Source organism: Elgaria multicarinata, chromosome 19 (genome assembly GCF_023053635.1).
Source record: "Elgaria multicarinata webbii isolate HBS135686 ecotype San Diego chromosome 19, rElgMul1.1.pri, whole genome shotgun sequence".
In the NCBI taxonomy this organism is placed as follows: Eukaryota; Metazoa; Chordata; class Lepidosauria; order Squamata; family Anguidae; genus Elgaria; species Elgaria multicarinata.
Window position 1 is genome coordinate 1,164,464 of NC_086189.1, and position 125,314 is coordinate 1,289,777.

The 125,314-nt window shown below is 52.4% G+C and overlaps 5 protein-coding genes across 7 annotated transcripts; 1 reads left to right on the forward strand and 4 right to left on the reverse strand.

The window, feature by feature from the left end:
- Positions 1 to 3,390: 3,390 nt before the first annotated feature.
- Positions 3,391 to 8,019, reverse strand: PHPT1 (phosphohistidine phosphatase 1). Its single transcript, XM_063144732.1, has 3 exons — positions 7,650 to 8,019; positions 7,107 to 7,231; positions 3,391 to 3,752 (listed from the first exon to the last, which is right to left on the reverse strand). Exons 1-3 carry the CDS (start codon positions 7,795 to 7,797, stop codon positions 3,660 to 3,662), a joined length of 366 nt encoding a protein of 121 aa, XP_063000802.1. The 5' UTR covers positions 7,798 to 8,019; the 3' UTR covers positions 3,391 to 3,659.
- A 13,518-nt stretch (positions 8,020 to 21,537) lies between these two features.
- On the reverse strand, positions 21,538 to 25,995 carry AJM1 (apical junction component 1 homolog). 2 transcript variants are annotated; one of them, XM_063144532.1, is made up of 2 exons: positions 25,945 to 25,995; positions 21,538 to 24,941 (listed from the first exon to the last, which is right to left on the reverse strand). In XM_063144532.1, exon 2 carries the CDS (start codon positions 24,874 to 24,876, stop codon positions 21,631 to 21,633), a length of 3,246 nt encoding a protein of 1,081 aa, XP_063000602.1. In that variant the 5' UTR covers positions 24,877 to 24,941; positions 25,945 to 25,995; the 3' UTR covers positions 21,538 to 21,630. The 2 variants fall into 2 exon arrangements, with proteins under 2 accessions (XP_063000602.1, XP_063000601.1); XM_063144531.1 differs by having other exon boundaries at positions 25,941 to 25,986.
- A 20,916-nt stretch (positions 25,996 to 46,911) lies between these two features.
- RABL6 (RAB, member RAS oncogene family like 6) lies at positions 46,912 to 79,548 on the reverse strand. The gene is made up of 15 exons (XM_063144431.1): positions 79,168 to 79,548; positions 72,382 to 72,516; positions 71,790 to 71,837; positions 69,147 to 69,199; positions 64,493 to 64,584; positions 63,582 to 63,722; positions 62,605 to 62,710; positions 60,053 to 60,156; positions 57,113 to 57,465; positions 55,790 to 55,949; positions 54,626 to 54,841; positions 53,061 to 53,400; positions 50,305 to 50,473; positions 49,610 to 49,668; positions 46,912 to 48,881 (listed from the first exon to the last, which is right to left on the reverse strand). The coding sequence occupies exons 1-15, from the start codon at positions 79,295 to 79,297 to the stop codon at positions 48,669 to 48,671; spliced, it is 2,319 nt and encodes a 772-aa protein (XP_063000501.1). The 5' UTR covers positions 79,298 to 79,548; the 3' UTR covers positions 46,912 to 48,668.
- A 4,263-nt stretch (positions 79,549 to 83,811) lies between these two features.
- CCDC183 (coiled-coil domain containing 183) lies at positions 83,812 to 104,877 on the reverse strand. Its single transcript, XM_063144827.1, has 14 exons — positions 103,778 to 104,877; positions 99,830 to 99,951; positions 97,662 to 97,739; positions 95,428 to 95,595; positions 94,351 to 94,455; positions 93,295 to 93,417; positions 91,597 to 91,725; positions 91,244 to 91,304; positions 90,374 to 90,474; positions 89,525 to 89,685; positions 87,185 to 87,350; positions 86,073 to 86,201; positions 84,382 to 84,478; positions 83,812 to 84,029 (listed from the first exon to the last, which is right to left on the reverse strand). Exons 1-14 carry the CDS (start codon positions 103,845 to 103,847, stop codon positions 83,896 to 83,898), a joined length of 1,644 nt encoding a protein of 547 aa, XP_063000897.1. The 5' UTR covers positions 103,848 to 104,877; the 3' UTR covers positions 83,812 to 83,895.
- A 3,449-nt stretch (positions 104,878 to 108,326) lies between these two features.
- AMBP (alpha-1-microglobulin/bikunin precursor) lies at positions 108,327 to 120,615 on the forward strand. Of its 2 annotated transcripts, none has more exons than XM_063145015.1 (10): positions 108,327 to 108,522; positions 109,308 to 109,450; positions 111,686 to 111,801; positions 112,655 to 112,768; positions 116,934 to 117,035; positions 117,774 to 117,811; positions 118,414 to 118,492; positions 119,244 to 119,411; positions 119,984 to 120,148; positions 120,473 to 120,615. In XM_063145015.1, the coding sequence occupies exons 1-10, from the start codon at positions 108,406 to 108,408 to the stop codon at positions 120,505 to 120,507; spliced, it is 1,077 nt and encodes a 358-aa protein (XP_063001085.1). In that variant the 5' UTR covers positions 108,327 to 108,405; the 3' UTR covers positions 120,508 to 120,615. The 2 variants fall into 2 exon arrangements, with proteins under 2 accessions (XP_063001085.1, XP_063001087.1); XM_063145017.1 differs by having other exon boundaries at positions 108,330 to 108,522; positions 111,725 to 111,801.
- The last annotated feature ends 4,699 nt before the right edge of the window (positions 120,616 to 125,314 follow it).

Here is a 125,314-nt window from a genome sequence, read left to right on the forward strand (position 1 = left end):
ACAGCATTCTCACTCAAGGGGTCGAAGCTCCTGAATTTGAACTTAAGGAAAAAACAAACGATCTTTCATGATGCATCAGCATTCAGGTTTGGGGCTGGGTTTTCTGCCCAGATAAGCCAACGCGCAGGACAAGGCTCTCGTTTTCCCCAGGACCCTTTGGCCCCCTCCCCATCACTGCCCCTAAAGGTAGTTTGGGGAACTCCAGAAAGCAGATTTCTTTGCATCTTAAACGAATCCAAATGTGGCATCAAGTCATTCAAAGGGGTCCTGCCCGAAAAGCTTTGACCACACTTTGTTACGGTCCTGGACTGTTAGAGCAGTACGACAATGGAACCAATGACCTAGGGAGGTTGTGGGCTCTCCCACCCTAGAGGCCTTCAAGAGGCAGCTGGACAACCCTCTGTCAGGGATGCTTTAGGGTGGATTCCTGCATTGAGCAGGGGGTTGGACTCGATGGCCTTTAGGCCCCTTCCAACTCTATTCTATGATTCTGGATGAGGCAAGCCTACGGACCTGATTCAGCCCCTCCTATTCCCCCAAATTAAGCCTCAGCTATGCCTGCTCTTTCCCCCTGGCAGCCTGGCGCTGTTCTCCGTTGGAAGACTTACCAGCAAGTTGCTCCAAGAGCACCAGGCCCAGGAGCCACGGAGAGCCCACCATCATGCGCAGCGAGGGTAGCCCGGCTACCTGGAGGACTTGCTCCTAGGGAAGGAGGAGCAGGCTGCTCCGAACGGCGTTGTGCTCTGGACTTCAACCTTGCTTATCAGCGGGGCCTCTGAGGCTACGCAGGCCCGGGGCAAGCCCTTCTTGGAGATCAGCCGGCATGCAGTCTCATAGGAAGAACGCAACGCCCTCACCTCACCAGTAGAAAGGGGACGTCCGTGTTGTCAACCTGGGCCATCGAGTGCCCAAAGCAGACTGGCCACACCCAGGCGCCAGCTCTGGGCAGCTCGTGCAAGCGAGTCAAGCTGCACCAATATGCGCATAAGGCTTGTAGTACTATTTATTCATTGTTGCTGAACTCCCTTCAGAGGGGTTGTTTGTCTAGCTGCACCAATCCTGTTTGGCTTTACTTGTCACTTATTTATTGTTACATTTATGTTGTTGTTTATTCGTTCAGTTGCTTCCGACTCTTCGTGACTTCATGGACCAGCCCACGCCAGAGCTTTCTGTGGGCCGTCGTTGCGTGGCCCTGCCCCTTCTCCCCATTTTATCCTCACAACAACCCTGCAAGGCAGCTGAGGCTGAGTCAGGGACTGGCCCAAAGTCACCCAGTGAGCTTCATGACTCAGTGGGGACTAGAACCCGGGTCCCCCCAGTCCCCACCCATCACTCGATCTGCTCCACCATGCTGGCTCTCTTTACATTTTAAACCAATTTGTCTGCCTAGGCTTTAACCTATACCATTTTGGGGGGGCGGGGAACGTTATCACAACGTTATCACAGCTCTTCATCTTTCATGCTGGTTTTCTGCCATTTTCTTTGTGGCTGTATGTTGCATGTGGTGTGTTTTTTAAAGTGATTTGTTAACTGGAGAATAGTCATCCAATTGCAGCTGTCTGAAGTTTCAGACAGGAGCCCGTCTCAGCCTACCTGGAGATGGCAGAGACTGAATCTGGGAGCGTCAGCATGCAAAGCAGGCTCTACCACAGAGCAGCAGTTCCCCCCCCCCCTTAAAAAAAGCAGGTAAGGCTCCAGTCCTCATGGGTCTGAGCAAAGAGCTGATTTAAATAGGATAGCATCTTCTTTCATCGGTCCAGTACTGTTGACACTGAGTGGTAGCTACAGCTCTCCAGCAGTTCAGGCAGTGTTTCCCCCACCCAGCCCTACATGGAGATGCTGGGGGAATCGAACCTGGGACCTTCTGCATGCAGAGCGGGGGCTCCAGCACTGACCTGCAGCTCCTTCCATTCCGCTTGTACATTGTGATCTTCAGAGGATGCTCTTTTCTCCTTACTGTCCTTTGGAGAAGCACGCTACGCATGGATGAAAGCGTAGTGGCACCCAGACTTTGGAGTGCCTTGCACGGAGAAATAAGATCAACACTGACTTTGCATTCTTTTGGGGACTAAATTAAAATATTCCTGTTCACCTGGGTATTTTGAAATTTCAAAATGCAACCTAAATTGATTTTGGTTGTATTTTTTATTTTATTTGCTTGTTTGAAGAGTTTTGCAACGGTATCTGATTTTTATAGTTCCATTTTGTTGTTTTCATAATTTGATGTACACCACTTAGGAAACGTCCCTTTTGACAGCAAAGAAGCAACAGAAATGTTTTAAAATAAATAAGCAGCATTTGCCCATGTCCAACGCGCTGTCAAGCTGCGATTCAAATTCAGGCCCTCCCACAGGCTCCACATCCAGCTGACCCGATCCGTTGCTCCCTTTCTCCCGTTCGCTTAAGAAGACATTTCCGAGGGTTTTGCAATGGCACGTTTATTGAAATCCTCCGCAGAAGCCAGACTGTAACAGGATTACAAAACCTTTGTCCCGGGAAAGCAAGTCCGAGCTGCCCTCAAGTCTGAGAAATCCAGCTTGCCCAGTTCCCAGGAGATGGCCTTGGACCCTCGACTCGGGGCAATTAAGCCATAAAGCTTTGAGTTAAATCTTGCCATGACTGGCAAGTCCAAACCTCAAAATGAACAACATGCTCTGAATGCAAGGTGCTGAGTGCAAGGCGCTGAGCCTCCAGGTATATTCAGAGACATCTTCAAGAAGCAGCTCCAACCAGCCTTCTTAAGTCTCCACCTTGTCCCCATCTCTCCCACCACCTCCCTTGGCAGCAATTTCTCCAAGGAACTTTTTCCATACCAGAAAAGTTTAAATGCTATATCCCCACCCCCACCCCAGGAAAGCAGTTCCCAGTTCTAAAACTGCACTGCTTCATAAAAATGAAACAGAACAAACAGACAGACAGTACAGGTCAAACAGGGGCTGTTTTGAAGATATAGCTAGCTAACTTTGGTTTGGGACCACTGTGCTTAGGAAGCAGCCACCTGTATATGTGAAAACCCACACAAGGACAGGCGGAAACATCCCTGGTTAGGGCCGACTTTTACATTCCAGAGCAGACCCCCATTCCAAGAAGAGACATTTGCTGCAGTTAGACTTCATGGTCTCATGGGCCAGTTTGGGCCAAAAGGATATGTCAGGTTTATTTATCCCTCTGATTATGCACCCAAAGTTTTAGCTCTCCAACTGTTTTGTTTTGGACTGCAGGGTGAGCAGCTTGGCTTGCAGGCCTGGGTGCGACTGCTTCTTTACCTAACCTCACGCAGAACTTAAGATGCCTGCACCTGTTATAATCCACACAGCCCCCCGATGCTCCCCTGCCCAATCCTGGTCTTTTCGCTCAGAATGAAATCTCTCTGGAAAGGAAACCAGCACATAAGGGTGTTGCAACCAGGGCTCAGCATGTGGTGGAGACTACATGTTAAGCACCCGAGTCAGGCCAGCAAGAGTTTATTTCATTCTAGTCATGCACAGACTTGGCACATTCAACTGTTGGCCAATATAGAACACAAATCCAAAGACGGACCCCTTCTCATGCAAACCAAGCCGGTTTCCCTCGGCAGTCCCAGTGCGTGGCAGGATCGTGCAGCGCCAGTCAGGACTGGACGAGGCGAAGGCCACCCCCTTGAGGTCTTTCCACTGGTGTCAGTATCCTTCGTCAGCCCAGGTGACCTCATAGTCGGGGTACCTGGCTTTCAGCTTCTCTGTGGAGACGGAGTGTTTTGCTTGGCCAAAACCCTATAAAAAACATTTGGTGCCTTTATTCGCTGTACTGGCCATGCTTTGCAACACACAGAAGGGGTTATTGCTGTCAACGGGTAGCCCCAGATCCTCCTTTGACAACCAAACCCATGATTATATTCCGCAGAAGTTGCCAGCACTGTTGAAATCCCAACAGCGCTCTGCTGAGACAACATCACTATCGGTCTTCTGATGTTCTTCCCCTTTGAAAATTATTTCTCAAGTTATCCCTCTGTGGGGGGGATCCTTCCACAAAGGAAAAATGCTACTCCCCAATTGGCCTCCCAAACACTGTTCATTTCCACACCAAACCCAGGAGGACATCTATTAGGGTGACCATATGACTGGATTTGCCCGGGTTTTTGATGACAAATCCGGGAGGGGAAATCCGGATTTTTCCAAAGAGCAGCTCTAATAGGAATTAACAAAAATGTTTATAACTCCGTCATTTTTTAAGATAAAGACATGAAACTTGGCACGATGGTAGCTCTTAAGAAGGGCTTTAGTCATGCCAAATTTGAAACAGATTCATTCATCCATTGATTTTTTAGGAATTTTTTAAAAATTAAGGTTTTAAAATTATTATTTTTAAAATCGTCATTTTTAAAGATAAAGAGATGAAACTTTGCACCATGTTAGGATTTAGGTAGCGCTTTAGCCACTCCAAATTTGAAACAGATTCATTCATCCATTGATTTTTTAGGATTTTTTTAAAAAATTGAGGTTTTAAAATTATTATTTTTAAACTTTCATTTTTAAAAATAAAGAGCTGAAAGTTGGCAACATGATAGCTTTTAGGTAGAGCTTTAGCCATACCAAATTTGAAACAGATCTGTTCATCCATTGATTTTTAGGAATTTTAAAAAAAATTCAGGATTTTTTTTTAAATATTATTTTTAAAGATAAAGAGATGAAAGTTGGCACCTTGATTGCTCTTAACAAGAACTTTAGCTATGCCAAGTTTGAAAGAGATCTGCCCATCCATTGAGTTTTAAGATTTTTAAAAAAGTTTGAGGTTTTAAAATTATTTTTTAAAAATGACATTTTTAAAGGTAAAGGGCTGAAAGCTGGCACCATGATAGCCATGCCAAGTTTGAATCAAATCTGTTCATCCATTGTTTTTTTAAGATTTTTTTAAAAGTTCAAAGTTTTAAAATTATTGTGTTTTAAAACTGCTGGAGCCATATCCTTCAAACTCAGGTTGTCAAACCTCCTCTTTGGGGTGTTGCACACTGAGCAATTTCAGCCCTTAGCATTAATGGGATCTCTAGTAAGAAGTCCTGGGCAAGCAGGGCACCTTTCCTGTTGCAGCTTTGGTGTGCAGTTGGGTACCTGGAGCTCAGCAGAGGCAAGGCATCCACAAATCAAAATGTGGGAAAGGAGAGGTCAGTCAAAGCTGCCCACAGGGCAAAACAGAATGGGTCAGAGGCCTTTTTCTCAAATTTCCACATCATGGGCGATGAAGGGTCATCTTTAGAGAAAAACTCTCACGACCAACAGTAGGGTGCCAGTCGAGAGAGAGGCTCTCTTCTTTGTGGGTGCCCTGTTGCTGCAAATGTTGAAATCTGGCATATCATTGCTTTGCTTTGCTACCACTTCCCTTCCACTTCACTTTATACACTTGTGAGCTAGGCTCTGACTGCACTGCTGGGATGCAGTGCAGAACATTTGAAATGCATACCAGAGAAAAATAGATAGATTTGTGGCTTTGGCTGGCTGGCATATCTCTTAGAGACAGAGTTAGACTGAAGACACAACTCAGAGATGGCTGTAGCTGAGCCCTGAGAGACTGCTGTACCACACAGAGCCTTTTTAAGAGTGTCTCAGAGCTTAGTTTTGGTGCAGGCAGAGGCGGCTGGCGGTGGAGTTTTTAAAAAAAAAACAAGAGTCACCGGATGCAACCAAGCCATAAGCTGTTGCCCTACCCCCAGCCACAGGGTACAAGTGCACAGCCTGGCTGGACCATTGGGAGACTTTGGCAGAGAGAGAGAGGGGGTGGGGGATTATTTGAGGCTGGAAATGTTGGCAGGCTGGCATAAGGCAGAGAGAGGCTGAAGGCAACCCAGATGCACCTGTAGCTTGGCCCTGAGGCTGGCTTGCCCCGCAGAGTGTTTTAAGAGTGCATCAAAGTTGTGCAAAAGGAGAGGAGGTGGAGGCGGCTGGTGGCAGAGGTTTTTAAAGTATTGGGCAAAAGGCAGGAGATGATGATGATGATGATGGCCTAGCTGGACCACTGGGAGACTTTGGGGGAGAGAGAGAGAGAGATTGTTTGAGGCTGGAGGCTTTGGTTTGTCTGCACTGACTTAGAGTGAGAGACAACAGAGGCTGCACAGACAACCCAGAGACATCTATTGTAACTTAGTCCCATGGTGCTGGTATGAAACGTACGGCATTAGGAAGAGGGTCTCAGAGTCGCATGTTTGTGCAGGAAGTAGACAGGAGTTCAAAGTCTGGATGTGTGAAGTGGTGCCGACACACAAGCCTTGAGAAGCTAATGTATATAAGTGAGAAGTGTCAGTGGGCAAAGTAGTGTTCACTGCCACAACACCCACCCTAATATTAGAGTAGAGAAACTTGTGACAATTATACACAAGCTTTTTTTAAAAATTGAAATTTAAAAAAGCCAGCCATCCGGCCAGCCAGTAGCAAACCCTGTTAACAACAACAGCAGCTTGCAATGAGTGAAGATACAGTCAGAAAAGATATTTGAGGGAAGGGGAGACTGTAACACACAGAGTACAGCAAAAGCTTCAAAGTACAGAAAAAGCTACAAAAGTAGGAGTGAGTGAAGTTAATTTCAGATACATTGAATCTCTCACTTGTTCTTTATTTCAGTGATTTTAACATTAAGACGTTGTGTAGAACATTATTATTATTATTATTATTTATTTATATAGCACCATTAATGTACATGGTGCTGTACAGATAACAGAACAGATTTGTCTTAAATGTGTGCTGTAAAATCAGACATGTGACCAGGGCTATGTTCAGGTGGACACGCCCCCTTGGTGCTGGACACGCCCCCTTGGGGCCGACCACGTTGTCCTCCTTTTTGGTTTCCAAAATAGGGTCACCCTACATCTATGGACTTACCAACAAAGCAGAATGCTGTGGTGCCTGTTTGCTATGGACGCAGAAAATGACTAAATGGCCACCCACGCGGCTCCCGTGCGCTCAGCGCTCCCTGGACCAGAGTTTCTTTGCTTGCGTCGTCCCAAGGCCCACGGCAGCCAGCAGAAGGCTCCCCTCCGGGGCTGCTGGCAGAGTCCAGCCCACAGCTACGGAGCCCCTCGTGTAGCCCCACCGCACGACGCCAGGCCCACCCAGGCTCCCCTCCCCTCCCCTCCTTACCACGGAGTAGCCGTAAACGTGGATCTTCTTCGCTGCGCTTTGGTGGGAGATGCGGCCGCCCCCGAGGCACTGGCAGCGGAAGCCCTGCTTCTTCAGCTCCTCCTCCGTCTTGTCATAAATGTCCGCTGAGGGTGCAGGCGGAAGCGGGTCAGCGGCTGGGCTGGGCTGGGCAGGCAGAGAGTCTCGGGGCGCCTCGCTCGCGCCCACGGCCAGTTCTCGGCTCGGGGCTGCGGGATGCCGGTGCGCTCTCGTCAGGCCCCGCCCCCTCACGCACCAGCTCCTCCCACAAGCAGGAGACAGGAACAGACACGCCCGCCCTCAGACACAGGGCCCCGCCCCTGGCTATGCCCCGCCCACCGCCCTGGAGTCTCCCCATGAAAGAGCCCGTCCTCTCATGGCCACAGCCAAGCCCCGCCCCTACCCATACTACAAAGCCCCACCCCCAGCAATAAGAGAGCCCCGCCCGAGCTGTACTACGTATCTCCCTCTAGCCCCGCCCCCTCCCCGGCCCGCGCATGCGCCCTGCCCTCGCTCCCAGCTCACCGTGAAACTCGGCCCAGGCGTAGCCGCGCACGACGTCCTTGCCAGGCCCCGCTCCCTCCGGCGTGACGCGAATTAGCACGTACTTGAAGACGCCGTCCGAGTCGATGTCCACGTCGGAGACGCGGCCCAAGGCCTCCGACGCCGCCATCCTGCAGAGAAAGCTTGAGGGAAAAGCGCGCGACGGAGAAGCCTAGGCCGATTGGCGAGTCGCAGCCCCCGTGCCCTACATGGACCAATCACAACGCGGGGAGCTCCATGGCAATGTTTTCAGCGCCCAGTCGGGGAAGGCGGGCGAAAGGAATGGAATTATCCAATCATTATGTCCTTGCGGCCCCACGCCGCCCAATCGCGTCGCACGCCGGCAAGCACAAGCGGCAACCGGGGTGGGCGTCCGTCCTTAAAGCGGCAAGGCTTTTAAAGGGGAAGGCCCAGTTTGCCGACAGAAAAGTAATCGTCATAACGGTTCTGGGTTGCGTGGCTTGATATTCCGTGGCCTCTGACTAGGGCGCCCCCTCCCCAGCAGGAGCAGGAGGGGGGGCCGCGGCAGCCACGGGCCCCTCCTTTCCCCCGGCTCTCTGCCTGCCAGCTGGTGGCCCGCGGGGGCGAGAAGGCAGGGCCCGCGGGGGGACGGGAGGGGAACGCGGGGTCGGGCCTGGCCTGGCCTGGCCTTGCCCGCGGGCCCTCCGCCGCCGCCCTTGTGCCTTTTCCCTCATCGGAGGAATGTAGTATCCCTCAGGCATAGGGACCATACGGTGAGCTTACCTGCTCAGCCTGCCACGTGCCCCTAGACTACCAGGCAATAACTTCAGAGTCTTTTCCTTGCTGGATTCCGTTATTACTAAAACCTCCTTCGAACAGTGACCCTCCAAAACCCTGTAGCAAGGCCCACACCACCAACTGACAGAAACAGAGGCCCCGCCCAGGCCTTCGATGAGGACCTGGAGACTAGCAGCTACAGGCCTCTTAAAGGTATATACATCCACATATCACATCCCCCCTTCTCCATAAAAACAATAACTTTTGTTCAATTAAATCTTAACTTGTCAATCTCAGCTCTTCACCACTATCCCATAACATAGTCCTTAAACTTTGCTGGTAGTCTCACTTCTCGCCCACTCCGTGTCCGTTCGATTCCATCTGCTGTTCCATCTGACGAAAGCTCCAGCTCACCTTGAGGTCCTCCTGGCAAGACCACTGCCTCAGGGGATGCCAGCTCCTCTGCAACCCCTAGATCACATTGGTTGCACTCACAGGGGAAAAGCAATCCCTCCTGAGGTGCCCCCTGTTCCTTCTATAAGTTTGACCTTGGGGAGTCTCCACTACATATGAGCGTGGCTCTCTTCTTTTCTGAGCTACTGATGCTGGCATCCAACCTAAAGCTGTTTTCAACCTGACCCTGTCTCCTACTTGCAAAGGTGGAAGAGGTGCTGTGTGCTTGTCATAATATGCTTTCTGCTGCCTCTGTCGATCTCGTAATCTAGGGTGCGCTCCACGTGGCACCCTGGGTTTCAGGGCAGATGTAATAGCTGGCAGTGTGCTCCGTAGTAAACGTCCCATGAGCAATTGGGCAGGAGCAAAACCTAAACCTGTTACTGGAGTATTACACAGGTTCAACAGAGCCAGATATGGATCCGCGCCATCTTGTAGAGCTTTCGATAGCATGTGCTTGATGGTTTGTATAGTACGTTCTGCTTGCCCGTTGGACTGAGGGTAAGCTGGGCTCGAATGTGTCAAGGTGATCCCCCACTCAGTTGCAAATTGTCTCATAACTTGGCTCGCAAATGGTACATGGTCACAGATTATCTCTTTAGGTATACCATGACGTGCAAATGTTGCCTTCAATCTGGCAACAACAGTCACAGCTGTTTTATCTGTCAAGTGGAGAACTTCAGGGAACTTAGAAAAGTAGTCCATGACTACCAGGTAAGAGTTACCTTGTAACTCGAAAATATCAGCTGCTACCTTTAGCCATGGCAGGTCTGGGATCTCGTGAGGGATCATTGGTTCCCTCTGATTGGCTTGATGTTCCTGGCATGGCTGACAATTGTTGACCCACCGTTCTATCTCTTCATTCATAGGAGGCCAATACATCAATGCCCGAGCATGTGCTTTAGATCTATTGACCTCTTGGTGTGGTAAGTGCAGCAGTTTTAACATGTTGTCTCTGGCGCCCTGGGTGATGATGATTTTGTGTCCCACCAGCAACAAGTCATTTTCAATTCGAATACTGTCTCTGAGAGGCCAATAGGGATAAAGTTCAGGCCTAATCTGCTTGCGCCTCCTGGGCCAGCCATTAATATGTAGAGTCTTCAAGCCCTGTAGGCATGTATCTGCTGACGTGTGTTCTTGCAATGATTTGAGCATATGATCACTAAGCGGGTCTGTACTGGACAAACTGTAGATCACTCTATCTTCCATCAGAGGTTCTGTATCTGTGGGGAGAGTACTTGTAGTCGCCCTAGAAAGTGTGTCCGCTATAAACATGTCCTTGCCTTTCATATAGTGGATCTGAATATCATATTTCTGCAGTTGTAATAACATTCTCTATAATCTTGCTGGGGCCTTCCCCAGTGGCTTGGCAAAAATTGCCTCCAGTGGCTTATGATCTGATTGGACTTTTACTTGGACACCAAAAACATACTGATGGAATTTTGACATTGCAAAGACGATTGCCAAGAGTTCCTTTTCTATTTGTGCGTAATTTTGCTCCGCCTTGGATAAGGCACAAGAAGCATATGCAATTGGTCTCTTTTTCTGGAATAGGCATGCCCCCAAACCATCCTTGGATGCATCAGCTTGGACCCATAGTTGCTCCTTAGGGTCAAAATACTGCAAGACGGTGCAGTTGTAATGGCTTGTTTTAGTCCATCAAGAGCTGCCTGCTGTTCAGGCCCCCATTGCCACATAATATCATTTCGTAAAAGAGTCCTGAGAGGAGCTGTTAGGCTGGACTCATTAGGTATGTATTGGGCCAAGTATTGAATGGTGCCCAGAATTCTTTGGAGACCTTTCTTATCTTCAGGGGGAGGTAATCAGATGATTGCTTCCACCTTGCTGTCATCTGGTTGTACACCATCCTTAGAGAAGATGTGGCCCATATACTTGACAGTATCCACCAATAATTGAATTTTGTCCTTATTAAACTTGACACCCTTTTCCCACGCTCTGTCAAGTACCTGTTTAAGTATCTTATCATGCTCCTCCTTGCTGGATGCTGCAATAATCATGTCATCGGCAATGATGTGGATGCCAGGAATGTCCCCAAAGCACTCATAATTTTTCTGTTGGAAGACTTCACTTGCTGACTTAATGCCGAAGGGCAGTCTATTAAAATGATACCTCCCCCACGGGGTGTTAAATGTACATAGTTCCGATGACTCCTTGTCTAGGGCCACTTGCCAGTAGCCATCCTTCTCATCTAAGATGGTAAACAACTTTTTGCCAGCAAGTTCTCTCTGCACATCCTCAACTGTAGGGATTGAAAAATGTTGTCGCTTCACTGCCTTGTTGAGATCCCTGGGATCAAGGCACAGCCTGAGTGAACCATCCTTTTTTTGTGTTATCACCATGCTGTTGACCCATGCTGTTGGATTAGTCACCTTTGTAATGACTCCCTTTGACTCTAGGTCTTCCAATGTTGTTTTCAAAGGGGCTATGACTGCATATGGAATCTTTCTGCATCCATGCACCACAGGTGATACTGTGGGATCCTCATGAATATGATGCACACCTGGGAAACGACCCAGGCCTTCAAAAACATCAGAATAGTGTTTGAGGAGACCCTCCATCTTGGTTGGAGAATGTACTGCTAATACGTGCACACGTCTGATCAAGTCAAGGGCTACACAGGCTGACCGACCCAGAAGTGGTGGATCTCCAGTTTCTGTGACATAGAAGGTTAGATTTTGATTCTTAAGACCATTTTTGCAAGGAGCTACAATGGTACCTCTTGGTTTGACCTTTGCTCCACCAAAGGCAATTAGTGTCACATTTGTCATTGCTGTATGCACTTTATCCTGCAAGCACTCTGCAATATCTTTTGGAATTGTGTTAGCATCAGATCCAGAATCTAACTTGAAAACAACTGGAAGTCCTGCCACAACTACTGTGCTATACCAGGCTTCTGGGCTTCCCATGAGCCCAGAAGCCTGGCCTTGCCCGCGGGCCCTCCGCCGCTGCCCTTGTGCCTTTTCCCTCATCGGAGGAAATCTCAGAAAGAAACGGCGGAGCCCCGCGCCCGGGAAGCCCCGACGCCCATGCGGAAGAGGCCGCTGCCTCGGGAAGGAGGCGAGAAGCGAAGCAAACCCGTCAAGGGGCGCCTTGGGCGGGGGAACGCCGCTCGCCACGCCAGGCTCCCAAACCTGGGACTTGGGCCAAGAGCCTCTGAGCGCATTTTGGGCTGCGTTGATAGAAGTCTCGCTTCCACGTCGCGCGAGCCAGTCTCTATTCGGCTCTGGTTAAGCCTCATCTAGATCAGGGGCTCCCGAAGTGGGCGGCACCGCCTCCTGGGGTGGGGGGATTGCATAGGGGGGCGCTGGAGGTGGTCTTTTCCCAGAAGCGCCTCTCCAGAAGGTCGTAAAACCCAGGGGCATTTTTATGGGAGAAGGTAGTTTGGTCCCAAGACATCTAGGGGAAGAATCCACACATGTATTAATACCGTTTAAGAAGAGTCCTTTTAATGGTGAATTTAAATGTTTCAAAAGCACCAAAACGCTAATGAAGAGACAGACGCTGCTTGGTGTGCCCCGCCACGCCGGCTGCAAAACAGAGGCGTTTGCTCTCTTTCCCTCCCTCAGCAAGCCTGCGGTGGGTGCTTCCCATTTAAAGGGGCCGCATGCAGCACGGCCCCTTTTTCATTCTCAGCTCCTCCGCCCAGCTGCCGCTACCACTCAGCCCAGGTGACCAGACCAGCAGGATCCAGAGGAGCTTTAAGAATTTACAGAATAGTGAGGTACTCTACCCTAGTTACTAAATGTGATATCTAATATTCTTGCTAAATGTCTATCAGACTTTGAAAAGATGATATCACTGGATCAAGTTCATCAATTATGTTTAATTGAATAAACTAAAAAAAATGCAATTGGATTTTGAATAATTATTAATTAATTTTTAGAGTTTCAAATATTATTATTATCTTCCTTAGTGGGTCGTTGAAAACCGCTATTCTGAATAATAATTTTTATAGGGTAGGGTAGGGGGCACTGGGCATGAGTTTGTGGAACCAAGGGGGCGGTTACCTGAAAAACTTTGGGAACCACTGATCTAGAGTATTGCGTCCAGTTCTGGGCACCACACTTCAAGAAGGATGCAGACAAGCTGGAGCGTGTTCAGAGGAGGGCAACCAGGATGATCAGATGATCAGGGGTCTGGAAACAAAGCCCTATGAAGAGAGACTGAAAGAACTGGGCATGTTTAGCCTGGAGAAGAGAAGGCTAAGGGGAGACAGGATAGCACTCTTCAAGGACTTGAAAAGTTGTACCACAGAGGAGGGTCAAGATCTCTTCTCGATCCTCCCAGAGTGCAGGACACGGAATAACGGGCTCAAGTTACAGGAAGCCAGATTCCAGCTGGACATCAAGAAAAACTTCCTGACTGTTAGAGCAGTACGGCAATGGAACCAGTTACCTAGGGAGGTGGTGGGCTCTCCCACACTGGAGGCCTTCAAGAGGCAGCTGGACAAGCATCTGTCAGGGATGCTTTAGGGTGGATTCCTGCATTGAGCAGGGGGTTGGACTCGATGGCCTTGTAGGCCCCTTCCAACTCTGCTATTCTATGATTCATATACAAATTACCCTTCCTTTACCACTGTCACCTGGCAAAGTGCTAATCCCAGCTAGGTCAGATCATGCTGAGCTTCAGAATCTCTCCTTTTCACCTCACTTCCTTTGTAAAAGAAAAAGAAAAAAACCGCCAGGTGAATGAACCCAGAAAAATAGAACACCCTCTCATGACTAAGGGTCCCGCTCCGTCAGACGCCCACCTCCTCCCATTTCCTGCCTCTGCCCTGCACGTTGACTCCTCTTCCCTCCCCCTGAAAAATAAAAGCAGGCACAAAGGATATACATTCAAGTTATATTTCATATTTATTCAAAGGAAATATTTTTCTCATTTTTCTATATCTATATCTATAGATATAGATATAGATATATATATATAATTCTATGTATAGATTTCATCTTCAGAATTGTGCCATGGAAAACCAGCAAACTCGAACAATGGCAATGTGAGAAAATACAGACCCAGTTCTGCTCTGCACGAGAGAAAATGTGGAACTCTTCCATATTTATGCAATAGAATTTTTTTCTCTTTTTTCTCTTTTTTTAAGTAAAGGAAATAGATAGAACATGCATTTATCAAAGAAACCACTCCTGGATCAGCAAAATTCTCCTGGGGGGGGGGGGGTAAGGGGCAGCAAGCAGCAGCTGGTTGAAGGAATGACTTGAAGAACTGTGGCAGACAAAAGAATCCATTATTTCAACCTTCTCCAAGCTGTTGTCTTCCAGATGTGTTGGAGTACAACTTCCAGAATCTGGCTGGGCATCTGGAAGACACCAGCTTGGAGAAACCCTATATTACTTCCTTAGGGCATAAACTATTGGAGAAGAAAAATGGAGGGGAAGCTAGGAAGGACCCTCCTTGTGTGGTGGACAAGCAGCTCTCCCCCCACACACACACACACACACGCACGCACGCTGCTCCTCCTGCTAGCCTGGGGAAGGATAATCAGGGCAAGGAGGTCCCAGGGCCTTTGCACAAACCCACAAGCAAGAGAGAAGGCAATGCCCAAAGATGGAGGCAGAGGACGTCCTCGGCACATCAGTCCCCAAGAGAATCTCTGCCAGCATTAGGTGGGCAAAATGGCACCGGAGGTGGCCAGGCTGGAGTGCGCAACAGTGATGTGTCCTGGCTGTACTTAAAGGGGGCAAAGCTGAAACCGAACCAGAGGGGGGAGCCGTACGGACTCGCCCAGCCTCTGGCGCCCAAGAGGCGCAGATCCAGCTCATTGATCCCCCCTCCTCCTTTGGGAAGACAGAGCTGGGGAGCCCACACCTGTGGAGGAGACACGGCGTTCTGTTTGCACACCGGAAAGGGATTCTTGGCCAAATCGGCTCCTTGGGCCGTGCTGCCGTTTCCATTGTTCCTGCATCTCTTGCCCAGCAGTGGCGCTCTGAAGGAGGCCCATTTCTACGGTGCCCTGAGAAGAATGCAGAGTTTCTGGCCTCTGGCCACTTCCAGAAATGCTTCCAAGAGAAGCAGAGCCCTTCTCCAGAGCCATTATCTCCCTCCCTCCCAACGTGATTCTCCCAAATTTCTTGTCCCCCCCCCCCCCCCGAATCCTGGAAACATTTTGCACCTGAAATCGAGGCATCCAGCTCTGGGCTTTGGGATTTAAAATGCATGATCTCAGAACTCAGACTTTTGCGATGGGGGGTGGGAGGAAGAGAAGGAGTGCAGAATGTCAGGCCAAATTTGGCTTGATCTTTGAGATCCCACCTGAGTCATTGGGAGTGGGCTTCAGAGGTTTGCAATGGGAGGGTGTGGTGGTACCCCCAGCCATTCCACTGTTAGAAAAAGGAACTGGAGTCCCCAAAACCTAAAGGACACGAGAAGGAACCTGAACTTCAGTGTAACTAGGCAGTGGCCAGATTGGGCATCCGGCCCGAGGCCCTGCCGTAGCATCCTCTCCCGCCCCCCCCCCCCCCCCCCCGCTGCATTCGGCCCACACACCTTTTCCCCTGTTCATGCACAAAGGTGCAAATGCTGCCCTCCCACTGGCACGGTTCCCTTATGCGGCTGCGCTGGCAACACACAAGAGGTTTCCCCACAGAGCATGACGGCCGCCAGCTTGGGAGCATCTGCCGCTCCTGTAAACTGCATGCGTCGTGGCCTTCCCCAACCAGGTGTTTTGGACTACAAGTCCCGGCAGCAGCAGCCCAGCATGGCCAATGGTCTGGGATCCTGGGAGCTGTACTCCCTGCACCACACTACACATATGTAACCGTGATGTAAGGGACCGGATGCTACACGTTTACAACACTGGTGCGCATCACAGTACGGCAGTCTGTGGCCAAAGCGTCTGCAAAACGGGCATCTTCAGGCCGTCTCCCCCCCACCCCAGGTACTGCCGTCAGCTGACCACATGCCCCACCCCACCCCCCAGGGTTACCTTGCGGCACTGGAACACGACCCTATCCATGCACACCCACCATGCACCCATCCTCTCCCACAGTTCCCAACTTGATCCACCACAAACCCTGTAAACGCACACGCACACCCCTTTCCCTCCCCCCCCCATGCATGCTAGCAAAGAATCATCAAGGTTTCCCAAACCTCTCATACCAGTTGCATTCTTTGTTTCTGGATTGAAATGGGTGGCACCATTACGCTCTGTTGTACACACACACACACACACCCGCAAAAAAGGACCGGTGAGATTTGCTGGCTCTCAGAGGAGTCTACCCTTGCACGAGTCACTTCTCTCTCCTGAGTGCAAGTAACTCTGTGCAGGGAGTGACGGGATGATGCAATCACACCCGGTGCAGAGAGGCAGCAACATGACTCTCCCCGAGATGAGAGGAAAGAGGCCAAGTTAGAACAGTGACTCATAAAAGATGTAGCAGGCAGCCTCCTCACAGAGCCATCAACCTCTCCAGAACTTGGCTTCTCAAAATAATGAATTACATTTCCTGTGGCACACACATGTCAGGGCCCCGGCACAGAATGGGGGCGCCAAGGTTGTCCCCAGACACTGGGACAGAAGTTGAATGCTTCAACACACACCCCTTCTTCCCTTGACATCCCTTTTGGGGCCACAGCCAATGAATGCACCTGAAATCGTGAGATACAACTTTTCCCCTGCATCCCATGGACACAGGCATAGAGACTCCCCCCTTCCACATGCACACGCCACAAGAGTGGGGCCCTCATGCTCGGCCCATAACTTCGTCAGGCAAGGGACAATTTGGCAAAAAGCAGAACCGGAAATGTGAGGCCACCAAACAATTGGGTGAGGGAAGGAATGAAGGTCCAGCGGAAGGGCGCGTGAACAAGATGGTCTTCACTTACAGCATTTCCTGCCTTAGGCTGTGGTGAGGATGACTGGCCATCTGTCAGGGATGCTTTAGGGTGGATTCCTGCATTGAGCAGGGGTTTGGACTCGATGGCCTTGTAGGCCCCTTCCAACTCTGCTATTCTGTGATCTGAGCATTAGACAGTTAGCCTGAATAGAACCTCCATATTCAGGGGCAAACTATCTCCTAGTGCCAGGTTTTGGAGACAAACCACGTGGGATAGCCACCACATTCATGCCCTGATAGCCATGTTCCTGAGGCAACTGGCTGGCCACCACAGGGACAGGAGGCTGGGTTAGGTGGACCTTCGGTAGACCCAGGGCCAGATCTCGAAACCAGAAGCGCCAGAGAGGAAGAGCCCAGGAGTTGGCCAGTGCAAATACATTCAACTTGGCCCCCAAGCGAGGCTGAGCAAAGGAAACAAGCAACGTGTAAAGGAGTGAGAAAAACCAGGGCTCAGCAACCCAAGGAGACCAAAGGCCTCCTCTTCCATCAGCCGAAAGAGTAGCACAAGGCATCAGACGGCTCAGACACGAGGGGTTGATAAGGCCATACATCTCTTTTCCCCAACCTGGAGCCCTCCGGATGTGCTGGACTGCAGTCCAACATATCCAGAGGGCTCCAGGTTGGAGAAGGCTGTGGTACTTTGTTACGTCTACACCCTTCTCTACCGAGAACCAGCATCGGAGTGTGTTAAGCATGACCATGGATCGCAAAGGGTACCACGCCTCAGATCATTTCTCTACCCAAAAGTGGCCTGGAGTCAAGAGTCTCTGGATTTCTCCTCCTCTCCCCCCGCCCCACTGCAATCAATAGCTGAATGTGCCTTCCTGTGTTAGGCTGCGTGCATGAACAACAGCTGCATTATGGTAATTGTCTGCCGCACCTGCTGCCCTCACCGAGCCCCTCTCAGCATTTGTGTTTATTCCTTCTCCCCTCTGGCTGGCTCCGTTATACTGGTTTGTTTTGTATTTGCAATAATTGCTCTTTAATTGCTTTTAAAGTTCTGAAGGCCCCAACTTTATGGGTCAGAAAAGTGGGTTATCCATTGTTTAATCAATGTAAAGGAATCTGACATAGATTTGAAGAGCTGTCGAAAGGTGTTGCAGGCTGCCCTAAACACATGGGGCAGATGCTGCTTCCATTCTGCAACACAGGGCTAACAACACTGGCCCACCTAGCAAGGTTGTCGTCGTAAAGCTGCCATGCAGTACACGCTGAGAGTAGGCGCCACTGAAGACAGTGAGACTTACTTCCAAGTAAACATGCAGAGGATTAGTGCCAAGTTCATTATTAGCACAAAGCACATGGGCTGATAAGGAAGGAAAACGACAACCTGGTCAGGTAAGCTCACATGATCACCCCAAATTACAGATGGAGAAGCCGAGGCTGAGAGAAGACGGCCCACGAAAGGAGGGCCGTCAAGAGCACGATTTGCGGGCATGAAAGGAGGGCAGCCACGTCATGAGCATGATTTGAACTCGAGGGGTTTCCAGCTCCAGTGCTGAGCCACCTGAACTCCGACGGAGGGTTGTGCAGTGTACCTCCAACCGCAGGTGCTAGCAAATCTCAACAGGAAGGGAGCAGAAACGTTTGGTGGTGAGTATTTGGGAACAGGAGTGGGGGCAGGAGAGGAGGGCCGCCTGCTGGTTTAAGGGCCCAGCGCCTAAGAGCCAGGCTGTGCTGGCACCGGATGCCGCGCCTCCTGGCTCTTGCTCTGCCATCCTTCCATGAGGGATGGAGGACCTGTGGTGGCATTTCCATGGCAACTGCTTCCATTTCCTTCAGCTCCTGGCCTGGATTTCCCAGGGTGGGGGGTGGGGATTGGCGTAAGCGCCACCCCTTCCCGCCCTACGCTGACGGCATGCGGAGCTGAGAACAGGATGCAGCTCAGCACCGTCTGGCAGGGTGAGGCGTCCCTATGCGAATGTTTCCAAATGACTCTGGTAAGGGATGCAGAAGGGATGAGTAGGAAGGCAGAGAGGGAGAAGAAGAAAATGAGCGGGGGGGGGGAATAGACTGGGGCTCCCGGGGGCCCAGCCACACGGCGCCCAAAGCTCCTCCTTGTCAGCTCTGCATTGGCAGTGTTGGGGTGGGGGAGACGCACACAGAATCCACGCATCGTGGAGGTCTCCGTTTCTAGCTTTGATGCGAGGCAAAGTTTATCCGGTGGTGAAGCCTCTGAAATTGGAAGGGGAGCCGGGGGGGGGGGGTGTTACGCTTTGCTGTAGTGCATGCAGGGCATCAAGACTTGCGGACCCCCTGCATCCCCTGACACTGCTAGCAGAAGGAATTATATAAAAGCTTCTATTTCGGAGGAGGGGAGGGAGGGAGCAGTGGAGGCTGGTGACTCAGATCTCTGTGGGGCAGTGAATCTGCTCCAGGTTCCAGACAGAACTCTAAAGGAGCTCTGCATAGCTCCTTTAGAGTTCTGACTGGTTCTGGCTGAAACCCAGAGCAGATTCACCACCCCACTGAGATTTGAGTCACCAGCCTGCACTGATAGATCGATTGATCAATCTACAGATAGTGATAAGCTAGACAGAATTTTAAAAAATTAAAAAAGAGAAATTCACAAGTTGACTTCCATGCCCCAATACCACACTTTGCGCTTTTTTAACATCTCAACCTACCTTAATCTTGATCCAGATAATTTGTCCCTTTAGCCTAGAATTGTCTACTCCAGATGTCTTGTGGCTGGGGATGATGGGGTTTATAGTCCAAAGACACCTGGAGGGCGCCCAGTCGGGGGAAGTGGGTCTACCTTGACAGGCAGCAGTCCTCTGGGGTCTCGTGTCGAGAGTGCTGCTTTCTGCATTAAGCTACATTGCAAGTCCAATTTACAGTCAGGGTCTGGGAGCCGCAGGGCCCTGTCCTGCCCCATGGAAGGAGGGAGGGGCCTTTGCCAGTGTACCACCCCCAAGCCTCACTCCCATCAGAGCTCGAGGGCATAAGAGACAACGATCCACAACCATTCACCCCACCAAGACAGGTAGACGGCTCGGGCAATGAAGCCGAAGGCCTTGGGCTGCAGTGGATCCATTCATTGCAATAGGTCGCAGGCCAGGACATTTCCTGCATTGGGAAGCGGCTGGAGTCATTTCACCCACAGTATCAACAGATTCACCACGAAAACACGAGTGCTCACCCCGCTCAGCCACGAACTTCACTGGGTGTCCCTGAGCCAGCCACTTTCTGCCAGCCTCACCCACCCCACGCAGGCAGGGAAGGGGGGAAAGGGACGTGCACACCACCTCAACACCCTCGGAGGAAGGACGGACAATATAACACACTCATACAGAAAGATAAACCTAATAAAAGCAAAGTTGTTACGGGAATAACGCTCACGCCTGAGCTCCCCCAAGGCCTGCTGTTTGCAAGAGCACCCCCGCTACTCCAGACTGATCCCAGGGGGCCCCTCCCCACAGAGGGCTGCCGCATGATGCGCCTGACGGCTCTACTGAAGCAGGCGTCAAAAGGCGAAGGGGGAGCCGACGCCAACTGTGCGCCCCGGCCATTGCAAGCAGGGCTCTTGGGACCGCAGGGCTCCTGGCGCGAGGACGTAGCCCGGGAGGGGGAGCTGCAACTCCCAGGCATGTTGGTGCTGAAGTGGGGCAAATGGCAGACTGCACTTCCCCAAGGGAGGTGGCAAAAGGGGTCCCCCCAAAGGGATCCGTAGCGAAGCATCTCCTCTGCAAGCCGATGTGCAATGGAACGAAGTGGCGCTCCGTTTACATGCAAGGGCGTGTGCAGGAGAACTTGCCGGTGAGCTGGGAGCCCTACAGATGAGATCGGACAGCCTCCTCCCCCATTCCACATCCGAATTCTGCCCACCCACTCCCCACTTTGCCCAGGGCAGGCTTGGCTCCAACGACTCCAAATCCATTCGTGCAAGACGAATGGATTTGGAGGATCCTGAACCGAGACCACAAGAGAGGGCAGTGCATAGGCACGATTGTATGGGAAAGCCCAGGAAAGGGGCACCCTTGCACAACCAGGTTTTCCACTAGCATGCCCCAGTCGCTCCCGGATGGGAGCCCACCTTGCTCCCACCAGACTTCTTTACACACTTTCCACCCCTCCAAGTGGAAACTTCTACAGTCAACACCGACATTTGGCCAGAGGGGGGCATCTCTGCGGAACAGCGGCAGCAGCCAAGAGCATTTTGGCATTCCCCAGGAGGCCAGGCAGGAGCAGTCAAACCTAGTCTCGGACCACACTTGCTTAGAGAGGTAGTGCTGTTCTCTAGTGGTTACAGGGCAAATTTGCAGCCAAAAAGAGTCCGCTGGAAGCCTGCCCAAAGCACCAGTCCCTGCCAGGAAAAGGCAGCACCGATGCTCAATGGGAAACACCCTCAGCCCTGATGCGCTGGCACAGCAGAGCCCAGTGGCTTAAAATACCCCCTGCCAGGCCTGGATAAAGGTGACATGGTTTGGGGGAGATGAGGACTGACAAATCTCTCAAGGAAATTATTCCAACCAAAATGCAGGGTGAAAACTTATCCCCCCACACACACACACATTTCTTCTATTCCCCTGTGTCAATTTAAAACACACACTCATCAATATTCCCTAATATGGATACTGTTGGTTACAGGGAGGATGTAATAAAATGCCCATGGATGTCAGTAGTGCTGAGCATTTAAATTTTGAATTGGTGACAAGAACTTTCAATTCCAGCAACTAAGTCCCAAGGGCCATTGGCAGCAGCATCTTTCCCCAGAGAACGTCATTCTTTGTTGGGCTGACTCATTCCCTGGCCATGGATAACTTGTAGAAAGAACAGGAACAAACCAACCAATCACATTAGTACTCTGATAATAAAATACACTTCCAAGAAAAGGGCAATCAATACGATACCCTTGGTGGGATAGAGAAAGAAAGAGAGAAATAGTGGTGCCAGCAGTGGGATCACATGATGTCATCAAGGAGGTTGGGGCTTGCCACCCAATCGAGAGTGCGCGGCTCAGAGGCTGCCATGATCATACACATGAACTGCTTCCCAGTCCTCTTGTCAATGGGGTAGATGGTGGTGGGCGTAAAGCGCTTGTTGCTCTCCACAAATGCACAGAGCTGCTCGTAAATCTTCGGGAACTCGTGCCGCAAGAATACGCCGCGGATGCGCAGCTCCCGCTGGATGTTAATGAAGCAGACCTCGCGGGCCTTGCGCCCTTCCTCGCCCTCCTTGTCAATGTCGGCCGTGCCGGGAGGGGGCGTCAGGATCAGCGTCTCCATGTCCCGCTCTTTCTTGAGAATCTTTTTCTCGGGGCTGGAGGACGCTAAGGCCACCTTGGCGTATTTGCGGACGGTGGGCACCTGCACCTTCGGGGAGGGCCTCTCAGGGACATTCTGCCCGACAGCCACTGTCACGTTCAGGAGGAAGCACTCATCTGGGTCGTACTGCTGGCCTGCGTCCCGGAGCTCTCGGGCGTAGTCCCCAAGGTTGTCCGAGTAGCCTTCGAGCTCCCGCAGCGACAGGTAGGTGGGCGACATCAGCAAGCTCTCCAGGCCGAAATGCAGGAAGTTCTCTGCCGAGCCAGAGTTGGGGAAGCCCAGGAAGAGCACCCCGCGCCCTCGGGAAAGGAAGCCCACCTTGGCGATGCGGGAGAAGGCCTTGTGCACCTCCCCGCTCTCACGGCAGAACTGCAGGACGTGGCGGCAGGTGCTCCCGACCCGCCCGTAAATGCAGCTTTCCTTGTGGGTGTCCCAGTCCTCTCGCCGGCAGTTGCGGGAGCAGTAGTACGTGTAGCAGCTGTGGCAGGACTTGAAGTAGAGGCAGGCATTGAACATGGTCTCCGTCCGGCGGCACTTGGCGTTCGAGCACATCATCACGTCGTCCTCGTCAGCGCTGAGGTCCGGGGAGCCGTCGTCCAGGGGCTTTTCCAAAGGCCCAGCGGACCCGGGCACCTCGGCGGAGCGCCGGCCTTGGTCCTTGCGCAGCTCGGCGTGGAAGGCGCTGCGGCCAGGCTGCTCCTTGGTGGGACGGAGCTCCGAGGGCTTCCAGGATTCGGGCTTCTTGGCGGGGAGGGCCAGGCCGTCGCTGATCAGCCGCCGGAGCTGGTCGGCCAAATTGCTGACTTCGCTCGGCTGGCAAATGGTGGGGGGCTTATAGTCAATCACGAGGTCCGTAATGAGCTCATCCAACTGCTCCAGGCTGCGCTGGCGGGCGGCGTTCTCTTTGGCACTGGGGTCCAGGACATAGGGCCGGACGGGGACGCAGCCCCTGTCTCGCCCGTCGCCAGAGTCCAACACATCCCAGCTGGCCGACCGCCTCTCGCTCTTACAGAACCCGTTGGCCCGGATGTCGTTGTCCGTGATGGTGATCTCAGGGGTGACGAACCAGCCATGGCGCCCGCCATCCGCATGCACCTTCTCAATGAGGGAGTTCTCAGAGAGCGAGAGAGCGGCGTAGCGCTTGGGTGAGCTGGACAGGTTGACCACTACCGGCTGGCGCCGATCATCAGGGGATAAGGCACGATGTGGGTCCCGGGCCAACAGGTTCTCATAGCTGCGCCCGCGCAACAGAGGGTCTTCCTGTCGCACGTGGGGAGTCAGGATGTTGTCCCAGGACTTGGAGTAGTGCCGCGTGTCCGTGCCAAGCCGGGGAGGGCTGACGCTGTAGCTGGCATGCCACGAGGACAGCATGGCCCGGGGGGCAGGCTGGGGGGGCAAACGGGGCACCTGCCACGTTTGGTACGGCAGTGCCCCCCTCTCAGAACAGTACCAGTCATTAAACTGCACGGGCGGTGTGCTGCGAGGGCACGGGAAAGTCCGGGACATGGCTTCCCGCTCATGATATTTCCCATAATCCTCTGTGTAGAAAACCCGGGGGTTGGACCTCAAAGCAGGATAAGCCCTAGGGTCTTCGGCATAAATGGTTTTCATGGGGGGCGTCCTGGGGGTGTAAAAGCGTGGGTCGTCGCTGTAGTATGTCCGGGTGGGAGCCTCCTGGATGGGATAGGGAGTCCTGTTGTCCTCTACAAAAAACGTTCTGGCCGGGAGAGGGTGGAAGCTGCTTTGGGGAGGTTCTTCTGCATAAAAGGTCTGGGGTGGGAGGATGTGCCCCCCATACTGGGCAGGGTACCCCTCATAGCCGGAGGTTTTCAGAGGGAAGCTGCCTGGCTCCTCAGTATAGAAGAACTTGGTCGGCACGTACGGGGCGTAAGGGATGCAGCCTCCTTCTGGCGCGGCCGGGCCTCCGTCGTAGAGTTCAGTAGGGTACGGCACCAACACCCGCTGCTCCCCGCTGTAGGTGTCGCTAGGGGTGGGCGTCCGAGACATGGACACCTGCCGACTGCTGGGCACAGTCAAGCCGTGGGCGGGGCCTGGAGGCCGGACCCAGGCCAACGGGGCCTCTCCGTGGCCATGGGAGGCTTTGGCGCTGCGGGCCGCGTGCATCACTGTGGCCTCGTCTGGCTTGATGTCCACCCGACGCTTGACGTGCACGCTGGGGGGCGGAGGCCTCACGGCCAGGGGGCCCTCCTCGTAGCAGTTGGCGCCAGTGACACAGAGGGGGGAGATGCGGCTGCCGCTGCTGCGCTGCGGTTGCAGCTTGATGGGGTGCACCTCGCTCATCAGGGCCTTCATGGAGGCATAGCTGCTCTCCCGGCGCGGGGACGGCTCCGCCCGCTCAGGTTCCCGGGACACCCGGTGCACCTCCCGCCCCCTCCTGGCAGGTGCTGGTGGGGAGCACGAGGACACGGGGATGGCGACCGGGGCGAAGGTGGATTTGACCCGCGAGGCGCTCTTGGACCGGGCACGCCGCCTAGGCTCCGCTCGAGGCGCCGGCTCTGGGGGGGCGTCCTTCCCGTGGTGCGAGTAGGCCTGGCTGACGTACTCCTCCAAAGCGGCCGCCCGGGTGGAAGCCTTCCTGCCGAGGGGGGCCGAGGACGGTTCCGGGGTGGGCGGGCGCCGGGAGTGCCGCTCCATGGTGGGAAGGGGGGGCGGCGGGGGCGGCTCGTCGAGGGACTCCAAGAAGTCAAAGCTGCGACAGTGGCGCTTGTTGAAGCGCTGCGAGTTCTCCAGGAAAGAAGACATGGAGCTCTCACATCGCCTCGCGGGGGGGCAGGAGGCAGAAAGGGAGGGGGCGACTGAGGCCACGTTGATGTCCTGATATACTGTAGACACCAGGAGATCAGGCGGGTCCGTTCGGGTCATCTTAAAATCAGCTCTGTGCTCTCTCCAGGATCTCCTCAGATCATCTCAGCACAGTGCAGCGAGCCCTGGGAAAGAGGAGAAGGAGAGGGAGGAGACCATGGGGGTCAAGGGGGGGTCGATCCCAGCATCCGTTGGGGAAGAGAGGTGGACCCAAGGCCCAATCACCCAAAGGGCCATTTAAGGCAACCCGGCCGTGTTTTATCTCTGTCCACGACCTTGCAGACCGAGGAGTTAGATGTGGGAAAGAAGGACGGCAGGTGTGCCCTCTTCTTGAACTATCACTGTCAAATGGCTACATGGGAAACATACCAATGTTTTGTGAACCGCCCAGAGAGCTTCGGCTATTGGGTGGTATAAAAATGTAATAAATAAATAAATAAATAAATAAATAAATAAATAAGAGCCATCTGGATTGGGCCACGTTGGCTCCTTCTAGTGTAGCATCCTGCCCTCCACCCTGGCCAGCCAGATGCTTCTGGAAATGGCTCGCAGGGGCACAACAGTGGTAACCCCTCTGCAACGTCCCCCCAAACTGCATGTTCATAGGTAGGCTGCACCCAAATCGGGTGGTTCCACATCCCTCCCTCAAGATAAATACAACTACATGAACACAACACAACAAATCGCAACGCATACAGTTCAAAGCTCAGTCATAGATTTCATTACAGGCGCAGGAGCTAAATTCTTTCCTTTCAGAATTGAGCTTTCATTTCATTTTTCCACTCGAATGCTGCCCTCCTGGGATCAGGCTGGATGGAGGGGGATGTTCCCTCCTGCTCAGACATTGTGCAAAGCAGGGATGGACCAGCTGCAGCCCCCCAGGGGTCGGCTGAGGTCCCTCAGCGTGACCCACACTTGGCCCTTTTAGCTGCTGCTGCTGCGGAGTCAAGCTGGGATTTTCCATCTTTGCTGCTCTGAATCCCGGAGGGGGGGGGCAACCTCCATACAGAAGGAAGATGGGGAACTCAGAGGCCCCCTCCTCCGAATTAACATAGGGACGACCCACGAGGATTTCTCCCACACCAGCCTCATGGAACTGAACTGCTGTGTGTGCAGGCTGTTACCTACCTGGCCTGGGGGCGGCTGGATTATTCGGATGCCAGGCCAGCCAAGGCGGCCCTCTCCGCTCCATGCTGCGGCTGGTCCCCAAGCTGAAGATAGAGAAAGAACGCACGGGTCAGGCAAAGGGCAGGAGGTGCCCCACCCCGCCCCTGCAGGTGCGGCCGGGGCCCGTGTTATTTCCCCCCAAAGCCACTGACGCAAGAGGGATGATCCAGAAGACGACTCGGGTCCAAATTCTGCTCTCCTTTTTGCTCTCCTCCCCCGGTCGCTGCAGCTGCCATGCTACCGAAATCCAGCGACGTGGTGTGGAGGAAGGCTCAAAGGCACAAGTTCATGGCTTGCTACTGAAATTTGGCAGTGGCAGCCATGGTGGCAAAAGGGGGCTATTTCAAAGCAAAATAGTGTGGCTCTGGGCAGACAGAGTCCAGGGCAGGGTGGGGGTGGGGGCCATGCAGCCCCCTGGATCTAACACAGCCCTGCCCCAAGCTGGTGCCCTACAGATCTATTGGATTACATATCCCATTGTTCCCAGGCACCGTGGCCATCCCACTTCCTGCCGTGACTAAACAGATGTCTCCCAGAAGCTGGCAAGCAATGCCTGTATAACTTCTACTTGTGTGGGTCCAATGGGGCTTAAGCAGAATGAAACTTGCAAACCGCCCAGAGAGCTTTGGCTATGGGGTGGTATATAAACGTAATAAATAAATAAAATATATACCTGAACAAACATCATCATCATCATCATCATCATCATCATCATCATAATTTCTTACCTGCCTCTCCCTTTGGATTGAGGCGGGGAACAACATTAGTACATCTTAAAAATTCTTGATTTTACATTGATCTGGGTAGGCCTGCCGGAAAAGGCTAGTCTTTAAAGTAAAAGAATGAGTAAGAATTAGATTATAACAAACACATGCAGCAATTTCCCAATAAATGCCCAATTAGTCCCTCTGGTCTGAAAAAAAAGATGGACTTCTCGCTTGCAACTCTGCTGTCAGTCGGTCTGTCCCAAAGGCTCTTTGGTTTTCTCAAGATGATTCGGGAGCCCCTTTTGTAGTGGATTCCTTAACTGCTGTCCGCAGGACAATCCGCAGTTAGTGATTCACACACTGTAGCTCCAGGGATCGGCCCCCTTATACAAGGCATTGACAAGAGCCCGTCCGTCCTAAGCCAATTCTCCATCCTTTGGCTCCCCAACAGAACACACTGGCTCCTTTTTGTTGTTGTTCCTTGGCTCAGGCCTCCCTCCACCCCAGGGACTAGACCCTCTCATGTGCAGGGGTTACACCTGCGTTAAAGGAATGGCGCCATCCCTGAGCATGTGGGGGGGGAGGCTGCTCCAGAGCATGGGGGCTCTCGTGGCTCGATTTCTCCAACGTATCAGACCAAACGCACCTTTAATGCAAGAGAGAAAAGATGCAGCAATCCCTCAGAAAAGCCCGTAGCACGGTGCTGAGAGAAGTGGTGTGTCTGAGCATGTGCAGAGTGCCCTTGACTCTCGGCTGATTCATTGCATCACGCACTGCTAGGATCAAAGTGAGGAGAGACCTATCCCTCAAAGTGTGGCCCACTGGGAAAATGGTGCTTCTTCCCCCCCCCCCCCCCTTCGTGGCCGTGCCTGGCATGGGCAATCTCAACCCTACATCATGGGGCCAGAAATGCTGTAGTTCGAGCCCTGCCAATGTCGGCCATTTTCCCAACTGGCCCTGCAACGGTGCCTTCGGACCCCAGCTTGATCCACAGGCCTGACTGCGCTTCATCAGCCCCTGCCCCCGCTGGTTTCTGTTGGTCGAGACACTTTTAAAAGCAGAGGAATAGCCCGGGCCATGTGCATCCCAATCAGTTGGCGACCCTGAACTGCCGCACGCCTCCTGGTGGTGACGAGGAAACCAGAAACCGCACCGGATAGCTGGCTGGAGCGCTGCTGTTTGCCGGGCAGCAGATGCCAAGATGAAAACTGGGTATCGTTGGCAGAGCACACGGTTGCCATGGCTTCCCTATACACACACGCACGGGTTTCTTTTGGAAAGTAGTGCATGCTGGGAAATTCCAGGAGAAGGCCACGCAGGATGGGAGGAAAGGAAACACCTTAGGGCAGCCGTTGGCAACCGTAGGGCCCATCCAGTGTGTTGGACTCCAACTCCCAGAATCCCCTAGCCAGGTTGCCAGCGGCTGCTAGAGAGGTGCATGCACCAGCACTGAAGTGGAAAGGAAAAGGAAAAGAACACGGATCCCGCCTTCCAACCTGATTCACATGGACACAAAACCACTTGCCTCAGTCCTTCCATCGGTAATTAGAGATAATTTAGGAGAGCCTGCAGGGGCCCTGAGGAGAAAAGGCAGGCAGCAGGGAAACACCCTGGGAAAACCCTCCCGGACAGAGCAGGTCAGGGATCGGCCGGGGTAGGAGGTCACCGGCTGTGTTGGTGCGGTTTGCGGGGCCCGTGCAGACCTGACGCCAAACCATCCTTACAGCAAACGAGGTGAGAGGGTGGGGAAATTTGGCTCAGGTGAAGAGACCCGCCTCCAGTCATGCAGCTGCACGTGGCTTGGGACCTTGAAGCTTGAGGGAACATCTTCTCCCATACATACCTTAAGGTCAACCATGAAAGCCCCTCCCCAAGACCCCTTAATTCTGAGGCTGGCTGAGTGGAAACGAGAGAAGGGCCTTTTCAGGGGTGGCCCCTGAGCTCTGGGACACTCTCCCAAAGGGAAGCTCACCAGGCACCCAAACTGCTGGTCTTTCTCACTTTTCTGATCGCTCAGGCTTTTAAGACATTTTGAAATTACCTGTGTTTTGAGTTCTCTGATTTTAATCGCTGCAATGAGGGCTGAACTTTTATACCTGATGCTCATTTTAGGGTTGTTGTTGGGTTTGTATTTGTAGGATATTTTATGCTGCGTTGTCATGTTTATCAGCTTTATGTTCTTGCTTGTTTTTAGTTGGGGTTTTATTTGTATTTTTTGCACTGCTATTGCGATGTTTTAAATTGTGCAGCACTTAGAGAAATGTTTGGATGAGGCATTGAGTGCATTAAACAAACACAAGAAACCAGTTTGATCGCACTGCTTTTGGAAAGAGCTGGCCTCGGCAGCTCACAAACCTCCCATTTTCTCTCTCTCTCTCTCTCTCTCTCTCTCTCTCTCTCACACACACACACACACACACACACACACACACACACACACACGACACCCAGACAGCCTTGGCTTGAAAGTCCCTTCAGTTCAAGATTGAATAAGACAGCACATGGGAAACAGCACACGGCCAGCTACCCAAGCCAGGCCCCAGGGATCGGGGAAGAAGAGGGCCCTCAGGGCAGACGCTTAGGCAGCAAAGGTGGCAGCTGAGAAAATCCGTGGGCAGCGCACAACCCGCACACCCAACCCGCACACACATCGCCCCCTGCGCAAAGGCCCTTGCTAGGCATTCCCCCTGTGCATGCTCTCTTGCACACACCCATGGGGCTGGAGAAAGACAACAGTCCTTCCAGAGCACTGAAGGCCATTTTGAAAGCACGAGTGCCGCCCATGGCCATAAACCTCCTCTTCTTCGCTTGTGGTCAAACAGGTCTAGCAGGTTGTTTTCACATCATTTCAAAAACCTGCCAGCCCTATTTTGATCTGAGGCAACAGCTGGGCAAAACAAATGCATGCACCGTGCACAGCTTGGGAAGGGATATGCCCCCCAAAACACTTTCAGCTTAAAAATGACATCTATCACCGTGAAGCTGGCCATGCGGTGGTGGCACCCTGGCGCTGGGGAACTCCCTTCAGACCAAGCTCTAGTTCGTGACATCTTGTTGTCAAAATTTCACCCATCTTTTCCGAGCGTTTTTTCCCCCTTGGAGTGGCTTTTATCTGACAAATTGTTTGCTTTATTATTATTTCAGCTGCTATTACAATTTTTGTTTTGTTTTTAGCACTTTCATCATTTCAGTTATGCATATGTGTCATCTTCGTGATCTGTCCCAAGGGCTTGATGGAGCCACTTCCCTGAGATACAAACACACATACATGAATATGCCCAAATAAGCTAAAAGGCTCATGACTCCCCACGGAGAAAATATTATGCGCCAAACTTCTTCACACAAGGAGCACAATTTTGAAGGAGCCAGGAAAAGCCTGTTGTGCAGGAAGAGTCTCAAAAGGATTTCCCAGGTGGGGTCGAGAGGAGTCCGCTGGGATGACACTCAAAATATTCACACTAGCAACTGCGCCATGACATGTTCCTAGTCCTCATGTTTCCCACATGACCTCAGCCAGTCGGCCTCCGGTACAGCAAGGTCTATCACCAGCTGTGACAATTAACAATAGATCTTAATGAAAGTGATGAATGGAAGGAACTGCTGGCTTAAGAAATAGTCCACTGAACTCAGCCAGGAAGCAGGAGGGAACAAAAACAAATGCCCAGCCACAAATTAATCAGAATTGTCTAATTTTCTCACAGTGGGCACACAGACCCAGAAAAGCAGCCCTTTCATGCAGATCTGTGTGTGTGTGTGTATTTGTGATACATTTTGAAGTGCACACGCTCATCATTACAGTCTCCATAGCTACACCCCTAGGGAGAGTTCAGAAATTCAGGCCAATCCAGTGGAGGCTGGTGGCTCCAATGTCAGTGGGGCAGTGAATCCGCTCCGGATCTCAGTCCGGACTGAAACTTGGAGCAAATCCACAGCCCCCACTGAGCCCAATGTCCTGATCTGTCTCAACAAGCCAGTTCCAGTCGTCTCCCCCTCCACCAGGAACAGCTCTTTGGTAAAGCAAATGGCTCTGAATTGCCTGTTCCAAACCAAGCCATCCCAGAATGCTTTGCATTACAACAGGGTGCAATATATTCTTGGTGGGAAAAGGCCATTTCCCCTCCAGCTACTGTGAGGTCCACCACTCAGGTCAGAGGGCACAGGGAAGTCCCGGGGTGGGCAATGGCATCAGGGTCTGCTGCGCATAAAGAGGTGCCGGGGCTGCATCCCTGTGAGCCCGCGTGACGCCACGCCACGGATGGGGAGCAGAGTCCAGCCCCCTCCAAGTTCAAGGCAGCAGGTGTCCCATGCCCAAACGACAAAAACACCCCTAAATTCTACTGATGGACCAAGGCTAATTTCTGTAACCGATGCCTGAATTAGCATTGCTTTTTCTGCACCTGTAACAGAGGCAGAATTTATTTTTGATTCACCTCCCTTCAGCTTTTTGAGAAAGTGGGGTTACAAAGGGCCGGTTAGAGCCTCCGAACGCGTGAAAGGCCATCCTTGCTGGGTCAGGCCAAAGACCATCCAGAGCAGAGCTCCACGGGGGACCTCAGAAGAAGCAGGCCGTGGAAGGGACTAGAACCCAGAGGTAAACCGCCTCTGAACATACCAGTTCCGTTGAGTTTCCGTTGTGCCTAATGACCACCCACAGCACCTCCCTGTGTTTGAAAGGCCCCTCAGCGACGGGCCACCCTCCGGGTGACCCTTCCCTCCGGGGCCCAGATTCTGTGGCCTTCTCAGATGTGTTGGCAGCCAGAGAGCCAACAGGATTCATCTCTGATATGGCCTCCCCATGCCAAGAAAGCTGGACCTGCTGAATTAGCCATCGTCAGAAGCCTCTGCGAGGAAAATAAGGGTGAGGCCTGGCGTTTCAGAAACAGACTTCATGACTTTTTGGCAGCAACCCTCACAGCGGCCCTATAAGGTAGTCTTCCTTACAGTATCATCTCTGCATTGCAGGCAGGTGATTGGGAATGAGCTAGAGCAGCATTCTGCTATCTGGTGCCCTCCAGTTGTGTTAGACTACAATTCCCAGCATCCAGGGCTGGCTGTGTATTGTAGTCCAAAACATCTCAGAGGCACCAGACCTGATAAGGCTGCATTAGAGTCTCGTCTAAAGGCCCATGGTAGGGAGTTTTCCACCAGAGGTGAGATTTGAACCCAGGACATCCTTGCTGATACACTTGCTGTGCAACCATTTACTCAGAAGCAAGGCCCATGGAGTTCAATGGAACTTGCTTCCTGGTAAGTCGGTGCTTCAGACTGCAGCCTTAGATATTGCGCAAGCCCAGCTGTGGAGGGTCGGTGCTGCCACCGTTGTCGCCCAGCTGGAGGACGGGTCCCGGAGCACACGCGACCCCTTCCCCTCCCCGATCCGGAGTTGGAGCCTTCCGGCAGTGTCTTGCCAAGCTGCAAACCGCCGGCCCCACAGACCTCCGGATCAATACTGTGCTTCCAGACCGAGCGGCAGCGCGCACACCCACATCTACACCCAGGGGGAAGCACAATGTGTCTCTGGCCTGCCAGCACCCTGGTGCTGTGTCCTACACGTGTTGTTTTCAAAAGAGCTATGCCTGAGCCCCTGAACTTATTTACACCCCCGGGAGGCTCAGGAAAGGAAGAGAGCATGTGCAAAGTGTTTTTCCCTTCATCATGAGACCCATCACCTGCTCTTGGCATTTTCCACTGAACCCAGGGGTGGGCAGATAGCTTCTAGTGGCAGCTTTAGCCCCAGCACCTCTCTTGCTTTAGAAGGCAAGTGCCTCAGGTGATTTATTTTAAAATGTTTTCATCCTCCTTTGGTGCTTAAAAAAACACATATGTTAAAATTAAATTAAATACATGTCCAAACTCAGGGCAAGACCGGACACGCTCTCGGACTAAATCAAATTGGGAAGGACCGTTTTGTCGTTCAAAAACACCAGGGCTCCACTCCCAAGCAGGCAATTTGGTTTGGGGGGTTTCGTCTGCTTGGGAAGCCACAACCCCACCCCACCCTGATCCTCATTTCCACACATGTAAAGCAGGGGGGAAGGCACTCTGCACATGTCCAGAGGCACCCTTTTTGCACATCTGGGCGATGGGCCCTGGCATTCAAAACTGTTTGAGGAGCTTTTGCTGTCAAAACGTGCCTTTGAAGTGATGAACCTCCAAGTGGGGCGGGAGCGGCGGCGGAGCAGGAAATCTAATTGCCAAGCGGTAAGTAGGGCATTAAGGAGGAGAGAGCGAGCACCGAGGGCCCCCACCAGCTCATGCCTTTGATGCGGGGTGACATTCTCCCCACACACACACACACACCCCGCATCGTGTTAAATCCCCCCCCCCGCCGCCTAATTCCAGCGTCACCATTTTCTACCCACCTGAGCAGGCACGAATCGGGGCCCTTCCGGCGGCGAAGTCCCTGGGAGACTGATCTTGTGCCGGCGCGGGGGGGGCGGGTAGGTTTGAGCTGCTGCTGCTGCTGCTACTGCCGCGTCTGGGGGGGGGGAAGGGGAGGGGGTCATCGCTTTCGCAATACGTCACTGCCAGAAGAGACTCTCTGAAAAGAGGGCGAGGGGGGAGCACGGAGAGACACCCCCCCCTTTGAGGCATAGAGGGAAAGCGGGGGCACGGTACCTCGCCAGCTCCAGCCGGGATCTTCGCAGTTCATTCGCCCCCCCCCCACACACACACGCCGCACACGCCCGCCTGCCAGGCGCATCTCATCAGCATCAAAGGGATCCTGCCAGCTGCAGAACTCAAACGCGAGGAGGGGAGTGCCAGGTGGGTCCCCCCTTCTTTATAGGGGGTCATGGGTTGCAAGGAGCCCCCCACTGCAAAATGCCCTACCTGTGCCAAGGCAGATGCCCCCTCCCCTTGGCACAGCTGATCCCAACCCCCGCCCGCTTTGCCTTTGCCAGGCAGGCAGGCTGGCGCGCCCCCTCCCTCCCTCGGGCCGCCCGGCGCCCCCTCACCGCTCCGTGCGCCCCGGACGGTGCTGCAGAGGCGCCCCTCGGCCCGGCTCCGCGGCCAGCGCGGAAGATTCCAGCGCCCGCTCCGCGCGCCTCCGCAGCGCCCCCAGCGGCCGCTGGGCAGCCTGCTCGGGCCGCAGCCGCGGAGAGGGAGGGGACGCAGAGGGGCGGGGGGGAGCCTCCTCCTTGCAGGCGGAAATCCCACCGGTGGAGCTCGTGCCCTTCTTCTTCCCTGTGCCAGGAGACCAAAAAAGAGCAGAGCGCACGGTGCATTCCACGCGGACACACATAACCTTTTGGGTTAAGATTACAACTCCCATCATCCCCTGCCTGCCCTCCAGATGGGTGGGCATGGTGGGAGGTACAGTCCAAGGCACCTGGAGGGCACAAAGTTGGGGAAGGCTACAGGCGTGCTTGAATTCCCTCTCCCAGTATAATAGGGTTTGTTATACTGGAGGTGGTGGGTGGGCCGGTGGGAGTTTAAAATTTTATTATTCCATTTATATCCCACCTTTTCCCCTCTTGCAAGGAGTCCAAGGTGGCTGACATGCCCTCCTCCTCCTCCTCCTCTCCATTTTATCCTCATAACAACCCTGTGAGGTAGTTTAGTCTGAGAATCAGCCACTGGGCACTCACCCACTTGAGCTTCATTTATTTATTTATTTATTTATCATACCTCAGCCAAAAAAGGCTCTCGGAGCGGCTTACACTTAGCAAAAAAGACAGTCCCTGCCCTCAGGCTTACAATCTAATAAAGACATGACACACAAGGAAAAGGAGTCAAGGAGGGAGGGAGGGAGGAGAGAGAAAGAAAGAGAGAGAGAGAGAGAGAGAGAGTCCAGCAGGAGCAGGCCCCGATGTTACTTCTGCCTGCTCCTGTCCCCTCGGTCCTTCTTCTTCCCCACAGGGCCAAGATGGCAGTTTGCCCTGTGGGGGGGGGGGGGGGAAGAGTCCAGCAGGAGCAGGCCCCGATGTTACTTCTGCCTGCTCCTGTCCCCTCGGTCCTTCTTCTTCCCCACAGGGCCAAGATGGCAGTTTGCCCTGTGGGGGGGGGGGAAGCGGGGGCACGGTATGACCGAACGGGGACTCGAGTCCAGCTCTTCCCAGACCAGCACTCTAGCCACCACACACACTTGAAATAAAAGCCTCCCCAGCGGCCAAATAGATGCCTCCAGGAGGTGAAGTGCAAAGGTGAGACCTCCCTAGGGGTTTCGCTTTGGACCACGGAGGTTCTGTATAGCAACCATAGCCATTGCTCAATCAACCTCTCTTCAATTAGCCTGCGCCTCTATAGATTGTTTCAATCTTTTTTCTTAAAGATCTCATAGCGGCCCAACACCTATCTCCATGAGTGCTAGAAACTTGTTCATGTTTTTAAAAGGGGGAGAAAGAGAGCGCAAGGAAGCCCCCCCAGGAATCAAAATTCCATGCCACGTTCCAGGGTTTTGTCTGCCTGAAGTGGCACGTGGCCTCAGCCTCTGCTCACCCTGTGATGGAAAGCAATCAGCCGCTCAATTAAACAGAGAGAGAGAGAGAGAGAGAGTGCACATGTGGCTGGCCTGCCACAGCGTCGGCCATGCACAGGGAGGTCGTGGGATCAAGGTGATCATCAGAAAATCTGTCAACTAAATCACAGAGAAGAGACGTGATGGAAGCTGACAAGAGCATCGCTGCGAAGAGGCCGTGTGTTTTGGGGTGGGAGGTTGGGCTCAATTGACCCTGAAAGGTCACAGCAGGATGGCCCTGGGTCTGCTTTCACGGCCTGCCGTTCTATGAATGACCCCCTCACCTTTTTGTCCCAGTCAGTGTTTCCTTTGCTGGGAAATTTCATTTTAAAACAGAGAGCCAGGGACATGTTCAGAGGCTCAGCCAAAACACAGCAGGCTGTAAGGCAGTTCCTTCATAAGATGCTTAGGACAGGCTTTATAAGACCTGAACTGCTGTGTCAAAGCAGAGCGCTACCGCTTTGCAAGTCTGCTTGAATTGTGCCTTGTAAAACCTGGGCTGTTTGATGGCTGAAACTCACACTGTTGCAACTGGAGTTGTGATATTGGCTACCTTGTGGCATAGCCTTTGAGAAACAACTCTCCCTGCAAACAAATTAAAATAAGTCTCATGAGGCCTGAATGGCTAGACAGAACAAGGTGGAGACAGATAGAATAAATGTAAGACAAGATCTGTAGCAAGAAACACTTTGCCAAATCTGAGCTGCTATGTGGCTCATATGTAATATCTGGCAAAAAGGCCTTGCAAGACCTCAACTGCTTTGCTATGAAGTGAAGCAGGAGATGCCCAGATTTGCAAATAAAGTCAGATAATGAATGCATAAAGCCAAACCTTACATGCAACTTTCCCCTTGGATTTTTTTTAAAGGCAACCTTGAGGGGCACGAGTTTAAGAGCACATGATTAGACAGAGAAAAAGTCCTTCCGTTCCCAGCATTCCCCAGTCAGCATTGGGAGCTGTAGGACTTCTTAAAAAACAACAAAACCCACTACATTTATATCCCGCTTTTCCCCCTCTTGTGGCTTATATAGTCCCCTTCCTCTTCTATCTTCACAACAACCCTGTGAGGTAGGTAAGGCGGAGAGTCACGGACTGGCCCAAAATCAAGTAGTGTGTTTCATGTCTGAATGGGGACTAGAACCTAGATCTCCCAAGTCGGTCCAACACTCGAAGCACTACACCACACTAAGCGTGCAAACTGGGGGTGCGACAGGAGGGGCTCCTCAAAGCTTTTCCCTCCATCTTTTTCCTGCTCAAAGTCACCTCCACTCCAGATTGTTTTTTTGTTGGGTTGGACGCTTAAAGGGAGAAGAGGTGGTCTTCTGGGGTGGGTGGAGGTGGATACGCCTGGAGCGCCACACCACGCCCAATGTTGCCCGACAGTCTTTCTGGCCGGCAAGCACAACAGTCTGACATCATTTTAGCTGCATATTTATTTAAGGGCGTTTCCGCCCTGCTTTTCTCACAGGAGCTGGATCATGAACAGCGCATCTGTGGTACAAATATGGCCTTCCCCAGCGTTGCTGCGATCAGTGCAGATTCTAGCACTCCTGCTGGCTGACTGGCGGCCTCCCGCAGATGGCAGCTCCGGCATCTGGCATCCCACCTGGGCTGGAGCACGCACACGATCTGGCATGGCGCAGAAAACAGCGATCTGGACTGGTCCTCTTGGTGCGGCATTCCTTGCCGGCAGCAGTGTGTGTGTGTGCCAAAGGTGGCATGGTTCTGGGTCCACTCCATCCTGGTGCCTGCGTTCCCATCTTCTGGGCTAGCGATTGGCTATAACACAGAATGGTTCCCTTCGCTTTGTTACTGGGGCTGGAGAGAAGGCCCATTTGGCCCCCAGGATGGAGCAAAATTGGCAACCCGTAAGCAAGCAAAAAGGAAAAGAGGAGAAAAGAACCACATGAGCCCCAGTTGGTTGACCTGAATCTCTCAGGAGAGAAAGCGGCTCCGGCAGGAGGAGGGGTTCCCCGGTGTTCGGTGTTCGTAAAAAACAACAACCCCAAGGCTCAGCCTGCCAATCAACATTATTCTGCTTCCTCTCTCTGGCAGCCGACAAGTGAAAGGCTTTTGTGTTGCAGCAAACGATGCCAAAAGTGGAGCAGGCCACTGTAGCCGGAGGTGTCCGGCTCCCAATGCCGGCCTGTTTGGAGTGTGCCGGCTTTTCTGCTCCTCTGTGGGGCCGACGAAGGCAAGGGAGGCCCAAAGCCCTTAGCCACGATGGGCAGAATTAACACACACACACACACACACACACACACACACACACACACACACACACACACGCCAAGGCAGAGAGGCAGCTTTGATGTCCCCTTGTGCCTCTGGCTTCTCTAGGCCAAGACTGAGATGTCCCAGGTTCAAATGCAGCCCTGGGTCTTGAACAAGTGCTGCCTCTCCGCCCCCTGCTTTCGGATCCATGCCCTGGAACAATCACTGGCCCTGTTGGGGGCAGCCCTGGTTAACACTGCCTTAGGGTGATTTAGCATTTGTCAAAGTTCAGCTCCATCTCCTGGGGCCTTTTCAGGTCAAGAGTGGGGTCGACATGAGGAAAATAAATAAATACCGGAGTTCCTTTGCACTGGAGGTGTTAGGAACCGAACTCAGGAATTCTGCATGCTAAGCAGGAACTGATGTCAGGCGCTGAACTCACTGAGCGACAGCCGCATAAAGCCTTCACCAACGTATAAGCAGCAAAACAGAGGTTCAGGCCAAGTGACCCTTATGAGAATCAAGGTGTTACAAATGACAAATGTGCCCCCAAATATTCAGCTGAAAATTGTTAGAGGTTAGGCCTACTCCATGGAGTCGTTGTGAGTTTAAAATTAAGATATGCCTCCAAAGGCACCCTGAGCTCCTTGAGGAAGGCTGCGATCCACCTATGTGATAATAAATTTGGAATTTTCTGCCTCAGTTTTTAAAAAAGAGCCTTGTTTTACTCTCCTCCCCTAAGTTTGGTTTCTTTGTGCAAACCTTTGGCAAGCTACAGTGTTTCTTTAGGGCGTGGGGTGGGGGAGGAGGAGGAGATGCGGAAGCAGTCGTGCACGTGCTGGTGACTTCGAGGCTCGACTTCTGCAATGCGCTCTACATAGGGCTACCTTTGTGCCTAGTCCGGAAACTTCAACTAGCTCAAAATGTGGCAGCCAGGCTGGTCACTGGTACACCTGGGGGGACCACATTACACCATTCTTAAAATCTCTTCACTGGGGGTCGGGGGGGATCTACACTACTGCTTTAAAGCGCTTTATAACAGTTTTGACAACTGTTAGGGCCCAGGACACACTGCATAGACAGGTTTCAAAACATTTTCAAAGCGCTTTAAGAAGTATAAAGTGTGGGTTATCACCTTTAAAGCCCTGCATGGTTTGGGTCCAGACTACCTGCAGGATTGTAAGCCTATGCGGCAGGGTCTTGCTATTTACTGTGTAATCTGTACAGCACCATGTACATTGATGGTGCTATATAAATTAATAATAATAATAATAATAATAATAATAATAATAATAATAAAGGATCGCCTTCTCCTGCACACTCAGGTCCTCTGGGAAGAATTTACTCCAGCCAACAAAAACAAGGCTGACAACTATTACCCAGAGGACCTTTCCTTCTGCTGCTCCCAGTTTGTGGAATGGCTTGCTGGGAGAGAAGGAAGGAAAGGAACCCCTTGTGCAAGCACTTGAGCCACTGCTGACTCCTAGAGGGACGCCTGCTTTCGCTGACTTTTTCTTGGCAGACTTTGTAGCGGGGTGGTTTGCCACTGCCTTCCCCAGTCACCGTTACCTTTCCCCCAGCTAGCTGGGTACTCATTTTACCGACCTCGGAACGATGGAAGGCTGAGTCGAGCTGAGCCAGCTGCCTGAGAACCAGCTTCTGCTGGGATCGAACTCAGGCCGTGGGGAGAGTTTCGGCTGCAGTCACTGCCGCTTGCCACTCTGCGCCACACGAGGCTCTTTTCCAGAATTTAAGAAAGCCATAAAGACTGATCTCTTCCGGCAGGCCTACCATGTTGAATTTTAAATTTGCCTTTTAATAATGTGCTGCCTTTAATAATGTATTAGTTTTAAATTTTTTAATTAGTTATATGATGTTTGCATTTGTGTTGTACCCCGCCTCGATTCAGAGGGAGAGGTGGATAACAAAATTATTATTATTATTCTGAGACTGCGCTGCTAAGGTTGGTCATATTCAATGAAAGAAAAACCTGCCTTCTGAACCTTCAGCAAGAGGGGCAGGTGGAAAAAGGAGGCCAAGTCAGCGGGTGGGTGAACCACGTGCAGAATGCCCCCCCCCCGCTCTGCAAATGTTCCAGTTCCGGCCCGCTCACCTGTGGCCGAGCGCCAGACACGACCCTTCCAACTCCTGTGCGTCTCACGAGGGCAAAGCCGAGGATTTGCTGTCGCTCATTCTGCCACCAAGACAGCGGGCAAAGTCACGTCCACAAAACAAGAAAATGGGTTGGGTTGGGATTGTGGGGGGGTGGGGGGGAAGGGTCAGGAATTCAAGGCCGAGTCATGACACGCTTACAAACGTTTTAAGATTATTTGGAGTATATAAAGGTGGGCGCGCGTTTTCTGATATTCATCTGCAAAAAGATTCTGCAAAACAGAATTCGACCATCTGAATTGTCTATCATTTTCAGAACTGACTAAAATTAATCTAGTCTGAAAATAAACAAGATTTACATATTGCCTGCTGTACATAATGTATCCTGCTTCCGTTAGTCATGAGGATGCGCAAGGAGTTATTTGGGGAAATGACTCAAAAGCCGCAATCTCCAACTGCTGGAAATGTCAATTAGGTACCATTCAGACATTATTATTATTATCATCATCATCATCATCATCATCATCATCATCATCATCATCATTTATATACCGCCCCATAGCTGAAGCTCTCTGGGCAGTTTACCCACCACACACACACACACACAAGTCTATTTGTGCAATAATAGGGACTAGAAACTTGATTGCTTAGAAGTGAAAGCAGAGTGCCACCACGTTCTTCACTCCCTGATGCTAGAGAAGAATGAACCTAAGAAGAGCTCTGATGCAGGGTCAGAGCAATGCAGCGCCCGTCCAGCCCAGTACTCTGTTCACACAGTGTCCAACCAGCTGTCGACCAGAGACCTGCAAAGCAGGGCATGGTGCAACAGCACCCTCCCAGCCATGTTCCCCAGCAACTGGTGCACACAGGCTTACTGCCTCGGACCTCGGATACTGGAGATAGCATACAACCATCAGGGCTAGTAGTCCTTGACAGCCTCCTCCTCCTCCAGGAATTTATCCAACCCCCTTTGAAAGCCATCCAAACTGGTGGCCATCGCCACATCTTGGAATGAATGGGATACATGCTCCTTCCTGAAGGATCTGAAGAGGCAACCTTATGCTAAACATTCCTAGATTTTAAAGCAATTTTTAAAAAACCAATTCAAGCCTGATTTGATTGACTGAAAATTGATTTTTAGGCTGCCTTTGAGGGTAAAACCCTCTCATTTATGTCACGTAATTCCATGTTAGCTCACACCCACCTCACTTGGGATCCTCGGGTTCCTCCTCCTTCATGCCAGCCAAGCGTGGCCGTCCTTTATTTGCTCATCCTCCAACTTTAACTCAACCAAGTGTCAACCCTGTCAATGCCACATGTACAACCCCATGCCAGTTCCTGACTGCCTCGGTACAGCCCTGGCATGTGCAAAGTGACAACAACACAGAGAGTGTCTCTGGGCCTGGGCAGAGTGCCGCTCTCTCTCACCACCAACCAAATTCCATACTCCTGGGCCTAGATGCAAAGCCCTCCCCCCCCCCCGTGTCAGGAGGGCCCCAGGTCGGGGAACAAAGAAACAAACCCAAAGGGTCTGGGGCCAGAGGCTGCCTTTTGCCTGGGGGTGTGGAGGCCCCACACACGCCGCTTCCCCCCAAGGGCAAAGATCAGCAACTCAAGGGCGGGCTGGTGTTGACAGAGGCAGGCTTGGCCCGGGCCCCCTGGCTAGGAGCAAGCTCAGGCCTGCCTGTGGTCACGCTGCTGGGCAGGGCCCGTGGCCATGGCGGGGGCACGGCCTTTTCGTTGGCCAGCACTCCCTGCAAAGCCACCGGGCACCCCAGGATCCACATTCTGCAACCTGACCCAAAAGCTGGGAGACAAAATCAGCAGTCAAGGTGGCAGGAACGGTCAGGGCAAAAAGCGGGATGCAATAAAAACAGCAAGGAGGACAAGTGCTGAGCTCCGGGTCCAAGCATTTAAGACTTACCAGGTACACGAAAGGAGGAGCACAAACTTTAAATATAGAACATATGGTTGATCTCTACTTGGAGATTAAGAGGGGGCTTAATCTCCAAGTCGAAGAGGGGCAGGGGCCAACAGGGAGGGAGGCCCCCGGGCTATCAGCTGTAGCAGGACACCCCAGCCCAGTTGCTCACTGCTAAGGGAATGGCACTCTGCCCATGCTCGGGGTGGTGCAATTGCATGCCACTGGGTCTCGATCCCTTCCTTTGAAGAGGAGGAAGCCCAGGAAGACGTGCACGAAGCGTTGCTTCACCGGAACCAGCATCCTCAGTGGGAAGGGGCTGCCTGGGGGGGAGAGAGAACAGGGCCCAGGCGGGACACGCTCCCGAGAGCCCCCCCTTTCAATTGGGGCCTGGCTTGGCGGAAGTCGGGAAAGGGCTGGGGGTTCTGGGAGTTGTATCCGAACACATCTGGAGAGACCCAGGCTGGGAAAGGCTGCGCCGGCTTCGCGGTTCCTCTGCGTCTCAAAGCTGGTGCGGTTTGGTAACTGGGGTGCTGGAGTTGGCAAGCACTTGGGCTGGCAGGGCCCCCCTCCCTGCTGGCTGGAACCCGGTCCGGAGCTGGCACCAGCTGCACTCAGAACAGCAGGCCCAGCAGCTCTCCTACACGTTCCCTTCCACCTGGGTCCGTGTTTTGCTCGCGAAGAAGCAAAGCTGCACACTGCAACGCCAAGCCCTCCCCAGCAGCCCAGGCCTGAAGTCCACGGGGTGCTCTAATTGAGATGAATCATTAAGAGCTAGAACATCAGGCAAGATCTTTGGCAAGGCAACGGAAGATGCATTTCTGAAGCATTTCTCTGCTTTCAAAAAGGGTGAGAAAGCAGGGCAGTCACATCTGAAACATCCGGAGAGGCAGGGTTGCCAGCTCTCTCTCATTGGCAGGGCTCCTGTGCATTTGACATGCCCAGGAAGTAACCCAGCAGGTACTGCTTCACTTCCCTGTCAAATTGGCAGCTGTCACGTAAGCTGCTCAGGGCAGGGGCTTGACTTTTTATTCTATATATGTGAGGGCGTGAAATAAATACTGAGCGGCGCCATCCAAGGCCCAGGAGCTCAGCAAATAGAGACACTGCAGGCCTGCCTTTGATAGTCTACTCTTTCTCCCATGTGGATCCTCACAACAGGGTTGCCAACTCTCAACCGGCCCCTCTCCCTGTGCTGAAGAGTCTGCCAGCAATAGCATTTGCTTTCACACTGCCTGCTGTGAACTTGCTGGCTTTTGGCAGATCAAACTGCTGCTCAAGGGTAGAAGAGCATGCTGCTTCCAGGTCAGTTGGCTTCCTGCATCTCCGTGCCACAGAGTCTTTAGGAGCAGGGAGGGTAAGGGATGGGGAGGGAACCCTTCTAAACCTTGGCTGGTGCACAATCGCCCACCCAGCTGGGACTGGGATTCCAGTAATATCAGCCTTGTTTGGTAAGATTCCTCTCCCCGAGGAACGGATCCCCGGTGGAATCAGAGCAATGAGAAACAGCAGGCAGGCAGGCAGGCAGGCGTCCTCCTCGTGTTTGCGCCGGAGCTACAAAGCAGGAAGCGGATTATTTATCGGCAACGGTGCCTCCTGCAGCCGGCAAACCCCCTCCCTGGATTACAGCCGGTGCTGCTACAGCGCTGGGGGGCGGGGACGGGCGGGGACACGCGCCTTACGTAATCAGCGGAAGCCACAGTCTGCAGAGATCCTCGGAAGGACTGCAGCAGGTTTCCCCCACCTGGCTCTTTCCAGATGCGTTGGAGCACTGTGTCAGTGGCCGGGGGAGAGGGAGGGAGGCCGGGAGGCCGGGGGCGTGGAAGGGGTTGAGACGATCAGCGAGAGTTTAGGCCACACGATGATCTTTTTAGATTGGCTTGTGGTAAGCGGCAGTGACTGCAGCCGAAACTCTCCCCGCGGCCTGAGTTCGATCCCAGTGGAAGCTGGTTCTCAGGCAGCCGGCTCAGGTCGACTCAGCCTTCCATCCTTCTGAAGTCGGTAAAATGAGTACCCAGCTAGCTGGGGGAAAGGTAACGGTGACTGGGGAAGGCAGTGGCAAACCACCCCGCTACAAAGTCTGCCAAGAAAACGTCAGCGAAAGCAGGCGTCCCTTTAGGAGTCAGCAATGGCTCAAGTGCTTGCACGAGAGGCTCCTTTCCTTTTTTCCTTCCTCCCAAAAATGACGCCTGAGGCCACTAACCAAGATTGAAACAAAAATGCAGTTCAAACCCTGAAAACAAATGAATTTAAAGCACAACAATAAAGGAGGTGGCTCCCCAGCCAACAGGCCCGCTCGCAGGCCAACGGCAGCGCAGTTCAACTATGGAACTCACTGCTGCGAGATGTAGTGATGGCTGCCAATTTGGATGGCTTTCATAGGGGGCTGGATAAATTCCCGGAGGAGGCAGCTATCAATGGCTACTAGTCCTACCTCCAGCATCAGAGGCAGTAAGCCTGTGTGCACCAGCTGCTGGGGAACATGGGCGGGAGAGTGCTCTTGCACCGTATCCTGCTGGTGGGTCCCTGGTTGACAGCTGGTCGACCCCTGTGTGAACAGAGTGCTGGACTAGATGGGCCCCTGGTCTGATCCTGCATCAGGGCTCTTCTCGTGTCCTTATGTTTAGATTCAGCACCAGATATTCCTCGTGAGAATAGCTGCGTCAAGCTTCCATGCTCAGAGAAGATCTACCTCTCAAGTACCATGCACTGGCCATCAACGCAGCCTGTTTGTGGGCTTGCTATTGCGCCATCTGACTAGCCATGGGGGGGGGGGGGGAGAGAATGCCGGCCTACACAAGGCCAGCCCATTTCTGGGACAACTAAGAAACACAAACAATTGCTAAACAGAGCCTTGGAGAACGGCCGTTCGCCTGTTGCAAAGGGCGGGGTGGGGATAATTCCACACACCCCCATTATAAACCTTCCTGCCGTTTAGTGGTAGAAGATGCCTCGCTGGACCACCTGCCTGCAAGGTTGCTACAGCAACCCTGCTCAGCTGTGGGTGGGGGAGTGCCAACACTGCCGGGGGGGGGGGGAGCCTGCCGCGCTCCCGATCTCTTCTTCAGAAGGAGGAGGAGGAGAAGGCCACGCACCACGTTCCCAGAGGGGAAGGCCTCCCCACACCTCCTCTTCTGTCCCCCTCACTTAGACCCAGGAAAACCGCAAGAATGGACCATCACTGGGACCAGGAGGGAGGCTGGTGGTGCATCTTCCTCCAGAAAGCATTTTTGTCGCTTTATTTCAATTTTAGGGTTAAAAAAAATCAGAACTAAAGACAGGTATATTAAAGGTATGTGAACTTAGAAAGAAGCTCCACATCAGAAACCAGGAAACACAGAATGAAATTTAATAGGGATAAATGCCAAGTTCTACATTTAGGGAATAGAAACCAAAGGCACAGTTACAAGATGGGGGACACTTGGCTCAGCAATACTACAAACGAGAAAGATCTTGGAATTGTTGTAGATCACAAGCTGAATAGGAGCCAACAGTGCGATATGGCTGCAAGAAAGGCAAATGCTATTTTGGGCTGCATTAATAGAAGTATAGCTTCCAAATCACGTGAGGTACTGGTTCCTCTCTATTCGGCCCTGGTTAGGCCTCATCTAGAGTATTGTGTCCAGTTCTGGGCTCCACAATTCAAGAAGGATGCAGACAAGCTGGAGCGTGTTCAGAGGGGGGCAACCAGGATGATCAGGGGTCTGGAAACAAAGCCCTATGAAGAGAGACTGAAAGAACTGGGCATGTTTAGCCTGGAGAAGAGAAGATTGAGGGGAGACATGAGAGCACTCTTCAAATACTTGAAAGGTTGTCACACAGAGGAGGGCCAGGATCTCTTCTCGATCCTCCAAGAGTGCAGGACACAGAATAACGGGCTCAAGTTAAAGGAAGCCAGATTCCGGCTGGACATCAGGAAAAACTTCCTGTTAGAGCAGTGCGACGGTGGAATCAGTTACCTAGGGAGGTTGTGGGCTCTCCCACACTAGAGGCCTTCAAGAGGCAGCTGGACAACCATCTGTCGGGGATACTTTAGGGTGGATTCCTGCATTGAGCAGGGGGTTGGACTCGATGGCCTTGTAGGCCCCTTCCAACTCTGCTATTCTATGATTCTATGAAAATGAGGTTTGGAAAATACTTGGGACGTACAACGGGCCAATGATAGCAGCATCCGCCCACCTGCAGCTGCCCAGGTGCCTTGGACTCCAACTCCGACTTCCTGCAGGAGCCTCTGGTGGGAAGCAGAGAACTGGGCCTTGGCCCCAAGCCAGCCGGGCTCAAGACAGCGGCACGTTTGGCCCTGTGGAGGAGGGCGGCCCACCAGAGAGGGCTGTGGGTGAAGAGCTGATCAGCAGCTCAAAGGAAAGGGGCTGTTCTGTCCCGGTCACTCCTGGGCTGCCCCCTCCCTCTCCCCTACTGGCTTCTCCTCCTTCCTCTAGCAACCATCTGCCAGCCTCCGCCTCCGTCTCCCCCCCCCCCTCCAGCACCATCCTTTTAAGTCCTCCCATTTGGGCTCCCCATTCTTTAGCCAGACCCCTCCTGGCTCTTCCCAAATGCTCAACTTCTCTCCCCGCACCCCCTCTCAAACTTGCCCCTCAGCCCTGTCTCTCTCCCATCGATCCAGATTTTCAACTGCTAAGAATACCAGCACCCACCCACCCACCCCGCTCCCAGCCCAAACACATTTCAGTCCCACAGCTGCCTAACACAGCTCAATTCTGCTCCTTCCCAATCGCAACTGACACGCGGTGAGTTTCCTGCTGCACCACCTCATCCATGTCACTTTTCTGGTTATTCAAGAGAGGCTGGGGACACAGCCTCTGCCCCCCTGCCTTTCAGAGGCAGGGAGAGATGGGGGCGGCAGATCACACTGGATGACAAGCATGTCAAGCACTTTTCGCCACACCATGGGGCTGGGGATAATGGGGATTGGAGTCTGACACATCTGGAGGGGAATAGGCTAAGGAAGGCGGGTTTAGTGGGTGCAGGTCCTCATATCCAAGCCCGTGAGCAAAGACACCCTCCCCTCTTTCCCTTAAACTGTAAGCTCCTTGAGGCAGGGCCCTGCCATCCTGGGCTGACACCGAGCACCTCAATGGCAGCATAGGAGCTAAGCAGGGCCCGGCGAGCAAAAAGCCTCACTGCACACATTACTGGGCCATGTACGTAATATCTCCCCATGGGGTGGCATTTGCACTTCAAATGGAGAATTGTGTCACGAGTGTAGCTACCAAGCAGCAATATCTCCTCTGCAAGGGGAGAGAGAGTATACTGCAATGAATGATGAATGCTGTGCAGCTTCCTTGAAAAGAACTGAGGTTGGGGTGAGCATGGAGTACTTCTGCCCTACAACCTCCATCCCCACGCTTTAACAAGTTCAGTCCAACTGAAGTGAGACTGAAGCACGTGGGGCCAAATTAAGAAGCCAGCAGGAATGGGGGGGGGGGGGAAAGGAGGGGGCGAGGTTCCCATAACTGTCCGCCCGTCCCCTACGACAAAAGAAACCACACACAAATAATTGTACAACCGAGAGCTTTATAAGTTGGAATGGAGGAATGCACCAGTGGGGTACTTTTTCCCCCAAAGCAAAAAAAGGAAAGGAAAGGAAAGGAAGCCAGGGAGAACACAACCAGGGCGTTTCGCATGGAACTGGGTCAGGCTCAGTTGGGAGTTTGGTTCCAGAGAAAAGGCTCACAGAAGTGTTGGGAGAGGGGCCATGGGACGCTTCTCCTCTGAGGGGGGGGGCATGGTTCGAGAGGGGGAGGTCCCATGCAGATTCTCCATGCACCCCCCCCTTCACACGAGCAGCGCATAGAACAAGAGACAGGGAGAGGGGATGACACACGGCCCGATGGAATACCTGAGAGGATGAACCGGTTCATGCAGTAAGACCCCGAGATCCGCTGGACAGGCCAACGGTGGTGACAAGTGCATATTCCTCAAACAGGGACAGGGGGACGCAACGCTCCGACCCACGGAGGCAACGCGGAAGAGGGAGCTGCAGCCAAAGGTGAGCATCACTCGGGGGGCCGGGGGGGGGGGGCGAAGGAATGTTAAAGAAGCCCAACTCCAATCCACACACAGCAGCACAAGGGCAGTGGAATGCATGAGAAGGATGAACCAGTTTTCCTTGAGAGAGGTGGGGGCGGGGGGGCAGCGGCACAGCAACGCAAAGGAATGGGGGATCGGCTGAAAAGAAGAGCCCCTGGGAGAAAGACCAGAAGGCATGGTGGGCTGGCAGCTCAACAGGGACGGAGAGCTGGCCGTGGTTTCGCACAGCCCAAACATGCAGCGCTTCAGGGGTGGGGTGGGGTGGGGGGTGGAGGAAGCGGGGGGGCTTCCCAAAACCACACACCAGAAGGCCCCCCGTGTGCCGGGGCAAGAACCGGGAGGGAGCGCTCTTGCTGCGTCCACTGCAGCCCCCGCGGGCCCCATCACAAACATTCCTCCCCACGAGGCCCGGTCCCTGAGAGGCGCTTTGCAGCACAAGGGCTGCTTGCCAGGAGACACAAAAATAAGACACCCCAGGGAGAGGTGTGTGGGCGGGCGAGTGAGCCCCCCCCATTTGCATTCCAATGGGCAACTCTGCCGCTGCTTCCCAAACTGCACAGCAGCTTACAAGGGGGGCCAGGGACCCCTGGGGCCCTCGGAGGGGTCCTTTGCCTCCCCCCCAAAACGACAGCCCGGCTGCAGCACAACACGACAGGCCTCCCCCCTCCCTTGCTGAAACCCTGCCACTCTCCAAAGCTCTCCCCGCAAGCGCACCACTGAGCACGCTGTCCAGTCCGTCAATAACAGCTTCTCTGGTAAAAAAATAGCAAGGATCCATAATTAAACATGGCGACTCCCAGGGCACCACTGCAAACGGTTGCACGGCTCTGGCGAGACACCACTCCGGCTCTGCAGGGTGGGGGGCAGCACCGCCGCCTTCTCCTCCCTGCTCTGCTGAGCCCCAGCAGAGAGGAGGCCAGGCCAGGAACCGGGAGCCCAAGCAGAGAGGAGGCCAGGCCAGGAACCGGGAGCCCCGGAGCAGCCGACAAGCCGGTCCTTAGCCCGCCCGGCCACTCCCCCACCCCACCCCACCCCACCCCGGCTCTGTGGCGATGCTCCGGCCTTCCCCTCCCCCACTGCAGAAGTGCCGCTCTGGGCCCTGGCCAGTCTCTGGAGTGCAAGTGGTCTGGGCGGCAGGGGGAGGCCACGGCAGCTTTGCCCATCTGCCTTCCGCCTCAGTCCAGCAGCCCCCCGCTGGGACGTGGGTGCATCAGGGCGGGGCTACAGTTCCTCATAGTCTCCGCCCCCCTGCTGCTTGCTGGCTCCTGCCCCGCCCCCGAGAAAGGCCTCCAGTTCATCAATCTCCCTGTTCTTCTCTTTGCCTCGCTGCAGCTTCTTCTTCTTCTTCTTCTTCTCCTTCTCGTCTTTGCCATCCTCCTCCTCCTTGCTCTTCTTCGGCTTGCTCTTCTTCTTCACCGCGGCCTTCTCGTCCTCCTGCACGAGGGAAGCCAGAGAGTGTCGACTGGAGAGACTGAAGCCCTTGAAAAAAGTATGGGCAGGACCAAGGCTCCCCCAAGGACGGGGAAGGTTATTTCGAACCCGCTTCACACGGCTATGAGCCCGCCTTGGAACGTGTGCCAGCTGGGCCATGAGAGGGAAACGGGCCTCTCAGGAACCAGTGGGTTGGATTGGGAGACCTAGGCAATGCGGCTAGGAGCAGGCGGGTTCCGTGCAGCTGACCCACCCTGCCAAACAAGGAGATGATGGGAGAAAGAGGGGCGGGGCGGGGCGGGGCGGGGCGGACGGGAGTTCTTCCAATATGGAATCAATCACTGGGTTTCCCACAGATCACAGACTGTCTCCAAGGGAAACAGACCTCTTTCGGGAAGTTAGTGCCCCAGCTGAACCACCTTGTTGAGAAACCCCAGATAAAGCTCAGAGAAACGCTGCTACTACAGAAGGCCGTCCAGCTTCCAACAGGAGGCCGCCTCAGCGCTTCGGCACTCCTTCCGTGGGCGTGCGATTTCACTCGCTTTCCCCTTCCGGCTTCTCAGTGCTGTGGGAAGGTGCTCTCTCCCCTCTATTTTCCTGCTGCTCTTGATTTGTGTCTGGGATTCACTGAGCTGCCCGAGGCAGACGCTCATCCGGTGGCTTTTATGCGCCACTTCAGGAGCGCCGGCTAAGAAGCAGCATCGACATTCCGCGCAAGTGCGGTGACGTACCTCTTTGCTGCTCCTCTTCTTTTTCTTCTTCTTCTCCTTGGAAGATGATTTGTCTTTATCTGCAACCGAGGGGAAGGCCGGTAGAGGCGGGGGGGGGGGGGGGGAGAAGATGGTCCTTAGTGAGTTTGGCCAAGCCAAAAAACAACAGAGCGCATACTGGCATCGTAACCAGTTGGAGAACAAGGAGGCTGCCCCATTGACGGCGGGGGGCCCAGCCACCCTCGCACAAGGAAGCCACAGCTGTCAGCACCGGTGGCCTTGGAATAAAATGGAAAGTCTCCTTTGAGAGGCCCGTCCCCAGGCCCAGGCAGGGCGGAGGCACTCCTAATGGGCCCACTGCTGCTCCTGCAAGCCCTGCCTTGATCCGAAGGAAACCTTCCGAAAAGTCAAACAGAGAGAGAGAGACAACGCTACCGGGGGCTGCGTGCTTTTACGTTGAAGGTCTGCTCCAACTCCCTCCCCTCCATCTTGGGACAGAAAAAACCAGGCAACCTGCTAAGTGCTGGGGAGGAAACAGTCGGCTTTTTCATGAAACTTATTTCATTGGAACATGCAAGTGGGAGGAAAGGTCCTGCATAGCTCGAAAGCTGGCATCTTGCAGTTCAAGCACCCTGCAGTGCCCAGCTCAGCTGGGCTTGCAACAACACGCTTTTGCATTCCACGGGGGGCGTGAAGAGGAGGCTGCCTCTGCTCACCTTCCTCACTGCTGTCTCGGGGACCCGGCTCATCCAGGCCCAAGCCAAACAGGTCTGCCTCATTCTTGGGCTTGAAGGAATGGATCACAGGCTTGGCCGCTTGTGGGGGCTTTGCTGAGCTGTCTTCATCGGAGACCCCGGAGAGGTCCTCTAGCACCGGGAATTCATCCTAGAGACATCAAGGAGCCAAACGTGTCAAGCGCCCTGCCACAGAGTCGGTGTTCTCCCGGGGTGGGGTGGGGAGGGCAGAACGGCCATGGCTCTGCCTGAAGGACCCAAGTGCTGCTAGGAAACATGGGTGGTTTACTTGGTTAAGGTGTAAACCTGTGCAGGTGAGAAAACCAGGCCAGGAGCCTCGATATGCCTGCTCTGCTCTGCTCTGCCTGTCCTTTGGTTCTTGCAAGTGAACTGCACGATGATAGGAGTGGAATGATGCATATGCCTGAATGTTCTGGTATCCCTGAAACTGCTGGATCAGCAAGGAAATGCTTAATTGGAATTTCTAACTGTCAACACCTCTTGATAGAGTAGAAGACGAATAAGCTAGCTTGATAAGGAGGACTGAGCCCATCCAGGTCAATCTGACATTGCCAGAAGAGTGATGGGCCATCTGGGGATAAGGTATAATTTATACACAGATGCTGCTGTGTATAAATATACCGGCTTTTCACACTGCCAGCAGAGAAGTTCTTTGTCCGTAGGACTTTCTCCATACAGCTGTATTACGTTCAATAAAACAGAGTTGCCTTACAGCCTTGGTGGATTTTTATCTTTGACACATGTTTAGGCAGAAAATCCACTTAGGCTGCAAACCTCTGCATGCTTAGAGCCAGTATGGTGTAGCGGTGAAGAGTGTTGGACTGGGGAGATCCGGGTACTACCCCCCACTCAGACATGAAACTCACTGGGTGACTTCAGGGCAGTCTCTGACTCTAAGCCCAGCCTTCCCCACAGGGTTCTTGTGAGGATAAAATGGAGAGGAGGAGGATTATGTATGCCGCCTTGGCTTCCTTGGAGGAAAAAAGGCGGGATAAAAATGCAATGATTGATAGATAGATAAATAAATAAATAAATAAATAAATAGAAGAAGAAAAAAGGTGGGGTGTAAATGCAATTGTCTTTAAAAGTCCTAAAAGTCCTAGCATTCCCCAGGCATGCCCACCCACCCCGTCTAATAAACATGTAGAGGATTTCACCCTTACTTTGTTCCACTTCTGTTTGTGCTTTTATTACCACTTCAGCTGCAGTGGGGAACGAGCACAAGATGAGCATGGCTGGATTGAGCCAAAGGCCGGGACCCCACAAGGGAGCACAAATCGCCCCCTCCCAGTTTGCCGCAGCTGGTACTCGGTGCCTCTAAACATGGAGCTTCCACGCCCATTTGTGCAGCCAGAGGAAACCTGCCACTTCAGACGTGAAGTCTCTACCCAGTGTGACATCCTGGTTGGGTGTCGACACATAGATATCTGTGCTCAGAGCCTCAGCTGCTTCCAGTGGCTCTTGTAAATCCTTCTGAAGAAAAGAAGGCACACCAGCAGGCGCAAGCCGCTGCCGGCACTGCCTTCCTCTGCCTGGCTGAGCCGGAAAAGGACGGCCCTTGGGTGGAAATTGCCAGCCGCAAAGGCAAGACCCTAAAGACAGCAACGGCAAAGATCTCCAGGAGGAGGATCCATTAAGCCACCCGCTGGAAGGGGTCAAGGAGGCCCCCTCAGGTCCTCCTTGGCACGGCCCACCTTCCGTCCAGCCCAGGGCCCGCTCTGCCCTCCTCTTGCTCCCACCACTCTGCAGCCTGGCCAATGCCCGGCCTCGTGGCGCTACCAGAGGAGAGGGAGTCTTGCTCTGCCAAGGGGAAGCGAGCGGCCGCCCTGCAACGTAACCCTCGCAGGCACCCTCTGCCACCCCTCGTCTTCGAGTGGGAGAAGAGCCGTAGCGCCGGGGACTGGGGGAGTGGAGCTTGGCCAGCCCACCGCTTAATTGTAGGCAAATGCAATAGAGAGCAGGCGGTGCTCAAGGAAGAGCCTTGAGAGGCAACGCGCACGGTGCCTGTTGCAAGGCCGGCGGCACCAGCTCTCGGCCCCGGAGTGTAAGAGCTGTGGAAGCCCTGTGCGTGTCGACTGGGCACCCAGCCCAGAGGCAGCCTGCCCCAGAAGACCGCAGGGGAGAGGGGCTACACAGGCCCTGTTTGGGCTTCCTGGAGGCCGCTGGTTTGCCAACCAGGCCAGGGCCCTGGAGAACACGGTAGCTGGCAGCACCTTCCGAGGCAAGGGAGAAAGAGCTGCTGCCCGGCGTGCATTTGCAAAGAGACAGCCCAGGGCAAAGCGATTCCGGAGGCAGCTGAAGGCTCTGCCTGAAGAAGCACCGGTTGGCCAGAGGGAAGGGGGCTGCTTGCGCCTGGGCAAACCCCACACTGCGGCACTTCAAAGGAAACGGGGCCCGGAGCTCTGAAATCCACAGGAGGTAAACATGCCCAAATCACCTAGATCAGATATAAAATACGCAGGACACAGAATCCAGCTTTTGTCAGCCCACAACTAAAAAACGAATCTGGCATGAAGTGCTGGGGCCCCAGTCTCCTGTTACCCTTTCATGTTATGATGCAAAAAGGCAGAGCTCTGGGCCTGGGGCCTGGCCAACGGGAAGGAGCCCCATGGCCTCGACATGCCTTACGAGGCGAGGACGGACCTTTCAGAAGCGGGGGGCTGCCTGGGCCTGCGCTCAGTGGGCCTGCCTGCCCAAACGGGCTTCCGGAGACTTACAGCTCTCTTCCTCTGGCTGTCCGACTCCTCGCTTTCGAAGTCTGGGTCGTCCATGACGAAGGAAAGCATCTGGGTGGCGACGGGCCCCTCTGGGTCACTCTCCGACTCCTCTGGCTTCTCCCCCTCCTGCTTGGAAGCAGAGGGCTTGCTCGGGGGGGCGGCTTTGGGGGGGCGGGCTGCCGCCACCGCTGCCACGGAGACCACCTGTGGGGGGGCAGCGGCGGCAGCGGCAGGGAGCTTGGCGCTGCCGTTTTGCTCAAACCCGAGAGGGGCAGGGAAGCCAGCGGGAGGGCCCAGGCCACCTGCGGGCTGGTGGGCTTTCGAGGCCTTTTTGGAAGATCTAGAAAAGGAGGAAAGGAAAATGGGCACCTCAGAGCTGCTCCATCTTCAGCCTGCTTTCCTCTCCCCAACTCAGAAAACAGGAAGGTGGAGGCGTTTGCGCTGCAGAGGAGCCCACGTGGGCAGCCGGTGCGGAAGGTGGAGACGGGCAGCCTCGTCCCTTTAGGAAAGGGCAGGAGGCAGGCATTTCACCCTTTCATTTTCTGTTGTTTTGAAACCCATTATTGCATTTTAAAAAAATGTTTACACTGCTGTTTAGTAAAAGTTTTCCGTTATGTTTCATCATGGGAAGTACAGATCTCGAGGAAAGCACAAGGGGGGGGCACTTGCCTGCCCCAAAATGGAAGAGAAAATATTCTCAGGTGCCAGGAAAAAAACCACTTTTATTACACCCAATGTGTAACAAAAGTACAAAAAGTAATCAAATAAAGGACAAGGGAAAATCCTTAGTGGCTGCTTATCTTTCTCCAAACGTGTCGCAAAGAACCCTTCCAATTCTTGTCTTAAAATACTAAACAAGGAAGAAAAATACTTTCTGAAACACGTTGGGTATAATACAAGTTTCCCAGAGGCACCTGAGAGTATTTTCTCGCCTGTTTAGAGGCAGCATAGTATGTAATAAATAAATAAATAAAAAATAAGGAAGCCCCAGTCCTTACGGCGGCTCAGATCAGCTCGGAAGATGGAGAAACACCCTTTGTGGGCAGCACCTCTGGCGATTCCCCTCCCTGGGTTTGGGGGCGAGGGGCGGGGCGAGGGGCGGGGCCTGGCACCGCTCAGCTCCAACCAATCAGCATTCAGATGCCACACCAAGCCATGCTTGCACAGCCCACACGCCACGGTTCGTTTTACATCCAAAGCTGCTTCAGCTGACAAGCCAGGATTCACGAGGGGCCGCCGAACTGGGATATCCGTTTGAAACCGGCTTGCCAGCTGGACTGTGCACTGACAGTGACTCGCTCCGACTGCATCTGCGAACCACCGGCAAGCCCCAGTTAGGGCCCCCACTCAGGCAGGGAGACGAGAGCGGGCTCCAGTAGCTGCGTCAGCCGAAGAAGGAAGGGAGCAGCCCTCAACAATGGCTCGCCTGTTGCGCCTGTGGAAGCGGAAAGGCCAAGGAGGGCTCCTACCTCCAGGGAGCACACGCCAGCGGCCCCGCTCCCCACCGCCAGCCCCGGAGGAAGGGACAAGGCCCGGAAAGCGCCAGCACCCAGCAGCCCTTGTACCGCTTTGCCTCTGGCTCCGAGCCAAGGCCTCCATCCGCCACGAGGGTGAACCTGGACTGTCCCTCCTCCTCCTCCTCCTCTTCGCTCGAGAGGGTGATGTTTTTGCTCGGGACCAGCTCTGCTGCCGCAGGGGCCTCGCTGGCCACGCGGTCGTCCACATCCAGGTCATCTTGGAAGCCAGCCACAAGGGGGTTCCCCCCAGGGGCATCCCGGTCACTGAATGGAATACAAATGGGGCAAGTCACGGCTTGTGGGGAGGGGGCGGGGGAGCCCAAGCGTGGCCAAGGGACCTTTAAAATGTGCAAAACCAACAGTATCTCTGCACGTTGCAGAAAGAGGAATTTGGTGGTGGTGGTGGTGGTGGTGGTGGGGAGTAGGCATGTTCCAGGCCAGGTGTGGAGCCAGTATTGGGGAGCCGAGTATCGGGGAGCAATCCCTGCCCAACGTGGAAACAAGTGGGGGCCCTGCTCGCGGCCCTGGACCTGTGCCTGAGCAACGGGCAAGCAGCTTGTCAGCAATCCTGATGGGAGAATCCCAGGGCTGCCCAGGAGACACCTGGAGAGCTGCCAGGCGGGGGACCTGCCTCCTCCTCCTCCTCCTCCTCCTCTCATCCAGCTCACACCAAAGGCAGGATCCAGCACCCTGAGAAGTTGCATCTCCTTGCAGGGGGTTCTCCCAAAGGAAGCTCCCAGCCTCTCATGGCTGCCAAGCAGAGCAAACTAGGTCAGCTCCAAGGACGGGGCCTGGATGCCAAGGCTACCCCCCCCCCCGGCATCCTGCTTGGAAGCAGCGGAACACGTGCGGGAGGGGGGAATCAGTGCCATGGCACAAACCAGATCTGACAGGGCAGAAGGAGCGCCGGCTGGAGGCACCGAAGGCTGGGCGGCCAGGAGGGGGAGGGGCGCAAGCGTGAGCCCGCTGGAGGGGAGAGGGGACCGGGCGGCGTCACCTCCTGGCCCCAGAAGGAAAGGGCTGGCCCTGAAGAGGAACATGGGGAGCTGGCGCTCGCTGCAGCTCCTGAAGGGGAAGGCAGAGATCCTGCCCCACCCTCTCAAGCGCAGCTCTTCCTTGTGAGGAGAAGTGGAGCACATGCGCCCAAGAACATGGGCGTGGCGGAGAAGCCGGGCCGGGCACCGAGGCCTCCGCCGGCGCCGCTCTCCTCACCTGTCGCTGTCGGCATGGCCCTTGGCGGCCGGCCTCCCCTTGCCTCTCTGTGGGGCAGGGTCCTCCAAGAAGCTGCCGTCCAGGCTGTCTTCGGGGACAAAGTCCTCCACGCTCTGCACTTTCGGAGGAACATCCACAGGTGGGGCGGCAACCGTGGGATCTGCGGCAGGAGGAGCGGTGCCCGTCAGCAGGGAGTAGGCCTCCTAGCGCCCTCGCCCCTGGCTTGACCGCCTGCCCAGCGCTCCATTCCCGCAGGAGGCAGCACCCGCGGCTCCACGTGGCGCTGAGCCCAGAAACCAGCGGCATCCCTTCTCAAGGGGGGGGGGGATGGCAGGCAGGGCGACACCTTCTACCCCCCCCCACTCCAGCCCTCGCCTGACGGAGCATGCTCCCAAGAGCCAGCTGAACAGGCGGAGAGAGGAACTGGACTCTCCCAAGCTTCAGGGCAGGGGAAGGCACCCTCAAGATGCTTTGGACTACAATCCCCATCAGCCCCAGCCAGCACGGCCAATCATCAAGGATGCTGGGAGTAGCAGTCGAAAATATTTGGCGAGCACGGGTTGGGGAAGGTTGTGTTAGAACGACCAGTGTGCCAGGGCCCCCCCCCGGCCCACACGTGCCCCCCCCTGCCCCGGCCAGCCTTTCCTGCAGCCCCCACAGCTGGATCTGCGCTGAAATTCAGCAGTGGAGCAGGAAAAAGGAGCGGAGGCCCCCGGCCCCCGTGCTCTCAAGAGACCAATCTGCACTTCGCTGCTGAAATGCGGCTGCACGGCTCCCCCCCAAAAGGGGCGTTTTTAAAAGAAAACCTGCCCTTCTTTGCAGCTGTGCCACCAAATTCCAGTGGCACGTGGAGTGGTGCTGGGGGGCAGGTGTGCAGTAGGTTCCACGAGGGAAACTGGGCCCCAGAAGTTGCCCAGCCCTGCATTCCACTAACTCCGCCAGAGGCTGGCCTTGGAGCCCATGGCCGTGTTTCAGCCAGCGAGCAGCACCTCCGCAGTTCCATGGATTAAACTATGGAACTCGCTTCCACAAGACGGAGTGATGATGGCCGCCAATTTGGATGGCCTTAAAAGGGCGCTGGATAAATTCCTGGAGGAAGAAAAGGCGATCCATGGCTCTGTGTTCCCCCAGGATTAGAGGCAGTAAGCCTGTGTGCCCCATGTCCTGCTTGTGGCGTTCCCATTACCCACTGTGGGAACAGAGGGCCGGACTAGATGGGCCGTGGTCTGATCCAGCATCGGCACAGGCAAGCATCCAAAGGGCAGATGTCAGCCAATGTCACAGGCAAAAGAGAAGAAGAACCGAGGAGCCGGGAGCACTCACCTGGCGGGGCAGGGGGCGCCTCGGGAGCAGGTGACGTCCCAAAGAGCCGAGAGATGATGCTGCGCTTCTGGGCCGGCGGGGCTGGGGCAGGCACGGTGGGGCTGCTGGCCACCGGGGGCTCAGGCAGAAGCACCGGCGGCTGAGGCACGAGGGCTTCCGGGGCCGCGGCTGGGTTGCCCGCGCTCGGCTGGGCCAAGGGGAGTGGCGGCTGGGGGGTGCCGGGGCTGGAGCTCCCAGAAGTGTTGCCCGCGGGAACCATCGGGGACTGGGAGCCCGAGGAGGGGCTCTGCCCGTTGGCAGCCAGAGGGGAGGCGGCCGGCCCTCGGCTGCGAGCCTCCATCATTTCAAGGAAGCTGTTGGGGCAGAGAGGGAAGGGGGGGGGAGAAATAGCATCAGAGCAGTGCCCCCCTCCCCAAAGTCAAGGAAGGGCTGGAATTATTGTTCTAAATTTAAATCTAAATTTAAATCTAAATCTAAATTTGCAGATGACACAAAATTGGGTGGGCTAACTAATACCCTGGAAGACAGAAACAAACTTCAAAGTGGTCTTGATAGGCTGGAGTGCTGGGCTGAAAACAACAGGATGAAATTTAATAGGGATAAATGCCAAGTTCTACATTTAGGAAATAGAAACCAAATGCACAGTTACAGGATGGGGGATACTTGGCTCAGCAATGCTCTTCATAGGGCTTTGTTTCCAGACCCCTGATCATCCTGGTTGCCCTCCTCTGAACACGCTCCAGTTTTTCTGCATCAGCAATACTACAAACGAGAAGGATCTTGGAATTGTTGTAGATCGCAAGCTGAATAGGAGCCAGCAGTGCGATATGGCTGCAAGAAAGGCAAATACTATTTTGAGCTGTATTAATAGAAGTATAGCTTCCAAATCACGTGAGGTACTGGTTCCTCTCTATCTGGCCCTGGTTAGGCCTCATCTAGAGTATTGTGTCCAGTTCTGGGCTCCACAATTCAAGAAGGACGCAGACAAGCTGGAGCGTGTTCAGAGAAGGGCAACCAGGATGATCAGGGGTCTGGAAACAAAGCCCTATGAAGAGAGACTGAAAGAACTGGGCATGCTTAGCCTGGAGAAGAGAAGATGGAGGGGAGACATGAGAGCACTCTTCAAATACTTGAAAGGCTGTCACACAGAGGAGGGCCAGGATCGCTTCTCGATCCTCCAAGAGTGCAGGACACAGAATAACAGGCTCAAGTTAAAGGAAGCCAGATTCCAGCTGGACATCAGGAAAAACTTCCTGACTGTTAGAGCAGTGTGACAATGGAATCAGTTACCTAGGGAGGTTGTGGGCTCTCCCACACTAGAGGCCTTCAAGAGGCAGCTGGACAAGCATCTGTCAGGGATGCTTTAGGGTGGATTCCTGCATTGAGCAGGGGGTTGGACTAGATGGCCTTGTAGGCCCCTTCCAACTCTGCTATTCTATGATTCTATGATTCTATGAATTCATCATCACAGCAGCCTTGGCAATTAAGCCACGTAAGGCAGCAGGAGCCCACATGGACTGTTTGATAGGTGCGCCTGCCTGGACAACTTCATATTGGTCATTTATAATGGTGGGGGGGAGGCAACTTTCCTAACACCCCCCAATGTGCCCCCCTGAAGCCAATTCTCTCTTGTCTCAGGCAAACGGTGGGGGCTGGGAAGCCTGAGTGGCAGGAAGGTCTTCTTTCCCCGCGAGGCCTCCTCCTCTTCCTCCTCCCACCAGCATCAGACTCTCATGGGATCCTCATGCCAAGGCAGCACCACTAGGGGCGCTCAAGGAGAAAACGTGTAAGGCGCACCCCGGAGACGCACCAGCAGAAGCACCTTCTCACATTCCTTTACACTGGTGACCTACCACCCCAAGACAAGGACTGAGGGCGGGCACACATGTGTGAACGAAGAAAGCCCTGTGGAGCTGTGATGGCAGCCCAGGGTGGAAGGGCCGGCCCTTGGCTCCCCTCCACCCCCAAACTCTGATCAAATGCCCACAAGGGCTACATGCATGGAAAGATCTCACAACACTTGGGAGAAACACGCTATGAATGGCTACTAGTCATGATGGCTGTATTGGAGGGGGTAGGCTTCTCAGTGCCAGCTGCTGGGGAACATGGGCAAGAGGGTGCTGAGGCACTCCTGCCCTGCCCTTGGGGCCACTGTGGGGACAGAAGGAGGGGCTGGAGAGCCCTGTAGTTTGACCCGCCACGCCTCTTCTTGTGTTCTCAGGACTTCAGGAAGGGGAACGAGGGCTGGTCCATTCTCCAACCCGAAGCTGGTTGGTCAGCCTCTTCCCAGGGAATGCTGGGAAATGCAGTTGGAGAGAAGGGATTGACGCAGGAGCCGACAGCAAAGCCATCTCTTTCCCCTGCTGCCAGCCGGGCCCCCGGTTCAGGACTCCTGCCTGCCTGCCTGCCTGCCTGCCTGCCAGGAGAGCCCGCCTTCCTCTGGGGCACTATAAGCCCCAGGGCCACTCCAACTCACAGCAAACTCAGTGCTTCCAGGCAGATAGAAATGCAGCCCAAACCAAGGAACAGGGCAGAGGGAGGGATCACTCAGGTTTGCAGAGCATCCCCCCAAAAGGTCTACAGCAGGACCCTAAAAGGGGGTGGCCCCTACCAAACAGTCCAGCAAGGACAGAACCTGTTCAACGCTCACAATGAACCATGTGACACCTTGAACAGGAGCACCTCCATTAGGGGGTGGGGTACTGCAGCATTTTGTTGCAGATTCAACTGTTCTTTCTAATCTACAATTCCCAGGATTCCTGGGTGGGAGGGAGGGGAGGGGAGGGGAGCTGCCCCAATAGCGTTTAAAAACTCTGGTGGTGTTAAGTTTGCAGTGAAGATGTGGCAGGAGGCTCTCCGAGGGGGAGCAGTCACCAAGAACGCCGCCTCCCCTGCGTGCAGCACACCGGCGGCTTCACAGAGAGCGCTCAACAGACGTACATTTCGTAGTTCTGGTCTTCCGTCTCCTGCTGCACAGAGAGCTCCTCCAGCGTTGCGTCGATGTCCAGCTGATTCGTCTCCAGCTGCCGCAGCAACGTCTCCCGCTACAGAAGAGGGAGAGAGACGAAGATCGGGATGGGTCACGGTGTAACAGATCTCTCCCGGGGAGGCTTGGATGCGGCCAGATCCGGTGTCGGCACTCCAGGCCAAGGGCCATGAATTAAATAGTAGCCTGAGCGGAGCAAAATCGAAAGGAGGCGTCTGGGGGAAGGGGCATCCTCATGTATGCAGGTCAGAGCGCTCAGTCGGAAAAAAATGGGGAACTGTTTAACTAAAACAACACAATTTTAAGAGTTTTTCAAACATAGGGCCAGGAGTGGCACAGACTCATACAAAGGGGGATTTTAGATTGGAAATTCACACACACACACCCCTCTCTCTCTCTCTCTCTCTCTCTCTCTCTCTCACACACACACACACACACACACACACACACACAGGGAGACAGAGAGAGACCAGAAAAACTAAATTCTGCAACCTTTGGGAGAGGAATTTCCCTTATTTTATACTGCTACTGTAAACCACGCTGAGAGTTCCCTGGAACCGCAGCCCCCTCCCCTCCCCTCTCCCCGGCACTGCCTCGCTGCTTGGAAGCAGAGAGACGCTCAGGGGCCTCCTCCCACTCCGCGATGCACAGCACAGGGAGCACGAGGAGGAGGCAGCCTGGGCTGGGCTGGGCCGGGCTGACGCCACCTCCCGCAAGGGGCTGGGGGCTCCGGAGGGGGCCATTTCTGCCTCGCCGCTCAGCCCTCATCTCTGCACCCCGACAGAAGGGGTGCAGGGGAACCCAAGCGCGCCCTTTTCAATGGAGGAACATAGATAAGGAAGGTCGGCTGCTAAGTACTTTTCCCCAAAGGGCTGCTCGGCCAGCCTCAGGGCACGTTTCAGCCTCCGTTTGGGCAATGAAACATGCATGAGCGCAAGAGAAGAACATGTAACTCAAGGCTTATAAGAACATCCCCAAGGGCTTTAGTGAAGCCCAACATGTAAACACAGAGGAACCTGGCCCAGGACCACCAAGGCCCTGACCCCACCACAGAAGTGCAGAATACGGTGGTGGGAGCCGAGCTCAGCTTCTTGAGGATGGCATAGGGAGGGCGCCAGGTGGGGAAGGCTGGTACAGAGACTGGCCCAACCTCGGAGATGTCTATGGAAGGAGGAGGTCAGCGGCAAGGAACCAACCCAGAGGCCCAGAGGCTCCGAGGAAGGGCCTTCCAAGCACAGAGGCAGCTGTCACGCCGCAAAGCCAGGCACAGAACGGCCGCGGGGAGGCGGGTTTTACTCAACTATAGGTGGCTTTGGGTGGCGGGGGAGAGAAGGGAGCCGCGCCTTTCCCAGCCCTTCTTCCCCTTCTGCCTCAGCAGCCGTTAACGGCAAACCTCCAGTGCAGAATCCTGCTTTCCCAAGAACCTTAGCATTTTGGAAAATAAATTTCCAGTACTTACGGAGGCAAATCTCAAAAGCCAGAGAAGGGGCTGAATAAGATTCGGCGGCTGGAGACAGGGGGCCACCTGCTTCCCATGACGAGTAGAACCGGAATGAACCACGGCCTTCCCGTAATGACCAGCCGTGGTCGACCTTGTTTCTTTTGGAAATCTACTTTTAATGTGTTTTTATTCTTAGTTCATTTGTCCACCGCTCCAAAATTCTGAATGGAGAGTGGTACATAAATATTGTAAATAAATAAATACGGACGGTGGAAGCAATGAAGAGAAATTGTGCAGATTTGCAGGGTTTTACGGCACAGCCCCAAACTCAAGTGAGCTCTGCTCCCATCCACAGCTCTGCGGCACAGAGCGATGGGGTCAACAACAGCCTGGTTTCCAGCCACAAAACTGGAAGCAGAACTTGACTTTGGAGGCAGGGGTGGGGTCCTGCCAGATGTCGAATTTTGCTTTTATTCCAGTGCAGCTGTAGACAACAGCATTCGCATTCAGAACAGGAGCCTCAGAAATGGAAACGGCTGCTGACGAGGGCGAGACGCCTGCCCCTGCCCTGACCCCCACGCCTGCTGCAACGTATGACCCTTCAAAGCCTTAGGGCCAGGTTAGGGCCTCCTTCCACATGCGCCTGCTCTAAGAACACCCTCAGGGGTCCTTCTCCGTGAGCCCCTGCCAAAGGAAGTGAGACAGGGGGCTACCAGGAGGACGAGGGCCTTCTCTGCTGTGGAATGAGCTCCCTAAGGAGGTTCGCCTGGCACCTATGTTGTACTCCTTTTGGCACCAGGTGAAGACCTTTTTATTATCCCAGGATTTTAGCATCCACGTTTTTTAACTCTGCTGCTTTAAATATTTATTTTAAATCTCTACATTGCTGCTCAGTTTTATTCTGGTTATATTTTTATACTGTGGTTTCAAGCTTCCATATTTTATATTTTACTCTGTACCTCATGGTTTAATTTCTGTAAACCACCCAAAAAGCTTGAGCTATTGGGCGGTACAGCAATGAAATGAATAAGGAAATAAAAATAAAGGTGGCTGAGCAGTTCTTACCTGCAGCTGCAAGAAGGGGATGTTGAAGAACTTGTGCAGGTACTTGAGCCCAAAGCTGTTCTTCATGGAAGACTCGGCGTAGCGAAAATATGAAGAGCCCGGAGGCCTGTTCAGAACCAAAAGGGGAAGAGAGAAGAAAACGGCGCGTGAGAAGCGCACGGAAGGCGGCGGTGAGGGGAGCGGCATTCACGGATCTCTGAGTAAGCGCACGGCTAAGAACAGCGCACACACACCAGGGCCAAGGCTGCAATCGAGGCTGACGGATCAGCTCGCCAAGGGGCTGATTATGCCACTCACAGCTCTTCCAAGGGGAAAATGAGTATGCTGAACCCTTCGGAGAAGTTGGCATCCAGCTGCTTAACTGAGCTAGGCTGCGAAGAGCAGAGGACGGCTGCCTGGCCATCCACAAGGCGTAACGAAGGGAGGGAGGGAGGGATGCATCTTTATGGGGGCGGTGAGCCCAACGCCGGCGCACTCTGCTTTCACCAGTAAAATGGCCCCCTCCGATTCACTTATGGCAGCCTCCTCCAACCAGGCACTCTCCAGAGGTGTTGGATCACAACTCGCAGCAGCCCCCAGCCAGCTGCTGCGAGTTGTGATCCAACATCTGGGGAGCGCTCGGTTGGAGAAGGCTGACTTCTAGGATTCACAGCCATCTCAGCCAGTCAAGAAGAGTTAGAGGAAATTGTGGCTCAATGGAACAGCCACGCTCAGGCGCATCGAGTCCCTGAATGGTGGGAGATTTCCACAGACCCTTCTTCCAGGGCCTTGCAGCCACTTCAGGGAGAACTGAGGAGCTTGGAGGGCTCCGGGGAAAGGCAGCTATTCAACAATACGCACAAGTCAGGGGGTCCACAAGCGAAGGGCGGAAGGCAGCTTGCAGACTGTACTTCTGCACTGCCTTTCTGAAGCCAGCCAGGACAGGCAGCACAGCCACACGCCCGCAGCCGCCTCCCCCGCAGCGCCGTGGCTCTCACCGGTTGAGGTTGTCGATGAACTCCCGCACGTCGTCCGGCAGGATCACCCGGTGTTCGCCCATGTCCCGGTAGTTCCCGAGAACACACACCGGAACGTGGGTCGGCACTTTAGGAAGTTCTCTCAGGATGTAGTTGAAGGTCCTTGACAGAACAAAAAGCACCAGGGGAGTTTGAACCAGGGAGCCCTTGCCCCCACGAAGGAGGGCCTTCTGAGCAGAGACCTCCGTGACCCCCAGAAGACACTCCAAGAGGGGCCCATCCCCTCAGCGAGGCCTGGGCATTTCAGGGGGCAACGGCAGCAGTGGGGCCACAGTGCACAAACTACGGCTTCAAGCTGCCCTCTTGGCCTTTCCCCTTCCAGCCAGGACTTTTGTGGGGGGCTTCAGGGGCTTTATGGACCTCTTTGGGATGCATTGTGTGTCACTGCCCAATTAAAGAAATCTTAGTCCGTTATGTGAGTGCTTTGCCAACTAGTTCATCTATATTTGTATACATTTCTAAATGAATAAAGCAGTTCCAAAAAATGCTGTTTTTAAAAGGATGCACATACATGTTACTCCACGTATACATACATACATACACGTCACACCAAGCACATAGTCTTAGGAGAGGGCCCCCCACCCAGAAGATGGTATATAACACCTTTGGGATATTACTTGTATTTTTAAAAAGGCACGCTATTTGTTTTTTAAAAAAATGCTGCCCCTTTAATTAGGGGCACGTGCTTAATTGACTGAAAAGTACTATCTATTAATGCAACTAAACATTGCCGCCACCGTTCTATTAGAAGGCAGAACTTTTCCTTTTCCTGGGGCAGTTTCCCTTTTAGGAGCACCGGCTGAGCACGCAGCTCGCTTGCTTTGGAATCAACCCACGTAAACGGGCAAAGTCAAGATCCAAGTTTCTCCTACCACTGCTTGGTGATATCAAACATCATCACGACGCCATTGCAGTTTTTATACACATCCAGGAACTCTGCATCCAGCGCCATCTCCGACTCTGCCTGGGGACGGGAGAAGGACAGAACCTAGGACTGGGCTCAGAACCGGAGGAGCAGAACCTCCCCACCTGGGAGCAAAGGGCTGAGCCAGCACGGCCCCAGTAACTGTACAAGCCGGCCCCGATGCGTTTACCTTCGTTTGTAACCTTCCTGCAGGCTGCCGTATTCGGTTTCTTTGACTACAATGTGTTTTTGTCTTGTATACTCTACAGAAGGGCAGCTTTGAACATCCCCTCCTCAAAAGTAGGGGAAAAGGCATCCAGAGCAAGCCGGACGTTTTCATCCACAGCAAAACCATCAGACTCAAGTCCAAGACCCAGAACAAGGAGACCGCTGGGTTTGGGAACTCTGCAAGTTCCACCGGGCGAGCTCCCACTTTGCCTTTTTAGAGACACAAAGGGCCTCTCTTGCCTTCAGCTGCAGACCTGAGTAGGAGTCCTATTAATTCAGGAGATCTGCAAATGTTAGCACAGCTATGAAATCAAGAGAGCAAGTGAGGCTTTTTAACCCCCTCTGATGGGAAGGAACCGACCGAAAGAACTTTATGGGGCAGTTCAGTCAATGCCACCAAGGCAGCTTGGCTGACATCTTGTTTCCCAGGATGCTTTGCTCTCCAACCCAAACTCCACAGGGCTGCCTCTCACTCAAGCTGCTTAACACAACTGGTAGCATCGAGCGGGAAAGGCTTTCTGGCTACAGACCAATTGCTAAAACAGACCCCTCGCTTTTAGCTCATGTTCGGCTCAGCCAGAAAGGGCAGCGCACAAAAGGGGATCTTCAGTCCTTGGATTTTAAAATGGCATGGTTGGATTTTGAGTTCTTGGCACTGCTGCTGGCTTTTACACAGGTTTTTACTTTAGTTTTATTCTATTCTAAACTTAAGGTTTTGATATGGTTTTACGGTTTTAAATTTTGTTTCATGAACCACCCAGAAAGCTTTGGCTATTGAGGAGCAAAGAAATATAATAAAGAAAATAAAGAAAACACTCAGCCAAAGCAATCATGTGGTCTCTTGCCACTTATCTCCCCCAGTGCTGTGAAGATAAAGGGCAGAACCACAGCTGAGAATGGAAATGCGGCCCTGCAGCCAAGGCTTATTTATTAGGCCTGTGGCAACTGGGAAAAATCAGGCCGGTATGCAGCCCCAAATCACCAGTCAGAGGGCTTGAGCACACTCCTGGGTTGGAATGCCCTCCTTCCCCCTCCTCGCTCCTGGCCTGGCCTGGCCTGCTCTGCCCCTCCCTTCCCTCTCCTCCTCCTGGGCTGCCCTCCCCCCTTCCCTCTCCTCACTCCTGGCCTGGCCTGCCCCCCTTCCCTCTCCTCGCTCCTGACCTGGGCTGCCCTCCCCCCTTGCCTCTCCTCGCTCCTGGGCTGCCCTCCCCACTTCCCTCTCCTCGCTCCTGACCTGGGCTGCCCTCCCCCCTTGCCTCTCCTCGCTCCTGGGCTGCCCTCCCCACTTCTCTCCTCACTCCTGGCCTGGCCTCCCCCCATTCCCTCTCCTCGCTCCTGGCCTGGCCTCCCCCCATTCCCTCTCCTAGCTCCTGGGCTGCCCTCCCCACTTCCCTCTCCTCGCTCCTGACCTGGGCTGCCCCTCCCTTCCCTCTCCTCGCTCCTGGGCTGCCCTCCCCACTTCTCTCCTCACTCCTGGCCTGGCCTCCCCCCATTCCCTCTCCTCGCTCCTGGGCTGCCCTCCCCCCTTCCCTCTCCTCCTCCTGGGCTGCCCTCCCCACTTCCCTCTCCTCGCTCCTGGCCTGCCCTGCCCCTCCCTTCCCTCTCCTCGCTCCTGACCTGGGCTGCCCCCCCTTCCCTCTCCTCGCTCCTGGCCTGGCCTCCCCCCCTTCCCTCTCCTCACTCCTGGGCTGGGCTGGCCTGCCCCCCTTCCCTCTCCTCACTCCTGGCCTGGCCTGCCCCCCTTCCCTCTTCTCGCTCCTGGGCTGGCCTGCCCCCCTTCCCTCTCCTCGCTCCTGGGCTGGCCTCCCCCCCTTCCCTCTCCTCAGCTGGCCTCCCCCCCTTCCCTCTCCTCGCTCCTGGCCTGGCCTCCCCCCCTTCCCTCTCCTCACTCCTGGGCTGGGCTGGCCTGCCCCCCTTCCCTCTCCTCGGCTGGCCTGCCCCTCCCTTCCCTCTCCTCGCTCCTGGGCTGGCCTCCCTGCCTTCCCTCTCCTCGCTCCTGGGCTGGCCTCCCTGCCTTCCCTCTCCTCGCTCCTGGCCTGGCCTGCCCCCCTTCCCTCTTCTCGCTCCTGGGCTGGCCTGCCCCCCTTCCCTCTCCTCGCTCCTGGGCTGGCCTGCCCCCCTTCCCTCTCCTCTCTCCTGGGCTGGCCTCCCCCCCTTCCCTCTCCTCTCTCCTGGGCTGGCCTGCCCCTCCCTTCCCTCTCCTCGCTCCTGGGCTGGGCTGGCCTCCCCCCCTTCCCTCTCCTCACTCCTGGGCTGGGCTGGCCTGCCCCCTTCCCTCTCCTCGCTCCTGGGCTGGCCTGCCCCCCTTCCCTCTCCTCGCTCCTGGCCTGGCCTCCCCCCCTTCCCTCTCCTCACTCCTGGCCTGGCCTGCCCCCCTTCCCTCTCCTCGCTCCTGACCTGGGCTGCCCTCCCCCCTTGCCTCTCCTCGCTCCTGACCTGGGCTGCCCTCCCCCCTTGCCTCTCCTCGCTCCTGGGCTGCCCTCCCCACTTCCCTCTCCTCGCTCCTGACCTGGGCTGCCCTCCCCCCTTGCCTCTCCTCGCTCCTGGGCTGCCCTCCCCACTTCTCTCCTCACTCCTGGCCTGGCCTCCCCCCATTCCCTCTCCTCGCTCCTGGCCTGGCCTCCCCCCATTCCCTCTCCTAGCTCCTGGGCTGCCCTCCCCACTTCCCTCTCCTCGCTCCTGACCTGGGCTGCCCCTCCCTTCCCTCTCCTCGCTCCTGGGCTGCCCTCCCCACTTCTCTCCTCACTCCTGGCCTGGCCTCCCCCCATTCCCTCTCCTCGCTCCTGGGCTGCCCTCCCCCCTTCCCTCTCCTCCTCCTGGGCTGCCCTCCCCACTTCCCTCTCCTCGCTCCTGGCCTGCCCTGCCCCTCCCTTCCCTCTCCTCGCTCCTGACCTGGGCTGCCCCCCCTTCCCTCTCCTCGCTCCTGGCCTGGCCTCCCCCCCTTCCCTCTCCTCACTCCTGGGCTGGGCTGGCCTGCCCCCCTTCCCTCTCCTCACTCCTGGCCTGGCCTGCCCCCCTTCCCTCTTCTCGCTCCTGGGCTGGCCTGCCCCCCTTCCCTCTCCTCGCTCCTGGGCTGGCCTCCCCCCCCTTCCCTCTCCTCGCTCCTGGGCTGGCCTCCCCCCCTTCCCTCTCCTCAGCTGGCCTCCCCCCCTTCCCTCTCCTCACTCCTGGGCTGGGCTGGCCTGCCCCCCTTCCCTCTCCTCGGCTGGCCTGCCCCTCCCTTCCCTCTCCTCGGCTGGCCTGCCCCTCCCTTCCCTCTCCTCGCTCCTGGGCTGGCCTCCCTGCCTTCCCTCTCCTCGCTCCTGGGCTGGCCTCCCTGCCTTCCCTCTCCTCGCTCCTGGCCTGGCCTGCCCCCCTTCCCTCTTCTCGCTCCTGGGCTGGCCTGCCCCCCTTCCCTCTCCTCGCTCCTGGGCTGGCCTGCCCCCCTTCCCTCTCCTCTCTCCTGGGCTGGCCTCCCCCCCTTCCCTCTCCTCTCTCCTGGGCTGGCCTGCCCCTCCCTTCCCTCTCCTCGCTCCTGGGCTGGGCTGGCCTGCCCCCCTTCCCTCTCCTCACTCCTGGGCTGGCCTGCCCCTCCCTTCCCTCTCCTCGCTCCTGGGCTGGCCTGCCCCTCCCTTCCCTCTCCTCGCTCCTGGGCTGGCCTGCCCCCCTTCCCTCTGCTCCTGGGCTGGCCTGCCCCCCTTCCCTCTCCTCTCTCCTGGGCTGGCCTGCCCCCCTTCCCTCTCCTCTCTCCTGGGCTGGGCTGGCCTGCCCCCCTTCCCTCTCCTCGCTCCTGGGCTGGCCTCCCCCCCTTCCCTCTCCTCTCTCCTGGGCTGGCCTGCCCCTCCCTTCCCTCTCCTCGCTCCTGGGCTGGCCTCCCCCCCTTCCCTCTCCTCTCTCCTGGGCTGGCCTGCCCCTCCCTTCCCTCTCCTCGCTCCTGGGCTGCCCTCCCCCCCTTCCCTCTCCTCACTCCTGGGCTGGGCTGGCCTGCCCCCCTTCCCTCTCCTCAGCTGGCCTCCCCCCCTTCCCTCTCCTCGCTCCTGGCCTGGCCTCCCCCCCTTCCCTCTCCTCACTCCTGGGCTGGGCTGGCCTGCCCCCCTTCCCTCTCCTCGCTCCTGGCCTGGCCTGCCCCCCTTCCCTCTTCTCGCTCCTGGGCTGGCCTGCCCCCTTCCCTCTTCTCGCTCCTGGGCTGGCCTGCCCCCCTTCCCTCTCCTCGCTCCTGGGCTGGCCTGCCCCCTTCCCTCTCCTTGCTGCTGGTCCCTTGCCCGCCTCCTCCCTCTCCTCCCACAAATCCCGCTGTCATCACTTGTCATCCCAGTGGAACCCAGACCAGCGAGCTTCACTGGGGCAGAGACAGGCCCACTGCGTCCACCGAAGGGAGAGCTAACCAGGGAGCACGGATGTGATGGACGCCTCACCTCCTGGGGGTCATTCTCCAGTTTCAAGCCATCCCCTCGTTTTTTGCACTTGCCTATTGAAAGAAGGAATAAGAGAGCGCTGTAGACAACGTCAAATTAACAATGAGGTAGACTCCTTAGAGGGTCCACAACATGCAATGCTCGTTCCCCAACCTTATTCCCCTTGCAATCAAAGCTCAAAGAAGAAGTCCAGGCACGCCGTCAGAAACAAGGAACATGACAGGTTGGCTTTCCGTTGCAGCTGGAGGCCAGGCAGCTCCTCTGAGCAAGCCCCAGGCAGTTGCCTAGGCAAGCACAGGAGAGCTGGCGGTGGCAACAGCAACAGGAGTCAGGCACTCACAGATCGCTGCCCCGAGCAGCAGGAAAGCAGAAGCTACAGGACGGCATTCAGACAGGTTGTGACAGGGTGGCCTCTGGCTGCTGCATTGGGAGCAACATTTCTCACATCCAAACTCAAGGCAGGAGTTGGAGGATGAGCTTCAGCATGTGAAAGCCAGACGGTCTCAGGCAGAGTGGAGATAAAATGGCAAAGGATAGCAGGAGCCATGTGTGCCTCCCATGTCCAAAATCCTGCCCCAATGCCACCCCAAAGGCACAGGAAGCACGTGCTGCCCAAGTGAAGGGCGCCTGCAGGTGATCTGCCAAGGACAACTTCCCCAGTGGCATCCACGTGAGTTCCTGCTCAAGCCGGGGATTTGAACCCAGGTCCTCCAAACGCCCAGGGCTATTCACATGCTACGTTTTTAGCAAGCGATCCTTATCCTGCGTGCTGAAGGTGTGACATCGACGCGTGAGCAAATGAGATGGGCATACGCTGCAGGGGATGCCTGACTCGCCCAGCTTCCTGCTGCCCACCCAGTCATGGGAGGAAGCTTGCTTCTTCCTGGAGTCACGCACAGCCCAGCTTTAAGGGAAGCTCGTCACTGTGCCGTCATGGCGCGTGGTGGATGTGGGGGAGGGGAGGTAATCTGGACTGTAAAAACAGCAGGAGGGTCAAGGAACTGTGCCAAGGAGGGCCCACAGCTCAGTGGCAGAGAAACATATTGCGCCCACAAAGTCCCAGGTTCTTTCTCTAGCATCTCCAAGGGCAGGACTGGGGAACACCCCCCCTCTCTCTCTGCCCAAAGTCAACGGACCAACGGACGTGCCCTGTAAAAGACAGCTCAACTCATTCACAGAGGTGCATGCCCAGCTGACCGCTGGCAACCCTGCACAGACCCGATCAGGCTTTGCGGGGGCTCACCCAGCTTTGTCCACACTACGCCACCTCTGTTACACCTGTCCCCATGAGCTAGAAACTTACAAAGCCCAAAATTCCCAGCACGCTAAATTCCATGCTCGATGCACACTACACACACAGCAAAGGGAGCGCTCTTCCAAGACCTGCCACCACGCAGCCTCCATTCCTCTGAGTGGAACTCGCGCTGCAGAAGCCCGCTTGAAGTGAATGGACTTTTTATGGCGGCAGCAGGAGGTCGCGCTGCTATAAGATGCCGGCTAAAGAACATGAGTTTGCAAGGAGAGGACGGCCGAAATGTTGCAAGCCAGATCTGGAGGCTCCATTATTTTCCAGGGCAGAGGCAGGTAGCCAAGTGCCCAAAGATCAACACAACTTTGCCACACATGCTTCCACCCACAAGCGGTTTCAAGTCGAGCCTTTCAGAGCACAGCAAGCCATGGGAAACTACAAAAACACACAAAAGGTGGGGAGGGGGAGGGAAGGATGAAGCAAGGACCCCGGCCTTATCAGCACCCAACTACCAAGGCTCAAGAGGCTATGCTAAGGAGGGACCGAGATCTAAGCTAAAGTCGCTCTCACCCAAGGAGTCACGGAGGTGGATTTTTTGGCCTGAACACATTGGGGTGTGGCAGAGAGAAAGAGAGAAAAACAACAACAACAACCATGAAATGGAAGAGAATTTACACAATGGGAACAGCAAGTTGAAAAATCACAAGCCTCAATCTTTTCTTTTCTTTTTTTTAGGAATGAAACATCTAAGCAATCAAATGACATCACAAATGTCTTTCCCTTTGGATTCTGTTAAGTTGGCATTTCCTAAACTTCCGGTTGAGGCACTTTTGCCCCGTAATCAGAACCGGAACCACACTTCATTCTTATACATAAGAAGGCTTTGACTGGGAATGTAAAAGAGTAAGGATTATCCATCCTACAAGGGGCCCACATCATGGGGTTTCTGCACCACTGTTTTAAAATTGCCTCCTGACTGGAAGGAGGCAAGGCCAGCGCAGCAAATCATACAGAGAGGCAACAGGGAGCCTCTTCCCAGGGCAAGCAATTCTCCTGCATCTCTGTACTGGGTGCAATCTGGATAGACAGGCACGATGGAACTGCCAGTGCCCAGTGGAGGCCAACGGGGAAGAGGCACTGACCTAGTTCAGAGATGCAGCAGGCCCCCTCCCCTGCTGATAAGATACTTTGGGTTCACAGGACCTTTTATTTATTTCTCATGGCATATAGCTTGAGAATTATTACATTAAGCCATTTTTATATACTTTCCAGCAACAGAAAAAGATGACGGACACATACTGAGTAGCAGATGCCAATTTCTAAATGCTGCCATGTCTCCTCTAAGTAAAGAGAAAGAATTGCTGTACTACCAAAAAGGGAGAAGAAAGTCTTACCTTTATCAACTACATCCCAGACTTCGACTTTCACAATATCGTCAGTGGCTAGAAGAGGGGAACAAACACACGCCGGGTTAAGGTAGGGGAGTCTGCCCTGAGGTGGGCAGCAAAGACACAATCCCAGCCACGTTACAGCCACACAGCAGAGCTCAGGTAGCTGCATCTGCAGAAGGCATCTGGGCGCTGCTCACCTGTGAGTGGAACACGGCACAGCAGCAGCGCCTCCAGCCAACCACGGAGGAGCAGCACAGCCCTGGCTTTCAGCCGTCTTCTTAGAACTCATCTCTTTACAGAGGGGTCCCCTGAAGTGTGACGCAGCCAGCAATGCTTTGTAGCACACAGCAGAGTGTGCGGGTCTATTGCTTATTAATTTCTATTGCGTTGTTTTCATTGTAATATTTATTGTTGCTTTTATGCCATTATATTTTATGTTCACGCTTTGATACCCTTGTGGAATGCGGTATATAGATTTGAATAAAGAAAGAAAGAAATATGAAAAAATGCCCAACAGCAAGGGAAAGAGAGGGCTGCAGAAGGAGCTGGCCATGCCGCCCCCCTTCCCTCCCCTCCAACTTCCAACCAAACTCACTTTTATAATTCCAGTGGATGCTGGTGACCTGGATCTCCTGAGTCGGAATATATTCCTCGACAAACTTCTTTCCCTGGAGCCGATGCCACAAAGTGGTCTTGCCTGTGTTTCTGTCCCCTCGGATGACGATTTTCACTGGGGAAGGAGAAAGAGCAGAAGCCAGGGGAGGTGAGGGGCAGGAAGAGCAGCCTGCAAGCGGAGACCCAGCTTTCGCAGGTTCTGCTCTCTTACAAGAAGACTGTGCTAAAAGAAAGCAAGAGAAATATTATGCCTTCTCGGCCATTGGTATTTACTCACACCAATCCAACAGGGGGGTGGGGGAGAAAAACAAGACTCAGAGACGTGTACAGGGAGCTTAGTAGGGAACATCCTGTTTTAATTCATTCCTGACAAGTATGAAGTAATTACTTTTGAATGGCCATTTTCGTGTCATGCTTGCCCTGAAGCAGCAACATGTGTGCACCAAAGCACCACACCAAGCGACTGGACCCAAACTCCTTCATACTGCCAGCAATCAAATTAATGGAGGAATCTTCTCTACATCAATCTCCCCCAACTTGGCACCCTCTAGATGTTTTGGATGCTTACTGCTATCAATCACAGCCAGCAAAATCAACAATCAAGAATGCTTGGCGTTATTTTTGTTATGGGAGGAGTAGGGAACTGATCACTCCCCCCCACACACACACAACTACCACTCAGAGCCTACACAAACAGACGGAATATGTTCGATCCCTGCAAAAGAAACACTATCAAGAACCACCAGCCAACTTCACTGAGTGGCCCCAAATTGAAAGAGGAAAAACTTCTGTGCAACCCTTCCAGATGCTCGACTTTAGAGGTATATAAACTGTACAGCAAGACAGCACTTGGAGAAGGTCGCAGGTTCAATCCCTGCCATCTCCAGGTAGGGCTGGAAAAAATCCTTCCTGAAACTCTGCAGAGCCATTGCTGCCAGTCTGTGTCAACAATACTGGGCTAGATGGATCAAGCAGGGTCTGACTCAGTAGAAGTCAGCTCCCTACGTTCCCACTTAGCATTTAAGAGCAGAGATGCATCTGACTCTTGCGAAACCGATTTAAATTATATATTAATGTCACAGTTTACACAGAAATGAACTGCCTCATGCTACAGTCCACAAGAGTTCTACTAGCCCACACATGGCACATTGGAGGAAAACACAACTTATTCCAGCTTACAACTTTCCCAGGCAATTTTTGCTTACCAGAGGCACTGAGGAAATGGCTACCTTCAAGCCAGAACTATTCATAGAATCCTAGAATAGTAGAGTTGGAAGGGGCCTACAAGGCCATCAAGTCCAACCCCCTGCTCAATGCAGGAATCCACCCTAAAGCATCCCCGACAGATGGTTGTCCAGCTGCCTCTTGAAGGCCTCTAGTGTGGGATTGCCCACAACCTCCCTAGGTAACTGATTCCATTGTCGCACTGCTCTAACAGTCAGGAAGTTTTTTCTGATGTCCAGCTGGAATCTGGCTTCCTTTAACTTGAGCCCGTTATTCCGTGTCCTGCACTCTGGGGATGATCGAGAAGAGATCCTGGCCCTCCTCTGTGTGACAACCTTTTAAGTATTTGAAGAGTGCTATAATGTCTCCCCTCAATCTTCTCTTCTCCAGGCTAAACATGCCCAGTTCTTTCAGTCTCTCTTCATAGGGCTTTGTTTCTAGACCCCTGATCATCCTGGTTGCCCTCTTCTGAACACGCTCCAGCTTGTCTGCATCCTTCTTGAATTGTGGAGCCCAGAACTGGACACAATACTCTAGATGAGGCCTAACCAGGGCCGAATAGAGAGGAACCAGTACCTCATGTGATTTGGAAGCTATACTTCTATTAATGCAACCCAAAATAGCATTTGCCTTTCTTGCAGCCATATCGCACTGTTGGCTCATATTCAGCTTGCGATCTACAACAATTCCAAGAGTGCTATTATGTCTCCCCTCACTGAACGCAACCCAAGATGGCCACTCTAAGCACCTCCATGCTTATCCCTGCATGAGTTGGGACGTCTAGCATGACCTGCTCAGCAGTAGACTACCTCCACGAGCAAAGAATTTTGAAGCTGGACACATCCAAGAGCTGCTCCACAGCCTAGGCATTTCCAGTCATCACACCCAGCCCACCGTCTAAACTGCAGCTATTGTCACAGCTGATGTCAGATGTCCCTGATGTCCTGTTTATTTACTTACTATATTTAGATACCATCTTTCATCAAGAAGTTTGCACTTTACACAGTAACCATAAGGCTGCCACATTTAAGATACAAACATCACCATGTTTAGACAGAGAAAAGGCCTACAAGTCCCAGTATGCCCTTGGAGTTGTAGGCCTTTTCTCTGTCTAAATATGCAGAGAACAGTGGCCTTCATTGGTTATACTAGCCTTCTTGCACCAGGCTGGGGAAGATTAGGTTCATTTACTTGACCAAAAAAAAATCCCGTTCAATAAACTAAACGAAGTGCCTCAATTAATCAAGCAGCCAACTAAACACACACAAAAACCAAGGGTGTCAAAAGTACCATTCTCAAAGAGGCACCCCATCCCCTTTGCTCACAGAGGAACACCTCTTCAAAAATGCTGCCTGCTCCCCAGACCACGCATGGCTCATCTAAAAAATGCTTCTTTGCTTCAGAACAATGTTCACTCATGCGCACATTTACACAAAGCTAAAATGCAGTGAAACTCATAGTTAACCGAGATTTCTTTAATTGAGTAGAATCTTAACTAAATTTTTCACAGCAGTCTGAAGGCCTCAGCAGGCAAATAGCGGCAGTGGCTTTTGGGTCCTGGAACTCTGCCTGGCCGTGGCTGAGGGTGGGGGTAGGACAAGCTCATGGGCGTGTTTGTGCCTGGCTGCTATTGCAGCCAGAAAGGCCACTCAGGGAGGGAGCCCGGGCCTCTGACATAAAGCACCAAGAGGCCCAAGCGGAACAACTCTCAGGGGAAAGAGACTGGACACGTTGGCCTACTTGCGGCAAAGATTGACAGGGAAACGCCTTCACAGCAGATTAAAGTGGCAAAATGTAGAGATAAGCCGGTAAAAGAATTACTTTCCCAGAGTGAGGAAAAAGTGACTCATGAGGAAGGCAAATGTCTAAGTTACCATGGTACAAATCCACCCAACGTGGTGCCACGGTGGTCTACGTCCTGCAATCCTAAAAACGGCAGGCTGAGGCAGGAAGCGGAAGCTTTCACCACTCAGAGACCCACCGTACTTCTGTACATGAGCAAAGGCACGCACACTTTTTTTTAGACTGCACCCAAAAGCTGTTTGCTTGAGCTACGGTTGGCTTTGCCAATTCTGCTTTGCTGGCTCTGCAAAAGGAGACGTAGTGCAGAATTGGGGCTCACTCATCTCCCTCTCTCTCCTGGATCGTATCAAAAGCTGTTGCTGACACTTGCACCAGGCGTGAGTGAAGAAAGGACCAACGAGCGCTGCTGAGCACCAGCCACATTCCTCGTTCATGTTTGTTCAAAGCTGTCCCCACGCCCTATCTCAATCTCCCCGTCCTTGCCAGGTAAGCCAGGTGGAAAGCAGCCAGGAGAGCAGCAAGGGAGCCTACGCAACCTTGGGTAGTTGTGGCAGAACAAGAGTTAGCAGAGGGGCAATTTGCTCCTCACCAGGAAAAAGAGTCAGGGGCTGCCTGTCCACTGCCTCTCTGCTTCCTCCCCACCCTGCAGCAACACTTCCCCACAGTTCAAAAGAGCACTGTTGGCCTCTTCTGTTCACTCATGGCCTAGAGATGACAGAACACGCACACACCCACACACCAGCACCACAGCCCTGCTTCTGACTCAAAGGGTGATGCTGAATGATGCCAGCTGCTTTTCCTGGGCCTTTTAGCGTTGGCAGAATGCTGCAGTGGGAAAGGAATGCTGCAGGGATGGGGGAAGAGAGGAACCAGTCGACACAACACCCTGCAAGCGGGGGGCCAAAGCCCATGACCCAAGCATCACCCCCCACCAGCGGAGAGTCACAGGTTCAGGAAAGAGCCTCTCAGCCAGACCGGAAGTGGGCTGAACCAAGGGAAAACAATTCCGTGCCGTTAGAGACTAAGCCGCTGCCCTGAACACCCCACCTCCAGTGCTGGTCATGGGTCACTGAGGCGACCTGCGCTCCTCCCAAAGTCATGAAATATTCAACAGTGGCAAGATTCATTCTGTGTCCACTGGTTTGAAAGTTGGCCACACTTCAGGACCCAGTTTAGGCCACTGTGAATGTTTTGCGCCTGGCATGCCGTGACAGTACCCAGCAAGCTGGGCTTCCACTGAGTCTACAATGCTGCCTTATCCCGAGGCAGACCCAAAGTGTGTCTGCACTGACAGAGGCTCTCCCAGGTCTTTGGCAGGGTTTTCTCCTGTTATCCAAGACCCTCTCTTTTAAAAATGGAGATGTCAGGCCTGGAAGCTGGGGCGGGTGGTGGGGCAACCAGCAGCTGCTAGTCCTAGGAACTCTCCTCCCTTCAGCCTTGTGTGTGTGTGTGTGTGTGTGTGTGTGTGTGTGTGTGGATCCAGACTAAAACTGCTTCCCTGTTCACTCTTGCTGTTTAGATGCTGCTCTAAAGTTGACATCATTAAGATGACGACCTCAGTTGATCCCAGAGATAGTAGCAAAATGCAGGCATTTCTGCAGTATATTCTGCCTAAGGCAGCTTCAAAGAGACAACATGTGAAGAGCAGATGTCCCCTTCCTAGGCCCTGATCAGAACTGGGAAAGCAGGGCAATTTGTGGGCAGCCCAATGAAACTCTCGTCTGTAATCCAAGCTCTCGTAACATGGAAGCCAGTTTCACCCAAATGAGCAGGACATGGTTCCAAGTAACTGCGTGTAGGGTTTTTGCTCACACAGGCATCCTACACCCAATGCAACTCTCCAACGTTACGCATGATCCCTAAGCATTCCTAAGCAAAAGGAGAAGGGCGCAAAAACTCTTCCAACTGCAACACTTGCACATCAAGGACACCAAAATTTTTGGCAAGCTACTTGCTCAGAAGGAACAATTACTTGCTCCAGGCAAGTGACTACCTACTAAATGGTTAGTCACACAAATATGACCATAATCTGAACTCATGTAAGCGCCTTTTCAGGACAGATGGCCTAACTGTGAACTCTGCAGGATTCAAACCTGGGTTTCCAAGTGCAGCACTGCAGCAACTGGGCTGCTCCCTATGCCAAGGATCTTGGCTGTGACCCTCTCTGTGTGTAGAAGCGCTAAAGCTGCTTCCAGGTGAATCAAAGCAAAGAATTTGCTTCACCCCAGCCCTAAAAACAGCCCTCTATTCTTCACCCCTAAGGCTAGCCGCTCTCTTCTTGCTGTTTCCCTGGCCGCTATGCCTCCTGCACCGCCCCAACTCCCAGCATTCTTATTTCAAAGGAAAGAGCCAGCCAGCCTGCCCCATTTTACTGCTTACTGTAAAACTGTCATTTGTTTGTATTCCAATAGCACATTGTTTTGAGTATGTAGTAAACTCTGGATGCGATTTTGCAAAGCAGTCCACCAAAGCAGAGATTGGTACAACAGATATCCATCCATTTCCCAAGCTCCGCGCATGGGCCCTGCGTGTTTAGCCCTCTATCCCGTTGCTCCTTCACCTTCCCTCACTTATCGAGCTCTGCCTTCTCCCTCTCCAAAAGCAGCCTGCGGCCCCTGCCAACCTCATTCCCTCCTCTCGAAGGACAGGGAAGAGGATCCATCCCTAGCATCCCAACAGCTGTTCTTCCACGCACACCCTCAGATGAACTGCCTTAGGTAGAGCCTGGCTACTTGGTCCATCTTGCCCAACGCTGTCTACTGTCAGGAATGAACCTGGGATTTTCTGCACCAACAACATGTTCTCCATCAAGGAACCACAGCTCAGCTGCTGGAGCCCTGTTTTACATGCAGAAAGTCCCAGGCTCACTCCCTGCAGCATCTCCGGGAAAGAATCCTGCCTGAAACCTTGGAGAGCCACTGCTGCCAGTCAGTGTCGACAACACTGGGCAAGAGGGCCCAAGCGGGGTCTGACTCAGTACAAGACATCTACTTATGTTCCTATTTAATTCATCCATTTATTCAGAACCGTTAGGACTGGAACCCTACTTTACATTTAGGCAAAAGATCACAGCTCTGCGGCAGAGCCCCTGCTTTGCATGCAGAAGGTCCCAGGTCCGATCTCCGGCAGCATCTCCAGGTAGGGCTGAAACCCTGCAGAGCTGCCGCCAGTCAGTATCAATAATACTAGGCTAGATGGACCACGGGGTCCTAGCTCAATAGGAGGCAGCTTCTGACTCCAGCTTATACGCTGCTATTTCTCCAAGGAACTGGAGAAACAAACAACAACCCTTTGAGGTAGGATCCAGCTGGGCGGGGGCACAGGCGGAGAGCGACAACGCTCCCCCCACCGCACAAAAGACCCCAGAAACGCAGGCAGCGGCCTTATGCGGAGTCAGACCCTGGTTCATCTAGCCTGAGTAGTGCGGGGGGGGGGGGTTAAAAAAAGAAAGAAAAACCCTGCTATCCGCTCCTGCTCTTCGCCGGAGCTGCGGCCTAGGAGCCCCCTCCCCATGCCAACCCCCCACCACAGGGGCAGCCCCCTCCCCATGCCAACCCCCCACCACAGGGGCAGCCCCCTCCCCATGCCAACCCCCCACCACAGGGGCAGCCCCCTCCCCATGCCAACCCCCCACCACAGGGGCAGCCCCCTCCCCATGCCAACCCCCCACCACAGGGGCAGCCCCCTCCCCATGCCAACCCCCCACCACAGGGGCAGCCCCTTCCCCAAATCCACTCACTGTTATACTGGACGCCTTTGGCGAAGCGCCTCTGCAGCGCCTGATTCATGGACTGCAGCCCCGCCGGGATAGGCTTGTCCCGCCCTGGGGCCTGGTCCGAGCCCACCAGCTTCTTCAGGGCCGAGAACATCGTGGCTGGGGCGGAGGGAGGGAGGCTGCGGCGTACGCTTGGCCCGGCCTGGCTCCGAGGGGCCCGCAGGCGAAGCCGGTTACATCGCCGCCCGCGCCCGCTGAGGAGGAGGAGGAGGAGCAGCCCCCCGCGCGGCGCCCGACCCCATCCCCACCTCCGCGGCGGCTCTGGCTGCTGCCGCCTCAGCCGCCGCCATCTTGGCTCGGCCTCTTTCTCTCTCCAAGCAACCAGGAGGTGGGGGGCGGGCGCGGGAGTCGATTGAGGCCAAGCTACGGCAACCCGAGAGGGACATTCAGAAGAGCGAAGGCGGCGCCATCTTGGCTTACGGGGGTCGGGGAGGGGCGCGTAGGGAGAGGACGTGTCGCTGCGACCTACGGGAGCCTGCGAGGGACACTTCCAAAAGAAACGCCATCGCGTCACCCCGCCTCAGAATGTTTTAAGAACATCTTTTTGCCGCCACATCAACTTGGCTTGTTGGCCACAGCCTACGGGAACCCGGAGGGGTCTTTTGAAGCGGCGGAGTTTTGTTAGTTTGGCCAAATAAATGGGGGGGGGGAGGAACGTAGTGATAGAAAAGTTATTAATAAAGCCTGACGTATGTGCGTGTGTGTGTTTTTTTTTAAAAAAAACGTATAAATCTATGATCACAACAGAAGAGCGGCCTACGGCAAGCCGCTTAGGACATGTGAGAGATACGGAGATACGGAGTCCGCCATCTTAGTTGGGCCTCGTTTCTAAGCAACCTGGAAAGCGACAAAGAAGTGGGGGGCGAGGAGCTGGGTACGGGAGTCGGCGAGGGTCAGAAAGGATGGACGAGCTCGCTCGCGCTGTTTTAATTCATAGAGTGGTAGAGGCCTCTCAGGCGCCCCCCCCCGGCCCCGCCTCCTCTTTTGCAGGCTGCGGAATGAGCTCCCTAAGGAGGTTCGCCTGGCACCTGCATTATATGCCTTTAAGCGCCAGGTGAAGACCTGTTTATTCTCCCAGCATTTTAACAGTCTATAAATAAATTTAACTTGGTGTTTTAAAATTGTAATTTTGCATTGCTGCTGTTTTTATCTGGTTGAGCTTTTATATTGTATTTTATATTATGGTTTTATACTGTTGTTTTATACTTTGAATGGTTTTCATTTTTGTGAACCGCCCAGAGAGCTCCGGCTATTGGGCGGTATAGAAATGTAATTAATAAATAAATAAATGTGCCCAGTCCTTCCAGTCTCCCCTTTGTTTGATCATAGTAACCACCCATTGGAAAGCACCGGAGAGCCTTCAAATGGCCGTTTAAATAGGGTGGCCATATTTTGGAAACCAAAAAGGAGGGCAACATGGTGGGCCCCCAAGGGTGGGCCCCCAGGAGCCAGGGCCATGTTTGTGTGTGTGTGTGTTGAGTTATGGGTTTTACAAGCTTATTAGTTATTGCACAGATTGGGCTTCTGGCACATAACCTTTTGTATTAAGTTTCTGTTTGTTTTGGGCCCATACAGAAACTAGCAGAGTATTACAGCGGTTCTCAGCCAAGTCAGCAAAGACATGAATTAAGACAGAGATTTGTATTGGTTAAAACAAACCTTTTTACTGGCATATAAATATATAATTTAGTTATGGCAATACAGACACAAATACTTACAAACGGTCAGTCAATACAGCTCACATGAGGGACATCACAGATACATTCTGATAGCTACTGTACATGAAAATACATTTACTTTTATAGACTACCTGTACAATGATGCAATTCCTTGCAACCCTTAATTGAAGACAATCAGTTAACCAATTATTCAATTATGACATCAATGTCCAGGTGTAGAGCTGACCTTTAAGTTTTCTGCTGAGTCTTCTGTTCCTCCAGCTCCTCAGCAATTAACAGATCAATGGAAAAACATAACCAGGATCCATTCCAGGATCCAACAGTGTGCCCCACCCAAACATGGCCTTGGTCACAGGTCTGATTTCACAGCACAATTAAGACAAACCACAGTTCTACGCAACATCTTAAAGTTAAAATCACTGAAATAAAGAACAAGTGAGATGTTCAATGTATCTGAAACTAACGTCACTCATTCCTACTTTTGTAGCTTTTGCTATACTTTGAAGCTTTTGCTATATTCTGGGTGATACAGTCTCCCTTTCCCTCAAATATCTTTACTTACTGTATCCTCACTCGTTGCAAGCTGCTGCTGCTGTTAACAGGGTTTGCTGCTGGCTGGCCAGCTGGCTTTTTTATTTTTACATTTCAATTTTTAAAAAAACTTGTGTACGATTTTCACAAGTTTCTCTAACATTAGGGTGGGTATTGTGGGCGGTGGACACTACTTCGCCCATTCACACTTCTCACTTATATACATTAGCTTCTCAAGGCTTGTGCATTGGCACCACTTCACACATCCAGACTTCGAACTCCTGTCTACTTCCTGCACAAACACATGACTCTGAGACTCTCTTTCTAATGCCCTGTGTTGCATGCCAGGACTGTGGGCTGGGTTGTCTGTGCAGCCTCTGTTGTCTCTCTCTCTAAGCCATTGCAGCCAAACCAAAGTCTCCAGCCTCAAACAATCTCCCTCCCTCTCTCTCTGCCAAAGTCTCGCAATGGTCCAGATAGCACTTGTGGCTGGGGATATTGCTTATTGCAGCTTATGACTCTTCCTTTAAAAACCTCCACCACCAGCCACCTCCATCTCCTCTCCTCCCGCACAACCGCTCAACTCTGATGCACTCTTAAAACACTCTGGGTGGCAAACTCTCAGGGCCAAGCTACAGGTGCAACTGGGTTGCCTTCAGCCTATCTCTGCCTTATGCCAGCCAGCCAACATCTCCAGCCTCAAACAATCCCCCAACCCTCTCTCTGCCAAAGTCTCCCAACGGTCCAGTCAGGATGTGCACTTGTACCCTGTGGCCAGGGGTAGGGTGACAGCTTATAGCTTGGTCGCATCCGGTGACTCTTGTTTTTTAAAAAAGCCAGCTACCTCTGCCTGCACCAACAATGGACTCTGAGATGCTCTTAAAAAGGCTGTGTGTGACACACCAGCCTCTCAGGGCTCAGCTACAGCCGTCTCTGAGTTGTGTCTTCAGTCTAACTCTTTCTCTAAGAGAGATTCCAGCCAGCCAGAGCTGCAAATCTATTTTTCTCTGACACACACTTCAAACGTTCTGCATTGCATGCCAGAAGTGCAGACAGAGCCTAGCTCACAAGTGAACAAAATGAAGTGGAAGGGAAGGAGTAGTGAAGCAAAGCAACTACATGCCAAGTTCCAGCATCCGCAGCAACAGGGCCTCCCCAAAGATGAGAGCCTCTCTCTCGACTGGCACCTCACTGTTGGTTGTGAGAGTTTTCCCCAAAGAATGACCCTTTAAATCTAAATGGAAGAAGTGAGTGTTGGCTGGAGCTCCAAGCTGGATGCAAACCACACTCCCTTTTTGCTCCTAGGAGCCTTGCAGCTCTATAAGTGAACCTCTTCATTGTCTCCTTTCTCCAACAAGCGTGACCGACGATTTGTTGTTGTTATTATTACAATTTAAAACTGCCCTTCCTCAAATGCAGTATATGGAGTCTCCCCTCTCTTGATCCTCACAACATGCTTGTGGGGTAGGTTAGGCTGAAAGAAACAAGATGGCCAAAGTCAGCCATTGAGTTTCGTGGCCAAGTAAGGATTTGAATCCAGGTCTTTCAGATTCCGATACCATGCAGCATTAACTCTGTATGCGTCTATATTCAAAAATAAAACACTCGCAACTGCTGTATCCGGCATGCAATTAAAAATGTGGCCAAAAGCAAATATCAAATGTGAAGTAATTGTGCACTTCCATACTGCAGGGAAGTGCTAATTTTCTGAATATTCTGTGATTGGGAAGTAAAGGTAACTAAGGGCCAGGGCAACTGATGGTCTAGGGGATGGAGGGTCTGTCTGGACCTGCAGAATCTTGATTTTCCACATACCCCTCCCTGAAAGTTGGTTAGTCCAAGCCCTGGGCTACTGTTTTACTGTCAAGACTAGTAAAAATATGTTCTGAGGGGCCATCGATGGCCGATGCCATAGTCAAAACATGCCTGCGTTGAGGTGGGGGTTGGGTCCAGACGACCTCCACAGGTCCTTCTAATTCTTAACATTTGATGAGTTTATGGTTCTGTGTGTTGTAGGCTGGCACCAGGTGGCAGCATCATGGGGGGCCTGCCAGGGGGCCTGCCCTGTAGGGACCCACTGCCAATTTCCAGCGGCTCCAATTCAACCCCACTCTCCTTTGATGCTGCTACCGGTTTATCTGCCCTCTCTGAGCAAGCAATCAGAGAAGGCTCATTGAGAGCATCTTGTCCAAGGCCCACCTGAAAACACCCTCACACACACACACACACACACACCAAAATCTTGACACGGCCTCTAATGCAACTGGATGGAAATGTTTGTGCAGGTATGCTAAGATGCCATTTCACATCGCGGTGTAAGTAGTAGCCCTTTCAAAGAAAAATCAATCTGTGAAATGCTGGGAGGAGGCAATGGCTAACAGGACAGAAGATCAAATGGAACAGAACAAATAAACACTTTATTCATCTTTTTTTTCAAAAAAGGAAAAAGGAAAGAAGGTGAAGTAGGAGCTGGAGGGGAGCATCATTTTTTGGAGGACCCTCTCTGCTTTTTCTTGGTGATCTTTGTCTTGTCTTCGATAAGTTTCAAGCCCTGTTTCTTGATCTCCTCCCGGTTGGGCACGTAGCTGTGGTCGATGTCGGCAAAGTTGAATGACTCTGTAGAAAAGAAGGAATATTTTATCAAGGAAAGGAGCAGACGAGAACACAAAAGGGGGGAAATGGAGGGTGGGGGAACCTCAAGACGTTTCCTTCTCTAATGAATGTATAAATCTGCCTCCCCCAAAATGCCCCTCTCTAAATGTGTTGGACTGCTCTACTTATTGCTGGCTCCTCTGGCTGACAGCGATTCCTCTCCAAGGGCTCAGGAGGGCTCCTTCTGCATCACCTCCTGCCACACAAGATCCTTTGTTAACTGGAGATGCTGGAAACTGAACCTGGGATCCCCCTCTATGCAAGGCAGCACTTTCTACCCCTGAACTCCAGTTTCTGTTGATAGACAGGTGCATACCTCTGACATCCTCATCATCTTCCTCAAACGTGATCCTCAGGTTCTGCCGTTCATCTCTAGTACTTTCTTCTAGGAAATTCCTGACGTGTACAAAACTCTGTACAGATCAGAGAGGTTAGAATTAGATTGTGCTGGTTATGAGACTGATATAAGGATGGGGTGTGCATGTGGAATGGGAAGATCCATGGATCATCATTGCTTTGCAAACAAGAACACACACTCCCTGGGCTGGTACCGGGGGAAGAGTAACAAGTTGCAGCTGTGCAATGTCTGGGAGCATTCCCCCTTCTCTTCGGGAGAGGTGTGGGTTGCTATGGGGTTTCTATTGGTCAGGGTGGGACTGGTGACAAGGGGGTCCCAGAAAGGGATAAAAAGCTTGGGCACCCTGTGGGTGTCAGGAGTCCAGTGTGTGTGTGTGTGTGGTGAGTTAGAGCATCCAGGCCGGGCTGGCTGGATGGCGGAAGCTCCCTGCGGCCACTGAGGGAAAGAGTCTTAGTTCAAGCAGCGTAAAGCTGAGTTGAAGTGAGCAACGAAGAGGTTGCGTTGCAGTGCTAAATGTTATGTTTTAGAATAGGTTTGGGTACAAGTGGGCAAGGGACCTTGCCGGAGTTATGGCTGGTGGGTGGTTAAGTGGGGAGTGAGTGTGAATTCAATTGGTTTGAGTGTGTAAAGGGGGAGGGGGAGGTATTAGTCCCTGCTGTCCTGAGTGTGTTATTCCTTTGTCCGTGTTTTCCCCCCAAACCTCTTACGTGTTTACCTTAATGTGTGGACCCTTACGGAAGTGTGTAGTGTGAAGAATAAAAGTGTTTGGTCCCTATCTCTGGAGTGTGGTGTCATTTCCTTGAGAACCTAGACTCTAAAGGGTTAACAAGTGGCAGTGAAGGGGCGTGTGTCTAGGCTGGCTGAGTCAGACCTCCCCTTCTCTGGCCGGGGAATCGCTGAGTCAAACCGAGCGGTTCCACTACACTTTGTACGAGAATTGTTGGTTGCTGGGCATGCAGATAGATATGAAATGAGACTTGGCAATGGCTGCTGAAATCTCAGAATGCGTACAAATCCAGTGGTAGACAGGGGGGAAACATGTTTGTACAAATTACGTTCCATTCTGTGGTGCCTTGAGGCTCACAGCAGAAGCTGGTAGCATCGAATGACAGTCAGAACAAGGCAAAAAGAATACTGGGCCTTAGGTAGCTCCATGTGGCCCCTGCTGGCTAGAACTCTCTCCCACTAGGACAACAGGAGGATATTGTCTCAGCAGAGAGTGAAAGCCAACTGAAGCCTCATCTAAGTTGAAAAGACCTGTGGCATTGTCAGCTGGAAGTGGTGACTGGACTGTTAAAGGGCCCTCGCTTGATTTTGTAGCCTGAGATTTTTGTGGGGCTGGGGAGATGGTGGTTCTACCAGGGACTCCTTCTCTGAGCCAGTGGACAGTAGCAGGGCTGTGTCTGAATAAGGCACCAATGTCCTACCCATAAGGAAGGAGCCTGTGTTTTGTCCTCCTCAGAGAGTCCCCTGCTGCACACCAGAAGGCCCAAGGGCTGGGGGTCATGACAGGCTTTCTTAGTGTATACACAGCTTGCACAGGTAAGATGGAGCTTTTCCTAGTGTGGTGCTACTTTTTTTGGTCGTATGTGTGTGTTTGCTTTCATCTGCTGCTGGAGCACGGTTTTGCATGGAAGTCTTGAGGGTACCTCATTGCTCTCTTCTTGGCTGAAGTCATAGGATGGCACCTTTGTCATTGTTTTGATCAAATGCATCAGCTTGGTTTCGCAGAATTGCAGCTTGTCAAACACGTCCCCGGTCTCCATGCGGGAGTCCTCCTAGGATGAAACGGGCAGGTTTGGGTCAAGAGGTAGTCCTCCCTGGCCCCAAACCTACAGTCAAAGCCCAGCCTATCAAGCCTTCTCCTCATTTTCTAAAAGAGAGTACTGGAGAAAGATTTTCTTCCCAGGGTCTGGTGTCAATGGCCTCATTTCTGGTTGGGGCAGGGGGAGAAAAGTCCAGAGTGGTCAGTCATACAGAGATGCAATGGGCAGCCTCCTTTGTGGGTGGCTGTGATCTTTTGCCGTTTGTTGCCAATGTTATGATGTAAGTATTTGCAATGATTTACTGTTTATTACTGTTTAAGATGTAAGTGCTGTGGACATCAGATGGTAAGTAGTTAATGCAGTTGAGATGGGGAATGAGGGAGTAGACTGTGTGAGGTGAATGCTGATTGGTTCACCTCACACAATACAAAGGTTTGTATTGGCCGTTAGCGGCTAGAGAGAGGAGAACCTGAGGTTGGGTTTAGTGTTAAATGGTCACAGCAGTGAAGGATAAGGTTGAAGAGAGGCTGCTGGGCTGGTTGCTGTGGGGCCAAATAGAGTTAGTGAGTCACAGAATCAGTGGGCGGCATTCTCTGAAGAGAGAGGAACCCCTTGGTTGGGATCCTTTGATTTACAGAAGAAATAAAGGAAGGGTCAATAGGGGTTTGTGCGGTGGCTACTTTGGGTTCATGGCAGCTTGCAATGATAGCTTGACTTCCTTCTGTTGCTGGGGAACATGGGCGGGAGGGTGCTGTTGCATCTGTGTCCTGCTCATGGCTTTCCGGTCGACAGCTGCTCAGCCCGTGGGAACAGAACGCTGGACTGCATGGAGCCCTTGGTCTGATCCAGCAGCAGGGCTCTTCTGGTGTCCTTATGCCCTCCTCTCTCCATGGCACGTCAGGGCTCCTATGTCTCCCTGCATGCAGCTGAGGGATTGGTGCCCTAAGGGACGCAAGGTTGCTGGGAGGAGGGGGGGTTGGGAGGGCGCCACGTACCTGACCGGGAACGGTGATGCCACACAGCCTCATGATGAGGTTGTTGACTCCGTTTTCAAAAAGGAGGAGGAGCTCTTGGTTCTTGAACACCTGGTTCTGGACCTGCGCCAGCCTCTCTCCCTCCTCTTCCAGAATATTCCTTAGCTCCTCCTCTAACTTCCTAGAACTGGGAGGGAATTAGAGATGTGAAGGCCCAGGAAAAAACCGGGAAAATTAGGAAAAAAACAGTTTTTTTCTGGTTTTTTCCCAAGGCTTTTTTTGTTTTTCCCCCAAAAAATTGGAAAAATTGAAAAAAAATGAAGAAAAAACGGATTACGGGATGTTTTATTTTAGCATGATGAATAAAGTGTTTAAGACAAGGTGTTCAGATATTTACTTCTCCAAATGATTTCTAAAAACTGTGCAGTATCAGATTATTACAATTTCTGTGCACCAAGGACAAGCAAGTCCTAGGTTGCAAACTGAGACTACAACTCTCAAATGCAAGAGCAGGATGCATTCCTGCCTCTAGGGGGCAGCACTGCCACTGAAGCAGAGACTGACAGTGATAGTGAGAAAATGAGTCTGATTAAATTTCATGCATATTCATTGAATCTTGGTGTCTCTCCCCCTCCCCCCTATTTTTCTCAGCTCTTTTTATGGGAATGGGGGCTTTATGTCTTGAAACTGAAGGACTAGCAGAGACATAAATAATTTTCTTTGTTACTAATGTTGGTGGTTTCTTCAGTTGTTTTTTAAAATTGTTTTTTGCCTGCTCCTCATAAACTGGCAAAACCAAAGAGGTTCCTTACAGTTCACGTGTTTGTAGCTCCATTTGTTACCAAAAAAAGTTTAAAAAGTAAATTAAATTTGTAATAATTGTTTGAATACACTACTTTTAATATACCAAATGTAATAATTTTATGCCAAACCAACTTGGACATAATTATATTTTATGTTCCTAAAGTAACAAAGTGACTTTCAATCTGTAAAAAGTGCTAATAGTGCATTATTTCATTTTTTCTGAAAATTTCAGTTTTCCCCTGAAAAAAACGGGGGGTGGGGGGTGGGGGAAACGGTTTTTTTCCATGGCTTCAAAATTTCCCGAAATTTTACATCTCTAGAGGGAATTCAGGCGGCTGTCAGCAATACATGTAGGGTGGGGGACAAGCTGTTCCCTCCCATACTGGTAAACCGTAGAAAAATGCAAGATGAGACTTGTTTTTCCTAAAGCTTTTAAAACTTGATGTTGTGCAGACTTTATACTGTTAGTTTTACCCTACCCTGTGCCTGCTTACCCTACCCTGTGCCTGTTGGCATTCTCTTCCCCTCCTTATTGTTTTACTATGATTTTATTAGATTGTAAGCCTATGCGGCAGAGTCTTGCTATTTACTGTTTTACTCTGTACAGCACCATGTACATTGATGGTGCTATATAAATAAATAAATAAATAAATAAATAATAATAATAATAATAATAATAATAATAGTTGTTGTTGTTGTTGTTGTTGTTGTTGTTTCCAGCATTCTCCTATGGACATGGGGGTGGGGTGCCTCTTAGGCCAGATCAGTTGTTGCTCTGGTTGGCAGCATCTCCAGGGGTCACCAAGCCTGGAGGGTCATTCCACCACTTGTGCAGCTGGCTGGGGAATGCTGGGGGTCGGATGACTTTTTCCTGTCTAAACGTGCAGTGGAGGGCGCAATCCTATGCATGTTTAGACAGGAAAAAGTCCTACAATTTCCAGCATTCCCCAACCAGCCTGCTGGGAATTGCAGGGCTTTTTCCTGTCTCAACATGCAAAGGATTGCGCCCTAAAAGATTACATACACAGAATCTGGTACCCTCCAGATGTGTTCGACTGAAGTTCCTAGCAGCTGAGGATGGCTGCTCTGTCTGCATAGATTGTCAGGTAATGACATATATTCACACATATTGTATATTTTATGATGCTAAAAAAAATTACTGAAAATTTAATTATCTATCTATCTAAATTGTACTGTCTTCTCCAAATGCTGCCCCAAATGGCTATTATTATTATTATTATTATTATTATTATTATTATTATTAAAGAGACTTCCAGGTTTTCAGACAGGTGCCACACCCTCAGTCCCAGAAGGAAAGCCCACTGCTCTTTAATTGCAAGTGCACAGGGACAGGCTGCAGTTGCCTCCCCCCACCCCCGCATGAGGGAAAGGCACTCTGCACATGCTCAGAGGCCCTTTCCTTTCTTGTGCAACTAGGTGGTGGTTAAATAGATGCAGCTGGGTGAGGAAAGGGATGGCGCTACAAAGACCAACACGATAGGGTGTCCACCGGAGGCGGTGCCCTTTGCCGCTTCTCCTGCTCACGCCGACGGGTACCTGACGGAGCGCGGGGTCTGGTGGAATTTCAGCTCGGCCCGCTCCAGCTCCAGCTGCTTCAGCTGGGCCTTCAGCCCCCTGCGCTTCTTCTCGGACTCTGCGATCTGCTGCTGCAGGTTCTCCTCGGACTTCTTCTGGGCCATGAACCTCCCGGCGATGTCCTGAAGGGGAGAGGCGGAGGGGTCGGAAGGCAGGGCGGCATGTCGCAGCGGCGGGCTTGAACAGGGGCCGCTTCCTCGGGAGAACCCTGGGCTGCCTCATTTGGCCGGGGCCGCTGGGAATTCTCGGGCAGGGGGGCTTCTAGGACCACCGTTCCCCTGGAGCTCAACATTGCTAGCTACGTTTCTGAGCCCCACTTCAAAATGCAGGCGGGCAGCTCAGATGATTCCCACCGAAGAGCGGCACGATTCCTCTGGCGTTCCTTGAGTGTCAGTGGGTCTCTGGGGTCTCCAGCAGAGAGAGGGGAGCCCTCACCTGCTATCGGATCCCCTTAACTGGGGACACTGGGACTGAACCTGGAACCCTCCGCCTGCAAAGCCTGGCCGCTGCCCGTGAGCTGAGATCCCTCCCACAGGAGCGCCTTCGCCAGAGGCCACATGTCCTCAGCCTGAATGCTATGACTGCACTTGTTCAGGGCTTCAGTAACTGTCTCACGCTGGAGTCTGAAAGAGCCCGCAAGAGCCAAACATCCTGTTTGACCATTCAGCCCCCAAACATTTGAAGTTTTATTGCTTGGAGCACAGCCTCCGGCGGGAATCTGAACCAGGGGGGCTGGAGAGAAGAGGGGAACCCCGGAAGTCCAAGGATCGGCCTGGGCACGGGGCCCCCAGGGGCACAGGACTACGATACCCAGAGATGGGAGCACTGGACGGCGCCCTTAATCTTGTCCACTTCGGTGGTCACCAGGCCCTGATACTCAATCTGCGCCTTTGAGGCCTCCGACTTCACACCTGGAGAATTGGAGGATGCAGCAAAGAGGAAGAAATCACTCTGCAGCTCCTGCAACCAGTAAGAACGGCTGGAGCAGGAGTGTGGGCCCTGGAATCGAATCTGGCCCTCTGGAGCTCCTCAGGAAGCCCCCCCCCCCGCCTTTCCCCAGGCTTCCAAACATTGGGTGGTTTTCTGCCTTTTCTGCAGTCCCACTCACCCACAGTCAAAGAGACTGAAATGCGTCTCTGAGGGCTACATTATTGACAGTAAGAGCTTTATGCTGAAATGGGCAGGACTTGGGGGCGGGGGGCTTGGCCTTCAGCCCCCTTTGCCATCACTGGGAGGCAGCCCCAAGAGCGTCTCTGAAATGGGATTTGGCCCTCGGAGTGGAAGAGGGCCAGCGCCCCCCTGCCCCCCTCGCCATAGAGGCGATGCTTTGAAAAGCGCCAAGCAAGGATACAGATCCCAACCCAGGGGCCCTTCTAGCGGGATCTCCATGATGTCGGAGGAGCAGACGAGCTCGGGGTGTGTGTGTGTCTCCCAGGGCCGGCGTCAAGGGTGGGCCCCAGCCAAAAGCCCACATCGCAGCAGCAGGGGCCCCTTGACAAACAGGCTCCCTGCACCTGCTCCTCCCCTCCTCCATGGCCACTTGCCTCTGGCTCTGGCCCAGGTAACGGGACGGAGGAGCAGCAGCAGCAGCAGACACATGGCCCGCTCGCCCCCTGCCTCGCAAGCCAGCCAGTGGTGGTCCTGAGGAAGATCAGCCCAGTTGCTTATCAGCATCCTTACCTTTCGTTCCTTCGCGGCCCATGAGGTTGGGGAAGTCCATGTTCATATCCCTCCGGGCTTGCTGTTAATAGAGGGAAGGCGGGGACTGTAGAGGAGCCAGAAAGACACCCAAAAGCCAGAGCTCCCGTGGTCCAGGCCCAAGGGGGCACATCTTACCACCGGGGTGTGTGTGAGAGGAGCAGGGAAGGAGGCCACGGCCAGGACTGGAAGAGGAATGGCCCGGAGGGAGACAGGCCCTCTCCTGCTTCTTGCCACAAATATAGCTGCTATTCAGAGGTACGCTGCCCCTAAATACGGAGGTTCCGCTAGTGGGGGAGGAGTCCCCACTACTCCAGCCCCCCCCCCCCACTCACCATCCTCCGGTGCCTCTCGCTGGCATCCTTCGTGCGGATCCGTTCTATCTGCTTCTTCTGGATGCTCAGTGAATTCTCCCTGAACTTCTTCTCCGCAATGAGCTCGTTTTCTGCACTCACCATGTCCTCCTGCAACATCACAGCCCAGGATGAGCATGTGGGGAGAGCAAGCGTCACTCCCCCTCTCCCTCCCCCCTCATCCCTGCATCTGTTTCCCCGCCTTCCAGGGGCTGAAGGCTGAACACTTGATCGAGGGTAATGACCCTCTGTGACCGAAGTCTGTGACCGAAAGTTAAATCACCCTTCCCCAATCTACTCACATGCAGATGTGTTGGGCTGCAACTCCCATTCTCCCCAGCAAGCATAGCCTTTGGGGATTATGGGAGTTTCAGTCCAACACATTTGCAGGGTGCCAGGGTGAAGAAGGCTGTTTTCTAGAGCTCCTTTCTAAAGAAAAAGAAAATAAAGAGTTTATTTGGCGTGCCTTCAAAATGCCAGCCACTGCGTGAGTTAAAGGCAGGAGTTTAGGCACCTGCAGGATACTGGAAGACACAGAGATAGAAAAGGAGGACAAGCTGGTTCCATCTGCCACAAAGTCCAGAAGGATCATGCATTAGAAGACAATGGCGGCGCGTCCCTCTCTCCGTAACTACAAAATAACGTCTCTTTTGGGGGTGTTTACAAATGTTTTCCTCCCATGCATTCCTCTTGAACGCCTCCCATAGTGTGAATGCCACACTAGAGGCCTTCAAGAGGCAGCTGGACAACCATCTGTCAGGGACGCTTTAGGGTGGATTCCTGCATTGAGCAGGGGGTTGGACTAGATGGCCTTGTAGGCCCCTTCCAACTCTGCTATTCTATGAAGTCTGTGACCCAAACGAGGTACAAGATAACACTAATTTATATCGCATAAGGTGGGTTTCTATTAATTGCAGCTCTTGAGCCATTATATTTGCTCCCTATTGTTTCTTAATAATGGGAGTTGCATCAGGAGGGCACCAGGTTGGGGAAGGTTGATCTAAAAGCACTAATAGCAGTTCTTAAATGCACAATGAAATCCATCAGAAGACGTTACGTTACGTTGGCTTCACCAACCACAGAGAAGAAGAATGTATGGAGCATTCATCAGCGGGTTTGCTCAAAAGTAAGGCCCGTTCAGTTCAATGGGACCTAAGTGTGCCCAGGACTGCAGCCTTAAGAGAGTCAAACAAACAACAACACAGGTTGCAAGGTGGGGTTGCCAGGGGGACAAAACATCCCAGGCATATTTATTCCCCCCCCCTCTCCCCAATGTAAACCTGACGGCATGCAACAGGGCTTGCTCCTTGGTCACTGTGTTTACAATTGCGGCCTTGAGTGATCTCCTGTGCCCCAAACAGCAAACAAACAGATGTATCGTTCGGTCTAACTTCTTTTTCTGTTCATGCAGCTTTCTAAGAACCTCTCTGATTCTATTTAAAAAGAAAGAGCAAGCCTCTAGTCCTTATGGGGGCACAAGAATGTGGATCTCGGTTACCAAAGGGGGTGACTGAATAGGATGGAGGGGGGTTTCAGAGACACCCCCACTCCCACCCGCAGCAACTGGCCCCCTTTCCGCAGGCCCCTGAACATACCAGGGAGAAGAGGCAAATGTGTACTTTGCATAGCTGATGCCAGTTTCAGAACTGGGCTGAGTGAGTGGCAGGATTCTCCTCGTACCTTGGCTGCCTCCATCGCTTCGGTGGTGTCGATGCCCATCAGCTGCATGCCTTTCAGCTCCACTTGGTAGACCTCCACCCGCTGCTCCAGGTCGTCCAGGATGTGAGGGAGGCGAGACAGTTCCTAGAGGCAGGGAGGGAGGTGGAGAGGCCTTGGAATGCAAGGTCAAACCGAGGTGGGGAGGGAGGAGAAATGCCCCTCGCGCCCCCTAATAACAAACCTGGGGTGTGTGGAGGGCAGGGTTGGACTGTCGGCAGTTCAAAAGCCCGGTCCGAATTCTTTTGCGTTTTCAGGGCCGGGCTTGAGATTTCCAACCGGCTAGATGCTCTCGCCAGTCCAGTTTGCAGTTGGCTGCCGGTTTTTCTCCCAGAAAAACGCCCCTTGGAACAGGGCATTCTGGGGAAAGCAAAAGGGCGGCCACTATTGATCCACCCTGGAAATGGATCCAAGCCCCCAAATGGGAAAAGTAGCCCCCTCCTACTGAATGCCCTGAGTGCAAATGTAGGGTGGCCCTATGAAAAGGAGGACAGGGCTCCTGTATCTTTAACAGGTGTATTGAAAAGGGAATTTCAGCAGGTGTCATTTGTATAGATGGAGAACCTGGTGAAATTCCTTCTTCATCACCACAGTTAAAGCTGCAAGAGCTATAATAGAGTGACCAGATTTAAAAGAGGGCAGGGCACCTGCAGCTTTAACTGTGGTGATAAAGAGGGAATTTCACCAGGTTCTCCATCTATACAAATGACACCTGCTGAAATTCACTTTTCAAGATACAGGAGCCTGGTCCTCCTTTTCATAGGGTCACCCTAGCAAATGGGGCACCATGAACTGGGAGCGGGGGGGGGGGGGATTTTGGCCCATCCCCCACAGCGGGACTTTCCAAAGTCACTGTTGAGTTTTCCAGTGGACAAAATTTGGCAGCAAGAGAATTTGGGAACCCTGTATATATTCCCCTTGCCAAATGGGGGGGGGGGCAGGGGCAGGGGATTTGGGAGGGCCCAGGAAGATTCCGCTCCTGCTGGGCCCCTGAACGGTCCCTCAAAAGCCCCCACTCACCTCTCTCAGCACATCCAGCATCTTCAGGTACAGCATGTGGGTTTTTTCAGCCGTTGTGATTTTCACGTGCATCTTCTCAATGTTGTTCTCCAGCTGACGGATTGTCTGTGATGGAGGAAAGTGCTTGAAGAGCACCCTTGCTTCTGCCCTCCATAGCCAAGGCAGCCTCTGCGTCAGAATATGTTCCCTGACCAAAGAATGCCCCCTCCCCTCCCCAGCCCCTGTTCCTTGTGTTCCTCGCCTGGTCGGGCTCACGCCGAGGGCCCAACCGCCAGCAGGGGCCCCCAGGCCAGAGCCCCCCTGGGGCTCTGGCCTCCTCTTCCTCGCGGCCCCCTGCTTGCTCGCCTGCTGCCTCTCGCTCTGGCCCAGGCAACGGCGGGGGTGACAAGGAGGGGCAGGAGACGCTGTGGCCCCCGGGCTCCCTCTGCCTGTCCAGCAAGCAAGTGGGGGCCATGAGGAGGAGGAGCAGCAGCTGAGGAGGGGGAGCTCCCTGGGCGAGGGGCTCACGGAGTGCGGCTTGACCAGGGGCCCTCCAAAACCTGGACCCAACCGTGGTCTTGATGCCCATGGCTGGGAGACAAGGGGGATGCTGGTGCCCCCCATGTTGCCCTCATTCCAGCAGTAATTCCAACAAAGCCAGTCCGTACGAGTCGGCCGATGAAGTCAGTAGCAGTAGGCCTTGACTATGCCCACCGAGGGAGTCCGTGTCGGAGGTGGGAACTAGGCCAGGCACTTCCTGGTAACTCAGGGCTCGGTTTCTCCCCCTCTGATATCGATGGCTTCACAGGCATCGCTTTCGTGGCACACAGAAAGGGAGGGGGATGTTTTGCTGGGTCTCTGGTCGTGTGTTTCCCAGGGGTCTCCTGCCCACTTCCCCTCACCCCAGGTGCCACCCAGTGGAGGCTGGTGGCTCCGGTGGCAGAGGGGCGGGGAATCCACCCTGGTTTCAGTCAGAACCAGCTCCTTTAGAGTCCTGACTGGTTCTGACTGATACCCGGAGCGGATTCCTGCCCCACTGATGTCAGAGCCCCCAGCCCCCACCGCCTGGGGTGCCACCCCCTCCTCTGTCCCAGTCACCTGCAGCTGCAGCTGGGACTCCGGACTGGCCGTCTCCAAGTCGAGCAGCTGCTGCAGCCTGAGCTGCATGCCCTCCAGCAGTTCCCCCCGCCGCTTCACTTCGTACAGCAAGACGTTGTGGGCGTTCATCCGGTCAAACACGTAGCTGCTGAGCGACTCCCGGGCTTGCTGCAGAGGGCAGGGCAGGGAAGACACCGAGCAGCGGGGAGCACATTGTGCATGGATTGCACAAGCCTCTGCATGACAGCTGGGGCAATGTATTGATGCAGGGGGGATTCATTCCCCACCAACCACTGTGAGGACTGCAGGTGGGTTCCGAGCACACGGGACAGCAGATGGGGGCAGAGGTCCTGCTGCTGCCACGTCCCAGTGAGCCCTGGGACCACCACACCACACTTCGCCCTCCAGTATTTGCATTGGCTGGGAATAATGGCCGTTTCAGGCCCACACATCTGGAGGGACCCAGTCTGGCGAGGACTCATCCAGCTCATGTGGGGAAGGGTGAGGGCATCTCACTCTCTGCTCAGTCTGGCCCAGGACTGCCTTCTCTGGCTGGCAGCTGCTCAAAAAAGAGGGTTTTTCCCAGCCCTAAGACCATGTTTTTAACCAACAGTGGTGGGAATCACACTCAAGACTTCCAGTGTGCAGACCAGGGGTTCCTCCACTGCCTCACCACCCAACCAAGGCCCCCACAAGCATTTTTTTTAAGTGAGAAGTTTGTTGGGAACGTAGATGGAAGCTCTCCGCCCCCATCCTCCATGAATTTATCTCACTCCTTTTAAAGCCGTCTGTGCCAGCGTTCCCCATGATACCTGGGCAGGATCTACACTACTGCTTTAAAATGGTTTATAACAGTAGTGACAACTGCTGGGGTCCAGGACACACTGCATATACAGTTTTCAAAACATTTTCAAAGTGTCATATCCTCCTTGGTGTAGTTCATAGAATTATTATTATTTATTTATTTATTTATTTATTTATATAGCACCATCAATGTACATGGTGCTGTACAGAGAAAAACAATAAAATAGCAAAACCCTGCCGCATAGGCTTACATTCTAATAAAATCATAATAAAACAAGAAGGGGAAGAGAATGCACCAAACAGGCACAGGGTAGAGTAAAACTAACAGTATAAAAGTCAGAACTTTTATAGAATAAAATTTTATAGAATAAATTTTATAGAATAGCAGAGTCGGAAGGGGCCTACAAGGCCATCGAGTCCAACCCCCTGCTCAGTGCAGGAATCCACCCTAAAGCATCCCTGACAGATGGCTGTCCAGCTGCCTCTTGAAGGCCTCTAGTGTGGGAGAGCCCACCACCTCCCTAGGTAACTGATTCCATTGTCGTACTGCTCTAACAGTCAGGAAGTTTTTCCTGATGTCCAGCCGGCATCTGGATCTGGCCTTTGTGGCAGTGAGTTCCACAAGTGATGCTTCGTGTGTGTGGGAAGCATCCCCTCTCTTGCCAGTCCGGAATCTCCTGCCAATTTAGTTCATGGGGTGACTCTGAGTCCCCGCATGACATGAGACGGGATGAAAACACAAACCCCCTTGTCACTTTCTCTGCCACTGGTAAGTCAAGATGGAGCCAGTCTGTCAGGCTTAGCCCGGTCTACCCCAGGGCATGGGGGAACCTCCTCCCACCTGAGAAAGGAATTTAATTTCAGAAAGGCTCACAGGGCCCTATTCCAGGGGTGGGTGGAGCCAAAGGCAAAGGGCCAGGTCAAAATACACCCAAATGCCCGCCTGTGGTAGCTTAAAGGGGTGGGGAGGAAACTGTGCAAAGGCAAGCAAATTGCTGGACAGCCAGTGCTTGGGGAGAAAGGGGAAGGGTGTGTGGCTGTTTGGATGGGACCCCTGGGCCTGAGGTTCCACACTGACTGATCACAGCCCTCCAGAGCCTTTAACCCATCACCTGCCACCCAAGATCCTTTGAACGGGAGGTGGCAGGATTTGAACCTGAACTCTGCCCCATTCCAGGTGGATGTGACTGGAATGGGCAGCACCCTAGAAACCCCTGTCTCCCTGGCTGGATGTGCCTCTCTGGGCCCACTGGAGCTCTGGGCATTTTGGAAGGAGGTGGTTGGGAGAGGCCTAGGAGGGCCACGGCTGTCAGGGACGGAGGCTTCTTATTGAGGAAGGGGGAGGCGGGGCTACTCCCCCCAGGCCGTGGATTGGGCAGAGCCCTGATGGGTGGGGATAAGGGGAGGGGCTTCAGGAGTCTGGCCATTACCTCCACTGTGTACTCAGCAAAAGCTGCTCTGAGCGGCTTCTTCTCACGGCAGGCACGGCTGATGGTGACGTGGTCATACTATGAAGCACGGGGTGGGGAGAGAGAGAGATGCTGGCTGAAGGTGGGTCAACTCCAGTGCCAATGCAACAAATGAGCCTTCTTACCTGGGCTCACACACCTGGGAGGATGTCAACCATTTTAGAGGTGTGCAAAAGGAGGGAGATGCTGGCTCTGGTGCAAAGATTCTTTATTTTTTATTTTTCTTGTTAAAAAGGTTATTTTAAAAAACCTCACGAATAGCCCAATGTTTCGGATGGTGTCAATCCTTCTTCAGGGGCTGTATTTAACACAGAATGTACATGTGTATTAGTATTTAATTACAAACTAAAACATATGCATAACCAAATACAGCAGGGACAATACCATTACATAAGAGTTGTTAGAGCATTATGGTATTTATTATTATTATTATTATTATTATTATTATTATTATTATTATTAATTTATATAGCACCATCAATGTACATGGTGCTGTACAGAGTAAAACAGTAAATAGCAAGGCCCTGCCACATAGGCTTACAATCTAATAAAATCATAGTAAAACAATAAGGAGGGGAAGAGAATGCCAACAGGCACAGGGTAGGGTAAAACTAACAGTATAAAGTCCGCACAACATCAAGTTTTAAAAGCTTTAGGAAAAAGAAAAGTTTTTAGTATTTATCTCTATATGATATTGGCATAAAGACCTAAAAGAAACCATCTAATGCATTGAAAAAAATTATATTGAGACAAGTCTAGCTTTCAAAAGCAGGTTTTTTAAAAAACTTAATCTTTTTTTAAAAACTCCATTTTAATTTTTAAACTTTTAAATGAGGCTTGTTGTAACTAGGAAATACCATATATTTTTTGACATTTTGTTTAAAAGTTTAAAAATTAAAATGGAGGTTTTTGAAAAGATTAAGTTTTTTTAAAAAAAACCAACTGCTTTTGAAAGCTAGACTTGTCTCAATATAAATTCCTTCAATGCATTAGATGGTTTCTTTTAGGTCTTTATGCCAATATCATATAGAGATAAATATCATAAAGCTCTAACAACTCTTATGCAATGGTATTGTCCCTGTTGTATTTGGTTATGCATATTTATTAGTTTGTAATTAAATACTAATACACATGTACATTCTGTGTTAAATACAGCCCCTGAAGAAGGATTGACACCATCCGAAACGTTGGGCTATTCGTGAAGTTTTTTAAAATAACCTTTTTAACAAGAAAAAGGAAAAAGGAAGCCTCTTTGCACCAGCACCAGCACTCTTTCCCTCCTTTTGCACACACTTTTGGTGCTTCTCCCTCCAAGCCATTTTAGAGGACCTGGTGGAGCCCTGTTGGCCCTCAGGGAGAGGGCAGGGCAGCGCCCCACCTGGGCAACGGGTCGTGAATGCTGCACGCACAGCAGCAGCTCAGGCCACCCAGCTGAGACAAGAGGCCCAAACATGTGCAGATGCTACATGGGGAAGTTCTTGCTGCAGCGCATTGGGCAGGAAGAACGTTGGTCTGTACATGCCAAAGAATGAGATGGGAGTAATGGGTGCGCAGTACTATTTTGAGTGCCCCTTTATGTGAATAAAATAAAATATAAATACACACACATGCACACAAAACTCCCTGCAAGTGGAAAGCCAGTCCATCAAGGAAAAGGTGCTGGCTTCTTGTGATGCTACTTTTCCACTCATAGGGAGTGTGGTCACAAAGAGCAGGGTCATTCAGAAGATGGATACCATCCAGGCTCTTGCCCCAGGAGCTGACCGCCTCACCCCGCTGGAACCAGAGGCAAGAGATGGGAGCGGCATGGCCTTCTCCAAGGTCCTGAGGGGTGGGGGGGACGCAGCTGGGAAGGCCGGTTCCTTGCTGCTGTCCATGGTGCAGGAGGACAGGCACGGGAGGGGGGGAGTGGGCCTGGATCTGAGTCTGTCTCCCTCCTGGTGACGTCCACACAAACAGTCCAGGAGCTCCAGGGTGGGTGTGGCCGACTGCAGCCCCGCTCCCTCCTCTCCTCGCCTCAGTGTCTTGCAATCCACCCTCTGGAGGGACCCAGGTTGGGCAGGGCCGCATTGCAAAACCAGCTGGGAGAGCGGCCGTTTGGGTGGCCCAGGAGTCCCCCGCGCCCCTACCTTCAGCCCGAGGGTCAGGTCGTGCATGCCTTCCCGCACATTCCCACGCAGGAAGGTGATCAGGTGCTTGTTCTTATAGACGGTCTCCTCGCTGCCTTGGATAAAGAGCTTCTTCACTTGCTCTGGAAAGACACGGGCCGTGGAAGTGAATTGCCGGAAGGATCTGGCTGGCCATGGCAGGAAAGGGGGTGGGAGGCAATTTGGCCCTGATCTGGCCTCAGGGCGTTTGTGATGTCCTGGAGTGAGTTGACGCCACTCTGGCCCTGTTCAGACGCCACGCTGAGCCATGGCGAGGCCGCTAGCCCTTTTGCAGCAAATGGATAAAGAGCAGGTTTAAACCATGGCTATGTAGCCACCATGGTTAGGAATTATTCACACGACACACTAAGGCCATAATGTTTGGCCTAACATGCATGGCCTCCACCGTGGCTGAGTGCGTCGTCTGACTGGGGCCTCTGCTCGCTCTACGTTCCCCACCTCGCCTCAGGGACAAAGAGCCGGGCTAAGCTTTCCCAACAGGGCTGGAACCATCCCCAGACTAATTTGTTGGATTCAGCCAGGAAAAGCCATTTTATTGGCGTTCAGAGCGCTGTCCGGTTCAGTTTTATTGGATGAATTTCAGTTATTGAGGCCCGAGGATGTGGACAAGGTGCTTGGCCAAGTCCGGTCGACCACCTGTGTGCTTGACCCTTGCCCCTCTTGGCTCATTACATCAAATAAGGAGGGGATCGCCGGCTGGGTCCAGGAGGTTGTAAATGCCTCCTTGAGAGAGGGAGTGGTGCCGGCCTCTTTAAAAGAGGTGGTAATTAGACCACTCCTGAAGAAGCCTAATCTGGACCCGGAGGATGTTAACAACTACAGGCCGGTGGCTAATATCCCCTTCCTGGGCAAGGTGCTTGAGCGGGTGGTTGCAGGACAACTCCAGGCACTCTTGAATGAAACGGATTATCTAGATCCATTTCAATCGGGTTTCAGGCCTGGTTTTGGAATGGAAACTGCCTTGGTCGCCCTGTGGGATGACCTCTGCCGGGAGAGAGACAGGGGGAGTGCGACCCTGTTGGTTCTCCTGGACCTCTCAGCGGCCTTCGATACCATCGACCATGGTATCCTTCTGGATAGGTTGTCTGAGCTGGGAGTTGGAGGCACTGCGTTGCAGTGGTTCCGCTCCTACTTGGATGTCCGATTCCAGAAGGTGGTGCTGGGGGATTATTGCTCTGTGCCGTGGCTCCTAAGCCATGGGGTTCCACAGGGCTCTATCCTATCCCCTATGCTGTTTAATATATACATGAAGCCGCTGGGGGAGGTTATCCAGAGATGTGGACTGAGGTGTCATCAATATGAGGATGATACCCACCTCTACCTTTCCTTTTCATCAAACCCAGGTGAGGCAGTGACTGTTCTGAACCAGTGCCTGGGCACGGTAATGGACTGGATGAGGGCTAACAAACTGAAACTCAATCCAGACAAGACGGAGGTACTGTTAGCAGGTGGTTCATCTGTCCGGCGAGGTGATGTTTGCCCTGTCCTGGACGGGGTTGCACTCCCCCTAAAGGATCGGGTCCGTAGTTTGGGGTGCTCTTGGATCCAGAACTGTCACTTGAGGCATAGGTGAACTCAGTGGCAAAGAGCACCTTTTACCAGCTTAGGCTGATATACCAGCTGCGCCCTTATCTGGACAGAGATAGCCTAGCTACAGTTATCCATGCTCTGATAACCTCTCGTTTGGATTACTGCAATGCGTTATACGTGGGGCTGCCTTTGAAAACAGTCTGGAAACTTCAACTGGTACAAAACAGGGCAGCCCATTTACTAACAGGGACTGGCCGACGAGACCACATCACGCCAGTCCTTTTCCAGCTTCGTTGGCTGCCAGTCCAGGTCCAGGCCCGATTCAAAGTGCTGGTATTAACATTTAAAGCCCTAAACGGTTTGGGGCCAAGTTATCTGAAGGAACGCCTCCTCCCATATGTACCTGCCCAGACCCTAAGGTCATCCTCAGGGGTCCTCCTCCACGAGCTCCTGCCAAAGGAAGTGAGGCAGGTGGCTACCAGGAGGAGGGCCTTCTCTGCTGTGGCACCCTGGCTGTGGAATGAGCTCCCTAAGGAGGTTCGCTTAGCACTTACATTATATGCTTTTAGACGCCAGGTGAAGACCTTTTTATTCTCCCAACATTTTAACAGTCTATAAATAAATTTTAACTTGGTGTTTTAAATTTGTAATTTTGCATTGCTGCTGTTTTTATCTGGTTGAGCTTTTATATTGTATTTTATACTATGGTTTTATACTGTTGTTTTATACTTTGAATGTTTTTAATTTTTGTGAACCGCCCAGAGAGCTCCGGCTATTGGGCGGTATAGAAATGTAATAAATAAATAAATAAATAAATAAATAAAAGGTCAGCACGCACACCCGCTCAGAGTGCAAATTCCGAGTTGGTGCTTTGCTGCCACACATCATATGACAATGACAAGAACAATCGGAGCTATGACTTCTTGTTCTTATACTGTTGTTTTTATGTTTTTGATGGTTTAAAATTTTTCTATACTTTTTAATGCTCACTGTTTTTAACTGTTGTAAACTGCCCAGAGAGCTTCGGCTATGGGGCGGGATATAAATTAAATAAATAAATATCCAAATGCAAACCTGATGGCTGAATGGATTACAACTCATGTATTGCATTGACTCACTTCCTTTAACTGGGTAAGGATAGGTTTCATCCACACGCTGCTCATGCATTTAAAGCATTTTACCGAGTGAGTTTTGCAACCACCCTGCACGGTAGGTCAGTTTTATTATCCTCCTGTCACAGATGGTAGCGGTGTGTGTGAAGCTAAGAGAATAGCTGTCCGGCCTACATTCACTGAGTCGTCCTTGCAACAACCCTGCACAACAGGCCACTTGTATCATCATACTGCAGATAGGGAGCAGTGGGCTTGCCACTTTGTGGTGCTTACAACAGCCCTATAAGGTAGGCCAGCCGTCACACGGCTGCCACGGAGACGACTGCCAGACAAGCTGCTGCTCTTTGAACTACGAGGGCATCCGAGGCCACTGTGGGGCAGCCCAAGCTCTAGTGACATCCAAAAGCAGTTCTCAGGCTGGGACTTGGACCAAAGCTGTAGGCGCTGACTCTGGGGCACAAATGGGATCAGGACCCGCACCTCTCAAAGTCAAATCCAGCTCCCCGTCCACCTTGGCTACCAAATCTCTTCCTCCCACGCAGGCATTTCAGTCCAAGGCCTGGATTTCATTTTGGAGACACTCTCAGGAGCCGTCTTCCAGTGGGGGTGGAGCTGCAGGGAAAGGGGGGGTGTCCCCGTCCCCCCCAAATGCCAGCCGGTTACAGCTGAGAGCTCCGATGTCAGTGGGGAGATGCACTCGCTCTGGGTTTCATTCAAACCCAGTTGGAACCCTAAAGGAGATCTCCGAAGGGATCCACATCTCTACCAAGCTGCCCAAAGTTGGTCCCTTTTGGCAGAGGTCACTGGCAACTCCACAGCTGAGTAAACCAGGCTCTCCTTCTCTTTATTTACTAAATGTATCAATTGCAGCCTCCTCCTCCACAGATCACCTTTATATTTATTCTTTCCATTTCTACATTGCGTCTTCCAGTTGCATCGCCCGGGGGAGAGGATGATAAAAATGTGATTAAAACTTCTCATAAAACCAAGGAAGAGGAAACAAACCAAAATCGTACAATAAAATATGAGAGCAGAATTCCAATAAAAATGGAATGAAACATTATACAGAATCAAAAGCCCAACAGAATAGAAGAGTCTGTTACTGTTCGGCTGATACAAAATGTGGAAGGAGCCAGATGTGCTGAGGGCTGCTGGTCTTTTATTTTGTTTTACAACTGTCCAGAGAAACATCCTTCCTTTAAAAAAAACAACCAAAACAACAGCAACCACCCTGCATTTATCTCCGGAGCGCCAAATACAGGATTACCTTGGAGGTTAATGATCGCCCGCAGTTCGTGGATTTGCTGCTTAATGTCTTTTTTCCTCTGGTACCTCATGTTAGCGGAGTCCGGTCACGTCCAGGTGATGTTCTTGAAACACCTGTAAAGAGAGACAAAGCCACCAGGCCACCAGCTCGCTCTAAAGAGGGAAGAAGTTCCCACGTGGATTCAGGGGAGGCTCCGCCTTGGCTTTGTGACATCCGCTAGGACATTATGATGTTTCTGTGCATCACCAGTTCCCAGGAATGACCATCCTCCTGGAACCTCGATCATTGTATTGTAGTGACTGGAATTCCACCTAGAATGCCTTGCCCATTATCTGGATTCTTCTCCTTCCAGGGGCTGGTTCAGAAGAGATCTCTCATCACTAGACAGGGGGCGGCCACTGGCGCCCTAAGGGAGCCATGCCATCACACACCCAAACCCCAAGGGCAGATCTAGTAAACGGGGGAAAGCTTGCCCCTATTTTCCATTTAATTTTTTTAAGCCCTTTTTTAAAAAATGGAGTAATTTTTATTCATTTTTGTCTATCCATCCATCTGTCCAACCAATGTTTCCAAGATCAGATAAAATAAAATAATTGTTACATCCAAGATACACAGTGAAGCAAGTATTTTTAAATGCTTAAATTCCTGTGGATATTCAGTATATTGTAAACATAATATGAAATAATAACATCTTCATTATTTTATCTGCAACCTGAGTACCAGCACAATGGCAGAAAAGGCTGTACTGAAATCAACTGGCTTCCTTGTTTCTTTCTTTCAATCCGTCTGGCATTTCACTATGTCATAAAACTCCACTTCCCAGAACTATTTCTGAGAGGTGGTTTGTTCCTTTGCTTCTTTATGTTGGATGCTGCTGCCTTTCCCCTCCCCAGTATCCACCAACTGGGCCTCCACTGATGGTGGGATATGATTGGTAGGCAAAATCAGAGGCAGAGAGAGGCCACCCTTCAGGTAACCTGGCCCCAAGTTGCTTCAGGTCTGGACTTCTGACATCAAACCCTAGAGAGCCTAGGCTGAACTTAGACCTTGGAGATAATGTCTCTTTTGCCCAAGGGCTCTGACGCAACCATGGAAGAGGGCCTCAATTGCTAGGGAGGGCACAGCAGAGGGAAACAAACTTCGGGAAAGCTCTCCATGAGATACATGGGGAGCGTGCCCATTTCCCACACCATTGGCTGAGCTGCTGTGATGTCACAGGCATTCTAACTGCTGAGGCCGGAATGCTGACAATCGCCACAGCTGCTGGGGGAAAAATGTATTTATTTATTTAAAACATTTCCTGGCCGCCTTTCAGGACAGAAGCCCTCCCAAGGTGGCTTACAACAATACATAAAAACAGTTTAAAACATTAAAAGCAATAAATATACAATAACATAGCAATTAAAACAATAAAAACTAATGATAAACGCTAACAACAAAATCACCAAGAACAACAATGGTAATAGCAGCAAAATCATACTCATTATGAAAAGGCCATGGTAAAATAAAACATTTTTAAGGACTTCTTAAAAGCCTGAAAAGATGGTGTATGGCGGACCTCCAATGGGAGTTTGTCCCACAGGTGTGGGGCCACTGCTGAGAAGGCCCTTTCCCCCATGTGGACACCCACCTAATTTCTCTCACTGGTGGGCAGGTGAGAAGGGGCCCTTTTTATGCTCTCAAAGTGTGGGCAGGCTGATATGGGTGAAGGCCTGTAACTTGGTCCCAAACTGTTTAGGGCTTTGAAGGTCAAAACCAGCTAAGGTGACCATATGAAAAGGAGGACCGGGCTCCTGTATCTTTAACAGTTGTATTGAAAAGGGAATTTCAGCAGTTGTCATTTGTATATATGGGGAACCTGGTGAAATTCCCTCTTCATCACAACAGTTAAAGCTGCAAGTGCTCTGCCCTCTTTTAAATCTGGTCACTCTAATACACCTCCTGCACTTTAACTGTTGTGATGAAGAGGGAATTTCACCAGGTTCCCCATATATACAAACGACATCTGCTGAAATTCCCTTTTCTATGCAACTGTTAAAGATACAGGAGCCCTGTCCTCCTTTCCATAGGGTCAGCCTAAAACCAGTACTTTGAGTGGCTCCTCCATGTCGGCGGCTGATGGTGTGCTGTTTGGGGGCAATGAAAAAGAGAGAGTGGATTTCAGGTATCCATTCAAAACAACCAATTCGATCTTTGGCTTCAGGCCTTTGAGTTGCAATGTGTATTTAGTCTTCAAAGCCCAGGTTAAAAACCTTGGGGGTTTTGCAGCTGTTGATGCGTGCTGCTGTTTGCTTTGGTTAATGATTGCTTGGGAACAAACAGTCATGGGGAGGAAGCAAAAGAGGGGTGCAGCAGCCCCGCTGCACGGGGCCGGGCTGGATTTAGCCCAATTGCACCACTAAAGGGCTCCCTGAGCTCCTCGCCCCTGGAACCAAAGGATGCAGCAGCCTCGCAAGAGCGGCCCAAAGCCAAAGCCAAGGTTTGATTTTTATTTATTTTATTTTTATACCGACTAAAGTTCTCTGTGCAGTTGACAAAAATTACAAGCCACAAACACAAGATAAAAACACAACTCACAGTCTTTAATATGCAAAAGCTAAGCACAATTAAAAACAGCTAAAAACAGTTGCAGTAAGATACTGCACCTGACAAAAACAACTGACATAAATGGCCCATCACAGGCCGCTGCTACCTGGGAGTAGAGGACAGTCGCGCTGTGGCCCCAGCCACAACGGGCCTGCCATGTGGATCTCCATGTCTTGCTCCCGCCATGGAGTAGCCTGTCACTCCCCGCTCCCCTGGGGCAGGTGTGCTCAACGGCAGCGCCTCAGCTCTGAGGGGCCCCGGGTGGGCGGCCATGTCAGACCTCGCCAAGTGGGGATGGCCAAGATCCGCACAGGACATTGCATGTGGGCGCATGGGACACCGCGGCTGCTCTGCTCCCAGCCAGGCAGTGCTGCCGTCGGGGAATCCTGCCAGGTGAGCCCGTCCAGGTGCAGTGTTCCTGGCAGAGGACAAGTAGAGGGGTGTGCGGAAGGTAATTCCAGGTAGAGGTCTGGGCGGGAGGTGGAGGGAAGTAGAGGGATGGGTGAATCTGTCAGTTTCAGTTTTTCTGTTTCTCACTTTCCCATTCTCAAGTTCAGTTCTTTTTCTGAACTTAAGAATGGAAATCCCAAACTTTGAGAAATTGCATGAAAGTATGCAGCAGGGTTTTGCTATTTTATTGTTTTATTCTGTACAGCACCATGTACACTGATGGTGCTATATAAATAAATAAATAAATAAATAATAACAATAATAATAACATTTCTCCGAATGCATTTTTTGTATGCAATTTTGTCTGATACACATATTTTTTGGCAAGTAAATTTCCTAACACCATGCAGTTTTAACATTTTTTCCCTAATATACACATTGTACACATTTTGTACACATTGTTTGATTCGAGAACTCCATTGCAAAATTGTGCGAATTTTGAAGGGAAAACTGAGCTTCAGTTCACGTATTGATTTGAAGGTGTGAACTTAGTTAAGTCTGCATTAAAGTGCAAGCCCAACAAATTCCTCCCCCCATCCCTCGGGATGCATCCATGGCATTCCACCCAGGGCCTGGCATCTGTCACGCAAGCTTGACGTCTGTTCCGGCGCCATTGGGGGAGGCAAGCCTGCTTAAAGGCCACCCACCCATTTGATTAAAGGGGAAGCCAGTGACAGGGGGCTCCCCACTTCCCCAGCAGGGAGAGAGTCTGGGGTGCACGTCCCAGGGTTATATACTTTCCAGGGGTAGAGCGATTACAGCAGGTGCTTAATAAACTGTGGATAGACAACTAAGAATGCATGCAAGCCATCCTGCTCCCTCCCATGAAATCTCCCCAAAGCCACCCTGCCTGCGGGAGGGAACATGATTAATTTTTAAATTCTTTTTTAACTTGTTTATTGATTTTTTATTGACTATTACGTTTATCTCTCTCCTTTTTTCCTCTCGCAAGGAGCACAATGAGACGTACATGGTCTTCCTTTTCTCTCCGTTTAAGCTGAGGGTCAAGGACTGGCCCAATGTCACCCAGTGAGCTTCATGGATGAGTGGGGACGAGAATCCGTATCTTCTGAGGCCAACACTCTAGCCACCACACTGCACTGTTCATATCTCTTATTGTGTTTTTATTATTTGTATGTGATCTGAAAGCCACCTTGGTAGGATTTGTATCTTGAAAGGTCGCGTATCAATAACTGAAAAAGAAATCATAAAGAAATACAAGTAATAAGTGTAAAAGAGTGAACAAATGAGTAGCGGCGCTCCAGCACGGAGCCCTGGCGCTCCTCCACCGATGGGCCCACTTGCCTCCACAGAAGGGAGAAAGGGGCAATTGGGGGGCAGAGGCCCCCCTCTGCATCTAGCCCCCCTCCGCCACCCGCGGATATGGAGGTCCCAGGCGGCCTCCCTGGAGTGCTGCTGGCACCATCTCTGCCACTGGCCTTTCTTCAGCAAGACGAGGCCATTCACCCCCAGCTGCTGTCCGGAGACCAAAGTCCAGATTTCTTCATGTCCAAAGCACGGCTGCTGCGGCTGCACCACAGGGCCAGGCGTGCCCCTCCGGAGCTCAGTGCAGCAGGAGAAACCTCAACGCCATGAAGCTCCAGGCGCGTCTCTTCCTCGTCTCCGCAACCCTCTTGGCTCTGGCCAGAGGGAATCCCGTCACAACAGGCGATGCCATTCCGGTCCAGGAGAATTTGGAAGAGCAGAAGGTAACGGCCAGCTCGGAGGAGTGCCGGGGCATGTGCGTGTGCTGACTCCTGTGTGCTGAGGCCAGACGTTGCGCTAAGCGAGCTCCTAGGAGGGCCCTCGCACGATGGGAGAAGCCGTTTCATCCCCGCACCTCCGGGAGCTCAAGACCCTGGAAAACCCTTGCCAGCTGGAGGAGACCATCCTGGTGCCCTCCAGATGTGTGGGACCACAACTCCCATCATTCCCAGCCAGCATGGCTAATGGCTGGGGATGATGGGTGCTGATAGGGAGACATTTTTCTCCCTCTTTCCTAATAAGAGAATGATTTAATTGGAACGTTGGGCTGCAGCTTTTAAAGCACCCAGAGGCCACCTATGGTTGTTTAAACCACCCTGAGTGCATTTGCCAATTGAGCAGGAGATTTATTTATTTCATAACACAGACTGCTCCAACCTGGTGCCTATTAGATGTTTTGGACTACAACTCCCAGCATGCTGGGTGGGGCTGATAGAAACTGAAGTCCAAGGCATCTGGGGAGGACGGGGTTGCCAAACGGTGCCCTAACAGAGTGCCAAAGGGGAAAGAGCCATTTCTGCAGAAGGCAGGTGGAAGGCAGGTGGAAGGCAGGCCGACTTTCTGGAGTGGGGCTTTAAAGAATCCTGGTATTTATTACTAGAAGGGAAAGATTTTGCTGGTTTGCTTGTTTGTTTATAAAGGAATGCTCTCCCTCTCTCCCTCCCTCTCTCTCCCTCCCTCTCCCTCCCTCTCTCTCTCTCCATCTCTCCCTCTCTCCCCACCTTTGTAGCTCTATGGGAAATGGTACAGCATTGCAATCGGCACGACTTGCCGCTGGATGTTGCAGCATCAGCACCGCTTCAACATGGGCACGCTGGTGGTGGCCCCCGGGAAAACAAGTGAGGAGATCAGCCTCACCTCCACCCGCATCAGGTACGTTCTGCTCAGCTGCGAGGAATGGAAAAGGCAGCGCTCCTGGCCAGAGAATGAGCAAACCTCCTCCTTGATTGATGTCCCACGAGAATATCAGAAGAGTGCTGCTGGATCCAGCTGAAGGCGCAGCCCATCCAGCATTTGGCTTCCCGCAATGGACAACCGGTTGCCTTGCGAAGCCCGAAAGCTGGCCCCTCCTGCTGTTGGCCTCCTGGACTTGGCGGTTCTGTTCAGCCATCATGGGCAGCTAACAGCTGTTATCCTCCATGAAAGATATGCGTCTTGTCTGTTCATCTTCTTTTCCTGTTTTTAGTCCCTGGGCTTCCTCCTCCTCCTCCTCCTCCTTTTATTTATTTTTTAAATTATTTGTAAATATAACAAATATTTATTGTTGAATTGTGGGTCACCATTATATTCAAATCCTGTGTTATCCTTTAATGATGGGTTGTTAACTGTGAACAACCCAGAATTCACAACCCAACAACGCACCATGGATTCTCTTCATGGGTTGTTTGTAGTTAACAACCCCATAGTGCAGGGGTCACATGTAATGATGTCCCATTATTCAATGACAACCCATACTAAACCCATATTCTGGGTTGTTGTTATGTGCAAATCAGGTCGCTGTGTAGCACTTCCAAGGGACCGCAGGGGCTGCCAGGGTGGGGAGGAGGCAGAGGACAGTCCACTTCTGCCAGTGCAGTTCATCCAGCGTGAATCTGGCTCCAACTCTGGGACAGGTCTATACTTCTGGTGTTACTTTCTGGGCTGGCACGAGAGGTGTAAAAATTCTGGAAATTTTGAAGCCATGGGGGAAAAACGGGGGGTTTCCCCCCATTTTTGGGGGGGGGGGGGATTGAAATTTTCCGGAAAATTGAAATAATGCAACATTAGCACTTTTTACAGATTGAAAGTCACTTTGTTACTTTAGGAACATAAAATGTAATTATGTCCAAGTTGGTTTGGCATAAAATTATTACATTTGGTGTATTAAAAGTAGTGTATTCAAACAATTATTACAAAATTAATTTACTTGCTTTACTTTTTTTTGGTAACAAATGGAGCTACAAGCTCCTGAACTGGTAGGAACACTTGAAAAAAACAACTGAAGAAACCACCAACATTAGTAACAAAGAAAAATATTTATGTCTCCGCTAGTCCTCCAATGTCAAGACATAAAGCCCCCATTCCCATAAAAAGAACGGGGTGGGACCATGAGTCAATGAATACGCATGAAATTTAATCAGACTCATTTTCTCATTATTACCGTATTTCTTCGATTCTAAGACGCACTTTTTTCCCCATATAAACATCTCTAAAACGGGGTGCGTCTTAGAATCGCAGGTGCGATTATTATTGTTAGAATCAAAGCTTTTTTTCTGTTGGTGGTGCTGAAATTAGTGTGCGTCTTACAATCGATGGCGTCTTACAATCGAAGAAATACGGTAGTTTCAGTCTCTGCTTCAGTGGCAGTGTTGCCCCCTAGAGGCAGAAATGCATCTTGCTCTTGCATTTGAGAGTTGTCAGTTTGCAACCTAGGACTTGCTTGTCCTTGGTGCACAGACATTGTAATAATCTGATACTGTTTTTAGAAATCATTTGGAGAAGTAAATATCTGAACACCTTGTCTTAAACATTTGATTCATCATGCTAAAATAAAACATCCCGCAATCCGTTTTTTCTTTGTTTTTTTTTCCATTTTTCCAATTTTTCGGGGGGAAACCAAAAAAGGCTTTGGGAAAAAACAGGGGGAAATGTGTTTTTTCCTAATTTTTCTGTTTTTTTTCCAGGCCTTCACATCTCTAGCTGGCACCAACTGGTCCAGTTAATTTTTATACAGAGAGATGTTGTCAGACAAGCTGCAATGCTTTGTCAGTTGATCTGTCAGGTTTTAATTAGTTAAAAACATTTTGTTTGACTAAAAAGGTTCCCCCGTTAATCATATAGGCAATTCTTCTATTTTAAGCACATTTTTTATTATTTTGTCTAAAAACTGCAAATGGCAAGAACCATCCTCCCTGCTCTCGGAGTGTCAGTTGAGGGGGGACACCGCCTGCAAGCAATTCACCTACACATTGTCTTTAAAAAAGAGAGAGCAAAAAAAGCTGTTCTTTCTTCATAGTGATTGTTTCTCTCTCGCTCTTGCTCTCAGAGAGAGAGAGAGACCTGCCCTCCTATGCCAATGCATGCAGATTTAATCAATTTACCAACTCGGCTTTCTTTGTTCCGGAGAAGAAGAGCTGAGAAGTGCCCCCACCTTCTTTCCCGTTGCAGGCAAGGCGTGTGCAGCAAGGTTACTGCAGATTACCAGAAGACCGACATTCCAGGGAAAATCCAATACTACCATGCTGGTACGTGTCCAACCAAGAGAGATGTGTTTACTCCTCAGTTGTCCAGTATGACCCAGGGGGATTCCTCTTTTGATATTTTTGCACGTCCTTCTTCCCGGACCCATAGGATGATTCAGGTGTAGTCGTTGAACAGATCTCTTTTCTTGGAAGGAAAGAGAACCAGAGACAGACGGGAGGGTAATGCACCTCTTTGTGTAGACCTTGGAGCGTCAGGCCCGTAGGGCGTCGCCAACACAACAGGTGGCCTTTGTTTTGCCACTGAAGGGATGGGGGAATGAAATCTCTTTGCCAGCCCCAGCCCCAAACCGCAAGGCCCTGCCAGACAGGCCCATGGGCCCGCTAACCGCCTGTCCGTGCCAATGAGCAGAGGCCCCGTGGGCGCAGCCACCCAAAACAATGTGACATGTAGTAGTGGGACACGCACGCAGAATGGGAGTCGTAATTCATAGAATCACAGAATAGCAGAGTTGGAAGAGGCCTACAAAGCCATCGAGTCCAACCCCCTGCTCAATTCAAACTGCCAATTCAATGCAAATTCCCAAACTGCCTGGTGCAAAAAGCAAATGAGTCAATCCGTTGAAAAGCTGCCCGTCTTTTTTTAATGCACTGGTCCAGATCTTCAGGCTGGATTAGTGATATTCATACAACCCTAAGCAATAAGCCACACAGTAAACAATAACAAGATGGGCAAATTTAAAAAGCTGCAGCAGTAAAACCAGGTCACAAAAACAGGGCGGCCATTTCCTAATGAGATTACATTAAAGGAGCCGTCGTCCCAGCTGACCGGGGTTGGGTCACAGAATACGAGACATTTGTTCTCCCGGCAAATCCCCTTTTCCATCTTTCGCTCCAGGGCGGCAGGCAAACATTGAGAATTACATGGCCCGCACCAACTATGACGAGTATGCCATCCTTGTGATGGTGAAGAACAGCACCCAAGGACTCAGCACCACGGCTAAACTTTACGGTAAGCGGCCCCCAAGTGAGGAACGGGATTATAAGCCAGCCTTTGCCAACCTCTTGCCCTCACTACATGTTGGACTACAACCTCCAACACCCCCAGCCATGGCCATGCTGGGGGTGATGGGGTTGAAGTCCAACACATTGGGAAGACTGGAGCAAGGCATGGAGGAACAGGGGGAGATTCACTGGGCCCCAAATCCAAGCTCACCCCTGAGTTGGTCACACCACTACCAGGGCCTGAAATGTGACATTTCTGACTCCTAAACAGCTCAGTGACTTGGTTTGCCATAACAAAAGTGAGAGTGCCTCTGAACATGGCTAGAGTGCAGCAGCCTTTCCCTCCCCTCTTTATCACCACAACTGAGCCCCTGTCATCCAGGACAGGGAACGGAAAGAGAATGGGGGGTTTCTGCATCGAGAACGCCGGGCGCTTGAGAGGGCCTTTTCAGGCCGGGCACTTAGTGGTTACAGAGTCTCCAAAACACACTTAAAGCTGAACGATGGTTAGAGAAAGCTTTAGGCTCTTTTTTTTTCCTTTTTAACATTAATACTTTTATTAATTTTCCACATAAACAGAACACATAAGGAAAGGTAAAACAACAATATAAACCATACAAACCACATCACAACATAAACAACTACTAAAATGGTCACAAATACATATGGCTATATTCCATTTAAAGCAATCTTCATGTCAGACGGCAAGTGTCATATTTCTAGTTTACCAGATCTGGATTTCATAAGAGCAAGCAAGTACATTTATCAAATGCAAGAATACAAGTTATATAAAAAATCCACATACAAATAAATCATCCTTTTGCAGTTCTTTTATATATTCAATAAAAGGTTTCCAGTCCTTTATTTATTTATTTATTTATTTATTACATTTTTATACCGCCCAATAGCCAAAGCTCTCTGGGCGGTTCACAAAATATGAAGCTATTGTTCTCTCTTTTACTAACACCTTTAATTTCGCCATCTCTGCCAATTCCAGCACCTTGAGGAGCCATTCTTCCATTGATGGTACTTGTGTTTTTTCCCAATATTGCGCATATAACAATCTTGCAGCCGTTGTCATATATTGGAATAACAGTCCTTTCTCTTTTAATTGATCATCCATCAGTCCAAGCAAAAACATTTCTGGTTTCATTTCTACATTTACTTTCACATTGTTTTGCATTAATGCATGTATTTTAACCCAGGCCACGGCTAGACCTAAGGTCTATCCTGGGATCATCCAGGGTTCGCCCCTGCCTGAGCACTGGATCCCCTGTGTGTCACCTAGAGGAACAGGTTTGACCCCTGGACGATCCAGGGATAAACCTTCGGTCTAGCTATGGCCGCAGTATGCCTTTGCCCTTTTGCAAGACCACCACATGTGGTAAAATGTTCCTCCTTGCTCTTCACACTTCCAATGGTCCTTCAAACAACCACTCTACATTTTTGCAAACTTTGAGGGGGACATATACCATCTATACATCATCTTATAAAAGTTCTCCTTTAATCTGGTACTTAGTGTATACTTTAAACCTTTTGTCCACATGTTTTTCCATAGTTCTATTGGGATTTTATGCCCCACATTGTTTCCCCATCTGACTGTACAGTCCATCATTTGTTCTTTCTCTCCCTCCAACTTTAACAATAGTTTATATACTTTGGCAATAAGATGTTCTTCATTAGTACATAATTCCTCTTCAAACAATGACATTGAGCCCTCGAATCCTCCCGCTCTTACATCGCTCTTAAACTTCTCCTGAATCTGTAAATACGAAAAACATTGGCGTACGTGTCCCTCTTTTAGCAACTCTTCTCTCGTTTTTAGCTTACACTCTCCTTGGGATGTCTCCAAGACATCCCTATATTTTAACCATTTATGTCCACTCGACAATTCTCTTCTATAGAAAGCTTCTTGGACTGACACCCACATTGGAGTCTTCTGACATAATCTCAATTTATATTTCTTCTATACATTCAAAATTGTGCGTCTTATAAAGTAATTATTAAAATCCACATTGACCTTAGCTTTCCCACACCAGAGATATCCATGCCACCCAAATCTTATAGCGTGCCCCTCCAGTTCTAACAATCGTCTGTTCTCCAGCACTACCCATTCTTTCATCCACACCAAGCAACAGGTGTGGATCTAGTTTTAGATCGGGAAGTCCCAGATCTCCTCTTTCTTTGGCATCTTGTAAAACTTTAATTTTTACTCTTGGTTTTTTACCTTGCCAAATAAATCTAGAGATATCTCTATGCCATTGCTTGAATGATGCATCCCTTTTTATAACAGGCACCGTCTGGAACAAAAATAACATTCTCAGCAATACATTCATTTTTATCGTGGCAATTCTTCCCAACAGGGATAGCCTCGCTTTCTCCCATTTAGCTAGGTCATCTTTAACTTCATTCCACATTTTCACATAATTATTAGCATATAACATACAATTCATGTTTGTCAGCACAACTCCCAAATATTTTACTTTTTTCTAAATTTTAAAGCCCATCTTCTCAATCAACTTCCCTTGTTCTTGTAATTTCATAATCTTGGTTAATATTTTAGTTTTCTGTTTGTTGACCCTCTTTTTTCTGAACCGATCCTTACGGCAAACACTCGGGGTGGGTGGGGGAATAGGGTACGCCAGGAACTGCTTTGAGCTTCTCCAGATGCCGCATAGGCTGGCACCTCAAAGGGACATGGCCAATCTCCTAAAACAAAGTCCCAGGAAAGGCTGCTCTGAGCCACAGAGCCGGGCAGAGAGATCCATCACGCACCACCACTACTGAGCTGACTCCGTTACCATGACTTCAGGAAAAGTGATGCCTCAGGCCCAGGAGTCCCATCCCTGCCACCTGAGTCTCGGCATGAACACAGACTCCAAAGCATATGCAAGTCCAAGTCTATGAAAAGCCTCACTACTTTTCACGGCACAGTTCTTAGAAATCCAAAGTCCAAATAGCAAAGCGTCCATGTGCAGAGTGCTTTCAAAGTCCCAAGCGGAGATGGAATCCCAAGCAGGAGGGAGGTCAGGTGTTGCGTCAAGAGATGAAACCTAGCAAAGTTTTTTCAGCTTTGCACCAGCATTTAAGGCTTATTCAAAGCCACTTGACAGACAAGTCCTCTGACCTGTAAACTATGCCTACATGCCAAGAGGGCAGGATGTTACAACTCACTTCAAAGAGCGGCCCCCACCTTTTCCAAAATACTCTGAAGTTCCCAGAGAACCAGCAGCTTCAAGGCCGCAACAGGGAGTAAGCAAGCTTGGGAACTTCTTACAGAGATAAGCTTGCAGAGACATCTGACATCCTCAAACTATTTCCTAATAAATCTACCCACAAGGTACAAGGCCGGCCTTGTACCTATACTTGACACAGGGTTAGCTGTGCACCGTAGGAACAGCAGAAGCTGCCTCCTGTTGCCTTGGTCCATTCAGCCCAGTCTTTTCAACATGGGTTGGCAGCACCCCTGGCTCCCCGGGGTTCCAGGCAGGCTTCTTTCCCCCAGCCCTCCTTGGAGATGCTGCTGGGGGTGGGGGGTTAGAACCCGGGGCCTCCTGCATGCCAAGTGGGGGCTCTGCCTTTGAGCTACAGCCTCATCATGAACAAGCACGGGCTGGACTGAGTTCTACCCCTAAGGGACCCCGAGCGCCGCTGAACACATATAGAGTCCGTCGACACGGCAAGCCAGACTTATGTCACTTCCTCTGGCCAAGGAGGGTCGATGGCAAATTCTCATCGCCTTCCCCAAAACAAACATGAGGCTTAAAGCCACTTGGGAGTGTCAAGTCCTTGGCTGAGTTCAGACAATATGCTAGTCAATGGCTGTTTCCCATTCTATTTCTATTACACACACACACACACACAGAGAGAGAGTTGATTAGTGTGTCGTCCGAACTCAGCCCTTGTCTTGCAGGATTATACCACACACGCTGCTTCCAACAGTGTGCAGCCAGATGCCTTTGAAAGCACAGAAGTGGGGCGGGGGTAGGGGTGGGGTTGGGACTGCCCCATGCCTGGAATTTGGAGGAGGAAGGCTCCCTCTAAACATGGAGGCTCAATTTAGCTCTTCTGGCCAGGACTTGCCACCTGCAGTGCACGTCGCATCCAAATAGCATGATTGTCCTAAGTGGGCCCACCACTGGGTGGGTCACGCCTCCTCTTTTCCTTTTCAGGGAGGAGCCCGGAGCTGAGTGAGAATCTCTTGACCCAGTTCAGGCACTTTGCCCTGGGACTGGGGATTCCTGAGGACGCCATTTTCAACCTGATTAATAAAGGCAAGTGAGGGCCTAAAAGTGTGGGTGGATGGGTGGGTGGGGGATGCGTATTTCCAGGTCTGGAGCGGAAGGTGGGGGGCATTTCAGAGAGAGAGACAGATTAAGGAAGGGGCGCTATTCACAGCAAGCTCCAGGTTCTTATGCAAGAGTCATTCAAGGTTAAACTACAGAAGGTAGCTCTGCTTGTACTTTGCAGTCATGATCGCAATAATTCCCAAACGATATGCCAGCCAAAGACGCAGGGTGAGGAATAAAACATAGAATTAATCAAATGGTTAAAGGTTCCTGGGAGCTCCCCCCTCACCCCCACCCTGCCTGAGAGGAGGCTGCCTGGCGCAGCTCTCAGTCGCCACAGACTTCAGACTCAAGCAGAAAGACCAGGGCTGGGTGGGTGAGGCTCCTGGGAAGCTGTTTCATGCTGGGCTGCACCTTGGAAGCTCACTCATGTTCAAGATTTCCCCCTTCCGAAACCAAAAGGATGTTGCACTTAGTTGCAATGAAAGCCCTGCTTGCTGTTGGCCCTCTGTTTGGCTTTTCGTTCTGGCTATTTCGAGAAGGGCAACTGGAGCATCACCAGCAAGTCTGCCCACTCCACTTCACCTTCTGCCAAGCCTGGTTGCTGCAGGGGCTCCCCTTTACACCCAAATATCACCTCTTCGGGGTCCAGGCTTGGGTCTGGGGGGCTCCAACTCTTAGCCTTTCCTCGCTAACACCTCTCCCTCCTGCCGCTCTTCCCAGGAGAGTGCGTCCCTTCTGAACAGCAGCATGAACCGCAGGTAGGCGACTCAGTTTAAAATCGGACTCTTTGGGGGCGGGGTCACACGAGCACCCGGGGGATTTTGTTCAGTTGAGACAGGCGGAGATGACAGCCATGCTTTAACGCAGGGCCAGCATCGAGGGTCGACCTGGCAGGGCAGCGGCCAAGGGCCTGCTCCCCAGTGGGGGCCCACTTTCCACAGCCCCCTGGAGTTGCGCCTCCTCCCCTTCTCCCTTGCAACCTGCTCGTTCACCTGCTGCCACTCGCTCCAGCCCAGACAACAGAGGTGGGGAGGAGGAGGAGGAGGAGACGCCGCAGCCCCCTGTCAAGGAAGCAAGTGGGAGCCATGATGAGAAAGAGGAGGAAGAGGAGGAGGAGCAAGGGCAGCTGACAAGGTGGACTCAGGGAAGAGGCGGCCCACTGAAGGTGGGCCCCCAAAACCCTGCAGCTGGCACTGCTGTAATGCAGCCCCAAGAGACCCCCAGAAGGCAAAACCTCACCTCCACGTCCGATGTGCCTCAGCCACTCTGGAGTTGTGCGTGGCCGGGGAACGGAGCGAAGACACGTGCGCTTTTGCGATTATGAATCGCCAACTGCTAGCAACGTTTCTTGCCTCGGCAGAGGGTTCGGAGGACCACCTTTTCCGACGACGGAGGCTCTGCGGACGGCCCCTTGCAAAATGCCCCTGGCAACCAGGAAGGTCAGTTCCCCACGCAGAGTCTCCCTGCTATGGGGTTTGGAGAAAGGGAGTCCTCCTCTAGGCTGGGGGCGGGCAGCTTCTGCCCCCCTAGAGGTTGTGGGCCTGCAACTCCCCTAAGCCCTAACCGGCATTGCCAGTGGCAAGGGTTGATGGACGCTGCAGTCCAAGCACCTCTGGTGCAGGTCTCTGCTGCCCTCATGGGCTGCTGTGCCAAAGTCTCTCGACCTCGAGGGCGCCCTCTCCGGTGTGGAGTTCCTGAGGAGATGGAAGCTCAGGAGACTGGATAAAGTCAGAAGGCCAAGCCCCCGGTATTTATACTAAGCCTAGCCAATCCAGAGCCATCTTGCTGCTGGCCAGTCAGAAGGGCTGATGTTGCACACCCTGCGTCCATTTGTGCCACCGAGGGCCCCTAAGGCAGCTGGTACACGCCCAGGCCATGGGCGCTCCCTGGGCTAAGACCCAGACCTGACCCAGATCCAAAGGGGCTTCCTTAAACCTTGGCTATTAGGGTGGGCAGGTGGCTTCTTTTACAGAGGCCGGTCCTCTGTCAGAGGACAGTCCTCTCTTGGATGGGCTGCCCTGCCCAAGTCTGGTTGAAGGTCAAAGAGCCATCCAGACGGAGAGCAGGGCAGGCGCCTCAGAGTTTCCTGCCTACACTGAGCACCTGAGCAGGTGGGCAAGAAGTAGCCCCGCTTGCTTCCGCTCAAGGGCTGGGCTGCACTCCCATAAACACCCCCTTTGCCGCCTCCAGATGACTGCCACTTGCCAAGGGAACTGGGACCGTGCCACAAAATGCAGATGCGGTACTTCTACAACGGCACTTCCCAGATGTGTGAGGCCTTCTTCTTCGGGGGCTGCCTCGGGAACGCCAACAACTTCCACTCGGAGAGGGCCTGCCTCCAGACGTGCAGGACGGAGGGTAAGGCAGCAGGGCAGCGCACCGCACCGCTTGGGCAAATGGGCGGGTGCTCATCATGGCTGCTCCCCTGGCTGCACCCCCAAGGGGGGTCCACAATTGCAGGCCGCTCCATTGATCGATCTCAGCAAACACATCCGAGAGATCCCACCTCCACCCAGAGCGGGTCTTTTGCCAAGCGGGTGGCTCTGAACTGCCCATTCAAGACCAGGCTTCCCCGAAGACTTTGCTGATAGATTACTTGCATTGCTTCCAGGAAAACCATCCCCCCCCCAAGCTACTGTGAGGATGCAGCTAAGCTCAGGAGGAACAGGGGAGTCTGCCGGGGTGTGTGGGGGGGGGGGGTGTGTCTCAGATAACATCAAGGTCCTTGCTTATAAAAGAGTCCCAGTTCCCTGCGAGCCGTGGTGACGCTACACCACCGGGGGGGGGGGGGCAGCCAGAGGAGCCCTGCCTGGCTGGGTGGTCTGTGGGCCAGTTTGCAGCCCTCAAAGCTCACCCCAATGCACATGGGGAGGGGGGTGTTCCTGGCCCCCTTCACCACCTTCACTGTCCTCTCTCTCTCTCCTCCCCAGCGGCCTGCCGCCTCCCCATTGTCCCCGGAGGTGCTTGTGATGACACATTTTGGGCCTTTGACGCAAACCAGGGCAAATGCGTCACTTTCAAGGGCTGTGGAAGCAACGCGAACAAGTTTTACCTGGAGAAGGAGTGCAAGGAGTACTGCGGCGTCCTCCCCGATGGTACAGTCCTCCCCGCCCTCCTTTCAGGCAGTCCTGAACAGAACCCCTGACAAAGCAGGGCTGTTGTGTGTGCACAGCAATAAGTCTTCGCCAACCTGGAGCCCTCCAGATGTGTTGGGCTACAAATCCCAGAATCCCCCAGCCAGCTGTAGGTGAAAGGGGGAAGCTTCTCTGAAGGTGGCATCTGCTCTCCTGGCTGGGGGACTCTGGGAGTCCCCCAGCCCCTCTGGCTCCAGGTTGGGGAGGTGCTCTGGAAAGTCATGGAGCCCTCTACCCTTCCTGTCCCACCCCGGCCATCTTTCTCCTTTCTTTCCTTCCTCCCAGGGGACGATGAATTCCTCCGCCTGCCACCGCAGTGAGGTGGTGTCCAAGGAGCATTTGGTGCCGTTGCCGCAGGTCAGCGTCTCTTTCAAATCGGCCTTCCCGGTGTGTCACCGGCATGAATAAAGGCAGCCTTTTTGACCAAACCGTGCCGTGCATTCAACTCCGCACCGTGCTGCCCTCTGCAGTCTCCCACGCTGCCTCCCCAGCCCTGTGCACACCCATCCCAAGCTGCCAGTCCTCAGCATCAGAGACCCCCAGGGCCATGGCTTTCTGCTTCCATCCCACCGCTGCACCAAAGACCACCAGCCCTGCTCCCTTCAATAACCCCTCTTCTCCTCCTACACGCCCCCCACATGGAACCCCCTCTCCCCCCTCCCACTTCAAATCCCTAACCAAAGCCCCCATTTCTGTGAGGCCTTGACCTTAACCCCTTAGGCCTCAGCCCCAGCTGCAACCAAGCACAGGGCCAAGGAAGCACAACCGTGCTCAGCGCCATCCTGTTCCCCCGACCCGAGACCATTCCTGCCTCCCCTACTACTTGCAGCCTGTCTCTCTCTGAGCCTTTCTACCCAAGGCTTTTATTGTGCACTCATGGTTGCTCAAATGACAGTAGCTTGCAGGTCTTTTACACAAAGCCATCTTCCTCCAGGCCTCTCCTGTGCTTTGCCACCAGTATTGCAGGTTTTTTTCCTAACAAGGAAAGTCTGGTATCCCCTCCGCCCCCCCCCCCCCTCGTGGCCCCGATGGCTTTATAGAAGCCTTGTGCAATTGTGTAACTCCGCTATACCACAGCACCATCTAGTGGCTGTATAATGAAACGTAGAGAAAGGTAGAGAAGGAACCCCTGGGGGAGGGGGGAGCACTTGTAAAGGCGCAGATGTTAATCACGCACAGAATCCAGACGCGCACACCTCTGTAACCGTACAGGATAAAAGCCTCCTCTAGAAATGCCCCCCCTCTCTCCTGCCTGTCTTTTTCCTCCACAGTCGAAATTCGAATGGTGACCTGCCCCTTTCCCTCTACAAAGTGCCATGTAGCTGGAACCATTTTATAATGCTACTTTAATACTGAAAAAATCATCATCATCATCATGTACATTGATGGTGCTATATAAATAAATCATCATCATCGTCATCATCATCATCACAATTCAACATTAAAGCCATGCAGAGTGGAAGTGATAATTAAACATTTTAAAACAGCCTGGAGGGTGTCCGAAGGCACATAAAAAACAAAAGATAAAAAGCAAAAACCCAAAATTCACCCCAATGCACATGGGGAGGGGGGCCTTTGACGCAAACCAGGGCAAATAAAAAGAGCCCTGATGCAGGATCAGGCCAGGGTCCGTCTTGTCCAGCATTCTGTTCACACCGTGGCCAACCGTGTGCCCCCATGGGAAGCCCACAAGCAGGAAATGGTGCCATGATGATGCCCTCCTGCCCAGGTTCCCCAGCCAGCACCTGAGCCCGCTGCCCTTGATACAGGAGGCAGCACAGAGCCATCAGGGCTAGCAGCCGTTGAGAGCCTTCTCTTCCTCCAGGAATACGTCTAACCCCTTTTTAAAGCCATCCAAGTTGGTGGCCGTGACTACATCTTGTGAAAGTGGATTCCATCGTTTAACTCTGCGCTGTGTGAAGTATTACTTCCTTTCCTTTGTCCTGAATCTCCCACCAATCAGCTTCATGGGACAATGACCCCACTGGGTTCTGGGATTATGAGAGAGGGAGACTCGGGACATAACTTTCTCTCCACCAGGCAGAATTTTGTACACTTCTATCATTTGTATAAGGACAGTATGATATCGGCCATTTTATTTTTTATTCCTTTCCTAATTATGTCTAACATAGAATGTGCCTCTTTCACATCAGGGCTGACATTTCCATCGAGCAGCTGTCCAGCACAATCCCAAGACCTCTTTCTTGGTCGGTCACCGCCAGCTCAGATCCCATCAGGTTATACTTGAAGCTGGATTTTTTTGGCCCCAACGTGCATCACTTTACACGTGTTTACATTGATCTGCATACTCTCCCAGCTTGGGAGTCCACACTTAGATAATCCCTTTCTTAGGACCAACCAAAACGCCAGAAAAGATGATGCAAGCTTTCGAGTTTCACAAAACTCTCCATCAGGTAACCTTGACGAAGACTTAGCCTGTTGATGGGTTCTGGAGAACTCAAAAGCTCGCTCAACCTTTTGTGGCATTTTGGTTGGTCGTGATAAAGAGCTCGCCTAGCTGTGCCTCTGGGATCTTGAGCCCACTTGTTCCTGGCGTCAGCAGGTGGCGCAAGAGGCCCACGGAGCCCTCCTCCATCGCTGGAATCGCCCAGGCCGCTGGAGGATGAGGAAGCGCGTTCCCCAGGCCCTGCTTGCTGGAGAAATGTAAATTGGAAACATTTGGGCCTCTTCGAGGAAAAGCAGCACAAATGACACCTCCTCTGTTCCAAATTCGTGGAGAGAGAACGAATGCCCCCCCCCCCGCCCATGCCAGGTGCACGGTTGCCAGAAAGGCGCATCAAAGCAAAGGAGATAAGGGAAGCCGCACATTGACATGGGAAAGGGCCTCAACCCTCAGCACTAAAAACCAGTTGGAAGGGCTCAGACCAAAAAAAATGCACATTGACGCTTTTTCTAAGAGCAGAGAGAAGGGGGGGTTCCTTGGCGTTCCAAGGGAAGAGGGTTTCCATCCAGTTTCTTTCTTAGTTTTCAGTCTGTGGTTTTGGGGCTACCCAACGGTATGTGGTGAGGGAGTGAATGGCCCCATCTTCCAGCAACGACCGTGACATGCTGGAACTTTCCCTTATTAGCACCTTTGCAAAGCCCTCCTGTACAGGCCTACTCAGCTCAGCCCATATATGTTCAGTGGGCCTTGCTCCCAGGTAAGTGGGAGCACACACTGATTTGGAAGTAAGCTCCATTGAACTCAATGGGGCATGCTGCTGCGTTAACCTGCATAGGATTTTCTTGCCCGCTGATTCACACAGGGAGCCCTTCGCGTTTAGGAATCTGTGCCTTTACAGGAGGTGCCTGGCACTGTGTGGTTGTGCTCATGGGAATGCCTCCCCCCCGCCCCGGTAAACCCCATGGGTCAGAGGCCTGCCTTTTCTATTCATCCTCTAAAGTGCCACATACATCACTGGGGCTGCATAATTGGTAGGAATGAACCTTGCTTGAGGAAAGCCGACAGGAGCTGGGAAGCCTTCCCATTCTGACTAAATTGTCAAAGAGGACAACATTTCCAATTGCCCAAATGAGGACAGGGAGGGAATAAGCCTGGAGCATATGGTGAAAGATGATAGCCAGTCAAAGAAGCCTCAGGGCCATAGCAAATGATGCACATCTGGGGAGGGACACCAGGCATGTAGGTGTTTCTAGGCTCATGCTAGAAGCCTCCGAGGCGAAATGGGAGCGCTGGAGAGGGCTTGGCTTTAAAGGAGAACCTGGACATAGTGGGCAGAACAGAAACCTGGTGGAATGGAGAGAACCAGTGGGATACGGAAATCTCTGGAGATAAACTCTACAGGAAGGACAGGAAGGGTGTACTGGAGGAGGAGTTGCTCTGTACGTCAAAGAAGGAATCGCATCAAGCAGACTAGAAAACCTAAAAGAAGTGTTGTGGGCAACCATTCCAGGCTCCAAAAGTAATTTAGTACTGAGGACATGATATCATCCCCCCAGACCAAAACACCCCGTGATCGTGAGACAGAAAATGGAAACAGGGAGGCCTCCAAGCGAGGAAGTGTTGTAACAACGGGTGACTTCAGTTAACCCCACATGGACTGAGGAAATGTATGATGCGCCAGTCACAAGAGGGTAAAGTTCTCCATACCCTAAATGGCTGTGCCCTAGACTAGTCATTCCTGGAACCGACCAGAAGCCTGAACTGATGTTTTTTTTCAGGAAGGGAGTCTGAGCAACTGAGGCAAATAGTGGTTGACAAAAGATGAAGTTCTTAATCTTCTTGACGACTGAATGTTAATAAATCACCAGGCCCAGATGTTCTCAATTAAGTTAGATGTGAAATGCTGATCTTCTAATCAAACTATAACATGTTCTAAGATCAGGTTCTGTAACAGACGACTGGAAGATGGCCAATGTAACACCAATTTTTAAAAAATAAAATCTAGGGGGGATCCAGAAAATTGCAGTTTAACTTCTGTTCCTGGTAAATTGGTTGAAAGCACTATTAAAAATAAAATTAGTAAGCACGAGGAAGGACAAGCTCTGCTGTAAAAGAATTAACATGGCTTTGGCAAAGCTAAATTCTGTCTCACTAGTCTTTTTGGAGTGGACGGGGGTTATCCCATGGGCATTGCTTACTTGGAGTTCTAAAAGGCTCTTGATAAACCCCAAAGCTCCTAAGCTATGGGGTTCCACAGGGCTCTATTTTATCCCCTATGCTGTTTAACATATACATGAAGCCACTGGGGGAGGTTATCCGGAGATGTGGACTGAGGTGTCATCAATACGCGGATGATACCCAGCTCTACATTTCCTTTTCATCAAACCCAGGTGAGGCAGTGGTTGTTCTGAACCAGTGCCTGGGCACGGTAATGGACTGGATGAGGGCTAATAAACTGAAAATCAATCCAGACAAGACAGAGGTACTGTTAGTGGGTGGTTCATCTGTCCGGCGAGGTGATGTTTGCCCTGTCCTGGATCCAGAACTGTCACTTGAGGCACAGGTGAACTCAGTGGCAAAGAGCACCTTTTACCAGCTTAGGCTGATATACCAGCTGCGCCCTTATCTGAACAGAGATAGCCTAGCTACAGTTATCCATGCTCTGATAACCTCTCGTTTGGATTACTGCAATGCGTTATACATGGGGCTGCCTTTGAAAACGG

Excerpts from the sequence above, each read along its gene's own strand:
- AMBP (XM_063145015.1), top strand. The coding sequence starts at position 108,406 with ATGAAGCTCCAGGCGCGTCTCTTCCTCGTCTCCGCAACCCTCTTGGCT. Across the intron at positions 109,451-111,685 it reads CTCACCTCCACCCGCATCAG|AAGAGCTGAGAAGTGCCCCC; the intron begins GTACGTTCTGCT and ends GTTCCGGAGAAG. Across the intron at positions 120,149-120,472 it reads CTGCGGCGTCCTCCCCGATG|GGGACGATGAATTCCTCCGC; the intron begins GTACAGTCCTCC and ends CCTTCCTCCCAG.
- RABL6 (XM_063144431.1), bottom strand. The coding sequence starts at position 79,297 with ATGTTCTCGGCCCTGAAGAAGCTGGTGGGCTCGGACCAGGCCCCAGGG. Across the intron at positions 55,950-57,112 it reads GGCGCCCCCTGCCCCGCCAG|ATCCCACGGTTGCCGCCCCA; the intron begins GTGAGTGCTCCC and ends CTCCTGCCGCAG. Across the intron at positions 49,669-50,304 it reads CCGAGACAGCAGTGAGGAAG|ATAAAGACAAATCATCTTCC; the intron begins GTGAGCAGAGGC and ends CCTCGGTTGCAG.
- PHPT1 (XM_063144732.1), bottom strand. The coding sequence starts at position 7,797 with ATGGCGGCGTCGGAGGCCTTGGGCCGCGTCTCCGACGTGGACATCGAC. Across the intron at positions 7,232-7,649 it reads CGCCTGGGCCGAGTTTCACG|CGGACATTTATGACAAGACG; the intron begins GTGAGCTGGGAG and ends CTGCACCCTCAG. Across the intron at positions 3,753-7,106 it reads ACGTTTACGGCTACTCCGTG|GGTTTTGGCCAAGCAAAACA; the intron begins GTAAGGAGGGGA and ends TGTTTTTTATAG.
- AJM1 (XM_063144532.1), bottom strand. The coding sequence starts at position 24,876 with ATGACCCGAACGGACCCGCCTGATCTCCTGGTGTCTACAGTATATCAG.
- CCDC183 (XM_063144827.1), bottom strand. The coding sequence starts at position 103,847 with ATGAGGTACCAGAGGAAAAAAGACATTAAGCAGCAAATCCACGAACTG. Across the intron at positions 95,596-97,661 it reads TTGCTGAGTACACAGTGGAG|CAAGCCCGGGAGTCGCTCAG; the intron begins GTAATGGCCAGA and ends TGCCCTCTGCAG. Across the intron at positions 84,030-84,381 it reads AGATGATGAGGATGTCAGAG|AGTCATTCAACTTTGCCGAC; the intron begins GTATGCACCTGT and ends TCTTTTCTACAG.